The following is a 144,179-nucleotide window of genomic DNA, read 5'->3' as shown; positions in this document are numbered from 1 at the left end:
AACATGCATTGACAGTCTGCGTAGCTCCTTTTCTCCGAAGGCAGGAAAAAAAAAGCCCAGTGCAGCGCCTGTTTAGAAAGGAAACGTATTAATGTTTCAGTATGTATGGGCCATGATCAAATATGCGCTTAAAAGATGCCTGAGCCAGGGGCTGGTGTGGAATGTTAAAACACCATACATCTTCAAGGTTATCTAGGGGGACGGAGACCCTTTTCTCGTATCCGCTTTTGCCTTATTCCTTTGAACGCATGCATTAAGTCAGCAGCGAGGTTTTGGGCTTGAAGGTGACTTTTAAAAGGCAAAGCCAAGTTCCTGTCTGCGCCTGCTGTCTCGCGCACTTTTTTAATGGCGCGGAGACGGCGCGAGCGAGCCGTTTATGGGGTTGAGTTGCTGTTATGGGGTTTAAGGGTGGGTCAGCTTCAGGCAGTGGCACGTACAGTAACTGTGAGGCTTTCGCCCACAATAGCTGTCATCAGAGCGGGGGTCATTTTCTCAGCTTGTGCCGTGATATTAAAATTAGGTCATCATCTTTGCGGCACAGGCCACTTTCCCACCGCCATAGATCACCATGGGCCTACTCCCGGCTCCTCATTACACCATATTTGGTAAGCCATTAACATGCTGCAGAGGATGTTAATAAGCATTCCGCACGAGATGAGAGCGAAAAATGTGCTTGTGTCAGTGTGTATATGGGGTGTATGTGTGTGGAAAGAGGGTGGGCTGAGCATTATTCTCTGTAAAAGAGAAGTCGTGGTGTATTGTACAAGAAAGCAAATGGCCAAAGCCCCTCTGACTTATCAGACCTGACGCTACGCAGTGCATTTGAGGTCAAAGCAGTCACATCCTGTGACTGTCAATGTATACAGTTGACCTTTAACCCTCATCAACATGAAGCGATCCATGACACGTGTTGGAATCAGACGTCCCAATCAAATTCTCAAATTTTTTGGCATCGTTATCGAGAGTGTCTTTGTAGCATTTTAATTTTGTCTTGGAGAAATGGAGTTCTGCATAAACAAACAGTGCCGCAGACTGCCTACAACCTCAGGCTCTTCTCATTTAACTTCTCTTGCACAGTTTAACCACACTGCACTTCAAATTTGGATGAAAAATTCCAGGTCATGCTTACAGGCTGTTTTAGCAGTAAGGTGTTTGTGTAAAGGGGGCCAACCAGAACGGAAAACTGGAAATGATATTAGTTATATGCAAGTTTCGAATCATATTGAAGCCTATGTGAGATACTATTGACTAAAATTGACAATTTACGAGAAGTGCAAAAATAGCCAAACAGCCAATCCATTTTCAAAACCAAGGCATCAAAACCACTAGGTACCCCTCGGCCAGGGGTTTTCAAACTGTGGGTCGCAGAGTGGGACAAGGTGGGTCACACAAAGTGTCTTGACAGCAGCTAAATTTGCTTTTCAATTACACACACACACTCACACAGTTCAGTCTAGGGCTGCACAATATATCCTACCAACATTAATTACGAATTGCATTGTTCTTAGTGCAATTTTTTTAATCGATAGGTCCAGAAACGTAGCAAGGACATCGATAAAATAATCCATGTGACATCAGGGGTTCAACTGTCATTTTACGAAGCTACAGTTGGGGAAGTCGTGGCCTAATGGTTAGAGAGTCGGACTCGTAATCGAAAGGTTGCGAGTTCGAGCCCCCGGCCGGCAGGAATTGTAGGTGGGGGGAGGGAATGTCCACCGCTCTCTCCACTCTCTCCAACTGCTCCCCGGGCGCCGCAGCATGGCTGCCCACTGCTCCGTGTGTGTGTGTGTGTGTGTGTGTGTGTGTGTGTGTGTGCACTTGGATGGGATGGGTTAAACGCAGAGCACCAATTTCGAGTATGGGTCACCATACTTGACAATACGTCACGACGACGACTTGAACCTCTGATGTCACATGGATTATTTTAACAATGTCCTTACTACGTTTCTGGACATTGATCGTGGTAATTACATTGCTGTCTATGGGAGGGTCAGAGAGCTTTCAGAATTCATCAAAAATATCTTAATTTGTGTTCTGAAGATGAACTGAGGTCTTACGGGTTTGGAACAACATGAGGGTGAGTAATTAATGACAGAATTTTAATTTTTGGGTGAACTACCCCTTTAAGCTTAAAGTAATATCAATTGTTTTTTTATCTCAAATATTTTGGTGGGTTGTGAAATAAATTATACTTGTCTAGGTGGGTCGTGGAATGGGAAAGTTTGGGAACCCCTGCCCTAGCTGACACTATGTTGACCAGAGGAACCCCATTTCTTTCAGTGAGAAATCTTTGGCGTCAATACAGATATGAAGGGCATGATAAACTTATTGTCATTAAACTATATATTGGGGGTATAATTTTGTCATTTGTGACATAAGGTATGAATTCAATTGATCAATAACCCAATCCCTACTTCTAAAACTAAATATTTGTCAATATAAAACACAGGATATAACAGACAGACAGTCGAAAATTATTTTTAAAAAATGGCACGTATTCAAAGTCTTCCGAGGCCAAATGAGACCCAAAAGCAATCATCGTCTTAATCCACTTTAACACTCAAACACGTTCAAAAATTCATAACAGATAATACATTACATCAGCTTTTTCTGTCAAATGTCATTGGCACTAGCGTGGCTCGTGACCGACTGCATCTTGTTAAAGTTTGGATTCACGTTTTGAATGAGATAAGACTGCGAAAAATCGAATTTAAAATATTTGTCCAATTTAAAAATAAAAATCCACATTCGAATGCAAAAACGATGCATTCGAATTTTAGATGTGCGTCAGGCAGCCTTGTATATGTGGCACACAAGATGCGATGACGATGTAGGTGTCGTTGCATTTGAATGCCTTTTTTTAGCTTTATCCAGTTGAACCCATTAGATGCGGCGTTGCTAATTCCGAATATTGCTGAAAAAGAAAACAATATTGAGATGTTGTTGTTTACCTCAAAACTGGAACCAAGCCATTCACACACAATGCATATTATCGCATTTTCTATGGGGACATCTATCACCGTTGCACTCGAATCTCGCACAAGAGAGCGGCATGTTTAGAAAGCCATGTAAAATTAATGTAAGTTCAACTTTTTAAAAACAAGTCTCAAGACTTTATGGCGGTTTTGCTGCATTCCACTGCATCTCATGTTTTTAAATGAAAAAAAGTAGGCTAGGCCTACACTTTGGGATTGTTTTTCGGTCCTTAGTATTAAACTATACATACACACATGGTGCTTGTTGTTTCTAATTGTTTAAGCAACGTAATTAATTATATACGGTTTATAAACATTATTTTAAACATTATGCACTTTTTTCAAAGATAGTCTTGTTTTTTTTATTATTATTGCTTTGAAAATACGTGCATTAGTACAGTAATATTTTGCTCGATGCGCCCTCTTGTGGCCTCAGGAGAGAAGCCAAAAGCTTTTTTCCCCCTAATAGAATTTATGCCTTTTAAATTCAAATATAATTCGAATATTGATAATATTTTAGTACAAAATTCGAATTTAGTTTTTCAGCAAATTTGACAGCCCTAAAAGATATGTAAAAATCAGTTTTACAAATACATACTTTTATAATGGATGCATGCAAATAATTAAATTAATCTCAATCTGATGCATAACGCAAGCAGCGTCTGTGGCCTATTGTCAATTGCTACAGATGATCATTTTGACTTTTGTCTCTACAATAAATCGCTTATAATATAAACCTATATGGAATGGCATTTCTGCAGGTTTTAAAAGCAGAAAAATGCAGATTGTATTTTGTTAAAGTACTTGCATGATGTTTGTTTTTATCTGTATCATCCATTGTAAATATGTTACTGCAGCAGATGTATGAATCAGTCCGGAGGCAGAGTTGGATGTAACAAAAGTCATTGTCACAACCCATGTTCGCATTTACTGTAACACACTTACACACGTGTAGCATAACATTTACAACCGACTCCATCCAGCGAGGGTGGATTACAGCAAAATCAACCCAAACCTGGTTTCCCGACTCCCCTCATCTGATGACTCGCTCCCAGAACACAACACAACAACGAAAAAGCACATTATAAACACTGGCCCGTTATTTTATTATATTTTCTTCTCTTTGATTTAATTTCTTTTTCCTTGCTTTTTTTCTTGAGTGCCTTCTTCCTGCTTGTGAAAATGGGGTTTATATTGATGAGCCGGGCCCCGATATTGATTTCCCATCACTCCCGGTGTGGACATTTTCTGGTCTATTATACTACACTTGCAGCATAGTCCCACCGCAGCTGTAAACTGGATATATGGACAACCTGACCTTGGCAATATGGAGATAATGAAATATCCTTAATGACCCTCTTGCAAAGATTTTAGAGGCAGCGCTATAGACTGCCTGCCCATGTACAATAATAGCAGAGGCAACAGAGGCTTTCTTTTCCAAAAGCCCTACAAAATTCAGAAGCTATAAGTACACTCATAATACTCACTCCTCTATTTGTGTCTCCTGAGTGTGAAAGATACATATTAAATTTGGGTGAAAAGGCCTGGATTCATTTTATTATATACAAGATATCAGATTATATATACCAAATCAGCATAATTAAATGATTTCCGAAGGATCATGTGACAATGAAGACTGGAGTAATGGCTGCTAAAAATTTAGCCATGACAGGAATAAATGACATTTTATCATATTTCACAATACAGTACTTTTGAACAAATAAATGCAGCCCTGCTGGCCATGAGATACTTTTTGAAAGATTCTGAAACTTTACGATGTAAAATTGACAGGTATTTAAAAATTTTCCTTTTCTTTAAATGTATTCCAAATAATCTATTAAATTCCAAAAATACACAAAAGAAGCATTTTGACAACACTTTTGGGGCCCACTATTTTGGATATTTAGGAAAGATAGGGTGCAAATACACATTTGTATAAACTAATAACATGATGTGCAAATGAAATGCCCAGGTTGTCAAAATTATAGCTCATCTCTTAAGGAGTATTGGTCGAAAAAACCAGGATGGATAATGATAAGGTATCTCCAATCCTATTACTATCGGGAATCTGTGAATGAGCAGCATGTTGAACGTGTCTGTGTCTTGCTGTGAGTTGAAACCTCGGCATCGGGTGTATAGATCATTACTTGTCTGACTGTCTGACAGGCCCCTTCACTGCTCTGTGCCTATGGAAGATAATCATCGGCAGAGCCGGGTAACAATGAACTCGTTCCCGCACTCCAGTATTTCCAGGAGAGCACTTCAAACGCACCTCTTCTCCCAACACAAAAGAAGCCATCTCCTTTGATGTCACTGTCAAAGACTGAGTTTTGTTTCCGTCGCCTTCAGAAACTCCACCCCTTCTCTCTCTCGTTCTTCATCTCAACAAAAAAAAAAAAAAAGAGAAGTAAGAGGTGTGTGCTTCTGAATCGTGAGAAAAAGATTTTCACATGAAAAGTGCACCTGCGTTGTTGGCGAGGCCTCGTATACTCCGCTGAGAGGCAATCAAACAAATACTTCACTTTTAACGTGATCGTCTGGGGACTGCGCGAGCGTCTCTGTCATGAACGACATACAGTTTCAGCAAGAGAGTTTTATTTTTGAGCCAATTAAACCTTCTGCTAATTACTCTCAGCGTGTTTTGGGCGGGGGAGGGGGTATGTCTTAGATTATTGTGGCGGATTTTGCCTGTCTTTTGAAGGTAATGACAGGAAAAGCCAATTAATAGCGACAACTGACTGAGAAGAGTCAGGATGTGTGTAGGCCTCTCCCCTCAGAAGATCCAATGGTGTTACTATCACAAACAGCAGACAGGTCCTCAAAAAAACAAAAAAAACAAGGAAAGATTTACTGGATTATTGTTTTGGGGTTTTATTTAGACTTAAAACTTTCACAAGTAATGCATTTTTCTGTTGCTATATACCTAGATGTTCAAGCAGTACCAAACATAGCAAGTGAGTTGTTGTTCAAGAAGACCTGAGGTGTATTCTAGAAAGCACGGTTACCGTCAGCTAAACCCTGAACTTTCGGTTGATTAACCCCAAACCTTGCTTACTCGAGGTATGTGGTTCCAAAAAGGCTTCCGGGAGTAAGTTAATTAAACTCGGAGTATGTTCCTGGTTAAGACTCAAGACATTCTCAACAAGCAACGACTCGATGAGTCACTATGGAAACGGGCGCTAAGAAAAAAGCACGCCATGCTGTGTCTTTCTTTCTTCTTTTGTTCAATGGTCATTTACATGCTTAATGCATATCGCCACCTAACTGATGGTTGTGCAATCATTTTTCATTTTTTTCGTTTAATCTTTAATCCTTGAGAATAAGAACTATATTGTTTGTTTGATGCTAATTATATATTAAGTCATATCATTTTTATTATAGAAAAAATACATTATAGAAAATGCAGACCCATGTGTGAGATGATTATTTAAAATGTAATAAATATTTATAATATAATTAAACATTACCTTGTCATATAATAGTGTTTTATAATTTATACAGATAACTTATATATGCCAATACAATAAATATAATAACCATTTTAGAATATTACCTTATTTATTACTTATATTAGCTATCTTTCACGCCCACTGAAGGCTCGTTAGCAGATCACGCTTGCTCTGATAGCGCTGAAGTGAACTAACCCTGGAACATCCAGAGCAGGTTATCTTCAGAGAGTAAGTTGCTATGGTTACTTACATACCCTGAAAGTTTCCTCCGATTTTGGAACCGAAAGGTGAGGTTATCCGCTCACTTATCCTCAAACATACCCGGGTATGTCACATAACCTACTTTTTGGAATACCCCCCTGTACCCGGAAAAAAAATACAAAAATACAAAAATAAATAAATACAAATTGTTGTTCTAAGAAAAAAATCCCATTCCTAGCATGCTCTGAGGCCTGGATGCTTAGTATGATCGATTTCTTCGGCTTTTCTCAGTTTTTATTTTTTTATTTTTTTTACATTGTTGTTCTTCAGTTTCACATTTATTTGTTTTTTTGACTTAAATTTATCATATATATATATATATATATATATATATATATATATATATATATATATATATATATATATATATATATATATATATATACATATATATATTCCAGATATCCACACTTTTCTTTTCTGTTGGCAATCAATGCAAAACAACTCTTTTTTTAATATGATGGTATTAATGAATTAATCTATTTTGAATTAAAAATCACATTGGTTGATTTCTAATTGATTCTAGAAGAAAAAAAGGCCATGCAAATTCTTCCTTCACTTCATTCAGTTTGACAAACTTTTTATTTTCTTTTTTTCTTAAGGAGGATGAGACGTGGGGGAAAAAGACACTAGAGAGTGGTAGAGGTAGTAGATTAATTGATTCTTTCAGCCATGGTTTAGGAAGAAAGAGGAGGTTTCGGGAGATTGCATGGGTGCCCTGTTCTTGCCGGAGTAGATATCACAGAGAGCACAATGGACTCTCTCAGCCTTAGCATCCGGCTCAAACAAGCAAAAGACTGCTCAGCCCAGCAGGCTGCGGGGCCTCAGCTAAACTGGGTATCATCTCAGATAACCCAGAGCAGTAATGTGGAAAAAATAGCTCAAAAAAAAAAAAAAAAAAACTTTCCCTTGCACAGCAGTCGTGTGTGTTTTTTTTTTTGTTTGTTTGTTTTTTGTTTTTTTTTAGTCTAATGTAAATTCTTTGTTCCTTTTCCAGTTGATGCTTACAGTTTCCAATGTTAAATTCTTATGAAAGAGTTTATCTAGATTTTTAAAGCTAATACTACATTTTTGGAGGTTTATACTAGCTGAGTGATAAACACAAAATCATATCAAGACCGCGTTGAAATTTATGTTGATAACGATGATAAGCTCTGGACATCTTTACTTGATATGGATTAATCTAACAGTCTATCCATCAGAAATAAAGACGACAGCAGTCAGTGTATGTTCCATGTGTCTCTGTTTGAATGAATGTAGCGTCTGATACACAAACTCAAACTCACGTGACGCTTGCGGTGTTTCCAGTGTCTGCATCTCAAAACATGAGGACATGAACATTCCTCAGAGATTTTGGTCCATATTGACATGATAGCATCACGCAGTTGCTGCAGATTTGTCGGTTGCACATCCATGATGCGAATCTCCCTTTCCACCACATCCCAAAGGTGCTCTGTTGGATTGTGATCTGGTGAATGTGGAGGCCATTTGAGTAAAGTGAACTCATTGTCATGTTCAAGAAACCAGTCTGAGATGATTTGAGTTTTGTGACATGGTGCATTATCCTGCTGGAAGTAGCCATCAGAAGATGGGTACACTGTAGTCATAAAGGGATGGACATGGTCAGCAACAATACTCAGGTAGGCTGTGGCATTTAAACAATGCTCAATTGGTACTAAGGGGCCCAAAGTGTGCCAAGAAAATATCCCCCACACCATTACACCACCACCACCAGCCTGAACCGTTGAGACAAGGCAGGATAAATCCATGCTTTCATGTTCTTTACACCAAATTCTGACCCAACCATCTGAATGTCGCAGCAGAAATTGAGACTCATCAGACCAGGCAACGTTTTTCCAATCTTCTATTGTCCGATTTTGGTGAGCCTGTGCGAATTGTAGCCTCCGTTTCCTGTTCTTAGCTGACAGGATCGGCACCCGGTGGGGTCTTCTGCTGCTGTAGCCCATCTGCTTCAGGGTTCGACGTGTTGTGCATTCAGAGATGGTATTCTGCATACCTTGGTTGTAACGAGTGGTTATTTAGTTAATGTTGCCTTTCTATCATCTCTAACCAGTCTGGATATTTTCTCTTTTTCGGACCATTCTCTGTAAACCCTAGAGATGGTTGTGCATGAAAATCCCAGTAGATCAGCAGTTTTTGAAATACTCAGACCAGCCCGTCTGGCACCAACAACCATTCCACGTTCAAAGTCACTTAAATCCCCTTTCTTCCTCATTCTGATGCTCGGTTTGAACTTCAGCAAGTCGTCTTCATTACATCTAGATGCCTAAATGCATTGAGTTGCTGCCATGTGATTGGCTGATTAGCAGTTTGTGTTACCAAGCAATTGAACAGGTGTAGCTAATAAAGTGGCCGTTTTATATATATATATATATATATATATATATATATATATATATATATATATATATATATATATATATATATATAACTAAATTCCAACTAAGAGGACACTGAAAACCATCTCATTCATAGATCACGACTTTTTGTGATTTCGTAATTTCAAATTAATTTTAATTCAGACATGACTGAAGTGGTGATGTTCAAGTTGCTTACTTTTCTAATCAAAAGTAATTAGTTATATTAGTCAATATAATTTCAGGTTGATGATGGACATGACGTTGGACAGACGTTGCATTTTGGTTGACAATGAAAATTGGCTTGACGTCAGTATTTGACGTCAGTTTGACGTTGACTTAAAGTTAGATTTTGGTTACACAACCTAAAAACAACAAATATCAATGTCAGCTGACGTCAGTATGGATGTCAAATTAACATTGACATTAAACGTTGAATTGGCATTGAATTTTGGTCACCCGATGTCGCAACCAAAATTAAACCAAATATCAGCGTCTTATGACGTTGTGTGCCTGCTGGCACCCATTCAGGTCTATTTGTAGACCCACTTATGCAAACATAAGTGGACACTGTTGCATCTGTATGACTTCTCGAGCAGATGTGGCCTGTACTTTTTTTTCTTACTTCAGATTCTGCTCCCAAACAGCATTTATTAGTCTGCGCAACACACACTTTCACCTCCATTTCTCTCTTTCTGCTCCCCCCACCACCTCGGCCCTTCTCTCTCGTCGTGTTTTGAGCGTAAAACAGCCCGCCGCTGATATTAGAGAGATCACATATCTGCCCGCTGACATATTTCAAATGTATCACAGATTAATAGCGTATCACTGTGAGAGATCTACAAAAACCATTAGTAAGCCTGACACTTTGACGTCAGATTTTTAAAAATTCCCAAGTAATCTTTTTGATTTATGGAAGTGTGTCCAGGTTCATCGAGAGTGATTTCAGATTTATCACGTCCTGGTTAGAATTATTAATGATTTTCAATTTGTAAATCTGATGCTGGCGGTGTCCGTGGGAGCTCGGTTGAATCGGTAAGAGCTGACACCAGGGTCTGCTGCTTGTTCCTGGAGTGCCGATTACTTTATCAAACTATCGCCCGCTTTGATTTACATTTCACTTCGTTTCTGCCGCCTCTACCTCTCTCCGAGCTTTCCGTTGCTCTCAAGCTCTCGCTCTTTCATTCATCCTCCCACCACCTCGGTGTACTTCCTCTCTCGTGCTGTAATTACAGTGTCATCTTTAATTGTATCTCTGGAAGCCTCCAAGTCTGTAAAGTCAAATTTCATTCTTCAGAACCTTGAGGATAAAGACCGTCTTTTGAATTCTCTGGGCATATAATAATACTGATTTCCTCTCGAACAAACTGTACTCACACGCACACGTGCATACGAAGTCAAATCCGCGACGTGACTCAGTTGAGTGGCTCATCGTTGCGACAACAACGAGTTTCCTGAGGTCTGTAGTTCATGGGTACTGAAACTAAGATGGCAGCCAGTGGCACAGCACCCAGTCAACAGACAGACGATGATGCTCATGACAAGTCAACACATTTGTGTTTCACTGTGTGTCTCTCTCTCCTCAGTCTGTGACTTAGTGGTGTATTTACTGGTGATGAAACATGCAGTGCAAAAGTGTTTACAGCGAGGCTTGTGACAGACGTGAGTGGGGATGGCACTTTAGCGAGGAGACAGGGCTTTTTTTATTTTTTCCATTCTGAAGCCTTGCGTTGTTGTGACACTCCGGCTGGAACGAGCATTTGGAACCACGCAGCGCTAGTTACGCAGAGCTAATCAAAGATAATCTCGCTTCTGGTTATCTTAATATATTACACTTGTATTTTATAATTAACTGCAGATGAGCTGTCATTATTTTAGTCTTTGACCTTAAAGGGATAGTACACTATATGTAAGGAAGCCATTATTGGCTCATATTCTGCTAATATGGTGCTCGTATAGTTACAAGACCCTTGAGAACCAATCACATTTGTTGACAACAAACTTGCATTTGGTATTTTTAAATGTTTAGAGATGCATTCAGTGTCTATTACTTTAGTGTATCTACTATTCATCCTATATCACCCAAATTAATTTATAATGCAACAGCCAATCAGATCATTTATGTACTTATTTAAATCATTAGGAGTGTTTTCTTGTCACAGACTTTGGCTTGTTCACAGGTTTATCCTTTTCTCTATGAAGCTACAATTTTTTTGCTATTTTTCATACACTAGCATAATTAAGATTGACTGTTTTTTAGAAAGTAATTAATAATTTAATTCAGCAAGGATGCATTAAATTGGTCGAATGTGATGGTATACAGTCTTTTACATTAACATTTTTTTGTTTTAAAATGTTTGAATAAATTCTTATTTTGTTAATGTTCTATTCATCAAAAAAATCTTGAAAAAATACATCACGGTTTTCACAAAAATATTAAAGAATCTTCTCATACATATTTTACACTATTTCTTATGTTCACCAAGGCTGCACTTAATATAAAAAAATACAGTAATATTGTAAAATATAATTAAAATTTTAAGTAACTGTTTTCCAGTTGAATATATTATTTTAGCAGCCATTACTCTAGTCTCCAGTGTGACACGATTCTTCAGAAATCATTTTATATGCTGATATGCAACTCAATAAAAATTATGTAATAGTCTTATTATCAATGTTAAAAACAGTTGTGCAGCTTAAAAATTCTTGTTCACATTCGTCAGCAAAAAAAAAAAAAAAAAAAAAAAGTTTGCAACGCCATGAGGGTAAATAATGACTATTAAAGCAGGGAGTAAATAATGACAGAATCTTAATTTTTGGGCAAACTAATCCTGTAAAGGTGTTTTTCTCTATATTTTTAATGCAGGTGTTGTACAAAGTCATACATAAACAAAATCAAGGTTACAGCAACCTGTAAGTCTAGTCAAGCAAAGTGTTTTTACTAAAACCATCATCTGTCAAGTCGTGGCTGCTGTGAGAGGTAAAACTATGTGATGTCCAGCTGTGAAGAATTCCTTCACTTTCTTTTTTTCGTATGTGCCTTGCCTTGCCATCTTCATGTTTTTTTTCCTGTCTTGCATTCACTCTGCAGGAAGTGATGAACAGACTCGAGTCTCAGGCTGTGCTGTTGACGTGAGCTGCTCCTTTTCCTGCTACCCTGTTCCTCCTCCCTCTCTTCACCTTTAAAAGAAAAATGGCCTCTTAGTGCACGCAAGTTCGTTCTGGACACTTATTCTCACTCCTGCCTCATTCAAAACTCTTAGGTCCTATAGGGCATATTCTTGAGAAAGTATCCAAACCCTCTCATAAGAGTACTGTGACGCTCCTTCATATGAGATCTTGACGGACAGTTTTCACATGATAATCCTCAAACACCACACTCATCTTTGTTTGCCTCCATCTTTGCAATTCCATTCTTGTCCTTTCTCACTTTTTCACTTATTTATGTTCTCTTCCAAGCGAGCCTTCAGCCTCTCAAATACGATATGATAACAAAATCTTGTGTAATGACTGGCAGCGCCATTGACGGTTCTCTCAGGAGATGGTGTGCGTATGGAGATTACATGAAATTGAAAGCATATTACCTGCTAAAACCGACTCTCATTGAGTTCATTGGCTAATTGTTATGCAACGCATCACATGTCAATGTTTATCTGTTCATTCTTTAAATGGAACAAAGATGGAAGTGCATTTACTGTAAAAATGAAAGCCCTTCAAACTACTCTCATGCAGAAAGGAGCCACAACCTATATTTATTTGCAATCATCCTGACTTGTGAAGATGAGAAGCACTTTTGAACCCTCAACATAGCAATTGAAAATGGATTGGGCTATTGTTCAGGATTTTACCCTTTAATGAACACAAAGGAATCGCATTTAATGGCTAAAAAGACTTTCGAACCACTAAAAGAGAGGCTAAATTAAGATGTATGCTGTTTGACAAGTCAAGCTTTTCTGTACACAGTTTTTGTGAATTTAAAATATACACATAAAACAAATTATGTTTAATGGCATTAGGACCAGATGCATTGAAACCACAGAGATGCTTGTATATACACAAACAGGTGTTTCTATGCTCGTGAAAGTGCTGGTTAAGATAATGAAATCTAGTTCTTTGCCATATGTTGCACTTACAGTTCCAATATAGTACAATTACTAAAAGCAGTTAAGGTTGCATTTGATTCTATACGCTTGAATCATACCAGCACATGCTAATGTGTGTTTGATGCAAATGTTGCACATTGCACAAGTAATTATGTGCCCAAACCAGACATAAAGAAAAGAGACAATGCAAGAGATCGAGTGAAAGTATTTTTATTTCTGGTTGTTTACTTGCATTAGCATCTGGGCATGTAGAAGCCAAGAAAGCAGAGATGGAAATATTCGATTTGCCATTGGCCTTGACATTCATACTGTACCTGTAAATAACAACAGATATTTTCCATTCACCTGAGCTAAATATAACCTCATCATCTCCTGTAACACTGTAGCTATGGAGAGCAAGGGTGATAGACATTTTCTCGTTAGGGTGAGCAGACTCACTCTTCGTTAGTGTTGGGTTAATGAAAGACTCTCAGCCTTCCTCATATCCTCCATGCAATCAACTATTCATGAGACTAATTTGTAATCCTTAATCTACATGGTAATTCATTTCACATGACTTGTCAAGGTGATAGCGATATTTAGATGTAAATATAAAAATCCATGTTATTTACTCAGAGGTGTTATTGATGAAGTGCAGATCTCATAATTATTGACACAGTTGTGCAAGGGGAAAAAATCACATGTGATTAGATGCTACAGTTTACAGTCAGTTTAATAATTTGCAAAATGCCGTAAGAGCTGCAGATTCTAAGCAATACATATGGAAAATTTATGCTGGCATATAACTAAAATGTGTTCTGATCATTGTTATCATTCTTGGTATATCTTTTCAATAGCAATTCTGAGATTTAAGACAAGATTTAACAAACAGATTCCTGTCCTGATGGCATGTATTCTATTGAAACAGAAAGTTGAATATTTTGTTTTGAATGGCCCTTTTTAACCAACAAAGCCTTTAGTTTGTCACAGCAGTGAAGCATGAGTTGCTAACAGCTTTTGCTAGCAGGGAGAGCATTTTACTGGACAATAACATCTATATGCTGATAAGAGCAGGATGTATCATCAATAGTTTTGAACAGTTTTACCAGATGAGACAATAAATGCATTTTTTTAAATTTGTTTTTGTTCTTTTTTTTTTAGCTTGCTTTCTATTGAATCAGGAGTTGAATATTGTGCTTTAAATAGCCGTTTTTAAACACACTCTCAGGAAAAAAAATAAATTGTCGCTGGGGTGGTATCGTTTCAAATAGTGCACTTTTGTACCTAAAAGGTCCGTATTTGTACCTTAAAGTTACATAATGTGTCCTTAAAGTGTGCATATTTGTACCTAAAAGATACAACAATTTCTGAGAGTGCACAGAAGCATTTAGTTTATGCCACTGCAGTGAAGCATAAGTTGCTAACAGCCTTTGCTGGCAGGGAGAGCATTTAGACATAATATTGCTTGTTTTTGCTCAATTTTGCCAACGGAAATAGTTCCAAACAAAGATCACAGCACTGTTTTGCGTCTCTGAGCAATGGACGGTGTTTACTTATTGAATGAATCAGCTTTTTGAACGAATCGTTTGATCAAAATGATTCAGTGATTCACGCATTAACACAGTCAAATGCTTTGTTCCTGAATGAATCTGTGGTTTGAATGAATCGGTTGAATCTCAATGACTCACTCATTAGCAGTCACTTGCTGCCACCTACTGGCGGTTTTTTTTTTGTTTTTGTTTGTTTTTGTTTTTTGTGGCTTTTTTTTCATGTCTTAAATTATTTCAAATATCAGTATTCAACATTTTATGTTAAAAACAAAACATTAGGCCTATTTATGCATCTGCAACTGCAGTTTAAATGCATCCATGTCCCCTCTGAGATACACTAAACTATGTAAATATATCTAAATTCTATTTCAGATGCAGATTCCAGAAATGTAAAAAATACAAAATGCAAAGAAAGAGTTAAAACTGAACACAATCTTGCTACTCAAACTGTGTATGAACATATATATATATATATATTTATTTGCTTCTTTTACATTTTGCATTTACTTGTACTTTTACTTTCAATACTTAAGTACAATAAATATCACACACTTTAAGACTTTTACTCAAGTAATATTCTAGACGGTGACTTCAACTTCTACCAAAGTCATTTTCTGGTAAGATATCTGTACTTTTACTTAAGTTTGGCTTTCAGGTACTTCAGGTACACCACTGTCCATTTCTCCAACTATGGGCTAGGCCACGGGTCAGACAGAAAACCCGTGCTGCTTTAATCGTGCATTAATAAAATTAGTCCCGTTAAAATTAATTTGCAGAGCTTTGACAGCCCTAATATCTTTACATTTTAAATATGTTAAAAGATAAGCATGCCTATATTAGTATAGTAAGTGTATATCAGGGTTCCTCAAATCTGGTCCTGGAGGGCCACTGCCATGAAACAACCATCATATGCCAGCAGTCTTAGGTTTTTAGGAATTTTAGATAATTTTCCTCATTTTAAGAACGTCCTCATTGCAACATATGAAAAACAACATGGCTACTGTTACAAAATAAGGTTGTTAAAATCAGATTTTTTGACTGTGGTGATAATTTATTCAATAGAGCTGAAAATGAGTTTGAAACTGTCCTGTAGTCTCGGTGTATTCATTTAGTGAAGTAAATGCTTTGTTAATATTTCTAATAAATATTAAACACAACCCACTAAACATTGGACGTCGGATAGACGTGCAGATCATGTCTATATTGGGTCCTTCGGTCCATGACCAATTCTGGACATCTATTCGACGTCCAAACTAGGTCCACTATTTGGACGTCCAACCATGACCCAACTTGGACGTCATTTTGACGTTCAACATTTGACCTAATCTGTCTTATTTTTTTTGGACGTCATTTGGACGTCTATGGCAGTTGTGATATACACATTAGACGACGTGCGGTAGACGTCGAAAAAAGACGTCGCCTGGCGTTACAAAACAACCCCATCAATGGACGGAAATTGGACGTCCAAAATGACATGGAAAAGACGTCACTACGACGTCACATTGCGCAGTGGGAATATTTTAGCATCTGACAGTGTTGTGAGATCCAGCATGTTTTGTGAGAAACAGGAGGAAGCAGGAGATTGAACCCAAACATAGATGCATATCTCAACATGTTGAACTGGTTAATTCAACAATAATACATAAACTTTTTTTTTCACTCTTCTAACCCGTTTTGAGTTATGTCTCAAGAATCAGTGACCCACTCAACTCACCTTTTAATTTGCATGTTCTTTAATGTTCCAATGGCATTGTATGTTTAAGGTTTGAACAATATATGTTAGATTAACTGACTCCTGTGTGCCTATTTGAAGTATTCACACTGGGTAATGTGGATTCAGGTAAAAGCGTTCACTCTCCGTCTCTTATTCTCTCTCTCTCAGTCAGCCTGGGGACATGAGGCCATTAACCTCCTGCAGCAGACGCCTTCTATCCTTAATGAGGGGCTGCTAGTATGACCCACTTTGTTCATATTTCTCCTCTCCTCAGTCCAGCACTCTGAGGTGATCTGTCGCTCCACTGAAGAGGGGGATGGGATGTGTGAGCACGTCTGTGAGAGAGGGAGAGGAAAGGAGCTCCTACCAGTGCTGGAATGAATGAAGATACTTTCTATACACGTGGACTTTGATTAGTAATTGACTAGTACATTAATGTTCTGTTGATTGAGTATTAATTGTGTCATGTTTATTTGGGAATTCATCATGCTGCTGCGTCCTGAATGTAGAGTTTCCTCTATATCTAATTTCACCTTTCATGATGGATGTCCCTGATTTGTCCTTTGGTGTCTGCTACGGGGACCACACGCAGTACAGGAACGTTCTTATTTGAATAGCAGATGCATTTCAAGATACACGTAGAGCATCTTCGTGAGGGGAAATCAGATGCTTTCTGTATGGAGATCTGCTGTTATTTCTGACAATGGCGTCGTACATTTTCAACACCTGTAGATGTGAGTTGAGTGACCGCAATGCAAACATCATTTTCTTGAGTATGTTGTCTTGTTTACAATAAACAATTCTGAGAAGGGTTGGAAAGTGAGAACATATTAAAACAATTACAAAACTTGATAATGTTTACTTCCGATAACACGATCTTCTATACGGATAGTATAAAAGAGGATGAACTCATAAAAGTATATACTCTTACTCTGCCATATAAAGACGTGTCAGAAATATTAATAGTAGTTCTGTATGCTAGTATGATATTTTGAATTCATAAATAGTTCCCTACAGCATTAACTGATCATATATTAGCATCACAAATTTTCCAAATCTGTCGCACAAAATGGTCAGCGTTACCAGCGTAGTCCAATTACACAACGAATGACACGTACGAGTTGGTTCTTTGTAGTAAATCAAAACAATCTGTGCAACCAGTTCATCACAACTGAAGAAACGAGTCTTATAAGCATAATCTTTTTAGTGACAAAAACTTCCCTAACGAATAACCCTAGTGAGTTGGTTATTTATAGTAAATCAGTATAGTAAATTAGTTTACTGTCTTGTTTAATGAATTTTATTTTAGTATTTTATATATATAAGTAAATAAATATATTATCACATATTTTGTTAGTTTAGAATTGATGTTTAATTCATAGGTGTAGGGTAAATTGTTGAATGGCATTAATGCTGCTTCTAAAAAGACTGAAATCTCTGTGTAACATAAAAAATAAAGCCAGAATTGTTTTTTTTTTGTTTGTTTTGTTTTTTTTAAACGCAGATATTAATGAAATTATCTTAAAAAAAAAAAAAGTAAAAATCTGAAAAATGTCTTATTTTAAGTTTGTTTACTATAAAACAGTTTGCAGAATTGACCCTCTCGCATGGTAAAAAAAGGTGAAGCTGACCCCTCTTTTCTCCTCTCCACTCCAGCTCCCTGACAGAGAAACAAATCTAAGATGGCTGATGATAAAGTATTGTGGTTTGGGAAGGTAGGCTGCAAGTGCCAGGACTTCATTTGTGTCAGACGCTCCATGATAATAATGAATTTCTGTGGTGAACCTGAGACTGAGAGAAACAGAGTCTGGCGAGCGGTACATGCAAGTGGTACCAGTCAATCTCTGCAATCCCTTTCAGATTTTATCTGCACAGTCCTGTCATTCCCTATAGCATCATTTCCATACCATATACTTGTGTCATGCTTACAAAGTATCATTCTCATTCAAGCTTTTTTTCCAGCTTGGCCAATGATCATCCACCCTGCCAAATCACTCTCAAACCCTCATTTTAGACAAAGCATGTGTGATCGAAAGACTTTAAAAGGTCTATAAGGGCAGAGACTGGCTCTTTTATCCATCTCATAAAACCCTTTTGATTCATAATGTCGATGGAGCATATCTGGTTACTTAGGTGGAATCGGAGCAGCAGAGGAGGCTTAATTGCTCCCAGCGAGTGCAGCCAGAGGACTTGATTAGACCCCGGACCACTTCTCATGTTCTTCATTTGTGCGGCGACGACCTTCCACGGTGATGGACTCAAGTAAGAGGTCACTCAGTAAGGTTCTCCTCTGGGAATAATTCCCTGCTTAAAAAAAAAAGTACCCACAAGCTTAAATCTGGAGCATTTAAATGTTAAACTCACTTATAGAATACATTTCTGGCTTTATTTTGTTAAACGTACAGTACAGACAATACTACCCAAAAGTTAATTTTACTGCTAAGAGGTTGGACTTTCATATTTAAAGGAATAGATCACCCAAAAATGAAAATTTGCTGAAAATGTACTCACTTTCTGACCATCCAAGATGTAGATGGGTTTGTTTCTTCATCAGAACAGATTCTGAGAAATTTAGCTTGACATTTACTTGCTCACCAATGGATTCCTCTTCAATGAACTATTCCTTTTAATGAATCTCAATTCTACTAACTCTAGCCTAACAGTCGACTAATACTCTAATGAGAGTTAGTTGACATGTAGTTGCAAAGTTACTTATAGTGAGTAGAATGTCTAAAGTAAATTATTAAAATAAAGTGTAACCGAGATTACACTTTTCCTTTTTGTCAAGAGAAATATCTCTGGATGAGAAGCAAGAGGATTTAGCTAAAGTCTCCATTTGTTCTCATTACTCTTTAGGAGAAACACGTGATATATAAATTTTTCTTCTTCATCTTCAGTCTCCAGGCAGCACAACTTAAAAGCTCAGGATTTAGCTTCTTTTTATATTTTGAATGCGTTTAATTCACGTATAGCTACAGTTTTATTTATTTATTTCTACTGAAAATATCTGAAATACTACAGATTATATTTCTCCACACAGGCAAGCTTCAGCAGCCAAAATATTCATAGATATTCTCATGAGAAGTTTGTTCTGAACTTTTACATTCCAAATTGTAGCAAATGATGCTCTTCTCCCTTAAATAACTAAGACTTCCAATAAGAGTTTTAAGACTATTTATAACTATCTGCAAGTAGAAATCAAGCTAACATCCTGCCAAAGCTGTAATTCATGAATTTTTTATTTTCATAATTTCATGCAAAAGTATCTAGGAAAAAAAAACATCTTAAGGATGATTTGAGCATTATTGGAGGCTACACACACAAACATCTTTCAATTACAGCTAAGAATTACGGCTAATATTGCTGAGGGTTGCTAAAATGGTTGTTTTTTAGGATAAACAGTGCTTAATGCATCATATCAGTGATAAAACATGAGAGAATAGGCTTATGTTGAATAGTGGTATGACAAAACAAAATAGTGCTCAAGTTAGCCGCCTGCCATTAGCAAGATGAATTAGCCAAATCCACGCAAGTGACAATGCCTACAGAGGGAACCTGATCCTGGAGCCTCTACAACCTGAAGTTCCAGACACCACCAGGAAGCAGACGGGGTATAAAGCAGCCCTCCTGAGACCCAGGAATCACACACACACGTATTTACACAAGGAGACGCACACACACACACACACACACACACAAATATGCACATCTGCAATACATGAACACAGGAGCATGGATTTTAGCAGACCATAGAAGTTTTAACAAAGCAGGGAGAAAGGCATTCAGTATTATCAGATAAATATACAACTGTGTATCCACTCCATGAATCTGAATACACTCTGAGTGGAAAACATTTTCACTATGTTTTTAGAAGTAAAATATTATATAAATAGTTGAATGATTAATTTGTTGATTGGTTGAGAAAATGGTTATTAAAGATATGTACTGTAACCAAAATATACAGATGGAAATCATGTAATAAAATAAACAGATACATTTGTATTTCGGGTGTTTTCTTTTCACTAAAAAAAAAGCAAAAAAAAGTTGTGGAAGCAAAATAGACCAAAATCACAAAATTTACAAAAAACAAAAAAAAAAACAATGGTTTTACCTGTAGAGTCTTGTCTTAAATGAATGCAACTTCACTGGAAAAAAAAAAAAAGACATTGGTGCGGTAAATTTCAGAATTTACAAAATTTTGAAGCAGAATATTGAAAGACATTCTTTGTTTTATTTACAACTTTACAAAAACAGTTTTACAGTGTAACTTGAAACCAAAACCAGCAACTCTTAAATAAATGCATTAGAATAACAATTTTTTGCATCCTTTTTCTACAAATCAAGAAAACAGTCTGGGCTAAATGTAGTATCAAATATATTTACAGCATTTAGCCTGCTATCAACAATCAATTAAGTCACATTTAACCCGAATAATAAATTCAATTGTCCATTTTAGCATACATTGTGTGCCGTGCTATGTGTGTGTCTGTTGTGGAGCATGTTCCTCTAAACTGAAGCTGAAGTAAGTAGCACTGGTTCTGGGGTTTTCCCGCTGCTCTGCACTGCTGCACATGTAGGGGTGGTGACATTGACTACAAATGAGTTTAAATATTGGATTCAGGGCTGGCAGACCCTGGACCCCACTCCATTACCCTTGGGAGCCTGGCAGTCACATGTAGACAAGTGTATCAGATCACATAGGAGAGGATTTGGAGGGAGAATGCAAGATGGAGTGTAAAAAAAGAGAGAGGTGGGCAGTGAAGTGAGTCAGTGAATATTTTGTAGGAGTTGAGACCTCTCCCACAAGTACTGAACAATATGACCTTTCAAAGGAACTGTGAAATGATAGCTGCACAAATAATATCTCTATTTTTTTTTTTACATGCCTATAAAGGACAGTTCACACAAAAATAAAGATTGCTGATTATGTACTCACCCTCAGACCATCCATAATGTAGACGAGTTTGCATCTTCATCAGAGCAGATTTGGAGAAATTTAGTATTACATCACTTGTTCACCAATGGATCCTCTGCAGCGAATGGGTGCCGTCAGAATAAGAGTCCAAACAACTGATGAAAACATCAAAATAATCGACACGACTAGTCCATCAATTAATGTTTTGTAAAGTGAAAATCTGCGTGGACGGACAGATGGACTGGGGTCATGTGAATTGTGTTTTTTTGTGGTTTTCATTCTGACGGCACCCATTCACTGCAGGAGATCCATTGGTGAGCCGATAATGTAAAGTTACATGTCTCATAATCTGTTCAGATGAAGAAACAGACTCATCTATGTCTTGAATGACCTGAGAGTGAGTAAAGTTTCATCAAATTTTCATTTTTGGCTAAACTGTTCCTTTATGTTTCACAGTTGAGATCTCACACTGAAATGGACGTCTTATTTTTATCAATTTCACCTTGAATGTCATACACCTTTACCCACAATGCATGTGCTAGCTATCAGAAAATTACTTGATAAAATCCCAGCACTTTGTCTCACACTGTGTTTACTCTGACACATTGTGTCTCGGGGCCAGTGTAAAGCTGCTGTTGTCAGTTGCAGCGTGTTTGATATTAACACATTGTCTTTGTCATAATGGCGTCCTCCTGGTTTGTGCCGCGCTGCTCGATCGTCTCCAATGGCCAGCAACTGATGAGGCCTGACATGTGAAGTATGACATCATGCCAGTGGGTGGCCTGTCGGAGGGGCTGCACCAGTGAGGTCACAGGTCCCGTAATGACTTCCTCGGGGTTCGGCAGCAGCTGCAGTAGAAAGCGCTGAGCCTTGGATGCTTCTCTGTGTCTTTCTCGTATTTGTCTCTCTTTTGCTTGTAGATGTTGGGCTTCTCCTTATCTTATTCATTCTCTGTCATTCATTCAGTCGTCTGAAATAATTATACATCTCTGACACTCTCATTTATACACCTTGCCAATATTGCATGTGCATTTGAAAAATAGCCAATTATTTTTCATAATCCCATAAAATAAATGGCAAGTTGTCTTTAACCAGGCGCTGAAACGCTTATATATTTTTTACTGCCAAATATCATGAAAGAAGGTGCTTAAGAGAATATTGATTGCATTTGGTTTTAAATGACTTATGTCATTATTCAATTATGAAACAAACTATAGTATACCGTTCAAAAGTTTGGGGTTGGTAAAATTTTATAATGTTTTAAAAGAAGTCTTGTGCTCACCAAGGCTGCATTTATTTGATCAAAAATATAATATATTAATTTTATATATTTTAAAAAATAGATTGTTAAATATCTCTATTTTTTATTTATTTTAAAATGTAATTTATTTATGTGATTGCAAAGCTGAATTTTCAGCAGCCAGTACTCCAGCCTTCAATGTCACATGATCATTCAGAAAAAAAAAATAATAATTCTTCATATTATCAATATTAAAATTAGTTGTGCTGCTTTATATATATAATTATTATTTATTTATTTTTAAAATTTTTTTGGGGGGGGGGCATGATACTTATTTTAGAAGTTTAAAAGAACAGCTTCTGAATATATCTTGCATTTAAATATTTGTTAGACAATTTTTTCTTACAATAAATTAGATTACATGATTGAATGGAATTGAATTTAACTTGATGAATTTAGTCAACACCACAATATTAATAAAAATGTACATTTGTTTTAATAATAATTTTTCTTCCTGTTATACAGAAAGGGTTCAAATGAAGCCATTTCATGGGTTACACAGTTTTAAAGAATGTTATTTATTTGGTATTGATAAAAAAAAAAATGTATTCATGGAATGTAAATGTATTCATTATGCTCTGTATTCATGGAAAATGCCTAATATGATTTTTGAAGACAATCATTTTGTTCCTTGTTTTGTTTCTATATTCAGAAGAAATCAAAACTATCTAAAAACACACAAACTACATACCACCTAAATGCTCAGCTCTGTGGTTTACATGTCAGCAGGTTCATGTGACATTTGCAGAGGAACAGCAGCTACAGGTCACCATAGCAGGCTCTCATCCGGATTTATTCTGAGCTGAATCATAGCAAGCCCCGGGCTGTCTTGATAAATAGCTACTACAGGCAAACGGAAGAGTGTGCTCTTTGACTTTGTAGGTCATCTACCTTGTTGTGGGGACATGGACTAATGCGTTCTGAAGTGTTAAGTTATTATGCTGAAAACTAGACCAGCGCTCTGTAAGCGAGGAAGTCAGGTAGAAGGAGAAAAGCGGAATGAAGGAAGAGGAAAAAGGTCACAGAAGAAGGAGAGAGAGTGAACAAATGAGCAGCTGAGGAGGACAAGTATCACTGTGATGATACTAGAAGGAGGGGAAATCGCTTCCTGATGACTATGGGAGAGAAAGAGAGAAACTAAACATCCATATAAGAGGTTTGACTCTCAAACTGCCCCATTCACACAGTAGCTTCAAAATTCAAATAGACGTGTTAAAAGTACGGGGCCATTCACACACAACAAATTTTGTCAATCATTTTCATATATCATTATTTTGTGTATTGAGTGTAATAGAATAAATTAGCATGCTTCAATGTTAAAAAAAATAAATAATAATCTTTATTTGGGCGATAAGGCAACGCACCATCAAAGTGCGAAAGGGAGGGATTTTTTTTTTGCTATGACAGTCAGTCACAGCTGTCACTGTTCTAGACTGTTCTGCCTATGGATATATAGTCCAATCATCATCAAGTCATGTTCTGTGGAGTACTGCCCAAAACTGTGATTTCACTCTGACTGAAAATCGTCCCGAGTGTTCTCATAGACTTCCATACAAACATTCTGCAGGCACTGCAATGCAGTCTCCATGTGACATGCTTTCATCATCATATGTAACCTTAACTTGCGCAGCAATTGGTGGGAAAATATCTTTAATAATAAGAAATATTAATTCAATTAAATATTAATAAATAAATAAATATGATCGAGTGAAAATTGTGCACAGCTTCACACTCGAATGTGTGCGGTTTCCATGTCAGCTGCTTCCAGTATTTTAGCAAAACAAAAACAGTCCATTATGGTACATGAGGATACAAACTGGTTAGCATATTCCTTTAATCCCTTACGAAAATTAACCATGGTTTTATTATAGTGACAGTGTAGTAAGTGTATGTATTTTTGGCGTATTGATTACCATTTGTATAGCCAAAAACCATGGTTAAGCTTTGTTTAGTGTTGCAAAACCATGGTTAATTTGTGGTTATCATGGTTTAACTAGTAACCATGCATGGTTAATTTTCATAAGGGATGTACTGTTATAATTTTCAATATATTGGCTTGAAGCTCAAATAGTTTTTACATTTACTACACCTATAGCTATTTCACTAGAAATGGCTTACTTACACATTGGAAAATAAGGATGACACGTCTATGAAGATGCACGCAGAGCAATGCTTGCATCTTCATACACTTATGTTGTCTCATGCACCTTGTGAGCTTTCTGTTCGTGATGTAAATGAGCAGATTGCAAATTTCCTATTCTTTGGCACCGTGCTGAGCTTAAGTCATTATGACAACCAATGTAGATAAACCAGATATTGACAACACAGTCTTAACAAACAATTTGGATTAAATCACTTGCAAAATGTCAGTCCTACAGACTGGATTAAAAAATACACACATACACACACAAATGTGACCCTGGACCACAAAACCTTAAGTCGCTGGGGTATATTTGTAGCAATAGCCAAAAATACATTGTAAGAGTCAAAATTATAGATTTTTCTTTTATGCCAAAAATCATTAGGATATTAAATACAGATCATGTTCCATGAAGATATTTTGTAAATGTATTACCGTAAATATATCAAAACTTCATTTTTGATTAGTAATATGCATTGCTAAGGACTTCATTTGGACAACTTTAAAGGCGATTTCCTCAATATTTAGATTTTTTGGCACCCTCAGATTCCAGATTTTCAAATAGTTGTATCTCTGCCAAATATTGCCCGATCCTAACAAACCATACATCATTGGAAAGCGTATTTATTCAGCTTTCAGGTGATGTATACATCTCAATTTCGAAAAATTGACACTTAAGACTGGTTTTGGTGAAGTGTGACCAAAGACAGAGAAACCAGGCAGTATGAAGAGATTGGGATAAGGAGGAGGAGGACATTCAGTAATATCCACTGAGAAGGGAGGAGATGTAAGTAGCAATTTTTTTTGAAAATGAAAATTGTGAGTACAGTATCTAGCACAGGGGCCTGTACTACACAGTGTTGCCTTGTTAGAGCGCATTGTTTGGCGGAGGAGCGCTGTTTGTTTATCCAAGCTCAGTTGAATAATGCAGTAGTAATTCAACTCTCCAAGTCTCCTGAGCAAAAGCCTCAGCACCTGTCAGAGATCTGCTTCGCCTGTTGAGAGAGAAGCAAAGACGAAAACATGCCATTGTTACAAAGCCAAATAAAGTCCAAGTAATCGCTTACAGATGGCAAAAACAAATCACAGCTGTTAATTCCACGTGAAACACAAAATATGAAATATAAATGAAGCTCGAGGGGAATTCGGAAAGCAAATCTACTAATCCAACCACCAATATCTCTTTATTAAACAATATGAAAACGTGTCAAATTGTGAGAAACTGAATCTGCAAACACTCCTGGTACATTAATGTCAGGGTCCTTTTTAGAAAAGAAAAGGATGAAAGATAGATTTCATTAAAGATATAATTCACCCACCAATGAAAATTATTCATCCTTGTGTTGTTCCACAATATAGTTTGCTGTGGAACACAAAAACAGTATGTTTTAACAGTCTATTGAGATATATTCACAACATTGTTCATATAACCAGGGGCTGTCACGTTTAAAAAAGGGACATTCAAAGTCTTAGCTTTGAAACATTAGCAAAATTGCTTGTGAGATAAAATCTGCACCATAAGTTAGAAGTTATGATAATGGTGAGGTTCTCTGTGTGTGCGTGTGTGTGTGTGTGTGAGAGACTGCACGTGGACACTGTGAGCAGTGATATAAAAAAATTAATTATCTTTGTAAAAGTATATTATTTCATTTTTTCATTTTACATTGATTTTATGTGCATTTCATACACAAATAACAGTATTTGGAATGACACGAGGTTGAGTAAATAATAACATAATTTTCATTTTTGGGTCAACTATTCCTAGGTGCAAATATTGGGCAAAATTGAGATAGAAAGAGGGGAAAGTCAGATTCCGTGATGTGTCTGTGATGTCACTACACTTTAAGAGCACAAAGGCTTTGCTATGCTGTCTGACAACCCTGTGTTGAGAGGTAAAAAGAACACCTGTCTACTGTCACCAGTCTTCACAGCTCTGCCATTGCCTAAAACTCACAGATAAGTCCCCATGAACAGTACACACTACCTTCCCTCCCTCAGACACCATCTGCAGCCTTATAGTATGGTAATATAGCTCAAGGCTGAAGTGAGAGATACTGAATGGATTGTTGTCGAAGGTTTTTTTTTTTAAATGTTGCATTTAGAGAAGAGGGTACTATGGCATGTGATAATTAGTCCAGATATTTACACAAGTGTGAAGAAAACAAAACATGGCAGATTCAGAGCTCAAAAGTTTTAATTGGATTTTCAAAAGAGAACTTCATGTTAATTGCATGGGCATTAGCAAGTGTTTCAAAACTATTTGTCTTTCAGTCTTTGTTTTTAAGCTGTGAATGCCAGGAAAAAAAACACCTGGAAAATAAATCAGTTGAATCTTTATTTATCACCACAGAACCAAAACCAGATGAATTAGTTTTTCACACTATATCGTCATTGAATAGCAACTCATTAGAAACCTTGGGGTTAAAGAAACCTGGGGTTAAAGAAAGTGCATCAAAAAATGACAGTTGTGTTATTTACATAATGTTCCATTCTGATAAGAAACATTTGAAAGAATTGAACTAGTTTCATATGAATCCATCCCAGACAGCAACCAGTGTCAGCCCAGATCCGGTCCATATCTGGCCGCATGGATTGTGGGCCGGATCTGGGCCAACACTATGTTGCTGTCTGGGATATGACTGCTTTATATGAATAATAGATTGAAATTTAGTAAGTAGTATTTTTAAATATATTAAAGCTGCAGTGCGTAAGTTTTGCCTCGTTGTCGCCATCTCTGTTTGAAACCTGCAATTGCAGTTATTTGCGGAATTATTTTCTTTACGTGGGTTGTGCGTGGGCACAGCTCCTTAATGCGATGAATCGAATGTTATGAGGAGTATGCGTAGCTGTCAGTCACCGCACTGGTGTGGATACTGTACTTTGCAATCACAGATTCTACATCTTGAAAGTATGACCCAAATAAGAATTTTTACCGGATATTGTCATCTGAACAAGTTAGTTATAAGTCTGCAACTTTTGTTCTGACCAACTGAGGAAAAAAGCTTTACAATAAACCACGCTACCAATGGTGATAAAATCTAACAATTGGTTAGCTCATATCACATCAAACCATGCAAATTATTATTACTGTTATACTTTGTTCTCAAATTGTTAATGTTAACAACATCGGCATTGCGTGACTACGTGTCTGTAGTGTGTTTTAGTGTTCCATGTAGATTTCAATTTCTCTAAATCTAATCTCTAATTGTCATAAAATTATTTTAATCCAAAAAGCAAATTATTCATCCAAACATGATCTTATTAGACATTCCACCATCCTATCCTTCTTATCCTCCAGCCTGGATGTCCTCCATCAAATTAATCAAACGGTGACATCCTACAACAGTGAGCAAAGTGTGAATTGAACCACAGTGGCAAACTTCAGAGCTCAGTCGAACTCCCAACCCCAAAGTATACTTAATTTGACAAAGTATCTGTAATAAATCACACACTCATTCTAAAATAACCACTCCATTTATATTCAGATATTAAAGGGCTGGACATTCTCCTTTAAAATGTAGAGTTCACTTTGGTTGGAGAATAAGAGAGACCACTGTAATGACTTCCAGATAGCTGTACTCTCCGAGAGGGCCATACATCATACTTTAACAAGTACCAATCAACACATCTCCACTCTGTTCGCCCTCCCCGTCCTCTTCTTCAGTCTGCTGGGTAGGTTGTGGAAAATTGTGTGTGGAATACTTACATATGGGCAAGTGGGAAGTCTGACCTGCATGTGATATTGCTGTTGATATTTTTATAATGTCAATAAAATTGTTCGAGATGAGAATCAGCACTTGTCATATTCGCCCGATCTGTCGAGTCTCGACTAAATAGCAAGATACAAAAATAAACATTTTGATCTGTGACAATGGCAGAGTAATCAATTACATTAATCAATAACAGATATTTGATGCTGATTGGTCAATAGCAGTGTTTAAATTCCTTCATTTATTAAAGATTTATATGCTATTTATTATATGAATGTATATATTCTTTTGTAGATGTAAAGATGAGAGGGCTGCCCATTTAAAAAAAAAAAAAAAGCTGACTGATTAAATATGTGTGGGTTTGTGAAAGAGAGAGGATGAGAAAAGAAAAAACAGCATCAGTGGAGTGAATTAAATATTAAAGCCCTCTAATGAAAAATAGGAGGTTTGCTTTTTATTTTTTACACTTTCAAATGTATTTATTAATTTATAGTTTTAAATCACAGCTATTTCATTTCTAGCTGAGGAGCATCAAGCAAAAAGAATGGTTTAAAATTTTAATGAATAAACAATGTCCTTTCGCTGAAATGTTACATGGGTCTTTGAACAATGCACCAGCAGCAATTAATCAATACGAGAAGAAAATTACATTTCATATTTAACAGAATATGAACTCTAGCTTAATAAATGATATCTTCTTTTAATTTAATTGGCGTCAGCTCAGATCTAGCAGATTGCTAATAAAATTCAGGATTTCCATATTTAATGATGCATGCTTTTCATGCTAAATTCTACAGGGGAAATGTTGTCTTTAATGAACCTTAGAGACAATCCTAATAGACACTGTCTTTAACAAATGTAACTTCGCCTACATTAAAGGTCCTTTGGTTGAATCTGCTTATTTAAACACATTTATAGAGGGCTGGTGAATTATGATGTTCTTCCTACTGTTTTTGTTTGCTGTATTACTGCTGCATTATCCATTATTCGGAATAGCACACAATTAAATAAATAAAAAAAGTCTCTTGCGAGCTACTTTTCCTTCTCCTCGCTTGGGTTAAAAGGCACGGTTCATTTTGGAGGAGTCTGCAGCGAAAATGGGAATAAATGGATGTCAATTTCCATTTTAAATTGGTAGCCAATGACCCATGGAGGAAGCCCTTTCCACCACAGACAGACAGAATAACTCGAATTAGAAGCGCCTGACATTTCAGTTAATTGCTGCGAGTGTGGCAGGCTTCTGCAGTCACCTCCAAACCAGGTTCAATTAAGTCTTCACCTTTGCAGCCGAGTGTTTGGAGGGGAGGAGAGACGGAAGACGGTTAGGAAGAGTGATGCTCTGACCGAGGATCCTGACAACTCTCAATAGTTGTTATGAAGTGTGAATCTTGTTTTATTTTGGCAGAGGGCTGAATCTATGTGGGGACAAAAACTGATGTCTTTGACTTGGCATTCTTTTTAACAACATCTGAACTTTTTTGACAGCATATTTCAGACATGACAACTTTCATCACCGTTCTCAAAATTCCAACACAGATGAAGTTGAACATTATCCACAAGTGGTACTGTGATGTTTCCCAGGTTCAAACTTCAGTAATACAACAGTTACTCTGTATTACATGAGTATTACTGCGCCACTAAGTCTGTTTTGTTGTGTCTGATAAATATTCTGATAAGCATTCATGAAAAACTACATTGCTTGGTGGAATAATGATTGATCAAAAAATATTTCATTTGTTACAAATATAATTTTTTTGTTGCTTTGTGTTTATTTGATGAAACCTTAGCATGTACATGTATTAAACATTTAATAAATGCAGTAAGCCATATGGAGCCATGGTATACAGTGGTTTTAGAACAGCTAAGGGGATTTTAAGCACTTTGATCAGCATTGTAGCAACTGACAGCAATCTGTTCAATTTCTGATGAATCAAATGAAGTCTTACATTTTTTTTCTAGTTTGAGAAGTCATTTCACTCACATATACTTAGAATAGAAATTATGAACAGAATTTTAAGCATGTTTCCTTACCAATAATTTATGGAAGCCAGTTTTTGATATAAAAAAGGAAGAAAAAAAATACATGTGCAAGATATAGTCACATTTTGATAGAAACTTAAATATTATGAAAAACAAAGCCATAATTGAGACATTCACACTGTGAGATATAAATTGCATTGCGAGATTTAAAAGTCACATTATTTGATATAAAGTCACAATTCAAATGATAAATTCAAAATTATGAGAAACAACTTGAAATTGTGAAATATAAATAACATATAGTAAATCAAATTATATAATAATATATATAAATTGGATATACATTTGTGTGTAAAAATAATAAATATGTTTTATATAAATAAAAATGATGTAATGTGTATGTGTAATAAAAAATTGGAGTTACAAGTAGCAATTACAAGAAATAAAGTCGCAATTGCCTTTTTTATTTTATTTATTTATTTTTACTTCTATATTAACCAGCTTTCAGTCAGGATAAAATATTAACCAGCTTTCAGTCAGGATAAAAATATTTTTTTTCTCTTTAAATGAGCATAAAAAGACACACACCCCCTCTCTTAGCAGCCAAACCCCTCTCAGTGCCCACATTACATTAATATACAAAAACACCATTGCAACAAATGAGGCTATTGAAGTCTCACATTGGCAGCTAAATCATTCTAGTAGGATCAGAGGGGGAATTGTTTAAATTGGCTTTCATTATTCAAGGTCTGTATATGATTTGTGCTGCCCCTCTAATTACTAGGGGTACTGACCACCGGGAGCAGTTGACTGAGGCAATGCTAAATAGGTTTACCTGCAACAAGATTTGAAGGTCAAACTGTTTATCGCTGTGCCTCTCTCTCGGCCATCCAAGTAAAAAAACAAACAAAAAAAGACAACAAAAAAAGAAAGATGACGATGTCTTGAATTCGGGCTGATATTTTGCAGATGGTTTGGCAAGCTATTGAAACGCATATATAGTAGATCAGAAAACAGTTTACGGTAATTTAGGTGGTAAAATGATCAAAAAGAGTGTGTAATTTCTCATGGCATAATGATTAGCCCCATGTCTTCCAGGCATTAAACATTTAATACATTCTTCCTTTTGAACCATTAGTTCTTTCTCTGCATGCAAAAAGTCAATCAGGTCATTAGTCAGAACAGAAAGTGCTGTAAAACTCCTGGTGCATATACTAGCTGGTCTAAGAAAGCACTACTTTAGGTTAAGAGTGACACTTTAACTGCAGTGCATGACCTTACTCTGAGCTTGTTACTGGTTTAATCTTTTGTCAGCTAATACTTGGATTTGTCTGAGGAAAGTCAGAATTTGCAATGCTTTGTCGGGAAATTTGCTCTATTATCCAGAGTGCATGTCTTATCATTGATTTAGGGTTAGAAGTTAAGGTATTATGGCCATTTTGGACCATTTACTTCTAAACCAATCCAAACTCTCAGAAATGAATTTACATGGGTGAACACTTTTGCTACTTTAGCGTGCAGTTAGCTTACTTGCTAACCACCTACAGTTCAGTTCAACCACATACTGTATTTGTATCACACACCATACAGATATAAATCCAGTCATTGTCATTCTTTACAGCACAAACTAGATAGTTGTGTGTGTTTTTGAGTAAATGGACTGCTTTGCGACGCAAATATTACAGCTCGCTAGTTTTTAGTTATTTATATATATATATATATATATAATAGTGACAGAAGCTCTACAGTGCAACAGAAAGGCAGCAACAGGACAGGACACAGATAATAACGAATAATATACAAATATCCAGATAGGCAATTACGAAACAGCAAAAACACAATATATAATATAGACAATTATGTGTGTACAGGTCTGATATGTGCAAATTTGAAATGAGAAAAAATAAAAATAAGTAAGTGTGGTGGATAAATAATGTATAATAGTTGTGTGTTCTGCGTTTATTGTCAGGTGTTCATGAGATGGATTGCCTGAGGGAAGAAACTGTTCCTATGTCTGCTCGTTCTGGTGCTCAGAGCTCTGTAGAGTTCAAAGAGGAAGTGTGTGGGATGTGAGGGGTCCAGAGTGATTTTACCAGCCCTTTTGCTCACTCTGGATAAGTACAGTTCTTGGAGAGTGGGGAGGGTTGTACCAATGATTCGCTCAGCAGTCCGGACTACCCTCCGTAGTCTTCTGAGGTCAACGTTCTGTAGTCAAATAGTTGGTTAAATGCCACTTAAATTGTCCATAAGAAGATTTACAAATGCTGACATCTCACTAATCACTATTCTGTGTCTTTTTTCATTGGCAATCAATGTTACTGTTTAAGATTAATATGTTTAACATTGTTATTTTTTTTAAAGGCAAGTACCGCATTCATTCAGCTATTTTAGATAAGAACACCAACACACAAGCAAATCCCGTTTATTAGTTAAATTCAATTTTAAATGAAAACTCAACTGGTTTGAAATATAATCGGTCGGGACCGACACTTGAGAAGATGAGCACTAGAATGCACACTTGGAAAGAAAAATTAATTTATAGGATCATTTCAGCAGGTTCAAAATAATTCATGTTAATATAATTCATGAGAAAATGATTCATTGTTTTAATCAACTGACAGCCTTATGACACTGGAAGCCTTTACATAGTCATGGAAAAGATATCCATCCCCGCTCTTACATTAAAAATTAGGTGGTTTAAACCATCTACAGAAATTTGGAATAGATGTTCATGAACATTTTCTATTGATTGTTGGAGCAGAATTCAACAATGTTTTGACTGCATAAACTATAGAATGCATAGCAACTTTCAGGCCTTGATACTATCATACTAAACTGTCGCTATCATTCAATAATTTATTTTAATTAAATGAGGCACAAATCTGTACATAAATCTTCTGTTTCAGATTCTTACACATTATTATTATTATTGTTAAGACTTATTTAAATGTTTCTGTTCTCATGTCAGATATGTATGTATGCATGATGTACCAGTGCTTCTTAAAAAACACAACAAATTCCTCGTGTGTTTCGGCATACTTGGCGAATAAAGCTGATTCTGATTCTAATTGAGCTGCATATGTTCCATTTTTTAGCATTTTCCCTTACTTTTTGAATAGAGGATGCCTTTATCCGTTCTCTACACTTCCAGACTTTCATTAGACTCATTGTCTAAAGATCACATCCTGCTTATTTGTTCAAAAAAATAAATAAAAAAATTTGGGCCGGAGTGCGAATTCACAAACAGGCCAATTATAGGAAGCTATTCATTTAGTTGCATTTGTCAAAGGGCTCAGGCAACAATTAGTACTATTAATGCAATCTTGTCACATGTCGCCATGCCACATGGAATAGCTTCTCACAAGCTGTTCCATGGATCCCTATCAAACCAAATAATTCATTTGGCCCCAGCAGCCCTCACTATGCTAAAATCCCTCTCTTTCTCTTTGACAGAGAACAAGCCTGCAGGGGGAACCATGATTTCTATGAGGGGACTGTCAATTCTTCTTAGAAGCTCTGTCATGCGCATGTGTGGTTTGCATAGACATGTACTAATGCATTTAAGATATTGGCGTATGATTGTCTAAGTAATGTGACACAAGCACTTACGCTTTAGCAAAATGGGGTGTTGTGTTTAGTTCGGCGTGTGCTTGATTTGATACATGCGCGCTGGAGGAGAATAAATCTCTCACTTTGTTGAAATTGGCAAGAAGAGGTATTCATGCAAATGAACAAGACTCTGGTTTTGATATGTGCATGGATACACATGTATGTGCATAGAACAGAAGTACATAAAAATACAATGCAATTCAAGTCACCAACATGCTTGTGCTAAAACTAAAGTAAATAAATCTATTCTTGTTACAATCACCTCGAGTGCACCTAAAAAAAAGAAGGCAATATCAAAACACTCTGTCATGAAAGGAAAACAGTTTATTCATGTTTGAAATTACACATAACTACCACAAGGAAGACTTTTCAGTCCAGGGTGTAGTCTGGTTAGAAAGAAACACGAAACATCTTTAATACATTAGAACCACTGCCACAAATAAATTTTGTATGACTTTTTTTTATCAGTTTCAGAATCACATACGATACAAAAAAAAAGAGAAAGAAATTGTAACCCTGTCACACAGGGTTTTGAAATGTACAATTCTGAATACTGAAACCTCTATGCATTACAGGTTTTCTTTCTTTTTTTTTTTAATCATGGGTTTTTGTTTATTAATTTTTTTATTTATTTTTTGCATGAATTAGTAACAAGATGAGCAACATTCAAAATGTTCTTCAGTATTTACAACAGTTTTACTGTTTGGTGTTAATTTTATGATCGCATTTCCCCCTCCCTGTTCCAGCACAAAATTCCCCTCCACCAGCCACTGTACTCTCCATACTCTCTGTGTTATTTGTATTATTCATATTATGGTTATTTTTTTCTTTTTTAAAAGTTGCAACAAAGCAACTTCGTTTTCTTAGAAGGTTAAAATATACATTAGATTACATAAAGAGTGCGCGCGAGAGAGAGAGAGAGACAGAGAGAGCTAATTTCTTACAAGATGGAACCGAACCTAACAAAAGTAAAAAAAAAAAAGAATGCCAGAAAGTAAAAGACAAAAACGGAGGTGGTGGTGATTTTGTTGAGAGGTAGTCAGTGAGAGCACTAGAAGCTAAAGAAATGTTTTAAATCTATTGGTTTTCTATGAGTTTCAATGAGGTAATAAAGCTGAGTATTTATTTGTGAGATGTATAAATACTCTCAAGCTATGTCATATACAAGAACGTTTTTGAATTGAAAATTGCCAGAAGAGCGTCCAACAAGATATTTCCTTTTCACATCTTCTACACTTTCTTTCCTTAATCGTAGTGGACTGAATATCGATTGCGTTGTGTTTTTAAAAAAAGACATTAATTGGCAGGTTTTTCAAAAAATCACCCCCCAAAATGGAGTGGATTGCCTTCCATAGGTGGTCTTGTTTAAGTCATTGCTAGGTGTGATATTAATAAAAACTCAAAAAATATCAGCAATGAAGTCCCCAAGCTGCCTTCTGTAGCATTTAGCCCTGTTAAATGCATCATATGTATATACGTTTTTTTAAGTATCAGTTGTATTCCTGCACTAAAGCTTTGCCGACAGTTGGTTAGAACAATGGAGAGGGGTTATGACTGGTAATAAACTCAAAAGAAGAGGAAAAAAACCCTAATAACTCACATTTTGAGCTTGTACACTTCAAATGATAAAAGAAACAAAACATATGATTGGAGGAGAGCTTGTTAGTTAAAAACTGCAGTGGACTGATGTTACGGCTAAGAAATGTCCAGCTTCCAAAACACTGTGGAAAAGTACTGTGGATGATTCCATGAGGATGTTTCTGGAGTATCTGTGAGAGTCTATTCTGTGTCTCTGATTGGTCAGTCTGTGGTTTTGTAATTCTGTGATTGGTTGTCCACAGCTTGGGAAGGGGCCATGTCAATGAGGAGATCAGTTCGAGGTATCAGAGTGCACACTACCAGGGCCTTCTCTAGGGAAGATCACAGAGGATGGAGTCGTAGCATCATGCCATCCTCCATTACCCTGAAAACAAAACAGAAAAACAAAAGAAAATGTAATTCATTTCAGTGAAAAACAAATACACTTTTATACAATAACAAAACCCCCCAAAAATGTAAAAACATCAAAAACTTTAAAACATCATTAAATAACTGAGCACCTATACAAAAAAAATTATATATATATATATATATATATATATATATATATATATATATTCTCATTTAATATAGAATTTTTGCAAATTTTGTCATGTTAAATAGATAATCTTTCCTAGTATTCAAAACTTCACAGGAAGTGTGGGTGTTTATTTGTCTGCTTGTAGTGAAGTGTGTGTGTTAATCCTGGTGTGTATATGTGAGTGAAGCATGCATACATATGCATACTAATGCATAAAAAAATTAATAAGAAAGACTGTCTCCTCTGATCCACTGTCTGACATGCCGACGGCCATCTTGCCACACTAAACCCACTTTGGCTTCTCCCTCTCTCAGTCCCTGCTTCCCTCGCTCTCAAAAAACAAATTCACATAAACGTTGTGGCCAATGGGAACAATTGCTGAAATCAATGTCTAATCAGATTTCAGCGGTGGGCCGACAGCTTGTCGCTCCATATTTTGATGTCAGTCAAGGGGAGGGAGGCCGGGGCGGGAGGGGTAAGCTGGAAGGATGCTGAGTGGAAGTGACGGTGCAGGCCTTTCCTCCACCCTGCTCGCCTGAGTGCTCCCGACTCAACGCCCGGCTCTCAGTGGAGACTGGCTTTAGCTGGATTTCTTCCCTCCAAAACAGTTAAATCCCCCACCTAAGTCAACCCTCCCTCTCCATATCAACACAACAAATTGTTAGAGGATGCCATCGGTCCCAACTAGGAGGTTGTGATAGGATCGCAGAAAAAATACCAAATTATTTTTTGGTTACTATTTAAAAATATCTGGTCCCATCAAACACTGCAGTATTAAATGTTTAATTATTTTGTAGAAGTAGCCAACCTGAGGAAATGCCCTCATTCTTGAAAACCACAAACAAACTATATAAGGTAAAGGAAAATGTCAGACTACATTAAATATAACAAAACAAGGATAAATATGGTGAATCAATGGCTTAATAAGTAAAATATAATACATTATATAAAAAAAGTATGGTGAATCATTGCTTAACATAATAAAATAAAATAATAATAATAAACAAACAAACTAAAACAAAACACAAACAAACAAACAAATACATAAATAAAAATGAACGGTGAACATGGCGAATCATTGTCTTCATAAATAACAAAATTATACAAATAATTATACAAATAGTAAACATGGTGAATCACTGTTTTAATAATAATAACTATGCTTAATTTGACATTTTATTTAACTTTTTTGTACAATGAACATTTAAAGGAATTATCACTTCATGTGAAATCTGGATCCTGAAGCAATATCAGTTGAGAACTACTGCCGTATGCTGATTTGCTAATGAGGTGTTTGGTTATCAAAACAATCTGTCTGCATTTCTATATAAAAAATCATGGGGAGATGTTAGTGCCTGTGCCTGTGCCTGCGTGTGTGTGTGTGTGTGTGTGTACAGGGACTATTCAGTGGCGGAATTAGGATTTTGCTGATTTTGAGTTCCTGGAACAGGTCAATAAATAGATTGTGCTAGTCTCCTCCAGCCACAATGTCTGGACTGATGCTGAAACGCGAGCGTTATGAGGAAGTCTGCTGTACCCTGATGACATGGATCACTCGCATTCAGCCTGAGACACACACACACACTTGTTGTAATGATAGAGTGAGTTCTGACTTGAGCAGTGGACCAGAGTGAGAGAGTGTGAAAGTGTGGAGTTTGAGCCTGCGAGAGGCTGACACTTCATCTGCACAGCTACAGGCCACAGAGGCCTCCAAACACACACAAACAGCCATCTCAGAATTAGCCACAGATACACTGCCATGTTTGGGCCCAACTGCTGTAAAAAAAAATCGAGCTTACATTTTGACTTATGACATTTATCGTTGTGTGCTTTGCTAGAGTTAATTCATGCAAATGGAGCTCTAACAGTCATCAGAAAGTACACATATGACAGCTCAGCTCTATTAATTACCTCACTGCAAATTATTCCTCCATCTGATTGCATCTGTTTCTCAATAGAAAGTTATTTGTTTTGCTTTTGGAAAGCTCATTTGTCTTTTTTGATTTTGTAAAAGGACCATTTGGACCGATAAATAAGCTGTTTTGTATCAGGAATATGTAATAATCCTTAAAACACATTTTATTGGCTCATTTGATAATATTACAAATCCAGAAAATGCTCAATTGTCTTTCATAAACTATAAATTTACATGTTCCTGTTTCATCAACTCACCAGCCAGAGTCTTGTCATTCTGCAGGGTTTTTTTAGATTAATGTTAAGGCTAACACATCTAAGTTTATGTTTTTATAAACAATTCCTTGACAAGCAAGGTAACAGACAACATCTAAACCTGTGTTTAGCTCAAGGAAGATATATGTCTGTATTTCTCTCACCCCCCCCCCCCCCCCCCCCTCTCTCTCTCATCAAATAAATGAGTCTTTACTCTGATGGTTTCATATTACGCAGTGTATGGTTGGAAAAAAAACAGCATATCAAACCTCATCAAGGAAGATAAAATTCATGCCTGCAGACGGCTGCAGGCAATCATACTTTCATATTTCATCATGTTGATAAGGATATTGCAAATTCTTTGAAGCATTGCAAAACAGGCAAACAGAGGCAAGACGTGCAAGTAAAAGCCTTTTCATCTTACCACGTTATAGGTTACTGTAATAGGAACTGTTTACACAGGCAACAAACTGACTTAATATATTTCTGAATCTCATTTTCCTCACACCACTCCCAAATACTTGAGCCGCTTGAGCTTTTACTGAGCAAATCATTTATCCCCGCTTTAAAAAATGGTCATATTGTCCACTTTATGCATATTATGGGATAGATATTCCTGTCATCCTCTGAATCATCACTCTGTTTGTCGTGGAGTTTGGATTTATGGTTGCTTCCTGCTGTCTGACTCAGGTACTTCTGATTTATGTTATAATAACTATATTTATTTGCACATTACAGATTTTCAAAACATCATTTCTAAGTAAATGTTAACCTAAAATGTTGGTGTTTATGTGCCCAAATTCTTAACAACAAATACTTTTATTCAACAAGGATGCATTATATTGATCAAAGGTGTAAGAATGTTCTAATAATGTTGTTCTTTTGAACTGCATATTCATCAAATAATCCTAAAAATCATGGTTTACACAAAGTTATTAATCAGCACAACTGTTGTCAACATTGATAAAATAATAATGGTTTCTTAAAGCATCAAATCAGCCCAGAATGATTTCTGAAAGGTCATGTAACACTGAAGACTTGAGTAATGACTGCTTAAAATCCAGCTTTGACACAACAAGAATGAATTACATTTAAAATATATTAAATTAGAAAGCAGTTATTTTATGTTGTAATAATATTTCACAATTAATCAAACAAATGCAGGAACTCAAACTGTTGAATGGTAATGTATAACACTTTTCATTTGAAAAGGCTTGAGTTATAGATTATCTCTATAATGTTAGGACGAGTGTAGTATGTTTATTATTGCTTAATTCAGTGGCACTTTAGTCATGGCTGACTGAGACTGTACTTACATTCAAGCCATGTGGACTATACATGGGATTCCCCCCCAGGGCATCATTGTATCCTGCCGTCTGACTGATAACATGGCGCAGGGTATCCACCTGCAGAGGACACAACAGGAAGTCAAGCTTGTCAACATTCTGCATTACAGAAACACATGCAAACATCAACACAGTGATGTATGGTGACAACAGACAAAGGCAATCGTGTTTAAACAAAAATTTGATGGCTTTGCGGTTTACTAAATGAATCATACTAAAATGGAATATGCAGCTGAATGAAGTTAGGGATACATATGTGGTTTAATGCAACATTTAGGACAACATATGCGTTTCCTCTCTCTATTGCTTTCTGGCAACGATTACTCTATTTCCAAGCTCGAAACACAAAATCACAGAAAGAAGGAATGGAATAGTTTTGATTTGGAATTTACTACAAAACACTGTAAAATGACAACAGTTGGAGGAGAATAGGGTATGTAACACATTATCAGAGCATGAGCAGAAATGAGAAATGTTCAGTAAACATTAACTCTTTGTCTCTCTCCTTCAAATGGTGTCTTTTAACATGAGGATGAAATGAGCTAATGAGAAACATGGAACATTTGGATAACCGTGATGAAAAGGGGACAGAAAATGATGTAGAGGTTTGGAGGAAAGAACAGTACCATACAACCAATACCAACCCAAGAGCTCAAGTCAGAGCCAAATGCATTCACAACAACTACAAAATGGGGTCTGCTTCAGGATCAGTATACTAGCATAATGCTGTAAATAACGAGTCTCTAGTCAGACGGGCCTCTTATGGGCTGTGATATGGTAATTTAGTAGGGGGTCCAGACTGGAAATGTGAAGGATCCATCCATGTCCAGACTATAGTCATCATTAATCTTCCATGACTATAATGAAGCTAATTGTTGAGGGGGGTGATCAAATCTGTATCACTCTCTATATGTTGAGGGGGAGGGAGTTGAGTTTTAATGTGGATGGTAGGCTAGCTGACAGGTCTGCTCTGGTTCACAGCCCCAGTTCCTGTGCGTAACGCCTACCTGTGACTGCATATTGGCTCCGACTTGTGCCCCTTGGTAAGAATCCCCATTCAGATTCTGCATGCTCATGAAAATGTCCCCCGAGTTTGGGAGGTTAAAAGAACCTGACGAACCTAGAAAGGAAAGATGTAAGGAGCTGAATAACGAGAGGATGAGAAAGAGAAATAGAGGCTATCACAGACTCACACATACACGCAATGTGTGCGAGGACATACGCGCACCACACGCCACACTAGGAAGTGATGCTCGGAAAACAAGCAACAAAAGGAGAGCAAAAGAAACAAGGAAGAAATGAAAGGATAGGGATGGGGATGACGGCTAGGTAGCATTACATCTCTAGAAGGGCACGTGGGGTCACCAAAAATGCCAAAACAAAGGGGGGGAAATCACAAAAAAAAGGACAAAGATGGTGTATGGTGTTGGAAGTCTAAGTTTTCCACAGGGGTTCACACCTATTCCTACTCTAGTGGACTAGTTCATAAAGGGAATATGCCAATGACAAAAAGGACAATAAGAAGCTTATGGAAAAGGCCAGTACCAGTGAACATGTTGGTTAATAGAGTGTTTTTGTTCTCTGCAGAGTCCAGCTGAAATTCTTCATCTTTCATCTGGAATCCTGGGTGCAAGAAAAAGGGGACCCCTTAAAAAATTGCTTACCCACAACTCCTCAGGGTCTAAGCCATGTCTTTATCACAGTCAAATCTTCTGCTTATTATGTCTGAAGAGCATCAATTTAAGGTAGACACTGTATCATCCTGCTAATCAAATATTCATTATTATTTCATACTACACATTTCTTCAAGAGTGTAACATGCTCCGAGCAAGAGATTTCCATCAATTCACAGCGGGGGTAACACTGTCACATATTTATGGATAGAAAGTGAGGACAGTGGGTGAGGATTATCTCTTTTACCCCCACCGGCACCAACACCCCCCTACTCCTCAAAACTATAAACATATTCAGCATGTGGAACCCGCTCACACAGTTTCTGCTTGACTTTGCTCGTCTCGTTCAGCATGTATAGTCTCAGAGGCAGGAGAGTGAGGCTCATCCCCCAGGCTGGGACCTCTCACTGTCACAGCAGCCATCCGGCATGCCAGAGGGAGCAGAGGTTCAGAAGGGACCAAGCTGGAATTGGGGATGACTGGTTGTTTTTTGGGGGGGCTCGTCTGGGATGAGTGCAAGCTTACCGGAGTTGGGTGTGGTGGGTGAGTTGGTCTGACTATTCTGGACGGCGGCAGCTACTGCATGCGCGGCAGTCACGGCTGTCTTGGCGGCATACAGGTTGGCCTCCTCTTGGAACTTCCCAATGTTTTTTTTGTAGCGGATCCTCTTGTTGCCGAACCAGTTGGATACCTGAGGGAGAGACGTAAAGAAAAGGAAAGAGGGGAAAAAAGAGGAGGGGGCGTCAGACGTCAGTGCAGACAAGGCACTGTGCACTGAGCAGAGTGATTGTTTCAAGATGTCATGTTTGGGTCCATCAAGTCCACAGTCCCCAGCCTCCCACAGTAATATCCGCTGGGCATGCAGACTAATTAAGCGATTATCAGACAGGGCTTGTGCATTATTGCGGATGGAGGCATGACATGCTCTCTGTTTGTCTCTAGACAAAACCAGCACACAAGGGGCTGCTCGTCTTGTGGCAAAATTTGGATCAGTGTTGTGCTTATGGGATCAGGTAGCTAGTGCCAAACGTGAAGGTGGTATATTTCCTTGTAAGGCTAACAGAGATCTTTACTAGTTACTACAGAACTGTTTGTTCTGGTCCCTGGCCCCATTTAATAATTGAATACATTCTCAATAAGAGTTTTAACATAACTCTTTCTTTTGTTTTGTTTACTTTCACTACCCATTCGGTTCCCTTCATTTCAAAGGCAAGGCTTTTATTCATCTTAATAACACTAATGTTCTTTTCTTTTGCATAAAACCACTTTTGTGCTCCTGCCTTAAGACAAATAATAGACATAATAATAACCACAACTCAGAGAGTACACCTAAAAGCAGCCGCACTGCCTCAACGCAATACATTAATAATTACAATAATGCTAATTTTACTAAAAACAGCAGCCAGGAAACAATAAGATCTGGGTCACATGGGGGGTGGTAGATGTGCAAATGCTAGCACTGCATAATTGTGGAATAATAAAGAGATTAAGGGTTGTTTCTTAATAGCCCTATAAATTATGGTGGCCTGTCGCCGTGGCGATCTCTCCTGCCGTATTCCAGCTCTAGCTGGACTGGAGGACCAGAGAGCCTCAGCCCCTTAATGATGCTTTATTTAATTTCCACCTCTCTGCTTCCATTTTAATATCTCCAGCAGCCCGAGCCACACTACGCTAGAGCGGCTGAATTTACATGACATCAGATCATTTCTACCCCCACCATGCCTCTGTGCTTCTAAATCTTTAATATCTAGGCAATTAAAATTAATGACCGTTCGGCTGAAGCCACCACCGTTGGCAGGCTTTTGCCTTAACATCAATTGTTTGATGGGTTTACCTAGAGGTTAAACTAACAAGCAAGGTTTAATTGGAAGCAATGAAAGCACTAGCCGTCATCCTTTTTACTTAACCTGCTTATGAAGCAGTTTAAGGCCATGGAAAAGAGGCACACAAGCTAGCCTTCTAAAGATTAAATACCTTAAACTTAGCTGTTCCTAACCCTAATGTTTTATATTTTAACAAAACAAAAACACATTTACAACATATTACTCATTTAAATGATTGTTCTCTTGCTGTATCAATGACAAATAAGGATGAAAGATAAAGATGATGAAAATAGGAAATCTTTAAAAAATGTAGTACAAAAAGTATTGAATGCAATCTTTTTATTCATATTGGTTTCAATATGAAAAAAATAGGGCTCCATTCTGCGATATAGTTTCATGTTTTACGATTTTGTTGTTATATGACAACAAATGACTTCCTGCATGTTGGTTACACCACACCGACTTTAAGTTGTCAAATATTTTTAAATACTAATATTTTAAAACAAATCTACCTCACATATTTGGGTTTCATATTTATGCGAGAACATACTAGAGATGCAGTAGACTTCTATGTCTGGAACCCAATACCTGGTTTGTTTGCTTTAATCCAATGGAGAGGAAAGCCTGTGTGGGTGTAGTAAATAATTCACCACTACTCCCTCCCCAAGCTTGGGTCAATACGCCACTAGTGTCACTGAAATGGGATGGATGATCTTACCCAGGTCTCAATACCTCCCGATTTATACTGCTTCTCTTGCTGAGAGTGGAGCTTAAATGGAGACTCAGACTTCTGGCTTCATCACACACACACACACACACACACACACACACACACTCTCCCTGTCATGGGCGGTTGCAGTGTCCAAGGCTGCTGATATTATCAATAATGAAGCAGTCTGCATTAATAGTTAACACATTAACCTGAGGCAGAGGTCTGCTACATGAATAATGAGCTGAAATATTGATAAGTGTCGCTCGTTTGAACCGCAGGAAGATCTAAGCGGAAGAACCACACTTAATTGGGTGATGGGGCACCACATTTTGTGCCCACTCATTTACAGGGTGCCCAATATCCCCTCTATACTCAATGCTTAAAATCACAGTGGTTATAAAAACTCTCTCTCAAAAAAACATCATGTGACCTTGTGTGCCTCATTTAGAAGACAGAGAATCACACTTGCACTGAGATTGTGCCAAGATAATGAGGTTGATTCTGTGCACTGAGTGAAGTGGTGCCTGATAAAGGCAACTAAATTTAATCAACAATACCATTAACACCACACATCACTTCAAATCAGCACATGTCTCAGATACAGGAAAAATGGCAATGAAGGCAGCCTCTGGGATCTACGTGTGCTATAATCTGTTCCAATAAGAGTGGAAAAATCTTGCTACCATCTTAGGAATGTAAATAACTGGTAGAAAAGAATATAACTATATATTATTTGTTTAAAAAACACAGCAAATGTGTATCTATTTTTAACCCCATTGCTATACTATAGCAACCGATAAATTTAAGACCAAAATATTCCAACATACAAATTTATTTAATAAAATATATTTCTAAATAAAAATAGTTCCTGAACATACACAGAACACACTGATTAAATACAATGTGGGGTAAATATCTATCACAGGCATGTCAAAATGTGCAATGACAAGACATAACACAATCAAAAGGGACACATACTTTTAGCGCTTTGAGTGGAATTCTCTAGGGAAGAGTGGAGGGGGTGTATATATGTATACTACAGGAAAGTCTTACAACAAAAACATACTATCTGATACTTGTTTGATTACTGAGCACTCCAAATATAGTCCCATTCAACACTTGCTTAAGTGTGCAGATTTGTTGGCACTACAGTAAGTGCAGAAAATGTAGACATTTGGGGAACAAAGTGCTGAGTATGTCTTAATATGTTCTAAGGTATAAGTGAACACACATAAAGGGGTGACAGAATAAAGGAAAAGCAACAAAGAAAAACAAATGGCACAAGAAAAGTGGAGCAGAAGTCATGACATACCTGTGCCACTGTGATGGTGGTTCCCACCCCCTGAAGGCAAAAAAGAATGGCTTTTACAGGATCTGACTCTGAACAACCCTCCATAAGCCCCTCCCCACAGATAAAAAACATTTAATACACCACAGAGTATGCAGATATGCTCTAAGACCAATAGGTTAACAGTAAACATTTTCCTTGACCACCTCTGTGACCTTTTGAAAAAATAAAAATAAACAGAAAAGAGTTTTGTCTGTGGGGAGATGGGTGTGGGTGGGTACTCTTGCCTTCAGGTGGATTCTGAATTTAGTTATTAGAGTGGGAAAACACTGTGATTCTTTTAAATTCCTTGTGATAATGAATCATACTTTGTGACTAAAATAAAGTCCCTCTTCTTTCTCTCCGACACACATACATTCGCATGCGCGCATACATTTACTCTAAAACACAATGACTGACACAGATCACCACAAACTGTGGCATCCATCCACAACAGGGTACACTCTGTGTCTTCAGGCCCTGCTTGAGACTCAGCTCAGTGGAAGTATCAGACTGATGTGTTAGAGCAAACAGGTATGCAGGCTAGACAGTGACGAGAGGAAAGAAGAGGACAATGAGAGAGAGCGTGCGCTGGAGAGTCTTTCTGGTCAAGCTTGGCCCTGTCCCAAATGGCACCCTCAGCCCTTGAGATCCTCTTCAGAGTATATACTTTGCCACACGGACTACTGGGTAACATTCGAGGATGCATAGTGGCTTCAAATGGGCTGCTTGGGAAGGTTTGGAAACCTAAAATGACAAGCTGGACATCATATGAGCGAAGGTCACCAGACCGTAAGTTCACATTAAGTACACCATTTGAGACAGGGCCTTTGTGTGACCTAGCATAGCCAATTAGCCACAGTTAGCCTCAATTATGGTATTACCCTGCTGAAAAAAAATTTGATGATCTGTCAGGCTGGTCTGTTGACTGGTTTTACAGCAGGCATTTCCAAAATCAGTCTAGGAGGGCAGGTGTCCTGTAGAGTTTAGCTACAACCCTAATTAAACACACCTGAACAAGCTAATAAAGGTCTTACTAGGCATGCTACAAACATCCATGCAGATGTGTTGAGGCAAGTTGGAGCTAAACTCTGCAGGACACTGGCCCTCCAGGACCAAGTTTGGAGACCCCTGTTTTAAAGGGGAATTGGGTATTTTTAAGCTGATCAGGCTAGGAGACCAACTGGGCACCCCTCTAAACCAGCTAGAGCAGGGGTCTTCAACTCTGCTCCTGGTGACCCCTGTCCTGCAGAGTTTAACTCCAACCTTAACGAAACACACCTGAAACACCTAACCACTTTGAGAAATGTTGGAGCAGGTTGGAACTAAACTCTGAAGGACAGTGTGCCTCCAGGAGCAGGCTTGAAGATCCCAAAGTTTGACCAGCTGAAAACTAGCTTAAATCAGCTAAGACCAGTTTAAATGGGACAAAGCAGGGATGGCACTGGATTTACCTAAGTAAACCCTGAGCACGGGGACATTAAGTCTTCAGACTTTGACCTGTTGTTAGTCATTCTTTCCAGACTATCCAACAAACGGGGCATGTGCTACATGGATGGGTGGTGTGGCCTCACCTGGGAAACTGTTATACTGCACTTCTTAGCCAGTTCCTCTTTGGCCTCTTCGCTGGGATAAGGGTTACTAAGATGCGAGTAAAAATACTCGTTCAAGATCTCGGTCGCCTGCTTGCTGAAGTTCCGCCGTTTCCGTCTGCCGTCAGACAAGCGTGGGGAAAAAACAAGAGGGGGAAGGCAATTAGAGAAACTCAAATAAAACCATGTGTGATGGCCAAACTCATAATGAAGCTGCTGGCAGGAAATGAAGTCAGGAAGGCTATTATCAGAATACATATGTAGACACAAATGGATGATGTTACGTTATCGGTTGAGCTCTAAGCGAAGCGTGAAATATTCAGTGTTTAGAGCGGCGAGCTTTCCCTCTCTCTTTCTCTCTCTATCGTGCTTTCTTTCACTCTGATGGGGGCATTTAGAGGTGTTCAAGCATTCCCAGTCTGAGCTGTATCTTGGGACATTAGGGAAATCAGGCCATGGCCAGCTGAACACTGTTCCTCAAGCACTGGGGCAGGGCCTGATGGAGTTGCATTTACCGCCACTCACTGGAGCCCACCCCGCCACGGTTAAACGCTGGATTCTTTCTCTCGCCTTGTTTAATGCCTTTCACATGAGTGGCCGGCCAAACATTTGTGCTTCCGCTTCACTTGAGCGTTCTCCTCGAGACCTCATCTGCTCTTTTCTCATGTCCACTGCATCATTTCTCTCCCCTCTATGCCTCTCCAGATCTCCTCTACCAACTGTTTATGATTACAGTAATCTGGACCACCTGCTGATGACCTCCTACCCACCAAACGCAAATGACTTCATTTCCACTCTATAAAACTCTTAACTGCTTTCAGGTGCTTAGTATGACTGCGTTCAGTGATTGGCCTTTAGGCTTTAAAACCCTAGTCTTGGCAAGACCACATCTTAACCGCTAATGGTTGAATAATAATGAATGCTTTATTGTGGTTGATTGATAACAGGTGCCATACCGTCAGTGGCTGTGCCTAAACCCTGACCGGGTAGGTTAAATGTCAAATAAACTCAAAATGGAACTAAAAATGGTTCCTACTTCAAGTAACTGTGTATTTGAACAAACTTAAGTCACACTTAAAAAACGTCTGAATTCCACTGTATTAGGGGTGGAACGATACATGTATTTGTATCGAACCGCCACGGTACGGACATCTCGGTTCGGTGCATGGGGCCTTACAACGAATACAGACAATTTACCCCCAATCCAGAAGGGGGCGCCTGCAGTAATGCAACGCTGTTTGATAAACGCCAGCAGAAGAACAACGAATGCAATGAGTTACGCACTTCAAAACATAGCCCACTAGAAAGTGACCATGTGCTGATTCTGAATGCGTCTCTCACATAGACTGACAAAGGAGTATCCTTTAAAGGCTTGTGCATTCAATGGTTTGCAAAATTGAGCTTTGTGCTCGTGTATCCTACCTCTCTCATTCGGCACAAATCCAAATATTCCATAATATTTCCATATTTGCGATGTAACGTATTTGAATGCTAAACTATTATTTATGTAAATTATAGGCTTTGTACTTCAGTCACATTCCAACGGTGACACAGAGGCGGGCGCGCTGATGTTTGGTTCACTGTATTTTATTTTGATAAAGTACCAACTGCGCTGTCAAGTTAGCAATACTAGAACTGATGTGTTTTGTGTGTGTGTGTGTGTGTGTGTGTGTGTGTGTGTGTGTGTGCGCGCGCATTTCCATATACCAGCATAAAAATTCACTGAAACGGCAGGCAACGTTACCTGTCGCACTGTTTTTTTCCCTTGTTTATCTGTAAACTAAATCAAATATATTTCAAGAATTTATTCCTTGAATGTATATATGTACTGCAGGTTTTATAACAATGTAATAATATTTAGTATTTTCACATCTGTGGATTTTTTTTTTATTTGTACTACTGTCTTTTCAAAATAAATGAAAAGAAACTGAGCATTCAGCTTTTTTCTTTTTTTTTTTCCCGTTGTACCGAAATCATATCGAACCATGACCCCCGAACCGAGATATGTACTGAACCATGACATCTGTGTACCGTTCCACCCCTACACTGTATAGATAAAATATCAAACCAATTGGAATCTGTAGACTGGAGGCTGGATATTTTTTTCAGGACTAACTTCACTATTCTAAGCCATTTAATGTAAAACAAACTTTTAGTAGAATAATGAATCTTTTGTCCTCGTTTTGAACAATATGTTCATGGAAAACAGTGCAAAACTATGTGACCAACTTGAACATGAGTGAAATCTGTTGGAGAACTTTAACGCTCATACATGAAATATCAGATTGAGCGGATTCCTATTAATATGACTTGATTTGTAAATGTGACCACACCTTTTGGGGCCATTATATTTGATGGTTACCTTGAAATCTTATTCTCTAATCATTATTTTCTTGCATTGATTAATTAGAAGAAGATAAATTATTTCGAATATAACTGATACAACTCATATGTAAATACACATACTATAATTTATGTGGACAGATCACACACTGATACTAACCTGGCATCGAGGAAGCGGGACCTCAAGATCATGACGGCCTCACAGGTGCTCTGTTTAAGCTGCATTTGGATGGAGCTGAATTTGCGATGGATAATGCTGACCATGCGCTCGATCTCTTTGGGCGAGATGGGCCGTGTGCGAGACTGCTCCCTCAACAGATTCATGACGTGGGTAGTGAACTCGTTACATGCCTGTGGAGAAAGACAATTTTGAGCTGAGGACACAGCTTTTATTCTGAGTGAGGATGTAGGTGTAAAATGCATTATGCGAAACTAAATTACTCTGAAGTCTTTAGAACCTGCTTCTGAGACTCAACAGCTACACTAATAAATAATTTCTGAATATACAATTCCGGCATCACATCCTCACTTAAACTCCAAAAACATCCTGGAGATTGACCCTCTTTTGAAATAGTTATATACTCTCAGCACAGTGACAGAAATGCTCTTTGACATTATTCCGCAGAAGCAGCCCATCAGTTCAACTGCATTCGTTTGAAGCTCTCTGGAGCAGCAATCAGCAATTTTTCAAGCAAGTTCAAAGCTGCCGCTCTTGAAAGCATGGGAAAAACACCATCCATACTATTTGTAGTGCTGGGGAGGACTTGAATGGCTTAATAGGTGAAGTCATCTATGAATGCAAATGCCGATTTGCAATTTGGCACCTGCCCAGCACCAGTAGAATTTAAACAGCTTTTCGTTAAAGCAGTGGTTCATACATGATTAATTAGAATAACTAATTTAGGTAGTGCGCACTTTAGCTCATTACTCGGAGTAAAATTCGTTAAGTATTTACATTTAGATAATTAAAAGGGGGAACACCCTTAAGAAAGATGCATTTACTCTGGGTGAAAGGGTTGAGCCACCTTTTCCACACACTCCCTTTTTAAACACTTGCAAGTTAATCAGACTAATTTAGGCCATTGGCTGGCAAAGCCATCAGCTAAACAACTTCCATATCATATTAAAAGGATTGTTATTTAGAAATAAAAGTGTTCTCCTGACCATTCTTTATTGTTTATGGTGCAAGTACAGAATGAACATTAGGGGGGTCCATGTCAAACAAGAGGAAAGAGGAAACAACAGGAAAAACTGTGTAAAATCTAGTTTAATGCACAAGTTCTTAGAGATGCATTCATGCTGGTTTCAGATCCGGGCAAAAAAAATATCATCATGTCCTTGACCCGGGGCAAATAGACAAGCAGCTATTACTTTTCTATTATTTCAGCTATTATTTTTCAAGGCATCTCCTCAAAACACCAAGCACTTTAACTATAGCGCATATGAAAAGAATTATGAATGAAAGGCCCTCGTTCAACTCATCCATGATTATGAGGAAAATAACTAAAGCGCTGAATCAAAAATTAATGTCAGCTCCATTAAAGAATCAATACACGACCTCAATGAAGCAGGCAGTCCTGCATAGCGACACTCTCAAATGCACTATTGCAATCAGAGGCTGCTCTCCACACTGTAACTAAAAGCGTCTGCTCAATATTTATAAGAGGATGTCTAGACTACCGCTGTTCAGAGGTCAGGTAAGTTGAAGATGTCCTAATGCCTGAATACCACCATAAATCACATCTGCTCTCAGTTGTAATCATGATAGACAGGACTGTAAAACGCAAAATGCTTGCTCAGGTTTAGACCTCTGACACCTTCAGTTCAGATGAAGGCCTCCAGGTCTCCCTTTAAACCTGCCATGAAGCTTCATTGAAAAACATCTATTCTGACAGAACAGCAAGCTGGGATTATTCACACTCATAGGATCAATGCAAATGTGTGAATGCAGATACAAAGTTCTTTTGCAGTATTATTGGCTCTGTACCATACAATCTGGCTGGCCTTAACTAGATACAGTATGCAATTTCAGTGTTTACCAGGCTGGAAAAGGATTTGGTTCTACAGTATGTAAATCAAGTGCTTCATAATTAGCTTTTGCCATTAAAATCAACCTGAATGTTTTGGTCAGAATCAACACAAACACAAACGTAAAGGCAAATATATGGTTCAACAGATGCAAGAAAGCAAAGGTCACAGTTTACCATACAAAGACTGCAGTGACGCAATCGGTTATAAGATGGTCATTAGATTTTGATAATAGAAGTTTAATGCAGCATTTTTCTGTACTATACATTAGAATGTTTCTTTTACTTTTAATTTGACTTTTTCTGAGCGAAAAATGACTATCATACATTTTCCCTATGATTCACAAATGGCACACAATAAAATGTCATTCAGTGTAACAATAGTTTGTATACAAAAAATATGAATATTTGGAACAAGAATCATTAGATGACATATTAAAATACTCTATTTGAGGATCACAGCACATCCCCCCAAAACTGATGAATTGTAATTTTACATCTTTATGAATTTTTGCCAATGTTCTTCAATCCATTTTTTACATAAATATCTATGTTATACTGATTGATGATGGAACATTATTTCATCCATATTTTGACATTTCATTTCCACAACTGAAACATTGAAGTAGACACTTTACTTGCATGTTGTATGCTTTTTATGTATATAAAATCACCTTTGCAAATTTAATTTAATGCTGGCACCAAAATGGGATGTTTCAGAAAAACTTTATCTTCAAAAGTAAAATTTTCAAACTTCAGAAAGAATTGTATTATTTGCATATTATATATGTTTTATATATATATATATATATATATATATGTTTTATATATATATATATATATATATATATATATATATATATATATATATATATATATATATATCACAGGTATATTTGTAGCAATAGCCAAAAATACATTGTATGGGTCAAAATAATCGATTTTTCTTTTATGCCAAAAATCATTAGGATATTAAGGCTGCAGTCCATAAGTTTTGCCTCTTTGTCGCCATCTTTGTTTGAAAACCTGGAATTGCAGCTTTGTGCGGAATTATCTTCCTTGCGTGGGGTTGTGAGTTGGCATGGCTCCAGAGTGGATTAATTTAATGTTTTGAGGTTAATATGTAGCTGTCAGTCACCACACGCATGTGGATGCTTACTTTACTTCGCAATCATAAGATTCTAGCCTATGTCTTGGAATATATGACCCAAATAAGAATTTTCACCGTATATTGCCATCTGAACAAGTAAGTAACAAGTCTGCCACGTTTGTTCTGCCCAACTGAGGAAAAAATCATTACCATAAATAGGGCTGGGCGATATGGCTGAAAACTGTATCACGATATCAGTGTTTCATATCGGTCGATATCGATAATTATTGATATTTTTTTTAAGGTGGTACATCAAGTTCGTGGTATTACCAGTCTTGGCGGGGACGACGGTCTTGCATAATTTGCAGACGACATTTGGTCTGACTACGGTCAGACTTATAATATCCAAAAAACTGCCATACTGGCGAGCTGACTTTCTCTTTTATTTACAATTTCCTCGCTCGCTGCGGCACTCATTTTCTACTTATGAAGAGGAATCCAGCAGACCAGCCAATAGGGTCTGGCTGCAGACGTGCACTCTCAGCCGCGCGTGCGCACTTAGACACGAGACAACGATATGGCGCAACCAAACATGATACTGTTACATGATTGGCTGTTAGCGTGTCACTCCCTACGTTGCTAGGTTATCAGAGAGCGAGTGCCTTTGTTAATGCAACCAAACTTGCTTCGCAGCCTTTGTTTTCTTCCGACGAAGAATAAAAAATATCGAACATTTTATCGAACACATTTTTTATTGATATCGTTCACGTGTCTATCGCGATACATATCGTTATCGTTTTATCGCCCAGCCCTAACCATAAATCGCGCTACCAATGGTGATTAAATCTAAATCAGTTAGCTCATATCACATCAAACCGTGCAAAGTATTATTATTGTTATACTTTATTCTCGAATTATTATTGTTAACAACATCAGCATTGCGTGACAATGAGTATAAGTTACGGACTGCAGCTTGTAAAGATCATGTTCCATGAAGATATTTTGTAAATTTCCTACCGTAAATATATGAAAACTTAATTTTTGATTGGTAATATGCATTACAAAATACAAAAAAAATTTGAATTATTTATTTATTTACTTACTTTTTTACAAAAAATACAACATCCTTATTTTCATTACATTTTACAACTGCCCCCCCCCCCCCCTAATGATTGAATAGCGCTTGTAAATTGAGAAGAAAACATACTAAAGATGAATTTCATTACATTTACAACAATATTTGCTGCAAGCTAGGAAAGCCTTACTGTACTGTAGTGCATACTGTCATTCACCTGCTCATATTTCTCCAGCTCGGTATGGTAGATCTGTCTGATCTGGGAGAGTTTGGCCCTGTAGTCAGAATGCTCGATGGAGTTGTCAGTGGGACTGCCGGCTGCTGCTGCTGCTGCTGCCGCCGCCGCCGATCCTCCGCCCTTTTCCGGTCCTGACACGCCCTCTGCCAGAAGCATGTTGTCAAGACGCATCAGCTGTGGATCGGGTGGGTCCTCCTCCTGAGCCCCGCGGATACTTAGACCTGATAAACAACAAGAAGCGATCGGTCAGTGACATGACGAGGCTTTTTATATTCTTAAACAGTTTTGAATCAATTTATCGTACTAGATGAATGACTCTTTTCAACTGTGGAACAGAAAAGATTATAATTTGATACTCTTTTAAAGTCAATTAAAGTAATTTGGCCCCAAAGAAAACATGGACCCCAGTGACATTTTTCAAAATATATTATGTTTTAATTATTTGTAAGGGTTTATTTAGTGAGCATGCTCTGAAAGGGATAGTCTGGCCAAAAATGAACAGTCTGTCATCATTTACTTGTTCCAGACCTGTTTGAGTTTTAAACTTAAAGGGATAGTTCACCCAAAAATGAAAATTCTGTCAGTAATTATTCACCCTCATGTTGTTCCAAACCCGTAAGACCTTTGTTCATCTTCGGAACACAAATTAAGGTATTTTTGATTAAATCTGAGAGCTCTCTGACCCTCCACAGACAGCAAGGGTACTAACATGATCAACGTCCAGAACTGTAATTTTTCAAAGCTACGAGAATACTTTTTATGTGCAGAGAAAACAAATATAACGACTTTATTCAATTTATGCATTGTTTACATGAAGTGGAAGAAAGCGCATGCGTCATGATACTCTGTCCATAATGGCAACGCGTCACAGGAAACTGTATGAGGAGGAGAAGAATTGCTGAATAAAGTCATTATATTTGTTTTCTTTGTGCACAAAAAGTATTCTCGTAGCTTTGTAAAATTACGGTTGAACCCCTGATGTCACATGGACTATTTTACTGATTTCCTTGCTACGTTTCTGAGCCTTGATTGTGGTAGTTCCCTTACTGTCTAGGGAAGGTCAGAGAGCTCCCGGATTTCATCAAAAATATCTCAATTTGTGTTCCGAAGATCAACGAAGGTCTTACGGGTTTGGAATGACATGAGAATGAGTAATTAATGACAGAATTTTCATTTTTGGGTGAACTATCCCTTTAAGTGTAAACAGTGTAAGTGTTAACTATCCCTTCACTAGTTTAAGTGTAAATTATCCCTTTAAGTATAAACTCAAACAGGTCTGGAACAAGTAAATGATGATAGACTGTTCATTTTTGGCTATCCTTTCCAGAAAATGCTCACTTACTAAACCCTCACAAAAACATTATTAACTCTACATATTTGTAAATGTGATGGATACTGTGTCTTTTTCAACAATTTTCCAGCAACAAGTTCTCAATGTTTTTGAGAAAACAAAAAAAAAACAGAGAATGTAAAGATGTATACTGTTTCGCTTGGGCCCGTCTGCTGCCCTCATGACCCGTGAACGATGAAAGAGTGAATTATTTATTGACAAATGATTGAATTTCATATAGGCGTTAATCACAAGCGTACTATCACACGGGTAGTCAGCTCTGCAATCAAGCCTCTGTCTCTCAGCAAATACCACTATCCGTCACAAAAGGCCAAAATAACTACAGACTGTATTAGAGTGAAAATACGCCGTCCACTCCGGCCCATCTCTATGCTTAAGTTAAAGTGAGACAGATCAGGGCGCTGGGGGTATTGAGTGAGTGCTGAAAAGGCCCGTAGGTACGAATTTGTTTTTCCTCTGTTTTGCAGTGCTGCCTTCTCGAATTATCACAGCACACTGCACACACGGTGTGTGTACTCACAGCCATACATGACAGGGACACTCACCGACTGACACACACTCAACAGCGTGATGGCACCTCTCCACGCTGAGGCGATGCTAAACAGAAAGGTGTGCTTGTACACGTATCTGAACGCGCTCGCCTGCTGTTCCGAAATCACGAGTACGGCGTAATAATGAGCAGAAAGTGTTCTCACAAGTGCCGTTATGTTTTGTTGTTAACAAACTGTTTTATTACACTACCCGGTTCTGCTCTCTGCAGAGGCAAGGCTGCTCGAAATGTATGTAAATTTGCATAGCAATCGATATGAGGGTGAAAGATAGCTCATTGTGTTTGCCTGATATTCATAATGAACCTTGGAGCAGTAAAGAGCCATTAAGATTGATTACAAACTTCCGCACCATGCTTGCCTCTCTCTCTTTCTCTCTCTCCGTGTTTGCATAATGAATTCCAGTCATATAGGAGAATAATGAAGCAGAAAAAGTTATTTTGTGAAAGATTTTAATCAAACGTTTTAATCTTAACATGTATTTGTAACGGTGCCTCTCTAAGAAGATGCACACTGTCCGTGGCCTTCTGTGTTTGTTATTTGGCACACATCCCGATTTCGACTTTCATGGTAGTAGTGTTTGTCATTTACTGTAAGAAACAATGTTCTTGGTATCTAAAGCTGCCTGGATCACAGTTCTCTGACATTTTGTTTTACCTTTTAATACAGAGTTATGGGAACGTAAAGAACAGATCCCAATTAATTTTCATTCAACACATAAGATTTAAAAGCCAGACATAAAAAAACAAAAAAACAGCCGTAAAACCAGAATAAAAACAAGCTGAAATGAACATACTATTATTCAGCTAACACAGGGGGCGAGAAATCATCATAAATGCACAAAGAAATGTCTAGGACTAAGACGAGTGTGTGTATGCTGTGGTTGGTCTGGGTATTTTGGACGGTTTAACTAGTGGGTGATTTGGGGGTTCTGAGAGTTCCTGAGAGCTTCATTACAGGCTTCATTAAGATACTGTGAGATGCCGAATCTTAAATGAGGAGATTACTGACTTTATTATTGCACTGTGGAAGCCTGGCAAGCAGCTAAGCCTCTCTGTGTGTTTGACAGAGACACAAAGACACACTCACACACACATTACACACAAGCACACAGGTATGCTTGATGGGTATGTGCTTGATTATATATCTGGGGGGGGGCATTTTATTTGAAAACTACAGAAATACACACTACCGTTCAAAAATTTGGGGTCAGTAAGGCTTCATTTATTTGATAAAACTCCAGTAAAAACAGGAATATTGTGAAATATTATTACAATTTAAAATAACTAATGTTTTATTATATTTTATTTGCAGTGTAATTTATTCCTGTGATGCAAAGCTGAATTTTCAGCATCATTACAGTCTTCAGTCACATGATCCTTCAGAAATCATTCTAATATGCTGATTTGATGTTCAAGAAACATGTTCTGTTATTATTAATGTTGAAAACAGTTGTGCAGCTTATAATTGTTTTCAGGATTCTTTGAGGAATAGAAAGTTCAAAAGAACAGAATTTATTTAAAATAGAAATCCACTGTAACATTATAAATGTCTTTACCCTCACTTTTTATCAATTTAATGCATCCTTGCTGAATAAAAGTATTAATTTCTTTCAAACAAACAAATGAAAAAATAGGAAAAAAATAAGTACATCCCTGCATTTAGTAACCGGCTTTGCCATACCACAGGGCATTGCTTGATTTTTATGTCAACTACCTATTTTATTTACTCTGTCGTTCAAATCAATCCCACAAACAAAATATACGTTTGAACGCATATATACAAAGTAATTGACTAATTGACTACATTGACTAAGGTTATACATTTGCAACACTACACTTGCTTCCAATTCTTGTGCGCATTACAACATAAACAAATATTTACACATTCATTTTATAGCTTTGCAAACAGACTTCAAGACTCGCTCTCATAAAGCACAACCACAAAAAAAAAAAAAAAAAAAGCTACAATCCATCAACGTCTGCAGCAAGCAAACCCAGAGTACAAACAAACCCCACCGAACACGGACACTCTAGCTAACCCACTTTTGTAAATAAACAAAGACAAGACGCTGTCAACATCAACATGAAGAGACCATTTACTCGGCTAACACAACAAATTTAAAGAGCGGCACCTTCAGCCTAGACTGCCTGGCCCGTGTGCTATTGATCAGGTGTTAGCGCATGTATGTGCTGTTGATATTAGGCCATGGGGTGTAATGGTGTGAGAGGCCGAGGATGAATGAGGTCATTTGTGTGAGACGCTCAGCTGGCCGTGCTGGACAATGCAGTGTCAGCGCACAGCGCCAAGGCCACACCAGGGACAATATGACCCTGCTCCACTGACTCCAAGAGCAGCCACACAACTACACAACATACACACAACCAACCAATCACCAAGACATCAAGTTGATCCAGTCTTATTTCATTACTCATAGTTTTTAGCATTATGTTGCAACAGTTGTAGAATTTTTGTTTTGGCGTGTTTGTTATTATTATTATTATTAGTAGTAGTTTTATTAATGTTTGTAGTTTTATTTTTTTCAGTACATCATGTTGATAGCATAATAGTATTTATTATATTTTACTTTTATTTTTAATTATTATTATTATTATTATTTTAGTCATTTAGCAGACGCTTTTATCCAAAGCGACTTACAAATGAGGACAACAGAAGCAATCAATTGTAGTATTACAACAACTAAAAACAGATCCAAAGCTAAAGACTAAAACTTTATAAATACTACCTACACACATTTAAAAAATATATAAAGAAATTCAATAAAAATGAGAAATGCATACAACAAAATTTGAAAACTTAACATTTAAATGAACAACAAAAAAATAAAGCTACAAACAATTCAAAATATTAAAGAACAAAATGTTCTTTACACACACACACTTATAAATTCAATATATATATATTATATCATTTCCATTTAGTTTGTTGAAGTATTAAAATTACTCAAATGAAATAAAACTAAAACTTAATAAAAGACCTATAACGACATAATAAATTCAGACATAATTGAACTAAAATTTAAATAAATAACAAATACAAATCAAACGACAGTAGTTTCAGTAATCCTAAAAAATAACACTGCCAAACATGCTAAAAAAACACAACTTACTTACACATAGTAAGAAGAAATGGTTATAAAAACTGAAACAGAAGTGAAACAAGTAGTAGGAAAGAGGAGAAATAAAAAGCGATACTTATATCCTTTGCCGGTGTCCCTGTCCGGTGGAGTCGCACGGTAGAGTCGATGGTCTTTACACTCTTTGGTCTTCACACAAGGAGGCTTTCACGCGACCGCTGCTGCGGTAAACTAAGCTTTTTTATACCCGTCTAACAAAATACTAATTGAATTTAGCTGGACACAGTTTCCTTATTATTTCACAACAAATGGCCGACACTGACAAGATACGCGATACACAACAAGACCAAACGCGATATCAGTTTATTAGTGAATTCGTTTTTATTTTCATGCTTTCATATAAAAAAAATATCCTTTTATTTTAATTTTAGTTTGTTTTAGTAATTCGATTATTTTTGTAATTTTATTATTTTTTAAAATGTTTTTATAGGTCATATTAATTTTATATTTAATTTTAATGATTTTAGTAGATAAGTTGATAATATATAGTTTTTATTACTATTTTGAATTTGTCTTAATTTTTATATTTTCATACTTCTATTTTTAAGTAATTTTGTTTAAATTTCAGTTTATAAAAACAGCACATCATGTTGCTAGTATAATTGTTTTTATTATAGTAGGTTATTATTTTTAATGACTTTGTATTTCGATGATTTCATATTTTTTTTTTTTTTACAATTTATTTTAATTTTAGTTAGTTTTAGTAATTTAGTTGTTTTTGTCATTTTATTAGTATTAAATGTTTTTATAGTTTATATAAATGTTTGTATAGATATATTAATTTTATTTTAGTTTTAATTATTTTAATCTGTTGATACTATATAGATTTTATTAACATTTTGAATTAGTTTTAATTTTTACATTTTCATATTTCTATTTTTAATTAATTTTATTTTAATTTCAGTTATTTTTTTTTTAATGTTTCTGTTTTTGTCATTTTTTATGCTTTTTAATGTCTATATTATTTATTTTTTATTTAAATTGTTTTAATGATTTTAGTACATCAAGGAAAACTAAATGAAAATGAGAAATGTTGCAAGTAAGTTTTTTATATTTTATTTCATTTAAGGTTTATTTTATTTAAAGTAATTATTTTTTGTAAAGGTTTAAGTTGTAGTTAACTACAATAATCCTGATTTGATGTGTACATCATTTTCATGTGGATTAGCCAAAATGTTCCCTGTCAGATGTTAGAGCGATATTTAGCAGATGTTGTCTGTGGTTTTAGATGTTTATCAGAGGTTTGTACACAACTATGGCTTTGAAAAAAAATGAGCATGATACTTTCCAGATGATGCGATGATTTGTGTGCTCGCTGGGTATCATATCCAAGTATGAGCATGTTTGGGTTTGCGTTTGATTTGTGTTACATTAGAGGAGGTAAAGGCTTAGTTTTTGAGGTTGGTTTATTTCTTCACGTTTCTGTCAGGTATATTAAATACACCACAACTGACACATTTCCACACCAGCCTCAGTTGTCACTACCATTCCACTCAGTCGCTCCTGAAGGACCAGAACAGGAAACGTAGCTGAGGGAATTTACAGAGCTTTTCACTTAAACAGACATAAATCAGCACTTTCATTCAAACCAAATAATCTGAGGCCATAAAGAGCTGCTTGTCTCGCACTGTATATTACCGCCAAGTTCCTGCGAGCAATAACACGGCCGTTCGCAAGCAAAGCAGAAGAGAGAGGGACGTGAGGATGTGACATGTAATGCAGTTAGAAGGTCCTGTCGCCCACACTGGCCCTGACACTTTTATCATACGTGTCCATTTCTATTTGGGAAATGGCGGGGATAAAAATGATTACGCGGCTGTGCGGAGAGCACGCCGGGCCCCTCCAGGCTGCAGACCGGGTGTATTGGTGCCACGGCAGCCCAGGAGAGCCATCCATAATGGGCACGTTTGTAGACACAGACCCCCTCCTTTCTTCCACCTCCACCTGCTGCAAGAGCTTCAAGCAAACAGTGCTGTGCTTCATGGGGCCACTTTCTTTTAACAACAGAAATAAGAGTCTAGTCTTTTCTTGTTGAATCTTTACCCACGTTCGCTCCCAAAAGTATTTTAGGGTTCTCCAGTCCTCTCTCTTTAAGCTGTTACACGTTTTACTTTTTCTCATCTTGTATATGTTCCGTTTTTGTTCAAAATTTATAAAAAATTAAAATAAATAAAAAATATATAATAATAATTATATATATATATATATATATATATATATATATATATATATATATATATATATATATATATATAATGAATTTGTGATATTAAATAAACACTATGAAAAAACTTTTAAAAAATATTGATTAATATGTGTACTTAAACATGTTCAAATGAAATTTGTTATACCACATGTGGTTTTAAACATTTACACTTAAAACATATCATAAAAAAGTATAATAATAAATATGATAAAGTATAATAATAATAGTATAACAAATAATAATAAATATTTGAAACAAAAGTATAATAATATTTTAAACGAATAAACAAACAAACAAAACTTTTGTTGAAAATGGTATAAATGTTTCCCAACCCATATGAAACCATTATGAATACAAAAAGTATATTCAAAGAACTTAGAGTATGCATTTTAAACTAGAATTTAGAAGAATTTTTGCTTTGCCTTATACACTCACATGTAATTTCACCATATTTTCCTTCCTTTCAGTTTCAGTTTCATATTCTCCCTCTGTTCGATTCTCTTAATCTTTATTCTTATCCGTTTTATTATAGCAACACTATTCATATAACTTCCGGCTCAAGGAGGATCCAGACAAATAAGAAACAAGCAAATCTCCTCAGTTGTAACAACACTTTTATCACTTCAAACTAAACCCCAATATGTCTGAAATGAATTAGTGCTATCACATCCACACAGCGGGTTATTTCATCCTGAGGCCTGCGGTTTCCTTTAAGCTAAGCAGCTAATAACACTTTTAGGATGAGCAATGTAAACATCGTGCCGTGATACTGGTAAAATGGGCTTTGAGGCGATTAGATCTCTCATTGGCAGTAAAGCTGCAAATACACAGCTGAGAATTTCCACTGCTTTAGTCACAGATATCCACACTGGATTTACCTAATACCTCACTGTCTCAGCATAAGCTTGACGGCATGTGTAAACACCATGCACCTTTATCCAAACCCTTTACCTAACGCAACAATCCCAGGTAGTAGTACGAAACATTCGTTTTTGTGCCTTTAACTTTTTTTGTCTGATGCAAGTTCCCTAGGACTTAAACCCCGAGCCAAGGCGACAGAAAAAGCTCTGTTCTGAGCAGCTGGGTCTGATGCAACGTTGCGGGTATCATAGTAAATGGACAATAGGGGGTTGGGAGCTCGTTTGAAGAATGGAGGCCAAGCTTCACCTTCACAAGTTCCCTAAAAATACACAGTACGGCGAAGAACCAGCCCCAATTAAACGCTGTGCTTTAGGCCTGTCACTCGATTTCATCAGCTCAAAACGAACAACACGATGAAGGGGGAACTGTTGCTGGTGTGTTACGAATCTCTGCGAACAAAAGATTACTGAATACACTGAGGCCTGTTTCACACTGCAAGCAGCGCATATTTCTAGAAGCGTACAGTAGGTCCAGCACGAACAATGCAGTGTGAAACAGGCCTTATACAAAAGACAGGCACAGTTTACTGTTATAGACAAGTATTTGACAACTGCATGCCGTCACAACAATTATAGTGAATTTACACCTGCTCTCTCTGTCTCTCTCCCTCAATCTGTCCCTTAGGCACTGGGCATAACCTTACGACTGACCTCTGACCTCTACCTTGTTTACTCCCATCACTTAAGAGTGGCCATGAGAGCCATAAAGACTCATCCCCGCTGAGTTAATGTGCAGTGTTGAAGCGTGCCAAGCTCTTAACACACACGAGCACCACTGAGAGTCATTTTTTTTTCTTCAGTACAGTCAGCAACTTGGTGAGGATGTGTGTTTGTTTATACTTATACAAACCCGAGACCTGTGATTTCAGCTTTGCTTTAAATCAATACAACTTAAATAAAAGTTTTAATATAAAATAAAGAAAACATAAGGACTATTCAAAATTTTTAAATAAAACACAATTCATTTTTGTAATTAATGACTAAACATATTCTTTTTAATGTACATTTTGTCAATCAAATTAAAAGCAGTTAATTAAAAAGATTAAAGTTTCTCAAAAGTGAAATTACTATTTTCTGGGGCATTTTTTTTTTACCCTTACCATCAATAATTGTAAACTGGTTGCTTAATAAGAATCCTACTGATAATAAATATATCCAATGTACACTGCTGTTCAAAAGTTTGGATTAATTAGATGTTTTAATGCTTTTGAAGTCTTTTGTGCCCATTTATTTGATCATTCATAAATACATACATTAAATAAATAAATATATTTATGATCAAATAAATGAGCACAAGAGACTTAGAGACTATATATATATATATTATTCTAAATGTTGAAAACAGTTGTGCTGAAAACATTTTAGAAGAACATCTAAAAGAACAGAACTTAATGTCAATAGAATTCTTTATGTTATAAATGGTTTTACAGTCACTATTTATCTTCTCTTTTGTTCTAAATAAAAGTTTTTTTTTATTTTGAACAGTGGTGTAACACAAGTTTAAAAGATGATATTTCTGGTTTATATAGATAAAAAGTATTTGAGATGTGAAAAAAGGTTGGGAAACACTGATCTAGACAACTAAATTGTTTGTTTTCAGTTCATCCATTTAACGGAAGGCTTGAAATCCGACTGTGACATGCTGACAGCAGAAATACTTCTCCGTGTTCGTTCAAATCAGGAAGAGCATCTGGTTTTGTGAAGCAACATGAGGAGACAGGAAAGAAAGATATTTGTTGTAATTCAGTTATCCCCAGCATGCGAGTACCGTCTTACAGTGATTTCTTCTCGAGCGCGCTCTTTCATGCATCCACGGTCTGTGAGTTCAGTTCAATACACCTCCAACTGACCCCATAACCCCTCATCCCTTCTCTATCTGTTCAATGAGTTGCTCTGCAGCAGACCGCTGGCTATCGACACCTCGGCACATATAATTTAATCGACCGGCGCAGGTCTCCCAAAGCTAACTAATCGAAAGGGAATTTACTTTCTGTCAATATCTAGAAAGGTCATCTCTCTCAGTGCTCGGTCGTTCATGACCATGAAAAGTGTGTATGTGGGGCCGGTTTTGCAGACTAAATGTCCCCACAAGGAAAATAGCCTAATAAATGCACTAAATAATGTGTTAAATAAAATCTAAAAGGGTTGTGAGATGGTTAGGGAAGAGAAAACATCATTAGCTCAGTATAAAAACAATAGAAGTCAATGGAAAGTGTGTGTTAAAGTGAGCCAAACCGAATCAGGATTACAAAATGCATTTGGAATCATATTATGCGCTTTTGGATGTGGATCTACCTCTCAGTGACGTCTGTTGGAGAAACACAGCAGATCTGATCACTTCTAAAAATCTTTTGTTCTGCCAAATAAAACAGCCAAAGCATTCAAGCACATTAATGTGTCTTCAAGTGTCTTTTTCTGTGTATGTGTGTGTCCATACATGAATCTTGGCCTACATCCACATGGCAAAGACAACGCTGAGGGAAAGCGCCTCCGGGCTCTCTCTCGCTCTCACATGTAGGGTAATTAACATGCCATTAACACATTAATACACATTAGCTATTCCCAATGTTAATGACAGACTAATTACCATACCTGAGACTGCACTGGGGAGGCCAGCGCACTGCGCCCTCCCACCAAATCGACTCAGCCAGCTCAAATCAGAGTCCCAGTCACACGCTAGAGGCTCTCTATTTCCCCACAGTCGGGGACTGCTGTACCGCGAGACCACCGCACACTGCTTGCCCAGCCTGTCGACTTTGACAGACTTAACATGCTGGACATTTTCAAAATGTAAAGTTGAGTTTCACACAGCAAGACTATTGGGATAAAGTCTGGAATGCATTATGTTTATAGAGCGCAACAGTTGGATTTTCAGATTTTCTCTACAGAGACACATATCAGTGCAATTTCAAGGTAAAGAAATAAGAAATATAATTTCTATAAATTTCTATTTTCATTTCTATTTCTATTTTAAATGTTCTATTCTATTTTGTATTTTTTTTTCATGGCAGAAAAGATCAGCCACTATTCAGTTTCATTACTAAATTATTTTCTTAAAAAATAGAGATAATTCAATTTTAGAAATACTTTAATTTAATTTAGAATTAATCAAAAATTAATTGATCATAATTTACCATTTTTACTCATATTCTACATTTAAATAATTTATTTTTTTATCATTGTTGCTGATTCAGTTATATATTTTGCTGTGTTTTATAGGATAAGAAGAAAAAATACTTTTTCTTCATTTTGAAACTTTTCAGTTTTTTTGCCTTGAATAAAATATTGAAAAAAATTAAATGGAAAAATACAAATCAAGCCCTCTAAAATGGATCTGGTTACTGTAGCACTTCATTATGACCACTCGAAAACTGACCGCTGGCCGATCACAATTCATTTAAGTGTTATCAACCTATAATAGTGTGTTTGACAAACATCTTTCAGTTTAGTTGCCGAGTTTGGTGGAGTTTTCAAATGCACTACAAGGTTGGTAAATTATCAGTGTTTACAGATTGGACAATGGCAGTGAATGCAGGAGGAATGAGAAATGATGGAGCAGTACAACTTGGACTGGGAGGAAGATGATGTTGATGATACGCGGTATCTCTTCCCTCCGCACAGAATGATAAGCTAATCAGGACCATTGACAGCGATGCGTGACAATACACACACACACCTCAGAGCTGGGACAGGGCATTCAAGTTTAAACATCTGAATTTTAAAAGGCAATGGAGAAGGAGAGAAAGAAAGCGGGAGAAAGAGAGAGTGAGAGACGTGACTAAAAGTGGCAGCAGTCAAGAGTAGAGGATCTCCTGTCAGTTCAGGTAGCCTGGATGTCCCTAGATGATGATGTGTTTCCTCTCCCCAGGAGAGAGGTTTGTGACAGGGTGAGGGAGAGGAGGAGGGGAGAGAAGACATGGGTGGGAAAAGATAACCCAAACAAACATCTTGTAGACATTTCGCCAAGCACACCAAAATTAATCACTGTCCCGTTGAGGAGCTGACATTTGTCTGTAGTGACACGCAGCGTGAGAGTCCAGAGGGAGAGGACGGAGAAAGCGCGGCAGAGACGGAGAGAAAGAGTGAGAGTGTCTAAACAAGAGGGCCTCTGTCACTGCCTCTTTGTGTGTGTGTGTGTGTGCCCTCCTGGACATGGAGTTGGCCTGGGGCCAAGAACCACAGTGGTCAGCGAGCAGGCCTGCTTGTGTGTCTACGTGGAGGCCGGCCAAACCAGAGCGCAAGGCCACAGCGACACAGATCGACACTCTCTCTCTCACACACACAGTGACCTGACGGGACCTATTCAGCATGGGCTCCTGTGCTGGATCTCACGGGGTCACTGGCTCTGGCCAGGCTGAGCTTTATTCAATCATTTGTTTAGCCCGTATGTATAATTAGTCACTGGTCAAGATGCTGAAGCCAGCATTTTTCGGTATACATAGTTTTTACATAGTCGACCATGTGATAAAGAGCTGGTCTTAATTCATAAATAAGAAAAAGAAAACATTAAGATATGGATTTCTAATGATTAGTGATATGCAATTAATTATTTTTACTGGTTCTTTCAGCCATGTAACCTAATGGGAGTCTATATAACCTAATCAAAAACATATTGATACATTGATCTTTGAGTAGTGATATCCAGTTCACAAAATAATTGTTTTGAACCAATTCTGTTCAACACTATATTCTAACCTATGGTAATTCATATGACCTAATGGAAAACGTGTTAAATAGAAGTAGTGATAAGATACGGATTAAGGATTTGTTCTGTTTTTTTTCTTTAATAAATCGGTCTAAACGATTCACAAAGCAATCTGTAAATCATGGAACCTAATGTAAATTTATAAAACCTAATTGAAAACATAGTGATACATTATTAATAATGAATCGTTACTGATGACTGGAAATATATAGTTTACAAATTAACTGTAATTTCAACTTTTTTTACAAAGATTCAGTTAAACAGATTTTCATAACACTAAACTAATGGTAAACTATACAACAAAACGGAAAGCAAATTGTTAAAAAGAAGTACTGAAATTAGTGCTATCTGATTTGCAAACAGTTGTTTTGAACATGTTCTTTGATTTGGTCTAAATGGTTTGCCAAATGTTGTAAAATCTAACCAAATGGAATCTGTAACAATTGAAAATGAAGTGAACAAAGTGCAGATGAATCATCTTTTTAATGATTCGGCTGAAACTCATTGTTACGTGCTTGGTGTGTAAAGCAAAGCGCACGATGAAAGAGTATAATAAAGAGTTCTTTTAATAATCCACAGACTGAGCAGGGCACAAACAAAAACAAATCCAAAACGATAACAGACAAAGTAAACTAGGAGAACACAGGCTTAAAATACTGAACGTAATTAGGAAGGAACAGAAAACAGGTGTGTAACTAATTATCAAAAACCATGGAAACAAACGAGGCAGGAAGACGGAGACATAGAAACTAAACTAAAACAGATCATACATGTAACACTCATTGTATTGTAATGTATTTATAAAAAAGCAATTATATAAATTTGAGTAAAAATTTCTTCTGAGTCATGATTCACAATAAAAATGCATTAGTATTTGAATTGGTCTAAATGAACCATTTCATTAATATGAATCAAACTTCCTAACACTACAACTGATAATCCCCTTTTCCCCAATACATTGGTCTCTTCATTCATTCAAATATAAAATATCTTCATATTTCCAGAATTCCATGAAATATGTATATGTGCTTTGAGCACTGTTATTTTCAATATTGTACATTTCCAATTCGACTCTCTCAATTTCTAGCCCGCTTTGGGTTGTCATATTTCATGTTAATATCTGCTTAGGTTATTTGTTCTTGTCTTATTAAGCTCCTGGCCTTCATTTGTGGCCAAGGTAGTGTGCCTCTTAATGTACACCCCCAGCAAATAATGCAAATGTGTCATTGAAAGGCACTTATGAAATACCCACAGGCAACTAATCTATGCAAGCCGCCTCGTCCTTCTCCAGCACTGCCTAATTAGGTAACGGAGAAGTATGTAAAACCAGGTCACACACACACACATACACATATAAAAACAGGACACACAAATGGCAGGTTCTGGTGTATTAGTGTCATTATACACACACGCATGAGCACAAGTGCATGCAAGGCAAGAATAAAAAGCTTTGGGCAGACGTGAATATTGCTGTAATATGCAGGCACACTAATCCCAGAATCCTCTCTGCCTGGTTCCTTCATTTCTCTCGCTGCGATATTTGAGCGTGTTGGAGTGTTCCTGCATGTCAGATGCCCACATGTGCGTGTCTTTTTTTTAAAAATGCACATGTATGTGCAAGGGTGTGTTAATAAACAACAAAAGCAGCGTTAGAAACATACAGCTGGGCCGTGATCCAGTGCCAAAGAAATTACTTTTTGCAATGGTGTCCTCTGTGCCAGACTTGACAGTCCATCATTTAAATTTGGCTGCAGTGAATCCACAGCAAAGACTCTGCCGCCTGGAGCAGAGAGAGAGAGAGAGACAGAGAAGGAGAGAAAGAGCTCCCTCTGAAGGGTCTCTTCTTTTTTTCCGACAAAGAGCTACACTCCAAATTACAGATTATCATTGCCTTGTTTTCTGCATCCTGAGGCAGGAAACCTGCAGAGCTCCAATCACAGAGGATGCACATTCACCACAGAACTCGCACGCAATTATTTCAGCAATAACACTCTTCAAAATCCATTAAGTAGCGCACAAGCACACAAATCAGGTGTGAAGGAACAAGGAAGACGTTCCCTAAAATTCCCGTAGAATCCCTTGCTGATGCCTACAGTGGTTTGTTAACCTGCACCAGCCCATCACTGGGCACAAAGGTGTAAATAAAGCTCGCACAAACGGTTTAGGAAACAAGTAAAAGAGAGTAAACTTGATTTACCAGAAATTAAAGGGACAGTTCACCTAAAATTAGTTATGTCATTTACTTAAAAACAAGATATTTAGCATAGGGCTGGGCGACTTTTGACTCAAAATGTTTCTCTTTGCACATGTACAGTATTTATGTGAAGCATTCGTATAGTTTGTATTTTTTATCTTTTATTTATTTATTTTTTTAGTTTGTATATGGTAAATATTTATATATAGTATACTTATAGTTAAAATCTGTCAGTAGGTTAGTTGTGTATAGGTTTATAGTGTTTTTATAGGTTTAAAGTGTTTTTTTACTTCATTGTTGTATGTCTGTATTTATGTAGCACCGTGGTCCTGCGAGGCACAACATTTTGTTCCACTGTATGTCCCCACATGTAGCGGAATGACAACTTGAACCTGAACTTGATACAAACAATATAAACTGTCCATTGACAGATATTTTGCTATATTGTGCATATCTCAGGGTGTAAAAAGTGTTAAAAGTGTTATTAGGTGCAATAACCTTTGAAAAAGAGCTAAATGATATACTCACACTCACACACACCCGAAGATCCCAAATTCAGTATTCTTTCACAGCTTTTTGCGCTTGAACAGTCAAATATACACAATGTTATGTTAAAATGCCATCTTGGGGAGTGTTTGTTTAAATGCTGCTGGTTATGTTTTAAGCTAACGTAAACAGTTTGGAGAAAAGTGATGTGTTAAGGTACTGGATCGGTGCATTAGGTCTTAAAGTGACAGCAGCCTAATATACCTGCTGTTGTCTGCGTCATCAATGTTAATCAAACAACAAAAGAAAAGGAGAAAAGCATGAATGTACTGTGAAAGTGCGCTCTGACAATGACAGCGATGGTAAAATCATCTGCTCAAATTGAACCTTTTTAAGTTTCAAAAGGTAACGAAATATGCTTTATTTTATTCTTCTGTAATTGTTCTTAAAATATCAAGAGAGTTTTCTTCTTTAATTTGGCACGTATGGATGAACCCTGTGCATGTAAAAATGTTATTAAAAAAAAATATTTTGTTCACACATCTCTTAATAGGGGTTCAGGGTCTGAATGTGGCATCTGACCTTTAGCTTTTAGATAAAATGTTAATATTTTAATCACAAATATTCACAACATCACACCTTTCCATTCCAAACAGCACTCCAAAACCGAGAACTCAGCTTATCGCTAAACACTGAAGAGAAAGAGAGGTGGAGAGGGAGATACAGAGAGAGAGAAAGGTCTTGCTTAGCTAATTACAGTAATTAACAGTTACAGATTTAATTGGAGGGGAAGACATTAGTGGGGATAACGTTTTGTCGGTTGTGGTCGGGGTGGACCAGTGTCTTGCCAACGTGCCTTTGTCTCGGGGCGAGGAACAGCTCTCGTTGACACGACATGCGTCAGGTTGAGATGCCGGGGCTCGTCAAGCACGCGCAACCGCCGGCGCTAACGAGCTAGAAGGTTAATGAGAGCATGCGAGCCCTCCTCAACAACAGCACCATTAGCCTAGCTTGCCAGCAAACAATTCAATCTCAGTGCCTCCTTTCTTCTCAGGACTTGACGCTTTTAGCCACCTCAGTTCAATGGTTTCAGGCTGAAGATGAAGCTTTGAGAGCATTTTGTGGGCTGAGGCTGATCCTTTTTTTTTCATTTTTATGAAACAGATGAGGGGAAACATGCACTTCATCTCCATTTTCTAGCCGACTGCAGTGGCGACTGACCTTTTCAGATTGGATTGCCTTATGTTTCTGTTCCACATGTATATCATTTCCACAAAAGATCAGCCAGCCAGTGCAGTTTCAGGTCAAACACAAGGCATTACATGCGCAAAAAGCCCACCCCGCTTGCTCGCTCGCTTGCATTTTCCCTGCCCCCCGTCCTCTTTCACTCTCTCAGCTTAAAGAAGCTGGCACTTATACCGTAAAGTGCTCGCTCGATTCACAGGATCGTCTTTCAAAATGTGTTTGTGAAATCCCACACCCCTTTGAAATGCGAGGGGATTTATTGGAACATGGTCCATTGAGAGATTCCGAGACATTCTCCCTCCTTTTTTTCCAGCCCTCTAAAGCCCTTTATCTCCTTGCCTCCACTCAGCCGCTCTCGCTCCCTCTCTCTGCGATTGTTGTTCGCCAGTCTGTGTTGGGCAATTACAGCACAGACTGAAAAATGAGTATCCTCCGCTGATGTGTCCGTCTTTTTAATAAGCTTTGGTAAAGATGACGTGTTTGAATGAGTTCGATATCCTCGCAGTGGGGCAGTAGAAAGGCTGATTTTAAAATATGAGTAAACAGTGTTTAGGATTTGGGAGAGGAGGGCGAGGAGGGGTTGTCGCTGTCTCGCTCGTTGTTCCCTTTCGTTTCTTCTGCGCTCTGTGTGTTTGTGCATATAAACTCGAGGGCTTAGCGTGAGAGAGACTTTAGCAGATGACTTCTGCCTGCTTCTTTTGGAGCTACGCAGCAGTTCACAGATTTGAATATAAATGCATATTGCAGGGGGTTTTATTAATAAGATAGAAATGTCTTGGTAATGGATTTTGGTTTTATGGAAACAAACACTGAGGCCTGAAAGTTGAAATATGAAATAAGCATGAAATAAAGTGTGTATTTGTAAATAATTTTAACTGCTATAATAAAGTAAAAATGAGGTAGTCATGCATAAATTTACCCTGGTATCAATCATTTCCACAATCAAAAATACCGCAAAATTAGTACAGCTACTGTTAGTATGATAAAAGCCATTAATGTAGTAATTAAAGTTTTTTTTTATTATTTCAACTGAGAATTTTCCACAAATGGATAACTGAGATCTTATATTTTGTAATGTGACTTGATTTCCCATTTTAAAGTTTAACTCATAATTCAGTTTTAGATTTTTACATTTAAAGAGTGTATATGCCACAGGTTCACAGTGTGAGAACTGTCGGTGCCTGTGTGAGTGTATTTCTACATTCCCCCTGGTTTACAGACAATATCTCTAATTTTTTACATAAGAACGTAACTCAGAGCAGGAATAACGTAAATGTCCGAACAACCATGAGTCTGAGCAGATCGGTGTAAAAGCGCCATGTCTGAGGCCAGTAAAACCAGTCCATAAATACAAGCAGCGCTGAGTGAGAGGAGAGTGGGCTCCATGCGAGGGGGGAAACGGAGGTGGGCTGCTTCTCTTCAACCTCTGTTCACGCAGATGACAGCCACATTATGGGCCCCTCAATCCACCCCGGCTAGCATTCACCCAAAAGCCATATCTGTCAACATTAAATACACCCGCATTACCCATGTAAACATAAGCATCCGCCTTCGCAAGTGCATTTGCGGCCCAAACACAAGAGCTAGCAAGTATCACGCTACGGGCAGCAGCTAACACAGCTAGCTGTTTAGTCAGGTTGTGAACTCTCTTTAGCCCTCATTACTCATGCAGTCAGGAGAGTCCAATCTTTTTGTTTCTCTATCTTTCTCTCTTAACCCATGTTTCCTGTTTGCTGCCTAAATGGAGAAGTGATGACACTTTCAGCCATCAAAATGGAAAGCCCATTAGATAAGCAAACACTCTGCTAAAAACAACTCTCACCTGCTTAGAAGGTACCTCAGAGAAGAGGGTCTGTTTTCGTCCCTCACTTGCTCTCTTTTATTTCCTTTGAAAAACCAACAGCACTTATGCAAAGCAAATATTTTAGTGACCACACCAGGCAGTGGAGTAATCTGTTTATTTTTTTCATCACCCCCCTTTTTGCCTCACGCACTCCTCCAGCTGCCATCTTCATAGGATGTGTTTACAAATGAATGGATTCCTCCTGAAAATGGGAGATGGCAGGGGCTTTAAATTTGCGTTGGTCGGTATTTCATACTGGGGCCTCTCGCTCACTCTCTGTCTCCATATCTGACTGTCTAAAATACTAGAAGGCCTGCAGGAATATGTAACACTGATCTCCATTTTTCAACAGGCTGTTGCTTTCTGGGACATTATGTATTGGGGCTTCATAGCACTCAACATGTACTGTGCAGTCCTTATGTTCTCAAGGAAGTCTATAAGGGCTAAATGTTTATGCACGCCGTGCTCCCCTCTCTTCAGGAGTCCCTTATTAATACTGGCTGAGTATGGACTGAATATTTCATTGGTGGACGCACAAAAAACCCAAAGCAAGTACAAATCCCATGGACCAAATTAAATGTATTAAACATGTGGACTTCATAAATCTCAGTTGCCTCTGTGCAGGGTAATAGTGGTGTGTGTGTGTGTGCTGCCTTCCTGAACACTACTTTTCAATGAACACATGAATAAAATCTATTAATGTCAAAAGGATAGATAGATAGATAGATAGATAGATAGATAGATAGATAGATAGATAGATAGATAGATAGATAGATAGATAGATAGGTAGGTAGGTAGGTAGGTAGGTAGGTAGGTAGGTAGGTAGGTAGATAGATAGATAGATAGATAGATAGATAGATAGATAGATAGATAGATAGATAGATAGATAGATAGATAGATAGATAGATAGATAGATAGATAGATAGATAGATAGATAGATAGATAGATAGATAGATAGATAGATAGATAGATAGATAGGATGGCTGTCTGGATGTATTGTATGGATAAAATAAAAATCAAATGGATGGATGGATGGACAGAATAAAAGGAGAACTGGACAGATGACTGGATCTAAAGAAATTATGAAAGAATAAGAAGGCCTAGTGTTCTGTGTTATTTACAGCTACTTATAAATTTAATATTAATTTAATTTGACTAATAACACCCATAACTATTCAACTGAGAATACATTTCCAATAATTAACTCAGAAGCATTTAATGTAAGCGGGCAACATGTTGCCCATTTTAATATAGTTAGAAAACAAATAAGCCTTCATAAAGATAAAAAGCCCAGAAGAACAACTCCAGGGGACAAACATTGCTCCTTAATATAAAAGTTAATTTCTGACACGAAAAAATGCCTTCATTATTAAACATTATACAGTAGACAAGGGCAAATTCAGCAGTTCTCATTTTTTTTAATCATTTCTCCTCTATCTGACTCCCTGCACAGCAGCCATTGGGAGGGGCAGAGCTCAGTAACCCTGAGGGGGCACTTTCACCTTCAGCGGTGGATGAAAGGTAGAGAGAGCCTGAAGGGTCTGCCCGCTGCTCTCGGCGCCATGCCCTGCAAAGCTGGGCACCAGCCGGGCACAAGCAGGCACACACACCTCCCATGCCAGGGTGAGAGGGTGAGAAGAAATCAGGGGGTAAATCTAGAAAAAAAGCTAAATCCAGAAAGACAAATACGAGTCTGAATTATATAGTCACATTTAAAGGGATTGTTCATCCAAAAATGAAAATGTTATCATTTACTCATCATCATGATGTTTCTTTCCTCTTAGGAACATAAAAATAAAAATATTTTGAAGAACGTTGGTAACCAAACATTTTGGTGACCAGTGAACATCCATTGTATGATGGAAGACATTTTTCAAAATATCTTATTTTATACTCCCAAGGAGAAAGAATGTCATACAGGTTTAGAACGACATGAATGTGAGTAAATGATGCCATAATTTTCATATAATATTTAAACTGATTAAATTATGAAGGTCCGATAAACACTGCGGATGCTAAATTCTACTCAGCCCCTCAGGATTATCAATAGAGTATAATCTGTCCTGTTCCCATTTTCTGCAGATGAGATAGAAGGGCATTACGTCTTTCTCGTGATAGCTAATCTGTGATCAGAAAAGATCAGGCATGCTAAGAAAAAACAGTTAGTCACCGTACATGAGCTCAGGAGTTTGTCTCATACACAGAAAGGTTTTCACTTCAACCAGCAAATCCTTTGCCTCCCGCTCCACATTATCCAAGCAAAACCAAGGTCAATATCTTAGGCATAGGTTTTAAAAGCACTCGCGAAATGTCATCGGTCATATATAGCACTGCTGAGTGTGAAACTGCGCGTGTGTGTGAGTGAGCAGACCTGTGAACTCCATTAGTACAGGTTATGGTTTGAAGCCCCCACCAGCCTCTGGATCGCAGGGAACACCAGCCCGGGCAAATCACCAGGGACTCCAGCTTTGTAATGCCAAAGCCCTCAGATAAACACGCAAGTACATGAGAAAAGTCATCCTTCTTAGCCTTGGCTTATTACTTGAGGTCCTAAAACAAATAAGAGCCCGGCACCTTTTAAATCACTTCAATTCACATTTCAAAGTATAATTTAATCTTTTTTTTCCTCTTCTCCCTCTTTCCCGACATGTGACAATTACTTCATCACGGCGTAGTGACGGATTAAAAAGTTGTCAAATTAAATATTTAAGAAGTCCGTGGGCGGGCGTGAATTTGTTTAAGGTATAACAGAGGGTGAACTTAAGGCTATATGCGCATGTCATTCCTCTGGGAACGAATCCATAGATTTTCCTCAGTGCCACCTACTTCTTTCCACGGAACCGTGCCGTTCGGGGCGATGTAGCTCCATGCTGTGTTTGGCTGCTAATATCGCTTTTATACTTTGCCGTCAAAAGGAATATGGTTATGTATGATCACGTAGAATAAAGAAATGAATATATTCGGAGAGAGAGTGAATAATTCGTTAATGGTTTCAATTGTGCTCCCTGAGAGTAAAGCAACCAGCTCCTTTTCATGCCATTTGAATCAAAGCCCACTCAAACAGTAGTTAACAGCATTTATTTCTCAATAACTGCAGAGATCTGGGGAAGGAAAGAGAAACACCCCTGTGGAATACCATGTAATACAAGATATGTTCTTTTGTGTTGTGGAAAAATGGAAGTGACAGGTGACAGTTACGGAACAGCAGTTTTCCTGAGATCAAAATTGTGCACGCTACAAAGCGAACATGCCGGATCCGGCAGGGTTAAGTCTTTATAAAGATGCAGAAGTTCTCGCAGGGAATAATGCTAGTGAATTCATGCATTCATGGAAACAACTCCTGATCAACAGAATAAAATTGCATACTTTTTGCATTTGACTCAATTAGGACTATTCGAAAAGCTCCTCTGCAATATTGCCTGGACACGCGGAATATATATCCCTCAATATTGAAGAGATCCTGACAGCCACGGATTCAAACCTTGGAACACTTACAGAGCAGAAGGCTGATGGCAGTGAGAAGTCATGAGGCATCACCTCTGAATTATGGTGGATGATGCGGCATGAGTGACAGGAAAGGAGACAGCACAGTGAGCCGTAAGTATGTGTGTGCACACAGGAAGGAAACTGCTGTGCTAGGCTGTACTAAATCTAGGACAGGGTTTAAAATTAGCATCTCTCATGGAGAGAGAATCCTGCCATGGCGATTCGCTTTCATTACATGTCCAGTTCAGTTTGGTCCATCTTAAAAAGCAGAGTCATATCTTAAACACAGCTGGCCCTGTCTACACAACACAGACGGCCCAAATGAACACGAACGCACAAACATTTCTCCAAATAGTCACTTGGCTTAATGTAAATAAGTATTGGCTATTTGGATGAGTTTGTGACTGGATTCTTCACTTTAACAGTACTATGTTCCAAGACAATATTTCAGAGGTATTTTTCCATTGGATGCTTGAACAGTTAATCTACAAGCTGTTTGGTAACTGAAATAACAGTGTACATGTGCAAAACAATTCAACGTAAATTGCTATTCACAAACAAACATATTTCTGGAATCTGAAAATGATATTCAAGAAAATAATTTAGATTTTTCTTGTTGTTGTTTTTTTGTTTTTTTTTGGCCAAACAACCTATCGGATAGTGAAAAGGGCATGTTACATGCCATTATACATGCCAAGGCTGAATGTAAATGTTAATCTTGTTAACATAGACCTAAATTGACAGTTTCAGTAACAAAGATCTAAGTAAAAACTAACAACTAAAATACATTTTCAAAATTTAAACAAAAATGTAAATAAATAAATATATCTACAAATAAATGTTTTCGATGCATATGTTATCAGTATTTACTCCTGAAATAAACAATACAAATTGCCTTCAATTAAAAATAAAATGCCAGTGGATAACAATAAACTGTGTTGAGAAATGTAATGACGTTAAACACTTGAAATTAGCACATTAACTTTGGCAGCCCTAAAATACTAAAATTAAAACTAAAATAAAAACTAAATAAACAAACTATACAATTTTGAAAATAAATAAATAAACTAAATTGAAAATGCTAAATGATAATACTAACAACAACAACAAACTACTTTAAATTACATTAAAATAAAACTAAAAGGAAAGCCATTACTCAGGAAAAGCAAGTTACATTTTGAACATGACAAGACAAATGTTTCCGCCTTTGGAATAACAAGCAGCAATGAATAGTTCACAATGAGACCAGGAATGTGCATTAAGAAAATACACAGGGTGTCGTTGACTTCACGTTGGCTTTAAGGGTCACAGCAGGTTTATGTCAATTACAATGACTTAATTTGTAATGTATAATCCTGCACCTCTACAGAAATCCTCCAGGTTAAAATGGACACTGGAGCCATTTCTTAACCAGTTCATTCCATTCCACTGTTTGTCCTGTCACACACACATCTCCTTTATCCATCTCCTTCTTTTCTCATCTCTCCCTCCCTATCTTTCCGTCTTAGTCTTACACGTTGCCGCTCTCGTTCTGTGGCTCTGGGCTGCATAATTAATGCATGCACTGACAGCAGTGTCACGCACTGACTGAGGAGTCCTTCGCTCCCCCACCACACGACTGTCATTTCACCCAGGAAGAGGAACTCGGGAGATGAGCGCACAGCCCGGCATGGAGGACCAACCCGCCTCTAAACCCACCACCCTCCTCCCATCCTCTGTTGTTTCATCATCGTGATTGAGCGGGAAACAGGAGCGGAGCAAAACAACGGCTTATGTTCGCGAGGCCCCGAATATATTATGCATTCTGGTTCTTGGAATCTATCTTTGACTGATCCTCAAATATTTCTCAAGGCTCAGACGTGTTTTAGCCCCATTCTTCCTGCCTCAGACTCGCTCGCTATTAGGCATGAGTGGGCCGCGGTTGTGCGCGTGTGTCATGGAGCTGAAATTATGAATTGCTCCTATCAAGAGGGAGCTGTTGCAAGTTGATGAAGGGAGCGCTGGTGATTGCCGGGCGACAGGAATGCTGTTTGGAGACGCAAACGGAATTCTATCTCAAGGAGCGATCCCTCCGGAATAGTCTTCAACGTAAAGAGGATGCGCCCCATTCTTGGCGCAGCAAATTCGTACATTTCAATAGAGAGCAGTTTCACACCGTAGACTGTGATTAAATGCCGATGCTTGCCATTTTGTGGGAATGCACATAATTCCCTTGCTGATTTCCCTGACCGTTTTACCTGTCAAAAACAATTGGCGGAGGACAATACGAGGTAGTGTGAAATAATACATACTGCCTACTGACTGAAACCCGGCTCTCAATGTACAGTATATCTCTTCCAAGTGCTGCCTCCATCTCAATCTCAATAGCTTTCTCCTTTCTTTTATCTCTACTTCCCTCCGAGGCTTTGTGCGTTGGGGTTCGAGCAGAGACACAGATTAAGTGACTTGATCCTGCAAACATTTGAGGAATTCAGGCCCACAAAGGGGTCAGCGCAGGGGCGAAAGGATAGCCTTACACACACGTATGCACACAACCACACACACTCAGACTGCTCCATTAGCCCGTCAGTAGTGCTGTCACTGGTGCAGCCCTGCAGAGTTTTCTCAGGGAGAAATAGCCTCAACATGTTGCACTTATGCTCTCTTATAGCGTAGCTCTGACTCACTGCAATGGACAATTAAAAACCAAGACAAATATAAAGAGGAGAGAGAGAGAAAGAAAGTGAAAATATAGGGAAAAAAACAGGAGAATGTGTCCAGTGTGAATGTACATGAATACAAATACTCTGAATGAAACTTTGCCATTAAAACAATTGGACTCTAATTAAAAGAAAAACACACTCCAGTCCACTTTGAAATGTCCACTAATGGTATTACACACTTTCCGCATGAATCCCCTCCTCTGTGTGCTTTGGATGTTTAATTGTGAAAGGGCTGGATGTGGGAAAGAGGATGGGAGCTAGACTCAGGACATCGGCCACTTTTCACAAATTACGTCCTTATTCAATTATGTTTACGTCTTGAGGTCCCCGTCCAGCTATAATGCTGTCTTCCAATAAAGTTTGCTTGTATGGAAATCCTACATTAAGAAAACACAAATGCAGAGTACAGTCTCCTGTGCTTTCCCTCAATTGGATTTTCTACGTCTTATTGGGACCTGACACTGTCAAATGAAAATGAAATTAATCTTTTTTTTTTTGGGGGGGGGGGGGGGGGGGGGGGCATTGTTTGAAATGTAAGCAACTAAGAAAGATCACTCCTTATATGTACATAGTTTTCTTTCTTGCCCCCCTCCTTTTTATTTTATTTTTGTTTTTGTCATATCCCACCCCCCTTTCTCCTCAATATGTACACAACATATGTAAGGGGTGCATGTATATATGGGCACATTGAGATATGTACATACATGTGAATGTGAGTGTAGATATATGTGTGCTTATTTGTGAGTGTATGGAGATGTATAATGTGTGATGTGCATCTGATGGAAGTGTAATATTTTTTTGGAAGAAAAGTAAATAAAAAAAGAAATGTAAGCAACTGTTGTGATTAATATCATTCCTCTTATGCAGAACCTTTTGAACTCTTAATCTTTTAGTATTTCCTCTTTATTGATTATAGCTTGATTATTTATACAGCATCTTTTGAATTTTTGATAATATGCAGATTTCTGTAATTATATAAAAACTAAATGGACAGGAACTAACTAATGCCAGAAAACAAACTACTTACTGATGTTTGTGCTGTTGTTTTCCAGCCAAAAATGATTTTACTTCCAAGAGGATGATGTCATTAGGAAACTGGCTTTTGTTAAAGGCATTTTATAAAAGACAGGATGGAAATCTATAAATTTATTAAAAATCAAAATAATATTGCCAAGGAAGCACATTTTCATTATCATTATTTTCAGAGAGAAATGCACAAGAGGAATGCACCACTTATTAATGTGACTAGTAATGATTAAGAGAGCAAGTAATATGTCAGAGTGGTTTTCTGATTTCTCCTCATTTGCTGATGTGTAGCTAATAACTGCCTTGTTAGCACTGAACCTATGCTGTTCTGTCTTGCTTCCTGTATCAACTGAATCAGTGAGCTGGACTACATGAGTATCTGCTTCCATTGCACTTTTCCCAGACACTTTAACAGGACGTCTACGCTGATCTTGAAGCTTAGCCTACCCAGAGATTTGAAGGCGTGGCAGTCGGCAGTTAGCCTTTAGCATCGTGGTGACACGCGTTCCGTTAGCAGCTAACACTGCCTCATTTATTTCACTTATCTGGAAGATTCTGTACAGCGACGAGAGAACCTGCTGACCTTGTCACTTCACACCACCAGTCTCCCTCACTCCTTTTGCTCTCTCTGTCTGGAGCTAAAGTACTCGGTGGTGCTTGGGTTTTGTACGATAATCCAAGGAAGCAATGGAGGAAAATTTACGCATGTAGAGAAGACATGTAGATGGTGCTAGAACAGTCGGAGAGCAAATAGTGTGCAAATGCTTCAACTTCTATTATAATGTATGGCTAAAAAGGTTAACACATATGAGTTTTAACTATGTGACTATTATGTGGAACTGAACCATTTTTTTACTGTGAATTGACAGTAAAAAGGCAAGAAAAAGGCAGGCGCACCATCATTAGAGAGTGTGCATATCCACATCGGCAGCACTCTGGCATGCTTTCTGCTGTGCGTCCTGATAAAGAGGGGGAAGAAGTAAAGGAGGTGTGAGGAGCATCTTTGAGTTCCTCAATAAATTCTCATTATTTGTAGTGGAGTATTTGAGAGCTAAGATTGGGGTGGTGTGTGTTCTCTTAATCTTGTCGTCGATGGCAAGCTATGTGAGGCAGAGTGGGTTAATGTAATATCACAGTTGGGTGCCTCACCATGCCACTTAAACCCCCTATTAGTAAAACACTCCTTTTCTCCCTCTGTGTTATAAAAATGAACCCACGCTGCCACTTCAATGATGCACAGGAGAGAAGACTGTCAAAAACTGGTAGTGAATACCGAAAAAAACGAGTCTAGGCTCTCAGTTATAATTATTACCATCATACCAAAAACCTAAAATGGAACAAGAGGAGTTAGTATTAAATTCCATGTACAGTACGTGAAGTTATGAAAATATTATTAAGGTGTTTCAGACAGGTAAGGGTAAAGCGCAAATTACCAAATAAATAAAGAAACAAAAAGCATGCCCAGTATCAAGCCCTGTGGATCACCTAAAAATTTAATATGTAAATTGACTGCAGGGCACGTCAAAAAAGCCAAAGAAAAACAGATGAAGGTCATATTGTGTTGGAAATGGGCAGAGATGAAACCCAAGGCTGATCCGGAGGCCCTGGCAAACGAATTAGTGATGTGCATAACAGCGTAATTGGAAGTAACAGTAGAAGAAAGGAGCGGAAATTCACACAGGCAGGCATGAAAAGATGCAAATGAGCTCTGGACTAAACGGGAAAAATAGACCAGCGTCTCCTCTGACTCCCGTCTCAATTAAGAGCTAACAAAATCCAAACATCTCCCCATGTCCACTTGCTCCAATGAAAGCACAAATCTGCCTTTGGCCTATTTTAAGATCTCTGAATGGTTAGTGTATTTTGCTTGTACTTTGCCGCAGACGGCTCATCAGGGGTCTCGCCGGCATATCGGATGACTTAGTGTGCCCCGCCTGGAATTCTACCCACCAGGACTTCCTGGCAGCCTGGCACGAGTGCTGTATGGCCCAGGTGCTCGGAAATGCCATAAATTTGGGCTTTATTAAAAGAGAATTAAGAAGATGACTCAAATGGCTCTTAATCTCTGTGGACCTCAGATCTCAGAAAGGCAATGGGTCAATGACTATATTTGCAAGCTGCAAGAAATGAGGGACTGCCGAAAAGAAGGCATGAAAAGAATGAAAGAAAAGACGGATAAAGAGTATTGCTCTATACCGCTAGCAGCTCTGTTCTTCTGCAAGGCGGCTCTATGCCCGCTGAGCATCTGTGTCACTGCACGCCACACCGAGGCTGCCAATCTCGCATGGGCACACACCGGCACTCACCGTGCCACCCGAGCCACCCTCTGCTGCTCCTGCAGCACCGCCATGCCACATTCGCCTGTGTGTCCTCCCTTCTCCTCCTCCCTGACGCGCAGGGCCTCTCCAGCTGCAGCTTAATTTCCTGTGACTTGCCTAATTACTGTAATTAAGGATTAATTGCCATTAATTATTCACACATAAGCTCATCGCAAATCATGGGGTAAATGTCTTCTGAAAGCTGCCATACTAGCCATGGATAAACACACTGGGATGCCTCAGGCAGCTGAATCTATCACTCCACCCTGCAGCAAAGAGCCCTCCTGGCCCGCCAGTCTTACCAAAACAGCCATAACTCTCCACGAGAGAAACGTCAAGTCCGACCCACAAGAGGAGAGGTTCTGTCACACCTAACATGTTCTACTATCAGTGCTCACACTACTGTAAAGATGGATAGAGGCAGGCCCAAAGAGCCAGGCCAAGAGTGCTGGAATGGGCCGCCGTAAATTATGCTATTTTAACATTTGAGGAGAAAAAAGGGAGTAGAAAACCTTTCAGAGAGAGAATTTGAGCAGCTGAACTTTGAAGAGCTTATCGGCTAGTTTAAACAAACAGCTAAAGTAAGGCGGTGTCGACAGGGCATATGTAAAAACCGGACTGGATTTATGACATTCCATGACACACAAGGTTACCGTGAAAGGGGATTTTCCTCAGACTGAAGCACACAGGCATCTTTAATCCTCCATACACTCTTTTAATGGAAACTTCAAATAATTAAAAAGTCCAGATAAAACAAGTTCAAGGTGTTACCTGGTTGTATATCATTTCTGGATTGAAAATGGCCATTAGGTGCTCCAAGATTACATATGGTTGACCAGATAAAATACTGACAGAAAAAAAAGATGACGGGTCCAAGGTAGAACATCTTGGTGAAACTGGTTAGAACTGGTATCCCTTGGTATTCAAATACACAGGTTAAACTCAAATACCACAACAAGTAAACAAGAAATGCCTTTTGCAACACATTTTACTGCCATAACTTGATGTATTAAGAAAACAAATAGGTTTAATGGAATATATAATATATATCTAAATAAGTTGCCTGAGTTTCTAATCTGTCTTTGCATCAGCAGCACCTATGATGCCTTCAAATGCTGCCTCACTAGGTTTTGCAGCAGAGGACTGGTATATTTGAAAAAGGCTCTGAGCTTCACACTTCGATCTTTACGGTCTCTTCTAGTCATGAGCTTGTGAACTATCTCAGAAATTGCCCCAGCGTTTCTGAGGCAATAGTTTTAAAAGCTCACGCTTCATAAAATCATAATAATGGCCATCATGTAAATCTGCTGAATATGAAATGTCTGCCGGGAGGCGGCATGCAAACAGTATTTAAAAAGCCGACACTTTTACAAGGCCTTAAATCAGCCTGGCTTCAGTCTGGTCCTCAACACTAGAAGCTCGGGAGGAGAGAGGGAGAGCGAGGCGAAGAGTGTCTGATGCCTCGCAGCTGGTCTGTGAAACTTCACAGTTGTCTGACAAACTCAGTCATAATACACCAGGCTGACAATTACTCGCCAATTCTTGAAAAGGGGTCTCTAAAGTGTCTGATGCTTCGGCACTAATAGGGGACCGGAGAAGTGCCGTCCTAGGTCTTTAAACATAAACACTTGCGGAATAAAAGAGAGGCAGAGAAAGAGAGAGAATAAGAGCGAGTTGGGGGAAAAGAAAGAGTGGGAAAGAGCGAATGAGAGAGGCACTAATTGTTCTACTAGAGCCTTCTGCTCCAGATTAATGCAGGAAAACATTTTCATTTGGGTACATAAGTTTGTTTGTCTGATTTAAACATTTATGCTAATGGACCTTCTGCCAGCTCTTTAATGCTTTACACACTGCTGTAAACAGCCCCTGAGCTTATCCATCACACTTGTGCTCCCTCTCGCTCTCTCTCTCTTTCTTTCTCTCACTCTTCATGTCTGTATATCTATGGAATCCAAGACAATACGAGAAAGAAGACAAGTGCAACTACATAATGTCTCTCTCTGTCTCTTATAAACACACATATATATTTACTAAGCTATTTAAACAAGGAGACTTTATCGACTTCTGTATATATACTTTTGAAGTAAGCAAGGATTAATTAAATTGATTAAAAGTGACAGTAAAGACATTTATAACATTACAAAAGATTTCTATTTTAAATAAATGCTGTTGTTTTGAATGTTCTATTCATTAAAGAATCCTGAAAAATATATCATGGTTTCCACAAAACATTACGCATCTCAACTGTTTTCAACATGGATAATAATAAGAAATTAATCTTAAACACCAACCAGCATATTACACTGATTTCTGCAGGATCATATGAAGCTAAAGGCTGGAGTAATGGCTGATAAAACATTCATCTTTGTCAACACAGGACAAATTTTATTCTGAAATACATTAAAATAGAAAACAGTTAGGCTACTTTAAATTGCCATAATATTTCACAATATTTAGTCTGAATTTTTGATAAATGCAGCCTTGGTGAATATATAAGGCAACAAACAAAATCTCACCCACCCCAAAAGTTTGAGCAGTAGTGTATACAGAATACATTAAATACTTTTTATATGTAAAATCAAAACTTTAGCGCACAAACTTTTGACATTGAGACTTCTGAAACAGCAGTACAACTTTGGTCTATGTTTGGGCAGTGCAGCCCCTCTGTGCTCATCTTCCATCTGTTGTCCTCATCTTAGCGTTTACAGACAGCATTAAGTGACACAGACCCCATGGCGCATTCAAATCTTGCAGTCTTCTAGGTTTAGTCCCTACACACAGTCTTCATCTGACACCTTTCAGTGTGAGCATTCATCAGTATCACTGTCACTTAATTGATACTTACTAATTTCTCCTCTTTCTCTCTCTGGCTCTCTGTGTCAGCTGCCAGGGGCCTCAGCGGTGCCCTCATTTGTGGACTTCCAACCGACTCCACAGGGGTAATTACACTTTATGTGTTAATTGGTCGAAATACAAAGATGGGAGCTACACCTGCACATTTCAAATCACAACTGGAGACTGTGAGCTGATCGAACAGAGTGAATAGATGTGTCTTTCTGTGTACGAACGCATCAGTGTTTCACAAATTGGCCTTTCATGTAGGAACGCTGTGGGATGTTTAGTCTGACTTTTACATGTAGTATACATTATTAGTTAAAAAAATATTTATATTAGATTTTTTCATTACAAATATCAAAAATTAAAATTACATTTAAAATAAAAAGTATTTTAATCAAATTATAAATTATTTTACACACAGGCTGTTTTTGCTACTGTATCTTTAAAATATATTGTATGCAAATAACCTTGTTAAGACTGACAGCCATCCAAATACAGTTGCTGTTCACATTGAGGTGTTTATACGTAAATGCAGACAGTCATACAATGTGTTACAGTGATATGCTCATAGTTGCGATGTCAGAACCACAAAAAACAAGATGTTTTTGCAGATTTAAGTTTCCATAAACAGTCTACATAGAATACATTACATATATTTTATTTTCTATTTCTATGATATACAGTATCTGTTTTTAAGTTGTATAGCATTCAAACCCAGAATCCTACTTTTTTTTTTTCTTTCTGTTCTACCACTGTGGAGCCCTTTGGAAAGTGTCTGTTGTCAGCAGATGTCATTACACTGGAGACAAAGGAAATGAGAAGGGCTTTGGATATCATCAGCATAAAAATGAGCCCCTCTCCCTCTCTTTCCCGCTCGGCTTGTACCACAGTCCTAGCCCGGACCCCAGCCCGCGGCTCCAGCCACTGTGCTACCTTTTCAACTTGCAAATGACAGTGTCACCAAACGCTATCCTTCCATCAATCAAGTTAGGGGGGTCATGAATATACAAAAGGCGAACGTGGAGGCTCGGCCACCTCCCGCAGCTTCGCTTGGCTCAATTATAAAGCTCTCTCTCTCTTTTTCTCTCTCTCGCTGCCTTGCTTTCCTCATGCGTTGTTTGTTTTTATTTTAAAGGGTATGGTCACGTTCAGCCGTAGGCTAAAACAAGGTAGGTCAGGCATGGTGGCCCTTGTCAAAAGAGACTGCAAATGCAGGTACAGGCTGGATACCCAATGTCATCTCTCTTTTTCGTCACTATTTCTGAAGCTTGGCCACAGGAGTGGTACGATAAGGAAAAGTGCACACACATTAGCAGTCAGGCCGCTAAGAATAGAATACGGAGTTCAATTGTACACACGCGCAAACAATTTAGCATACACTCCCTTGGTACACCCTCCTCAACACAGGAACAACCCTGCAGCCACCCCTCTTCTCGCTCACTCTCCCTCGTTCTCTCTCCCCCTGGTCCAGCTGTCAGCTCCTAGCGTGTGCATTAGCATTCTAAGTGATCCACGGCTGCCTTCTGATGAATGTGTGTGTGTGGGTAACTAATGACCTCCTTGCTGCAAGTGGAACTGATAGTCAATGGTTGCCACTGATCAATAGCACGGAGCTGGGCCTGGCCACCGAGAAATCATTTCCAAGGCCAAAGACTTCTCTTACACGCAGAGACAGCACGGCTATCATCAAAGGCACGGAGAGAGAGAGGAAGAGGGAGGTGGAGTGAGAAGGAATGGTCAGTTTCTAAGGAGAGAGAGACAGAGAGAGCAGGAGAAATATTTTGACGTAGGATCCTAATGTACTAATTTGTCACTTCATTGGCTGCAGTGGTTCGCAACTGATTGTTATGCTGTGACCTAGTGCTCAAAATTGTTTATTGTAGAAAAGTAAACAAAAAATGCCATTGGTCGAACACTACTATTACGTTCCTTGGGGATGAGGGCATATCATGCAACCTGCAGTTTTAGCCCCAAAATATTAGGTTTAGGGCCAGAATTACTAAACAGGGCAAATTATCGTTAGAGCGCATGTCCATAAAAATGAGGATGGGAAGGGAAAATTCTGCGGGTGATTTGCTTACAATGTGCACATAAAAGAACACAGATGCCGCAAGATCATTTCCATAATGACCAGCGCAATCTACCAAGAGCAGTAAAAATTACCACCTGCTTTAAGACATTTTTTGGGGGCCGTTAAATAATGACATACCATGGTTTAGCTGTTAGTAAATCTGGCCCATAATTGGACATAGAGCTTTTAACATCAACATTTTTTTTTTGTAAACCTATTTATTTTACTATTGGTAAGATAAATATGGATACTGTTGTTTGAATTTAGCATAGTATCATAAAATAACTCCCCATTTTAGAACCATTGCTTACTGTAAATGTACACATAATTTCATATTATTTATATATACAAATAAGAGAAGTGGTAATATTTTACTAAAGTTTCCGGTTAAATCATCGTCATGATGTTTTATTAACAAAGTTCGGGAGGCGCACGTTAGATACTTAGCCTAATTAAACACAAGTGGCACGCAATCAAGTCAATCAACACACAGATATAAATACAGCTGACATACCTCCACTCATTTGACGATCTATCAGCATCCCTCCACCACTCCTTCTCCACCAATATCACTGTTCTCACCACACCATGGTGGATACTCAGGAATCAAAAATTCCTGGAGTGAGAGATGTGAGAGGTCAAGTTTTGAGGTCTGCCCTTGAGCTGTTTAGGAAGTGTTAATGTGACGGCAGAAACCACTGCAGCAACACACTCACACACACGTGGGCCGACAGAGAGAAAGGAGAACCAGCGTGGGGTTAACGTCTGGCTCCGGCTGAGGGAAAATAAATTGCTTTAAATATGGAAGTGGACGTCGGAATGGTCCCTGCTAGAGTGGAGTGGGTTTGGGTAAACCAACAGTCTGTCGGCCGTAATTTGTAGACAGCTATGATAAATACTATTTGTCCATGACAGTCACATGAAATAATAAACCTTGGCTCTGCTATAAACATTACCAAATCCTGACACTATTGATTTATAACGGCTAACACTGACATCAAACCAAACAAGTGACAGAAACAATGCCCAGGCTTTAGGCGCAGTTTGTCAACTATTAATACTGTCAGAGGGGGCTTTCGCTTTAGCTGGGAAAGCCTGTCGCACAGTTGTCAGTCGACCATGCTGAGGAGGACGCAGAAGAGAGAGAGAGAGAGAGAGAGAGAGAGCGAGAGAGTGGAATGTGCTGGAATTGCCAACAGGGGTCCAAGCGGCACGGCTGCATTTGCCCTAATTACCCCCCCGCATAACCGACCCCTCCCTCCCCCTAAACGGCTCCTGCTCTGCCAGCCCCAACTTAAAATTGCATGTTAATTATGTAAATTATTAATTGGGCTGAGACTGCTGTTTATGGGATTTTGGACTTAATAACTGGATCAGCCCGCACCCCGAGTCTGACCTACGACAAGCCACGGCCAGCCAGTGAAAGTGACATTTTCCGAAACATTAGCTCCTCTACACACACACTAACATACACACACACACACACACCTCTTCAGAAGGCTCGTGGCGTGTAGGGAGAAGAGAGGATATTGTGCAGGTGGTGCTGCGTAAAACCCTATTTGGCCAAATGTGTGCTTCATAAATGTATTTTAGTCCAAACTGAACATGTCTGGATTTTCCTACACAACATCAGTAAAAATGATAAAGCAAAAACCCTATTTGGACTGTAATAGTTTTACATGGGGAGAGGATTTCATTGCAGTTAGAATTGGAAATGTTTGTGTTTCTCTCTCCAATCACCTGCCATAAAAATGATAGAAAATTAAGAGCTAAATTGCATGTTTTAAATGTAAACATGTATAATATATACAGTTATTGTATATATTATATACAGTTATATATATTATGATTTAGAACTTACACAAACTATATGATCATCAAACTCATTACAGTGTTGAACACTATAATGTGAATGACTACGTGAGAAGGACATTTTCAGGTTTGAAAATGCCATCTGAAACCATACAATTTCTAGTCTTTTCAATAAGAATCTGCGTAATTTTAAATGTTGCATTAGTGCGAAACATTTCTCCAACATTTGCATCGGGTTCAAGACTTTTCTTATTTTATACAGACTTTTTCTCTTTCTTTTATAATAAATAGATTTTTCTTTATTTTTCTAAATTTGCCACACTGACCAACAGAAACCTGCTTGTTTTGAAAATGTATTTGGTGTGAGCAATGCTTCATACATCTCTATTGACAATGGACCATTTTTGCTGGTGTAATTTCCACCTTAAGAAATAAATAGTGTCTGAACAGTGCTAAATCGTTGTCTTTATACAATTTTTAACAGTTTTTCAAATACTGTAACTAAAGCTAAATTTTAAGTTGTGTTTCCTACTGATTTTACTTGAATTAAAAAAAAAAAAAACTTGGCATAAAAAGACAATTAAATAAGTAGAGTCCGATCACGGACAACAAATCCCATTCGAATATCACATAAGGCTGTTTTCTCTTGTTTTTTGTTTGAATTCAGTTGAGAAAAGGTTAGTTAGATGGTATGATAGAGATATGAGTGGAAAAGTGAGAGTGAAAGAGAGAGGGAGATACTAGTGTCTCATTTCATGGCTCTCCAGGACTGTCCGAGGATCTGAATATACACACCTGTGACAGGCGGAGCTCGAACCCTGTCGACACCTGCCATGAGAAACCAGCTGAACCCAGCGCACACTCCATGAACCCTAGACGTTCACACACACTCAAACTCACCTCAAGCACACGCAAACTGAACATCCCGACCCATTTGGCAGTGCCTTCATACGTAGTGTCCGATACTTCAGTGACTGAACAACCCTGTAACTGATACCATCAGATAACTCTAGGCTGGAGCTCCATTTCAGCAAACCAACCCACAACAAACAAATCATTACAGATCACCATGAACACATGGGCCTTGTAAGAGAAGCCACATTTTAGAGGAGAACTTTTAAAAGTACTTTTTTTCTTCTTTTAAAAGCAGTCTGGGTTGTTCCTTTCCAAAATCTTACAGTGAAAACACTTTAGGGAAAAAAGAAACCTTCGCCATCATAAACGATTACTGTTAACACTCCAATAAAAAAGTGAACATGAAAAAAAAAAAGGTTGGAGTAAGGGAAATTCCAGAAGTGTTCATCACTGACACATACGCACAGTGCATGAGCCATATATCACGGTCCGTCCGCACTAGCCGAGCTTAACTCGGCCGCTGCCAACATCTTGTCTGCGGCTCACTGGGCCCCTGAGACTTGAAGCAGGGCTTCCTGCACGGGGACTGGGGCTTGATTCAGTGCACAGACAGACATGCATGAGCGAGAAAGCACTACACAACACCCTCGGGCTCCACAAAAGAATCTCTGCAGCCAAAAAGTCCCACATTAGGGGACTGTATAAATATTTTCTTTCCCTTTTCTTGCTTTCGCTGTCTGTACGAAAATGCCTTGAGGTGTTTTTCCCTGAAGAGAACCTGGATATTGTTGTAGGTTATATGACCACAATGGATTAGATAAACAAATAAACTTAATTATACATACAGGCAATTTATATGGAAAGTCGGTGTAAATATGACTTTTTTAAAACTCATTAAATAATTGAGTGTTCCTTGGGTACTAATGTCCCAGGGGCTGAGTTTTATTAAAACTAACAGATATTTTTTTTTTTCTTTTTATGTAAATGTCCTCCCTGGAAATTTTTGGTCATGTCTTCATCATTTATTTTTCGACTTTTCAGATTACTTTTATGTAGCAATTTTGTTTAGCAGACTTTCAATATTAAATATTAAAAGTTCATGGTTTTATGAAAGACTTGTTAGATATTTAAAACTACTCTGATCTAAAAAAAGAATTAAATACATCATTTCAATATTTCATTTTCAAATATTACAACTATAATTTCCACCAGAGCCAAACAATTTGGCCATAATAAAGCTTAGTTAGTTGTGTGAAGAATTAAGGTAAATTTCACTTGTAAGTGAGATATGTAAATTAATATAATTTAATATTACAGAATATTTTTCTCAAGACACAATGTCAAATTATCCAAAAATGTAATCAAGTATTATATAATTAGGCATTTACTATGCATAACATGCTGCAGACAAAGGAGTCATCCATACACATAATTTGGTGAAAATAACACAGTGGCAGAAATATTCATGAAGTTTCATAAACGATCACAAATAATTACATAATTATACTTTGATGCATGTATATACACTATTAATGGACATATTAAAAGTGTAAAAAAGTGTGTTTTCAGAGTCCACAGGGCAAAAAGTACTTTTAATTGCAGAAACACCCAGCTGTGTATACTTCACAAATAAGTGTGTTATTGAACGTGCAATCTGTTTTGTTGTCATAACTCAACAGTTAGCAGCTACTAAAGGCTTTTCTTTCAACATGACAATGCTAACATGAAATCCGAGCTCTTTTCTGAATGCTGTGGTCATTTGCACAAATGGTTTCTTCTTTCAGGAACAGTAGCAGAAAGAGAAAACGAGCAGCATGCTAAAAGGAGCTGGGAAGTGCACATCGGTATGTAAAGGATCTCGCAGTTGAAATGGTAAGACAGCGTGAGGTTGAGTTGTGCAATGGCCCTTGACCATCATAAAAGGCAGCTGAAATTACATCCCTTGATTTATATACTAAGACAAACTTCGAATAATTATAAATACACACGTGCAAAACCAGTACGAGCTGCTTTTTCTGTCAAACATAATATAGCGAAAAAATCTCTGAAATACAGCTCAGGTTGACCTCTAAAAGAACCAAACAAACACACACACACACACAGTCATAATGCTTGTGTTTATTTTAATTTCAGCTCAATTGTTCGCAGGGCACATTTAAATTATAGTTTGATTAGAGCTGAGGAGAAGGTACTGTAAATTCTGCTCTCCTTGAATGTTTGCTGCAATTCCTCTAAAATGGGAAATATTGATCAGCGTGATTTCCCTGGGCACCCAAAGAGTGGATAGAGAACGAGAGAGATAACTTAAGACACCCAACAAACAAAACAAAGCAACAAAGCCTCAAGACATGGAAGGGCCATAAAAATGTGATGTTAAAAGCTTAAAAGTCATTGTTGAAATCAATAAATAAGATCATTGAAAAGATCACTGCATGGACACAACACACACAATCATAATGTCTGGGATCACTCGATTTTAACTACTATTAAAGTACGTCTCAACATGAAAACATCTAGTATCAAGCTCGCCAACCAAATGCAAAATCGCACAAAAAGCTAATAAGAGACTCCCTGTCCTGCGTTCAAACCCCTCTCAGCGAGCGGATAAGAAAACAGGTCTGGCAAGTCTACAAAAGAGCATATCATGTGCAGACACATCAGCCTCAATGTGCATTTGATCAAAGAGGCTGATTCTCGTGGTGCCAATCAATACACTCAATCAGCTGTGCCGTGTCTGCTAGTCTTGGCTGGAGTTGAATTGAGACAAATTTTGTGTTGTTTTTTTTCCTCTCTCTCAGACAGATGAGCTTGCATGAAAGGCATCAGCCTGACAAGTGCAGGTAAAGGATGGCCAGACAATTGCCTGGGAATCAGTCAGTTGTTGATTTTACATTATTAATTAGAGACGCGCGAGGCCATCGGGGCTCCCGGTGTCATGGGAACGGGTCATTATCATAGCACGACACCGAGCCTACCACGCACATTGATTGACGTGCCGAAGGCTGAATTGATTGTTAGGAGGCACAATCGATGTGTAGCAACCAATAGGCTCCTTCCTTAAAGTTTAAAGCTTTAACCCTTTGCTAAAGGTGCAGTCACATTAGTGGAATTTCGATGAAATTTCGGGGGCAAATAAAGGTCCATTGTCTCTTGTCAATAGTGTAACGATGCATGAAGCACGGTTCACAGAGAAGTCGCTTTCAAACCAGCAGCTTTTTGTTGGATTGGGTCCATGAATATTCATCAAAATTTGACCAATGTGACTGCAATTTAACTAAAATTGAACCTCTCGATAGCTGTAATAATACATTGAAATACAACAAAAGCAATAATATGTTTGCATAGAGTCTATATGAAAAGTGAAAGTGACGTGACATACGGCCATACTCAGAATTCGTGCTCTGCATTTAACCCATCCAAAGTGCACACACACAGCAGTGAACACACACACACCGTGAACACACACCCGGAGCAGTGGGCAGCCATTTATGCTATAAATGGCCATTAATGCCTATATGGAGGCATTGTAATAGTGAACTAGTTCAATGAAAAGGTCAATGAAAACCTTTTGGAAAAGTCATTTATAGTTTTTTAAAGCAACAGAAATAAATATAAACAGTATACGAAAAGTTTATTTACAAAAACATTTTATTTTTTTATTGTCAGAAATCATGTTTTTTATGATGTTGTCATATTTTTATTGTTTTATTATGTTAGCTATATTTTTTGGTTATTTTTTAACCTAATCAAAATAGCCCAACTGCAGTTTGATTGAGATTAATTGGAATGCACAAATTAACTCTTTATATATATAGTCCTGGTCCATGGTCATTTGGTCTCGCGTCATGTCTTGTGCTGGTTTTTGAGTGTCCTGCCATGAGCGTTGTGTTTTTACACTAGTGTATTGAGTTGAAAACAATCCACCATTGAAAAACATGACCCCTGCAATTCGTTCTGTTCACAAGAATTTTTATCTAATGTAAAAAATCAGGTCAGTTGAACCCGAAAACAGACTACTTATTCAGTGCTTCCTTAAGATTGTTTTGTTGACTGGTGATTTAGGCAACTCAGCACATCCACAACCAATCACCACAACCAGTTAGACATAATTATATTTCCAGTACAACCCACACTGACCATCCGAGGTAAAATAAATGTCACAAACATGTGACATTTCTACTTTGAAAGACTTGTTACAAAACAGAACGGTCAGGGCACTGAGCAGCTGGCATCAGCCAAACACTTCTACTGAGACCAGTGCCAGTTTCCAATCGCCCAAAGCGCCAAGCCTGTAAACAGGCTTTATCAGCAGTAATGGTGGCATAATCCCAGCTAAAGAGGAAGCGGCATATGGCCCGGGCTTTACAAATGCAATCCCAACAAAGTAACAGGACTCACAGAGGAGGGGTTAACAGTAATGACCACTTAAACAAAACTGTCAATACTTTTGTTTAGCTCATGTCGTTCCAAAACTGTATCACATTTTTTTTAAGAATGTTCACACAACATTTTTCTATTTCAAATTAATATTAGCCAAAGGCTTTTAAGCTACAAAAAGGTAAAATAAATAATTGTCCCAAAAGTAGTCCATACGATTAATACTCTATATTTCAGGTTCTCTAATGTCAAATAATAGCTTATTTTGAGGAACAAACTGTTGACAGCCATGGTCACCATTCCATTGCATAGAAAGTGCAGCTTGGACATTCTGCTAAACTTCTCCTAAAGCAAGTCATATAGGTTTGGAAAGACATGAGTCATTTTTTTTTTTTTTTTTGTATAAACTCTTTCTTTAACCTTCCGTTCAGAATATGTAATAGTTTTATAAAGCTAAATCATATGAACATTTGACAGTATAAACATAACATGCTGACTAAAACTAGAGCGTTTGTGTTTCTCAGTATCAACAGCTTAACCAAATCCAGCACAACAGAAGATTCAATCACTTTCTACTGCCTCTGCACATTTGATTAAGATGTATCTTCAATAAGTCAGACTGACAGTAGTCTGCTCTGATGTGCGAAGCATTGCGCTGCTGAATCTATATCTGTATTGTCAGCTTTCTCTGGATCTCTCCTTCATTAAACCCATCCAGCTTTCCTTTTTGATCACCAGTCCAGGAAGATGGATCTTCAGCCATGGGACGGCGGGCACTTGCCAAGTCCTTCTCTAAACACCCCACCCCCCGCGCACGTACCTTTCCCCATTGATTTTTTTTCACGCCGACCGCCACCATTCATTGTTTGTGACATTCTACAGTCGACTCTTTAACACCCGTCAACCAAATCAATTTGATATTTTTTGTCAACGTCTGGCTAGAGGATGGTTTATATTTGAAAGGACTGACGTCTGATTTAGGGTGTTGCTTTTCAGCAACAGTTTTAGCCGTGAGTTTTACAAGACTTGTAAAGTCAGTCAAACGGGTTGGTTTGAGAATGCATAATGGAGCGGAAAATGTTTAAAACCTTTTTGACTTCAAGTCACCAGCATCTGTCCTCGGTTACAGTAAAGATATTACAGTAGAACAATAACAATAACAATGGCCGTCCAAACTGACCTTGACGTTTCCTGAGAAATTTATTCGGCTAATATCTGATAAGGACATTAAGAGAGATGGGTAATGAGATGAATATTTTTCATTCTGCACACTCCGCCTCTGAGAGGGGGATATACAGGTCGCTCCGGGTACGTGCTGGTCACTCTTAGTTGTCAGGACTGATTTATTGCCTCCTAGCTGTTCAATTTCGCATTTCGTCCTCGTCATATTCCTGCCTCGTGATCATTCGCCGCTGACCCTTGTAGGGCAGCCTGGGAATATTGATAAAACAATTATCTGCTCGCCGTTCATTTGATTTTCCATTTCAATTACGGATTGGAGAAGGCAAAAAGAAAAAGATTGCGCCATTGATTTTTTTCTCCCTTCTTCCCTTTGCCCTCTCTCTCTCTCTTTCTTTCTGATGGTGTTTTTCCAGTGACATGACATGAATGCTGGTGCTGTGCTCTTAATATATGTAGTTTTCACATTTGTAGTAACATACTACCTTGCTATCTATCTATCTATCTATCTATCTATCTATCTATCTATCTATATATATATATATATATATATAGCCAAAACACTGAGTGAATGAGAGACACACAACAACACAGACAGAGAGGAAGACAGGGAGGAGAGTAATTCCCTTCATATCATCCACAGCAGAGCTGCTCTAAGCACTCGTTCACCTCTCTCAATCACACGTCTCACATGAATGCAGACACGGTGTTACACAAAAGAGAGGGCAGCTTTAATCTCCTCATCTCTCAACCAATGTCTGCTGTGGGGAGATAAAGAGGAGGAGTGGCTATCCCTAAAGACAGGGGAAGATGTCTGCTATAAGCCTGCACATGGCCTGACACCAGGAGTGAGATCTCTAGACTCACTCCAGACTGGGAGGCCTGCTTTATGCTTGAGGAACACTGGCTAGATCCACCACAGTGTCCCTAAATTGGGAAACATAGACAGGATTTCATCACTATGTGCATTTTACTTTGACAATACAGGTTATTTTAGTGCTGTGGTGACCAAAAAAGGGTCTTGTAGTCTGATGCTATAGAATAATCTATGTTATTTAAGCAAAATATAAATTAAAATCATGTAATACATTTTTTTTCCATCCCTCCTTAACTATGTTTTTTGTCGAAGAACATGAAGTTCTTGAAGCTTCACAGATCACAAAATGCATTGTGGTTCATTAATATAATATATCACTATTCCCAGTTTATGTTCATAAGTAAAGTTTGAAAACAAGCAGCTTTGTCATAATTACAGTGGAAAGAATGTACCCTATATAGGGTGCCTTTAAATCGAAAAGATTGAGAACCAGTTCTGCATCTAACATTAGTGGGGGAAAAGAATACTATGTCAATTTCAAGTAAATATTTCCCATATAATATTAGAATAATTTATTTGGCTTCAATACAGTGACGATATAAAAGCTATACTTATTCAAATTAGAAAACACGTTTTTCTCAAACCACATAAAAGGGTCTTCCAAGAAAATATATATAAGTTCTTCTGAATGTAACATCAACCATAGGGCCAACTCAAGACAGCGAAAAATGGTTCTTCATAAGACAAGGGCTTCTGCTGAACCTAAACTGCTGCAAATAAACACTAAAAGCACATTCAACACTTAATTTAAGTCTGTGAGGTAAATCTCTTTCAAAGAAGTGATTGGTACATCAAACTAAAATCCCACCATTGATTGGAATCACAGAATTGTTTGGATTCGAGCACTTTCAATCAAATCAAATACTGGCTTTTGACACAGCACAGTGGCGTCAGATGAAAATGGAGAAGTGGAGTTGAGGGCAGCACTTTACTGCTTTGACTTTCATATAAATGGAGAGAGAGAGAGAGGCTGAGAGAGAGAAGGCCATGAGAAGTGAGTTCATTACAGTATAAGACTCAATAGATTCTCTGTAAATGATTTGGAACATTGATAATGGGTTAAAGCCCAATGGGAATCATGCTCAAATAGCCCTGTGGGAGCCTGGGAAAATCTGCTTCAGCTGAAGTAGCCGGCTCCTCGCCAAAACCCTCAGCCCAGAAGGAGTGGAGGGGCACAATTTGTGTGTGTGTGTGTGTGTGTGTGTGTGTGTGTGTGTGTGTGTGTGAGAGAGAGAGGGAGAAAGACAAAAAGAGAGAGAGAGATCTGCACGTGCACCGAGAGAGCGATTCACAAGGTGAACTCAAGAAAAAAAAGATAAAAGAAAACGTCCTCACTCTAGGAATCTTCAGTCATGACTGCTGTCTGGCTGCAGCGTTAAACATGATCAGAGGGATTCACATACTGGAGGCCAGGACTGATGATAATGCAATGGCTGGTCAGTGATCCAGCACGGGCACTCCAACTGCATGCTCTTTCTCTTCCCACACACACACACACTCCTCTTGCCCTGCGCTCCAGTGCACACTAACACCTCTGGGGGAATTCACATGAATGACCTTAAGGAAGTTTGGCTTTGATCAAAGTTTAAGCTGAGCAGCGTAGCCGTAGAAGATCAGCATGTCCTTTGGATGTACTGCAAAAATCATTTTCCAAATCAGTATTTTTGTCTTGCTTTGCAATTAAATACTTAAACAGCCTTAAAACAAGACAAATATACTTGAGAAACAAAACTGACTAATTTATGACTCTTCATTGAATCTTGCATTAAGTTATTTTAAAATCCCTTTGACATTTTTTTAGAGCCTGAAGCTTTAGATGTATGCTTACAACAACAAAAAAACAATAAAAAAAGAAATACAAAATATTCTAAAAAATTTATATATCAATAGCATTATATAGATATGATATAAACTAAATGCATTTAATTATGTAAACTACAATAATTAAATTAAGTATTAAATTAAGTTTGAAACATTAGCTTAAAACAAGATTTAAGAAAAATAATAAGAAAAAAATATTTAATAATATAATGTTTATTAAGAAAATTGATATTATGAATATTACAAATATTATAAATGTATACATTAAATATAAATATATTAAATTACATAGAAAATAAATAATATTATTTGTGTAATATTATATTTGAATGCATTAGTGAGTGAAGTGACATAGTGCCAAGTATGGTGACCCATACTCGGAATTTGTGCTCTGCATTTAACCCATCCATCCTTCGTGCACACACACAGCAGTGAACACACACACACCGTGAACACACACCCGGAGCAGTGGGCAGCCATTTATGCTGCAGCGCCCGGGGAGCAGTTGGGGGTTCGGTGCCTTGCTCAAGGGCACCTCAGTCGTGGTATTGAGGGTGGAGAGAGCACTGGACATTCACTCCTCCCACCTACAATTCCTGCCGGCCGGAGACTCGAACCCGCAACCTTTGGATTACGAGTCCGACTCTCTAACCATTAGGCCACGACTTCCCCTCAGAGATTTAGATTTATGCTTAAAACAAGAAAGATATGCATTAAAATGTATTAAGAAAAATAATGCAATTATTATTGTGTTAATACATGTTTTAATAAAACAATCAATTATACTAATTATATTTTAAAGATATTATGTATTACATACTACAATATTATACGTTTATAAGTAAAATCGAATAGACATTTTCTGACAACTCTAATCTTACACAATTTTGCTTCAAATGAACACACTTTCTTTTAAGGATGTTTAGATATTTTTCACAAACGAGACAAGAATACAGATTTTTATTTTTTTTTCCTTGCTTAAGATCCTTGGCAAAGAGAAACTCCCAGAACCGCACTTAAAGTTCCCTCCAAAACAGGATTACCCACAGCAATTACGCTAATGAACTAGCTAATGTAACAAAGCATAAAGATCCGTCCTTTCCAAGCCTCTTCTCTGTGTCATTACGGCTGTTTTTGAACCACTTAATTCAGGACAAGACTGGGCCATCGCGCTGTTTATCCGGGCCGTAATGTTAAACATATGTCGAGTATTGAATATCATAGGGGCCTTGGTGCTCAGTTTCAAAGCAGTCCTTCAAAGTGACATTTCATGTTGTCATACTCTCATGTTGGTGTTTTCCTTGATGATACAGGAAATGATTTCATAAATTTGAAGAGCACAATGGAGCGCTTTGTCCGAGACAGCCCTCTGTAAAATAACACTTCCTCCGCAGCCACTGAGACACAGAGAGGACTCTTGTTTTAAAAATGTGCATGAGGAGGAGAGACTGAAAAAGAGAGTGAGGGCCTGATGTCCATTTGTATGCCTGCGAGTTTTATTGTTCTCACGGCCCCCTCGAAACATCCCACCTCCGCTCCCCACACACTTCCCAGCTCCTGATTCAACTCTTGTGTTCAGCTCATGGATGCCTTTTCCATTTAAACACATTATTGGGCCCCAAATTTCACTCCAATATCACCTCATCTCTCCATAGTACATTAACCCTTGCCAATTGCCTTCCAAATGACCCCATTACAGTCTACTTTCACACTCTGCAGTAATTCTGCCCCATTCACAAGACTCACACACACACACCGGCCCTCATTCCATGTCCTGCACCCCTGTTGAGCCATATGGCCACTGACCACAGACTCATGTGGGGAAGTATAATGAACTAACAAAAGTGAAACTGTTTTCACATTTACAGTTGGAAATGTCAATATGCACCGTCATCAGAAGCAGGAATGTGTCATGTTGGAACTCACTGTATTGAACTGTATAACGTACGCTAGCCTCTTTAACATCTTCTTAATAAACCTCTCAGCTGCAAAAAGAATGACTGCAAATTATTGACAGACCATCTGATTCATACTGCACACAAACATGACAAGAACTTACTCAAACCAGTAAGATCTGTTCTGTTCTGATTGGTTGCTTTACTCTATCTCTAGAAATCAGGCTTCACATGTTTTTATTAGCCCGAGGAGAAAAAAAAGTGCTAACATCCGCTTTTCCAGTAAAAGACACCTTTTTTTTTTTAAAAAAAAGAGGCATATTTATTTGAAAAGCAAAGCCGTGTAAAATATGACTTAAAATCTTGAATTATTTTTTCTAATCCCTTTGGATGCCCTTTTTTTCTGGTTTGAACCATTAAAATAATCAAAAATGAATATATTTAAATAAAAGTATGATTTTAAATATATTAACAAAATAATTTATTGCTAGTATAAAAAAATACAAATTACATACTCTTATATTAATTATATTATATTATATTATATTATAGTATGCTTTTTCCATTGAATAAGTATTTTTGTCTAATTTTCACATTGTCTAATTTGGTGTGGTTCTAGCATTTATACAGAGGTGGCAGCCAATGAGAGTGAGAGTGAAGTTGAATGGATTACTTGTGGACTACCGTGATGTTTTTATCAGCTGTTTGGACACTGACGGCACCCATTTACTGCAGATGATCCATTGGTGAGCAAGGGATGTACTGTAATAATACATTTCTCCAAATCTGTTCTGATGAAGAAACAAACTCATCTACATCTTGGATGACCTGAGTACAATGTAAGCACATTTTCATTTTTGGATAAACTATTCTTTTAAAACACTTTAATTTTAGCAACAAACAACTAATTATACACTGAACAGTGCTTGCCTGCCTCATTAAATATTCTTGTGCTCTGTACATCTGACTCTGCAAATATGCAAATAAGAACATTAACCCGTGGTCTAAATTTATACAGTATGAAATTTCAAAATAGGAATTCCCAAATGAATTCCTAACATTGCCTGAGAAACTTAATCTGTCAGTGCTAGACTACCTTAAACCTAACCAAGTGTTTTAGCTAGATCAAAGCACCCTAAACGAGGTAGCCAATCAGAGCCGCTTCTGTGTTCTCACGGGTACACCTCTCGCTCTTGATGCATTCAGATCGCCCCGTGGACAAAAAATAGAAATCCTCAGCCTTCCATTTGAATGATATTTTGAGTGTGAGAGCAGTGGAGGGTGGTGAGGGGACCTGGCATCTCCATACGCACCCTCACCTACAACCGCTCCCACCGGGGAGTGTGTGTCAGGAGCGGTCAACTCTCCCCGTACACACACATGTGTGCGGATGGGTGGGGAAAGCAGACCTGACAGTGATGTATTGCAACTGGTTGCAGGTGTCGAAGAGAGGAGCGAGACTCGACCAGTCATGGGTGGGTGGGCGAGAGAGAGGGATGTGAACCGCAAGAGAGGGAGAGAGAGAGATGCTCTGTAGGGAATGGAACTGATACCCCCCGTTTACATGCTGACCCCCCCTTCACTTCTTCTGTCCTTCTCTTGCTTTCCATGCTGTCTGTTTAGACTCCTATCACTGCCTCTCTCTATTTCTCTTTCTCAAACACTCCATTTATTCAGAGGGGAATCTATTGAGCACCGCTGTTAAAACATTTTTAGTATTGTCATCTAATTCGACCGAGAGAGAGAGAGAAAAAAAGACCTAACATTAGCTGTCCACCTTCATAAGCCTCACCATCCTTGCATATGAATGATATAAAAAAACATGCAAGAAAAACACTCACACAAAATCACGAGCAATCAGTGTCTTTCTTTACACTGTACACTGTGCACTGTGTAAATGTACACTGTGTGTTTGTTAATGCAGCATTCGAGCGAGAAACAAATATATATTTTATTTATTTAAATGTATTTATATGTATTAAAATGCTTAAATGAATAATTTATTTCAATTTCTAAAATTAAAATGTATTTAATTATAAAGTTAATCATTAAAAGTTATTAAAAACTACCTGATTTATCGATTTTTCAATAATTTTTTAAAATAATAAGTAAATGTTTTAAATAATAAATAATAAATGTAATTAATAAAGAAATGCAAAATAAAGTAAAATAAATTTGCCCAGGAGGATAGTAAATAGGATAGTTTCCCCACAAGGATAGTAAAACCCAAATTCACATGCACTGTGAGGAAACAGCTTAATAAACATAAATATATATATTTATTTTTAGAATATATATATATTTTATTTTTTATTTTTAGAATATATATATTTTTAGATTTTTAGAATATATATATATATATACACACATACATATGCTTTTTAATCCCTGTAGATACATTTCATTCATATGACAATTTTAATAAAGCTGACATTCGCTGTCCGCCTTCATATGCCTCACCAACTGTGTATAATGTGTGCGATATGTAAACACGTTAGCAACAATTGTTCACACACGCTCACACAAAATCAAGAGCAATCTGCGTCTCTCTCTTCCCCGTGTTTGTTAATGCGCCGTTCACGTGAGATCTCTTATGCGAGGCATTTTGTTTTTATTGTGGGATATGGAGGTGTTTTTGTTGCGAAGCTCTAACTGATCCTGCGGGATTTGATTCCAGCAGGCTGTTCCCCTCTGCCTTTCAACACCAAACTTAGCACTCCAATCAAACCCGACCACGAGGGACCCCCCACCCCACCTCGATTACTCCCAACCCAGCCGCGCTTCCATTGATCGCGGGGGAGATCTTTCCTGAAACGCGTGCTACACATCGGCAAGAACAAAGGCCTCTCCGCCGCCTCCTACACTCCAGAAAACCGCATCTTCTCTCTCGTCTCTCTTTCCGAACAAAGGACTGGAAGATCTATGCAGCTAAAGGTTAATCAGGGTCTTCCGATGTTCACGGTTCACTCTCTCTGGAGTGTCGACTCTGTGATAAACTCTGTCAATTCTGCGTCTCGGTCCACAGTGTTTAATTCTGATTTTTAAAATGCATATAGACTGCATCTGTACTGTCATTCTTTGCTGCTGTGATGACAATGTAACAGAATATGGATATTAAAGATATTAAATTTACATTAAGTTAGACAGTTTTTGTGTTTGATGTGTCTATGTCTTGTGTCTATGAATACAGACAGATTCAATACTCTATGTGGGTGGGTCAGGTTTTGCCTGCAATTTGAGGACCAAATGTCCCCACAAGGATAGTAAAACCCAAATTCCCATGCACTGTGAGGAAACAGCTTAATAAACATACTAAATAATGTCTTAATGAAAATAGAAAAATGCAAAAAGGCCATTAGCTCAGTATAAAAGCAATAAAAGCCTCCATCACAATGTGAAGTGAGAGAAAAAGAGAGAGAGGGTATTTCAGACTTTATTGTTAGTTTTTTTGAAAAATATAAAATGTGAAAATGTCTCAAAATTAAGGTCAATCACAGAACCTGGTTGATTATGAGAATATACAGAAGTCACATGACCTCCAATCATTCCAGCGATTGGTGGACCACCAAGACACAAGTGCTAATTATATCAGAGAAAATGTGTAATTCTTCCTGGCGAGGCTTAAAAATAACCACGCTATAAATACAAGGCATTCATTTAATCAGAGGCTAATTCACTTCTGACAGAGAGTAAATTCCACTATTTTCTGTGAGACTTTCTGAAATTGCCATCATTTTTAATTAATTCTTAATTAAAATATATTACACCACAGCTCCTACCCATCTCTCTTGATATTGTAACATAATCAATTCAGAACCATTTACATATCATTAATTAAAAGCTTTCCCCTCTCATCCTTAAAATCATAATGAGGCTCTATTTCTCATTAAGATGGCATGCGAGCAAAATAACAATGCTACAGAGAATGTTAGACAATGTCGACATCCTTCTACTGGTCCTCTGTTGTCAATAAATGACAACGCGAGATTTCAAGCTTAATAATTTGTGTGGCTGAATCAAGGAGCCAGCATTTTCAGCATTGCTATTTGGAAATTAGTGTTTAGAGTCTTCATAACATCAAAAACGGGGAGCAGATGTAATATGTGTGAGAGTGTATGATAAATAAATAGCTGTAGTGACAGAGAAATGTGCAGCCAAAAACAAATATTAGTTACAAAAAAGTAGAAATAAAATTGTAAAAATAAATAAAAATCACAGACCAAAAATGACAGTAAATTTGGAAGCTGATATAAGCCTATAAGATAAATAAACTATAAAATGTTTAGAAATAAATGCAGAAATTTGTATCCAATGTCTGAAAATGTAATTAAAATAGAACTATTTAATTATTAATTTAATTAAATGTAAATTAAAAATTATATAAAACATAAATCAAAAGTAAAAATTTAATTTCAAATATAGAAATGAAACTGTACAAGTAAAATGTAACCCCCATCCCCCCCCCCCCCCCCCCCCCCCCCCAAAAAAAAGCTGCTCTCATGACAGCAGTTGTCCAATGGTGCCAAGAGTGACATCAGCAGCTTGTTGACAAGCAGCGGTGCAAAATACGTGATGTCACATCCTCTCCCAGTCATGTCTCGCTGCACGCATGGCTCTTTTCTTACATTCCTAATATCAAGCATTGATGAGTGCTGTGGTCTTAACGGATCAGCCATATCCTGATTTCTATCATCCCTCTCTCTTTCCGTCTCCCTCCCTCTCTCTGTCACAGGTGTCCCGGCATTGGCTGTCAGGGTGGCACGTTTTGAGTCCTCTGCCCGTCAGATAAAAATCGCAGAAGGCAGCGTTTGGACTTAGTGACAGCAATTTATTTTAATGTTTTGTCAGCGCGGTGCTGCATTATATGAAGGCCGCACGCCAATATGACACTTTTACCCCCTGCTCATATGTATGCAGACACACACATATGCACACAATATAATAACATGTATCTATTGACACTCTCATCCACACAGATGCAGTTCAACACATTTTAATGAAGACTTAAAACACCTAAAGGGATAAAACGTGAGATGCAGAAACATCTCATTTGTTTCCTATGAAATGTGATGACACATTGCAGAAGTTTAAACAATTAATGCTTAACTCTATGAATGCATGCTGGGAAAATGGTGTTATATGTAGGCTACAATTTACATATGGTGTTGGTGTAAAAAAAAAAAAAAAAAATACACAATGGAAAACAGAAAGAAAGAGAAAATTCTATTTGCACGTCACTGAAAAGGCGCTAACATGTTATTAGTGCAGATTCCTATTACATGTAGGAAGCTTGCCGCATTTTCACATCTTACTTTAGACAGCGGTAAACAAAAAAAAAAACTGCTTTGGGAGTCTAGTGTAAACGCTTGCGTTGGCAGGCAGCTGGTTGAGTCTTGTTAGGGCAGTGTTAATGCTGAAACACACAGTCAGACGTAGTTAGCAGCTGTTTCAGGCATTTAGAAGATCGCCTCTCCTATTACTCTGTAACACTTCCACACGCAGCCCTCGCTCGGCACCAGACACACCAATTACAACGTAAACTCCTGCTCTGCACGCTTAACCGCCACAAGCGCGTGCAAACACCCACAAACACCAAACCACAAACCAGCAGGCCTTTATTTTCCAGAGCGCTGAACTTTTCTCTTTCTAAACATACATAGTACTAAGGCGTGTATATGTACACACTTAGAGCAAGTCCACTTGACAGTCCACAAGTACTGGCAGGAGGAATGATTAATTCATCTGAAAACACAAGCACATTAACAAGTCTCTAAGCACGACTCCAACTAGGTCTGTGTAATCCTAGATGTGAATGGCTTCTTTGCCAAAAGCCGCTTGGACTTGAATGTATTACCTATACGAACACACACACACACACACACACAGACGAAAAAATAATACATATTAATGGATGAATAAACAAAATGTGATTTGATGTTCTATATTTCAGATCTGAAACTACAGCAGCAGACCGTCATCCCTGTTTTAAATCAGATAGCATCTCTGGAATTGTTTGTCCGGCACTAAACAAGAGAAGAAAAGTGACAGTTTGCTTAATACTGTTATTTACATTGGGCACTGACACAGAACGCTCCATCTCTATTTTGGGACATCTACTGAGAGAAATTTATAGATAGTTATACACTACCGCTCAAAATTCAGCAAGGATGCATTAAATTAATCAAAAGTGACAGAAAAGGTGTTACATGTTCACCAGAAAAGGTGTTACATTAAAAGTGTAATGTTACAAAAAACCCTGTTCAAAAAATTAATCCTGGAAAAAAAAGTATCAGTTTCCACAAAAATATTAAGCAGCACTGACTGCTGATATATGAATTATGTGACACTGAATACTGGATTAATGGTTGCTGAAAATTCAGCTTTGCCATCACTGGAAGAACGTCCCAGGTTACGTATGTAACCATGGTTCCCCGAGGGAACGAGACGATGCGTCGCTGAACACTGGTGATTGAAGTAAGAGACCACTGATGTGTTGTCTGTGCGAACTAGCACATGATGGCCTCTCAGGTCTGGGAGAAATTGTTTCAATGCTTGAAATACTGCCAGCATCTCCAGGCAGTTGATGTGCCACGAGAGATGGGGACCTTCCCACTCCCCAACCCGTGAGGGAGGCGTCCGTCATTAGCATTACGTGACGACACGGAGCCCTCAACACGGGGCCTTGTGACAAGAACCGCGGTTTCTTCCACATGTCTAAGGCTCATAAGCCTAGCCGTGTGACATTGATAATGAGGAACGGGTTGCCCCTCGGGGAAAACCCTTTGGTCCTGAGCCACCACTGCAAGGGTCTCATGTACAGCAGGCCAAAAGTATCACGTTGGACACAGCTGCCATCAGACCCAACAGCTTCTGAAACTGCTTCACAGTGAGTGACTGGCCTTCTATCACTCTCTTGACTGCCATGAGGATCGACTCAATCCGAGCAGGAGACAGATGTGCCTGCATCATGGTCGAATCTCACACTACGCCTAGATAAGTGGTCCTCTGTAATGGAGAAAGCACACTTTTCTTTGTGCTTAGTCTTAACCGCAACCGTTTCATGTGAGCGAGAACGACATCTTGATGCCGAACCGCTATCTGCTCTGATTGAGCTAATATCAACCAATCATCAATGTAGTTGAGTATGCCGATGCCCTGGAATCACAGAGGAGCCAGCGCAGCATCCACACACTTGGTAAACGTGCAGGGTGAGAGTACAAGACTGAAAGGAAGAACCCAAATTGGTAAGCTTTGTCTCCGAAAGCAAACCTCAGGAACTTCACGTGTTGAGGGAGGATGGATATATGGAAGTAAGCCTCTTGAAGATCTATCATGACAAACCAGTCCTCGGACCTGATTTGAGACATGACTTGTTTGAGTGTAAGCATTTTGAACTTGAGTCGTATGACTGAGCGGTTCAACAGACGCAGATCTAGAATCGGATGCACAACCCGCCATCCTTCTTTGGAACGATGAAGTACCGGTTGTAAAACCCAGACTCTCTGTGGTGAGGAGGGACCACCTCGAATGCCTCCTTCCTCAAAAGAGTGTCCACTACTTTTTTTTCCATGACCAGAGCCTGCTCGGGGCCCACCAGAGTGGGAATACCCCTGTTGAATAGAGGTCTTTGCCTCTTTCTATAGTGCGCAGGACCCATTGTGACACATTTGGCTTCCACGCTGCCAGATAGTCTACTAAGGGAATCAGTCTCTCGAGACTCACCTCTGGTGTGCTTAGAGCAGCTAGATCGGTGCCCTGAAGCGGAGGACCGGCAGGGCACGACCAATCTAGCTGCTCTGGAGACCTCCTAGGAGGTAGCGAGCCTCCCAGAACCGGATGCTGAGAGATGTGCTCGCTGGAGACCGCTGTGCCCTGAAACACCAGGGGTGGCAGGGTTAACGAGACGATCTCCTGAGGGCACTGAGGAGAGACGGACACCGTATGCTGAGGTGTACGTCGCTCTACCCAGAGGGACCCACCCTCAGAAGTCCTGGGCTACAGGCGTCAGGTCCTTTAAGTCAAAGACTGTCCTTTAAGTCAAAGACTACACCCCACTGTGTCCAGCATTGGAAAATGTCAGGGCCTTAGGCGTGATGCTGCCATGGAACAGATAGCCCTATAACCTACTCATACAGCCCCCTCATTAAGGTCAAAGAGCTGGAATGAAAAATGGTTAAACCCAACACTCTCAACACCTCGGTGTGGAGACATGGAGGTTGTGATAGAATGCTATTTCCGGAACGCTTTTTATAGTTACAACCACCAACTCCTCATATTTATTGTAATAAGTTCTGACCACATCAACCTCGGAGGAGGAAGATAGATAAACACGGTGCTCTCACTCGAGAATTTTATATCCCAAGAGAGCGCTGTATTAGAGAGTGAGGGAGGAGAAAGGGAAGCCCATCTCCGATCCCTATGCTGAATAATATATAGAAATATGTATATAAAAATATATCCATAATGTAACTTCTCAAAGCCAGAGGAATATACATCATTTAATTCATAAGAATTAAATGCAGCCAAACAACCAGACAAGTGAACACGGTCTGATTATAATATATGATGCAATATAAAAGAATGGCAATAACAGCTTGCAAACTATTGCATGTGTTTAGGGAAAGAGAGAGAAAAAACCTCCCGCAGCATTAATTGCTGCAGACCCATAATGCACGAGTTGCCACTCCATTCTACATTGGATAAAGCGTTCTTCCCTCGAGAAGAAACGCCAGCAGGAGAAGAGCTAAACATCTAAGGTAATGCTATTTTCACTAGTACACTTAGGGTTAATATGAATGAACACAGGTAGCCCCCTCAAGAGCTGACTGTGCGTGCTCCGCTCCAAAACAAACCAAACATAAATTGCGTGCATCCCAACCCCTTATTATAGCGAGGGCAGGGAGAAACGAGCGATCTAAAATGTAGTATGCTTTTCATATGCAAAAGATTGAGATGGCGAGTACTCAATCTCATCCACAATAATGCTAACAAGCTGTAGCACACAGCTCTCACTCAAAAGGGGAAGAGACCGCACCGTGGGCTTCCGAACCCAGAGAGAGCGTTTCTTTTGTTAGATTTAAATGCGATCCCCGCGAACACAATCGCCGCCGTGCCTCAGCAACAGTGGAACAGTAACCTCAAAGACCGCAAACACGGACACACTCCTCGAAGTGTGCCCGGCGGGAGTGGAGCATTCACGTTTGCGGGAGCAAGATACACAATCAACTCCCTCGAGAGCTGACTGTGCGTGCTCCGCTCCCAAACAAACAACACAACGACCGTGCGTATTCACACCCGTAAAGTTTAGCGCGGGCAGAGAAGGACACACGTTCTAAAGTGCTGTCTGTAGCTCGCCATATAGAGGTAATTGTGACTGATAGACAAACAACAGTAAATAAGGCTGACACATTTCACACAGAGCGCTTGCTGAAAACACAGAAGCTTACGTTGATTGTTTCGGATGCACTTTTAAGCTCTCTGGTCTCTACGACACCCCACCTGTGACGTTTTGCCATTCCGTTGGGTGAATACACACATGTGGGAACACAGGGGCGTTCCCAAAGCGTTCAGCGACGCAGCTTGAGTTCCTGAAGGGGAAACTACATTTTCAAATAAAATAAAATAAAATAGAAAATTCTTTTAAACTTAAATAATATTTCACTATATTCATCTGTTTACTGTATTTTTGATCAAATGAATGCAGCCTTGGTAAACATAAGAGACTTGTTTCAAAAACATTTTTAAAAAATATTACCGCTCTTAAACTTCTAAACACTAGTGTATTAACTTATATACCTGATAGATAGATAGATAGATAGATAGATAGATAGATAGATAGATAGATAGATAGATAGATAGATAGATAGATAGATAGATAGATAGATAGATAGATAGATAGATAGATAGATAGATAGATAGATTGATATTTGTATCCATTGTATTTAAATTGATAGTTTAATATTAATAATAATATTAAATTATAATATTATAAATATTAAATAAAGATCCCACTATTGGCAATAAACAGCAGTAGAAAAAAAACAGCTGACAGCAACAAAAGTAACATGAAACTGCAAAAGTGATATTTACGGTGTCTTCCTGAAAAACACAATTTCTTTCTTTCTTTTTTTCCCAGCATTGCCAGATCAATCAAAGATCAGGTAATGAAATATGCTCTGTCCTATTTTGTTATCTATTTATTTTTAGCATGCTCCCGAAACCTCTGACAAATTGTGTGCGATTGCAAATCTCCATAAATCACGATTAAAGACAAGTATATCATCACCAGAGCATATATCTTCTCCGGCCTGACCTGTCCGCTAATGAGAAAAGGCCCTGGACTATCTCGGCTGATTAATTAATTCAAAATGTCGGCTGTTATTCAAATAAGAGGCTGGCGCTATTTGAATAATACTTGACAGCGAATGCCTGAAGAAATCATTTCCAGTTTGTGCGACCCTCTGCCGGATTGCTGATGATGGCTTATGGAAATGCTATACGTTGACTTTCCTACTCTCTCCCTCGCTCTAGCTCTCTTCTCTCATCCTCTGAGCCATCATGTTGTGTTTTCATTACTTCATTCCAAGTTCAGGTTAAGCTCAAGGGTCCAGTGCTTCCATTCTACTGCAGACCCTGTGTGCTAGCAGTGTGCCCTACAGTCTGGCCTGATCAGTGGTGCCTGGATAGACAAGAGGAGAGAGGTAGAGCACACTATTGTGTACAGTGTAGTTATAATATTTTATAAAATATAAAATATAAAATCTATCTATCTATCTATCTATCTATCTATCTATCTATCTATCTATCTATCTATCTATCTATCTCTGTAAATGTATATAGTTTATTGGGATAATTTAAGGCAAATAGAATTCTGGAAAAAGCATTTTTTTGCATTTTAAAAGAAAAAATATTCTGTTTTAAAATAAAACACACTTTAAAACGCTTATTATGGAGTGCGTATGTGTGTGTGTTCTATTTTTTCCTGCACTCTATCTCTGCTCTCATCAGGCAGAGAGAATAATCAGGACTCATGAGACAGGAGAGGTTCAGTCATTAAATAAATTAACTCTGCTACACTACCATCCCTGCGCACCCGCGCGACTATGACCATGCTCTGCATGCACACATACATATGCATATACACACATATAATGCTCATCAAATCCCAGAAAAAAAGGCAGTTGCACATTCAGTGCAAGTAGTGAATTAGCAGACATACATAAGCTAAAATTATATGATAAGAATGTTACTATACACCTTGTGTCTCATTGAAAGGGTCTCTCATTTGAGGAGAAAGTTGAGAAACGCCCTCTGCCCTTGGTGTATAATCTTCATTTGCATGGGTTAGGATGCACTACTCTACAGTACATGATTATATTAAAGGCTAGGACAAATTAAAAAGGTTGTGAAGTGCTATGTGTTAAAAGAAACGAATTTCTCCTCTCATTTCGCCCACACACTATATAGTTTTCAATTGTATAAAGTACAATATTTGTTAGAAAAACATCAACTTTACTAGTAACAAAAAGGAAATAATCAAACTATTTTACTAGATCATTATGATCAATATTTGACATGTAGTTACTATGTGAAATCTAAAAAATCCTCTTTAGCACTCGTCTGTCTATTAATGACAGCCTTTTTTTTTATTATTGAACTCATTGCTCCACTTCTAAAAACTCCCAACTCCTTGTAAGGCAGAAAAAGAGTGAAAAATCTCAAACTGTGCCACGTAAAACAAATCGCTATCAATCATTCTGACAGAGCTGCTGCTTATTTGAGAGGCAAAAGTGAGCAAAAAATCTAGCTGTCAGCAGAGTGGCCAGTGTCTAAACCTACACTTTATGTTTCAGCAGCTACGAGACTTCCCCAAAGGCCTGGTCCTCATGTTTTTTCTGCTCTTATATGAAACGTAAGGAGTTACGTGAAGAGATGAACAGAGTGCCATGGCACACATGATTAAAAATGCATGCCGTCTCTAGTAGGACACAACAGATAATGATATCGTGACCACCGCATGTCATCGAATTCGGTTCACCTATTTCAACTTTGATGCGAAATGAAACCGTGCACTGCAGGTTTCATGATCAAAAAGAGAATTTGATATTTGAGCTCTAAATCAAAGGCCGGATACAAAGGTCTTACGAGTGGAAAGACCAAACAAAATGCTTAATGCATGAAAATAAATGTGAAGTATACATATTTACAGCACCAGGAAGGATGGATCAGCTTGTGTCTGAACCCTGCTGTCCTGAGCGGAGCGGTGTGTGTATTGACAGGGATGAAAGTCTCAGGTCGTGGACATGCGGTTTCCTCTGCGTCTCACTCTAAATAAGATTACTGCACCAGACAGGAGAAGAGCAGAGTGCCAAGATCCCTGATTAAATGAATTAACAAGTAACTGAGGCGATGTCCCTTGGACCCTGCCACTGCCAGAGAGAGAAAGAACAGAGTGAAGGAAGAAAAACTGTGTGACAGTAACTAACCTCACTATCTTAACTGATATGAAGGCATGAATACTTGGTGTGCATAAAATCAGATCTTGTCAAAATCTGTGAATTGTGGTTTCCATATGAATGATTTTACTGGGCTTTAAAGCATAGTTTTTACAAGTAAATTGAAAAGTTTCCCACTATAAATATTTCTTATTGAACATAAAAATGCATTATACGTTATTTTAATAAAATTTTTTATATATATACATGCACGCACACACACACAGTAACTCATATTTTAAATTTTTTCCCTTCTCATATTTTTCGAGGTCAATGGCATGTCATATAACCCATTCTTGTTGGTATCTACTTAAAGTGATATATAAATTCACTGCAAAAAACCATAAAGTTTCACTTTACACACGACCTTTGATGTCAACAACAACAGATAGTCTACCGGAATCATTTTCTCCTCCTTTTTAAAAGCTATCAGAATTTCATACACAATTCTATGGTTTGTCGCATTTTATATTTATTATTTTTTCCTATTATTTACAACTCTATCAGAACAGACCCTTTAGTTTGTGACCTACTAGAGAACTACTGTCTATTTCATATGGAAGCCCGTTTCCGCCACTGAATAAATTTTTTTAAAAAAGGTTATTGTGACTTTTTAATCTCACAATTCTGACTTTTTTCACAGAATTGTGAGATATAAACTCGCAATTGTGAGATATAAAGTCACAATTCTGAGAAAAAAAGTCAGAATTGCGAGAAAAAAAGTCAGAATAAATGACATTTTAAAATATATTCAAATAGAAATAGTTACGTAGTTATCAAATAGATCATTTAATTTGCAAAAATATTTCTCAATATTACTATTTTCACAGTATTTTTTGCTGACTTGATGTGCATAAGAGACTTCTTTTAAAAGCATTTAAAAAATCTGACTGGCCCCAAATTTCTGGGGCAGTATATAGCCATTGAAAATCCCATATCAATCAACCACTACCATCCAGGCTCATTGGGACAATATCACAGCAAGGACCTCCATGAGGACCTCCAACCGATAATAACACACAACACAGAGGATGGAGAAGTGAGAACAGGAAAGAAAATGGAGCGAAAGGCAGCAAGAAATAGAAATAATGTACTCGAGGATGACCTCCACGTTGTGAGAGAATAAAAACCTGCCCCCTTTTCTTCTGCTGCTTTTCAGTCCCCATCAAAGTGTAGCAGAAGGAAAGGACAGTGTTCCCCTACTCACTGCCATTAATCACCACTTTCCTAGGAGCTGAGTGCGTATTCATTTCTGTCATCCCAAACATCAGCAAGCATTGTTATGGTGCTGCTCATTCAAGCAGCACACACTGACCGAGGAGAGGAGAGGAGAGGAGAGGAGAGGAGAGGAGAGGAGAGGAGAGGAGAGGAGAGGAGAGGAGAGGAGAGGAGAGGAGAGGAGTCGCTTTTCAGAGCACACAGAGAAAAAGGGAAAGAGAGAGAGATAACCACAGAGAAAGAAAGAAAGAAAGAAAGAAAGAAAGAAAGAAAGAAAGAAAGAAAGAAAGAAACTATCCCAGGGGCTCTGACACCAATTAAGCCATTTCACCATGAGCCCTGAACAGGATCTGCCCCCTCTTACTGAAACATGAGACAGCACCTAGCTCCGGCTGGCCCTGCGCCATCTTTCCGTTGCTTCAACTTACAAAAATGAACTTCAAGGGCTTATGGTGAAGAGACAAGCTCTGTTCCAAAACCTAGAATGCTTGTTGCCTTGCTGCCTACACAGGCAGCTGCCTTCTGACTATCATGGAACATCATAAGTGACTGATTTGGAACGCTCTACGTAGACAGAAAATCTGTGCGCAACATAAATAGCGTTCGCTCAACTGGCAATTTATCTCAAGTTTGAAGTTGGCATGTTGCTTAACTAATGGTGTTACTCTAATAAAAAATACATAATACAGATAAATGTTGAATAAAACAATTATTTTTAAAATCACATTGATCTATTTCTATCCATACACTATTGTTAAAAAAATTCAGTATGTGTGTTTAACACTTTTATTCAGTAAGGACACATTAAACTGGTTAAAAGTGACAGTAAAGACATTTATAATGTAATAATAGGTTTCTATTTCAAATAAATGCTGTTCTTATGAACTTTCTGTTCACTATAGAATCCTGGGGGGGGGGGGTGTCCATAAAACAACATAACTGACTTTAACACTGATAATAAGACAAATCAGCCTAATAGTTTCTGAAGGATCATGTGACACTGAAGACTGCAGTAATTGCTGCTGAAAATTCAGCTTTGCCATCAAAGGAATAAATTACATTTTGAAATATGATTTATAATTATTTTAAATATTATAAAAACATTTACATAAATATAAATATTTCACAATATTGTTTTACTGTAATTTTGATCAAGCAAATGCAGCCATGAAAGAAATGAGCATTTCTTTAAAAACATTTTTACTTCAAACTTTTAAATGGTAGTGTTCACAGCATTATTGCATTAATTATTGACTACATTTAATGCAGCACTTACGATGCCTTAAAATGCTGCCTATGTAGGCAGCCCATGTACTCTTGAGAAAGAGAAGATTATATGGTTACACTTTATTTTAAGGTGTCCTTGTTACAGTGTAATTATACATTTAAGTACTGAGTAATATTAATTAACTACATGTACTTACTGTATGGTTGGGGTTAGGATTTGCTTAGGGTTACTTGCATGTAATTATGCATAATTAATTGTTATTATAATAGTAAGTACATGTAACACATGTAACAAGGACACCTTAAAGTGTTATCGATGTTACATTTATTTGAGGCTTTTGGATTGTTTAACTGATGGGATGTATAAAGATGGAAGTGTTGGGTAAAGTAGCATTCCATCCAGCACCGTAAGCAACACGTAGCGTAAATCTCACTCGTTCAGTCAGGAGTTAAACAGTTTACTCTCTGTGAGATGCGCTGCATAGCCTGCATACCTTTTTTCTTGTCTCCTCACCAAAGACTGTAAATGTCCCCATAGTCACAAAAATACAAACATTAGCATTTAACTTTTCAGTTATAATAGAGGGTTAGCTTTAAAACTTCCTGTCAACTATGTGAGGGCCATTTATTCATGGGAGTGTATGTTTAACTAGGAAAAAAAGGGGGCATTAAACGTGTGAGCATTAACCGAAAACACCACGGTCAAAGTGAGCGATGGCATTAGGCCGGTTTCTTGATGTTAAATAAATAAGTGCAAATCAATCGATACATAACCCCTCCAGCGATTAAATCCAAGGAATGCCTAGTAGTCGATTTTTTAGAAACCACTCTTGAGGACGCTGCCCGCTAGCTTTTGGCCGTTTACGTCTGCTTATAGGTTTTTTTTTAGCCGCTGTTCCGTGCAGACGAAGCTAGGCTTGTCAAGGCCGCGGCAGAATAACGCCAGCTTTGTTATGAATTAAATATTAGAAATCTTAACACAGCAGCCAATAAGAATTATTTGCCTTGTTAAAGCAGCAGAAGACGCTGATTAAAATTTCATTGCGTTGCAGTCTTTTTCCCATTTCTGCTTTCAATATATCATTCTAACGTATGAACCGCTGAAGGAACAATGGCACAGGGACTTCATTTGAGGAATGCAAATAGGAAGAGGGGATGATAGAGCAGTACTGTGGGGAGAATAAGACCCTGAAATGCTGCTTTAGGCTAAAAAATAAAACACAGGCTTATACTTGAGTCTAATTTACCATTAAAGGAAACGTTTGGATTTCTGCACACACATCAGGTGAACTGGCCTGAGCTCAAAAAAAGTAATAATATTATGTGCATATTTGCCAGATATTCTGAACACATTCCACATGTAAACTGCTTTTAGAATAATCCTTATAAAGTCAAATTTTGGAGGAGTGAACTTAGTAAACTTAGTAAAAAAGAAATGCATGTAATAATAAATATCAAACTGAATTAAAATAAATTACAAACGTAAATAAATAAATTTGAACATAACTCAACTGATTAAATTGAACCATATTATTACCACAAAAATGAATCCAAATATTTTAAAAATATAGGAAAATAGACATGGCTATGCAGTAGTTCTGCCCTATAAAAACTAGTGTGCATCAACAAACACTGCATATTACATACATGAGGACAGTGCATGAGGAAATATATGGACTTGCATCTTCTGCCCCTTGAGGAAATCTCAACACTGAAACAGAGGAGGCTAATGAAATGGAGATCTATAAATAGCGATGTCATTACAATGAGAGGACCACTCTCCTCCCCTCCCCTCCCACCTGACCCTTTTTGTGCTAATAAGCATTCTGACAGTGATGCAGGTTCTGCTGGATAGCCGTGCGGATCGGGGTCCTGCAACCAGAGCGGTGACCCAAGAAAGCCTCCGCAAACACTTGGACATTACCTCAGTGGGACACTATAAAGATTTTGAGATGGAATTGAGTAATGCACTCGAATTGTGTAATCACCTGCAAAATTAATAATAATGCCAGAGTACGAGGAGTAGTGGAGGAGGAATAATTGCAAGTACTGCACAACTGTAATTTATGTTCTCCAAGTGGTTCCTAAAACCTAAAAGTGACCTTCTAGGGCTCCCGGTAATATTTACTTTATTTTAAAGACTGTCAACCTTTTTTGACATGGGGACCACACAACTAGACTCTCTGCCAATCAATAAAAATGCTTGGAAAAAACTACCTTTGCTTCTTTTTCCATGCCCTTGATTCATTGTGACAATGTGTTGTCCAAAATAGAACATAAATGTAAATCAGATGATAAAAGTTTGCATACATTTTAAGAAATACATTTTGAGATATATGTAAAAATATTCTATGTGAGTCTAAGGACCACCTACAGTACCTTCATGAGCCCCCAGGGGGTTTCTGGTTGAAAGCCCTGGCTTTATTTTAGTGCCGTGTTGAACATAAATCAATGTAACACAACACTGAGAATAATTCAAGAAAAAAAAGGTTCTATTTCCATTACCGGATGCAGTACCACTTCTTGCAATATTGTAAATATCTATATAAAACTGCACATAACAGCCCATGAACCTTGTGTCAATAACAAATGGGACCCATGTTAGACAGCGCTGTATGAATTGAGTTACACAAATATCATATCCAGAATGTTTGGCCAATGTTCGCATTGCTCATCGCATCACAGTTCGCTCCGTATGCCACACAAACACTGCTGTGGGTGGATGGGTGTTTCACAGCTTTTACGCCCTGGTGACAAAATTATTGATGACAACGCATCACAAATTGCACTTATTTCATATACAGATGACAGGGCGAGGGGGGGATGTAAAATATTAAAACAGCAACGCCGGGTGGGAACATTTACTTTTTTTAAATGAAAATTTAATGTTTCAATACAGAGCACAATTTAGTTAAACGGCAAAGGATAGCTGACAATTCAAAGGTGATGTGAGATTCATCAAAGGTTTGTGCCAGTCACTGCTGCTGAGGAATATGTGTGTATATATATATATAAAGAGCATGTAAGTGGCACTGGATAAAGTGTAGGTAAAGCATTAAGGAGAATATACAGTACATACATACACACATACATACATACATATACAGTATGTACATGTGTGTGTGTGTGTATATATATATATATATATATATATACATATATATATATATATATATATATATATATATATATATTATAAACACAAAATAAAACTATGAGGTAAAAGTGGTTATGCAAATCTTGCAAGCAAATAAAAGGCAATGTCTCTAACAGCCGTACATATTCCAGGGAGGTGTATATTCTTTCTCCTAATGCACAGACCACATATAGAGAAACACTGCAGTGGCTTATTAAAGTCACACTTTCTATGAAGACACTATACCTTTTATTGAACCCAAAGGAGACTGAGATTCACAATCACTAAAAAAAAATCTAAATGATAGCTGTAAATCTAGACACACTGAACCTAGGTGCTCATGTGGGGAAAACAGGTTTGAATCTGACCTGCAACGTGTTCTATTTTCATTTCCTCGACTGTCTCTGTCTGAAAAAAAAAAGTCTGAGCCATTCCGACAGCATTTTCACCACCTCTGCCAAAATTTAACACCATAAAGGGCTTATTTGCATAGCTAATGTGTTACAGGAAGCATAAAATTAGATCTTTTATTGGTCTTTTTTTTTCTCAGTCAAGATTTGAAGCTGTGGTGGATAAGTACAGTGAGAAATCATACTGATGTGAATGTAAGTGCATTTGTGCATAGGCACATTATTTGTGCTGCAAAGCCTTTGCCATATGCAACAAGAAGTAGATTAGCCTCATATATGTAAAAATACGTGTGACAAGGGACAGAGTGGGAACATTTCCTCGAAATGCTCCAAGTACGTGAAAGCTTGCGATTACAGATTTTCTCCTCTCCTTTTTTTGCATTCTTTTTTTCCTCTCGGAAGCCTGACATCCATCCGTACCCTCGCTCTTTCTTTTGTTAATTCCTTCATCTGCTCTTTCTTTTCCATACCCACCTTCCACCAGTAGAAAGCAAAGGGTTTTACAGCACTGTAAGGAAGATAGCAGTCACTCTTCCTCGATTTCAAACACCAAGTCGTGTAATGGAAAGAAACAGAGAAAGAGAGAGAAGGACAGAGAGATAAAGAGAGAGAGGCCACGGCATTCAGGAGTCCAGGGGCCCTGCTGAGCAGAAGCCATTCTGCCTTACACTATCTTGTCACTGCAGACGCATCGCTGGGGCAGACGGGAACAAAAAGCAGCCCAAAGTCAATTGTCTCCACTGCTGAATGGCTTTCTATTGCAGGCTGCATACATTTACTCAGGCATTTTGAAAAAAAGAAAAAAAAAAGAAGCTTGCGCTATTGTAACTAAAGGCGAGAGAGGAGGGTTATGCTCACAAATATTTACTTTGGTTCGTAACGACTGGGTTCGTGATGATGTCATAAAGAGACTGAGATGCACGGCTTCCCACCTACACAAATATGGATCATGAGCCGGAGTCAATTTTTCATAGTTTCATGGTTAAGTGCTCCTTTGTTATTTCGTAATTAGCAAACAATTAATGAGTATGTTCTCTCATTAATTAATAATTTGTAATTACGGAGTATTAAAATGAGCCATCACATTCATAATAATCCAATCAATTGATACTGAAATATCACTTTCAGATTATTTTACCCTCCTATTATTTAAAATGAGAAAATAAATAGCAAAAAATATATAACAATAACAATTCAAGTAATAACAACAATAACCCAGCAGATGTCAAATTAACTTCAGGGTAGATTTAGTTGGCTCATTACCGCTTTGTCGGGGCGCCTCAAAATGAATGGTCCCCGAGGGTTTAAGAAACGCTTACTCTCGAAATCCTTGCATTCCATTTTTTCAAGGTAATGCTTTTAGTCGGCCTCGCATGTGGTTAATTACGACGGTGCCTACAAATTAATTCAGCCGGTTCAGAGTGCACAAAGAAGGGTCTCGCCGCAGATGCACAAATAACAACACACTGAAAAATAGCGTACGTGTGTGTGCGTGCGCGCATGTGTGTGTGTGTGAGGGGAACAGCACAGCGGGGGCCACACTGCTGGCTTCCTGCAGTCTCTCCTCCAGACCTCCCGTTTCTGAACTTGATGAGTCAAAGGTCAGAAAAACAACAAGTCAATAGGCAGGCAGCCGCCGCCGAGGCAGCAAACAAGGAAAGAGGAGAGAAACCGAGAGAGAAAGAGGAGCCTATGATTTTGGCCCTGTAATAGTTTTCTGTAATCTCTCTGTATTGATTAAACCTCACTTCAGAAAGGAGTGTTGCTTCGGAGCACACCTAACCTCCCCTTCCTTCTTTCTCTCTTTCCTGGTCAGAAATGCCATATGGAGGTAATCTTTCACCTTTGTTATTCCTCGCTGCTCCCGCTGCATCTGCCACTGCTGCCGGCAGCCCTGCTCTCTACCGGCGGAGAGAAAGCAAACAACCCGCGCACACACACATGCACGCCGTCTGATTAGCACACAGTCAACCCAGCAGAGGTCTTCCTCAATTCGCCGCTGCACTTCTGTATTCCCTTTTGAAACAAACTAGACAAGTTTATTCTCCACACGTTAAGACTTCTTTCACCCTTCCTGCTGGGATTTCTCCATCGCTGTACCGTAGCCAGGATCAGACACATTATAGGCTCCACAGAAATTATACTAAAATAATCTGATTTGTTAAACCACCAAATCAAATGTTAGCAGGAGCAGAACCAAATTACATTGTATAATACATGTATGTTAAATGATTATGCAGAAAAACGTGAAAAAATAGCCGCCTCGCAAAGACCACAAACTTCCTCAGTAAAACAGATACCTGAAAAAAACAAAAAAGAAGGAGAGAGGGAGAGACTGAGAAAGCAAAAAAAACAGCATCTGCTAACAAAAAAATGATTTTCAAGCATTCTGCCACATTCCCTTCATTTGATTCATTTAAATGCAAAAGCGAGAAAAAGTCGAAGGGAAGAAAAAAAACAAACCCCATCCTGCTAAAAACACTCAATTTACTGACAGGCAAATGACTTCACGCTGCCACTTAATCTCATTTCTTGCATAATGCCCTCTAATTAGCATATCAAAGTGAATTAATACTTCTAGGGCATTAGCAATTGGGAAATCTACTCAGGGCCTCCAGTAGCAGTTAGTGGAGTGCCAAGAAAGCTCCCCAATACTACAGACAGCTTTGCATTGCAAAACGCTTCTATCCATTTAACCACCATGTATGAATCTCTCTCCTCTCCTCCTTCACCCACCCTCTCTCCGTTACTTCATCTAGCCCAGCCACTCTTTGAAAAGGAGAAAGAAATATTTTTTTTTTCACGCCGATTCTCCGCAGTACCCCGGGGATCCCAAAAACAACTCAAACCTATCAGCCCGACAAGACTTTGAATTTGCGGTAATCTGAGGTTAATCTGACAATTAACTCAAGTTTTTGTACTCTGTACTCGTCAATACGGCGGTTGTCATTCACAACCTTCGCAATGAGAGATAAGAAGTTAAGATCAGGCAGTTTTGAGGTGCGCACATCCCTGACATTCTCATAGTCGAGGCAAAGGTACACACTCTTAACACACTCATGCATCCCGAACAGTCACACACATCATCTCTGTTCGCTCGCTCTACAAACAGATGTACATACACAGCTTTTCCTTCTCACTGTTTACATAGTTACAGTACAAACACTTCAGGTTTGATTTACCCTTTTTCGCCTTTAAGCCCTCTTTGCATCAGATCCAAAAGCAACAATGAATGTTTCATCTTTTCAAAGCTCTGTTCTCTGCTGCGATTCACAAATACAAGGCCAAGAAATCTCTCCGATTGGAACTTATTCATACATCAGCACTGGCAGTTGTTAGCATTTTCTCTTATTGTATAAAGAGAGATACATTTAGCTGTAACTGCATGGCACAAACTGTACAATATCAATATCACACACACTAAGCTAAACGATGAGGACTACTAATTGCAAAAAAAATAACTACTACTAAATTTGAGTTGTAATGCCACTTTGAAGTTTTGTTATTTTCTTTAATCTGTAATAAAAAATTATCAGGTTAAAGACAAACATTAAACAAAAATTTCCACAGCAGTCGTAAAATGTCAGAATGTGTACAACAAGTTGCAGAGACTGCGCTAAATGTGCACGCATTGCCCGATAACTTTCAGGAACTTGATCACATTGGTTGTTCATTTTCGCATTTGTTCTTTCACTGCAACAGCACCAAAACCTGACAACAACCCCTCAATTCCTCATTTCTTCTACACATCTGTTGAGTACGATAAGCAAAATGTACATACTGCTCTGACACTAGGTGTTCACTAGGTATGTGTGTGGTGCGTTAAAGGAGAAAAAAATCCTCTAGATGTGTTTGGCTGAAAAAAACCCAACAAGGAGTAGCAGTAGTAGCATGCTTATCAGTGGAAGTCTCTCTTATCACTCTGATGAGACAATGTCCTTCAATGGGCCTGTGGAGAAAAAAAAAGAAGAACGCGACAGCTTCCCTCATCACTCAAAACCTGCACACTATAGCAGGTAAATTTAAGTAACAGTACTGCTACACTAGTCTATTTTTTAAATAATTTAACAACTTAAAAAATATCTGCTTTTGTGATATTATTTCACATAGCAGGAAACACTAAAAAGCGAACATACATGTACGGAACAGGAAAATATCATGCTTGTGTTCACTTGTGAGTTATTAAACAAATTAGCAGAATGAAGCTTGTTAGGAAATTAGTCCGGATGCGTTGAGACGGGGAAAAAAAAGAAACCATTCAAACAGGCAGCGTCAAAGGGATTAACCGAGATTACAGCAACTGAGCTAGTAAACAAGCTCATTTAAATAATTAGCATACTTAGGGACTCTACTCTTTATGCATATTTAATTAGAGCTATAATGTAATAAGGGACATAGCTGTATTAAACGTAACATGATAGTGTGCACATGGAAGCACAGTCAACAGCTGGAGGTAGGTTTAAAATAATCAAAATACTTGTACAATGTAACATTAAATAGAAAATATCCTCATAATTAATGCTATAAATGCACTTACATTTAACTGTTTTTGTAAGCAAATAATGGATTATTTTTAAAACAAAAGAATAGACTTTGGAAAGAAAAGTATTGCATGAGTACACCTGTACATACACTAAGACACAATTCACTCATAAGCAAACAAAATTATTATATATATATATATGTACATGAGTACTGTGACTTAAGTAAATATTAAAAATTATATATTTAAATATTATTTAAAAAAACACCTCACACCAGATCACAAAATGTAAATGTAAAAAAAATTATAATAATAGTCTTGCAGCTATCTTTTCTTGAGACACAATAGTAGCCACTTTAAGCTGTCACGCTACAGCTACAACATTTAGTAATTAATTTCTTTATCTTTTTTCTTATTCTCTCCATTACTGGACAGGCATAAAGAACAACTCAAGCAGACCGGGCGGTGGGTCAGGGCCTTGACCTCCCGCAGTTGAGACCTCCAACAGCCAAGAAGTTCATTAAGTTTTATGATCTTCCTCCAGTCGCTTCTGCTTATAAGCCACACAAAGGCCACAAATCTGGCAAAGCATTATTCTGCCTATACAACCACATATAGACATGATAAACATGTGAACTGATATCTGAATGCCATTACATTACCGTATTCATCTTTGTTCAAAAATTTGATTTAAGCTCTAGTATGTGAATTGACCATCTCTTTCTTTTTCAAAATCTGTGAACCTATTTATAAAGTTCACACATATATGATAAAGTTTATTGAAAAAAAAAAAAAAAAAAAAAAAAGCACTCAAAAACATGCTTATTTCAACATGCTATAAAATAAGTTTTCATTTTCTCATGCTAAAAATTCAAAAGTAAAGACAAAAGCGCAGTTATTAGTCTAATTCAGTGCGTTTGCCATTGTATTTTGGGCTCACCTTAAAGGTTTCGCTCTGCTATTCTCCTTCCGCATTATCCAGAAATACATACTGCACATTCCTGGTAAATGCCCCTTATCTTAGGGTCTCTCTGGATTCTGCATATGTGGTCATTCTCTCTTTATACCTGCGCCCTGCATGATTGCAGAACGCGCGCGCCTTTGCGCACATCACGCGCGTTTGTTAACCGTCGCAGCATAAAGGAAAACTGCACATTAAATTACATCCACTAAGCTACTGGACGTACTCTTTCAACGGGAACTGATTTCTCCCTCAAAGAAAAAAAAACAAAAAACTGTCTTTTGTGAGACAGTGACATATGCTAATGTTCCGTGTCATTGGGGCAGGCGGTACAGCCTTGGTAACGCACGTGCTGAATTGATGTTGTATCTGTCATTGGACTTCATTTACAGTGCGCGCGCGATAGACTATTTCAGAGGTGCTTGAGTGTCAGAAAAAGTGGAAATAAAATATTTCTGTTTGTTATAGACATTCATATACACTCAAAAATGTGTTTCTCCATTTCTATAACACACTTCTAATTACAATAAAGTGATGTCACACATGAGCCACTGGAAAGTAAACATTTTGCACAATAACGTGCGTTCGTGCTTCTGCCAAAAACAAACAAACAAAAAATTATAAAAGATCCCTAAATGGTGTTAGTGATAAATTAAAGTAAGCTTGCCATTCAGGATCAATGTTTTGCATTGTTAAATATTAAAATTTATAAACAAATATTAGCACTTGGGTCTCCGTCAGTGGTCAGTTAACACTGTAAAATAAAATAATAATAATAATAATAACTAACAAATTAAATCAAGCTTAATTACAGCTTTAATTTTTAAGTGGTGCAAAAGGGACAACTTACAGTTCATTACACTTTTTAACCACTTTGCATTTAATTATACTTATAACGAAATCCAGATCAAGCTTTAAACACACATAGTAATGAGTATAAATTGCATAAATTATTATGATAAGATTATTAGGATTTAAATTGCCCATGTGCAGCCTACTATATATGATCTAAATATATATATATATATATATATATATATATATATATATATTACAAGTTAGGCTCGCATCAAAGTAATAATAAATGACACATCGATCATTCCTGATCATAACAAGTTTGTTTTTACACAACAACAAAAAAACAACAACGACACTGTATCGCCAAGCGTCTTTGCACGAGTCGGTGAACGATGTAACCTTCACAGCGCTGGCGTCTTTCATAATAAAATAGGGGCAATAATTAACTGCAGGACCGCCGATACTGCCAATAATTATCCAGTAAATTGGTCGCATAATTAGGCAGAGGAGCGCAGGAATTGGACCGCGCTCCGATCCACGGACACGCGTAAACGCACATTGAGCTCACAGTAATACAATTAAACAAAACAAGCCTGATATACAATACCACCCCCGCATAAAACATATCCACAATGACAAATGCAGAGTATCCCGAAGATGCATAATTGCCTAACCATTCACCAAGTGTGGGTCTTGAAAGATTAAACGGATGGTGTGAGAATAGCGCGCTGTAAACAAGAGAACTGCCGGGGTGCCTCTCTTATAGGCTACATGCCCCCAGAAGAAGGCACACAGTTCAGCCACACGATGCAACGCAGAGGGGGGGAGGGAAAGCCCATCGTGGAAAGCCCATCGTTGCATATTTCACACTCTTGTTCTTAGAAATCCAATTATTACTACTCATTCTCAGAAGTGAGAAACAGTAATGTGGATGCTGGATTTGGTTTGATACAGATGGACTCCGCTGACGACCAAAAAAAAAGAAACACCAGTAAAGATGGCGGTGTCTGACGGATTAGTGACACTGTATTGTTGATTTTTTCTTCTTGAGATGTCTGTGTAATTTTGCCCTTTTGTACGAGTATGCATTATCTTACCTGTTTTCTCTTTGATCTCGCAGAGGACACTGAAGAGGGCTGGCTTCATTCTGTGACAGTTGAGCCCATGTTTCCTATGCCATTTGGGAGCAAGAGACGAGATTGATATATAGTCACTTAAAACTCATAATTCTGTCGCAGTAAAACCATATAAGACATCAAGTTTAAATGTAACCTTAAACTGCATTAGTTTAAAGGTGATAAACGCATATAGGCAAAACTGGATTTACACACATCACAGAAGTTCAAAACAAAGCTACGTAAAATTAGTAGCCAATATTTCTATTCATTGTCAACAACAACAAAAAAGTTTTGTAGTTGCTAAGGGCTGTAAAAGTATCAAGGCCTTCTTAAGTTTAGAAGTAGGAAAGTGTGATGTAGAAACTTTTAATGAGATGCCCACATGTGTTGAGTAGGCTACTTTACCTGTGTATCATTCTCAGAGGCTATTTTTTTAATACCAGCTACAAGTTTAGTGAAAAGTAACTGTGCTATTCTGTCTAAACTTTATAACTTGAGACATTGTCATTTTAAACTGTGATACGGCCACCTGGAATTCAGATGCAAACGTGACTCTCAAGGTATTACTATATTAACATTTGTGGAAAAATTTGAGTTGGCACGAGAGTTTCAATGAGTGGTAAAATACTGTACTGTAAAATAAAGTTAGCTGTAGAAACGTGTGAACGGAAGCACTATAAGCTATTTTACAAATAAAACGAGAAAGCATGAATATAAATAATTTCTGAACAAAACAATATAAAGGTTTATATTAAAATAAAAATGCACCAACTTTGCTTGCGCCTCGTCCAGGCTTTGGTCGGTGATGGTCATGATCTGATGCAGAATGTCACCAATGTCTTGTTTTCTTCCATCAACATCGGTTCCGTCGTGTCCATGTGGAGGCGGAAGAGCCATGCCTCCCTGTAGCGAGTGACCGGCCAGGCTGACACCGCCGAGAGCCTGCATGATCCGGGCTTGCTCGTCCATAGTCCGCCGCAACACAATCAATGCGCTCGTGCTCAGTCACTGAGATGGGTGAAATAAAGTCGGATAATGCACATGCAAAAACAACTTGATTATTTCATGTGCGGTGGTTAACGGGTCGCTATCGTGCACAAAATATTGACCGTGAAGCAACGCAGCAAATACGATAAATCAATGGATGAAATATAGTGGAATTGATGTCCCAGGAATCACTTTATGGAAAAGATTTAAATCGTCTTTGATCCTCCTGTATGAATGTCCATCGGAGAAAAATTAGCGATGCTATTTCGTGCCTATTATCTAAGTAAACTTCAGCGTTCAGGTGACAGTGGTTGCCCGTTCAATCCTGTCCGAATCTTCATGCCAATTTGTCTTTTTCTTTGAAGAGCTGGGTCCTTTGCAGATGTCTGGAATTCTTATTTGCGCTCTTCTTAGGATAATTTCGCCTTGTGCACTTCTGGAAAACTTGGACAAATCCGTAGTATTACAAAGAGTTGCAAGCAAAACATCCCATGCCTCTGATGGAAAGTAACAATTAATCAAAATTAATGATTATGTAATTAAAAATAAGCACACTGAGTGTGAACAACAGGCAAAAATATTGCCTTTGAAAAGATTTTCCAAAAAATAAAATATAAGAAAATAAAAGAAGCCAAGTTAAATAAATTAAACCATCAGCACCGGCGACCAGAGCTATAAAGATTGTAGAAAAAAATATAAAAACGTATAAAAAAAGTTTTCTCACTTACAGTAGGGAAAATAGAAAAACTGGCGAAAAAATTAATCACGCGCCATAAAGCGATGCGCAAAAATATCTGCTGGCGGAAATTTATGAGTCGAGCGCGCGGGCTGTGTGTGCTTTATGTTGTTTGATGGCAGCGGTAGTGAGCGATTGACAATGTGCCAATGCCATTCACTCAGTGCGGACGTGTCAGAGAAGAAAAAAAGATACAAAATCGACATCAAAATGCACGCTCCGCCCTGCAGAGGAGGGGTCTTAGAATCTTGTCACTTCTCGCCGAAGCCCCCGAAAACAAAATGCCAGTTAGCTATTAATGATACTGCTGGTGATGATAATGATGAGACCAGAGCATCAAATCAACAGCGTTTAAGTCTCCACTTTACGCGTGCCTCATTTAAAAGCGCGCCCGTGCGTTGAGATGCCGTTACATTATAACCATTTCTAATAAAACAAACAAAAGGTCGGAGTTTTATATTGTCTGATTCAAACTAATAATGAATTGCACGGGCCCCCTCGCTTCCTTACACCATAGTATGGTCGCCTCCAACAAGCCGTGCTCGCAGGGGCAGGGAAGCTGAGGACATGTTTATAATATTGGAAATAGACGCCGCGAACCAATCAGCGAAGAGTCCGCGGTTGAGTGAAGGCCCCAATAACCAACGGCTAGCTCCCGCTGAGCAAGAAGGCCCGCCTTCAGAGCTCAATACCTTTGCTACGGTTGTACAGAGAGATATCAACTTCTGATTGGCCGTTGCCAAGGGTGACATCTACTGCAAAAGCAGGCGGCGCTGCGCAGCGCTCCTCGGCAGTTGCTATGGTAGCAGACTGCTCTGTGGGCTTGAAGCAGAGAGACACACTGAAACATATCTGCGCCTTCCTCCGGTTGCCTCGCTTCTTACATACGCTTTACTAAACGCGTCTTTTGTTCAAAGTCATATACATTTTTGTTGGATTTTTGTTCTTGTGCTGAGGTAAATAATAGCTCATCACAGACCAAAAACCATTGCAAAGGATATATATATATATATATATATATATATATATATATATATATATATGTATATAGGCTATATATATATATATTGATAACACTATATAGATTTTTATCATGTGATTGTCTATATTTTACTAAAAGCACTATATTTTTTATTTTCATTGCCTAGCTCATTTTATTAAAGTTTACAGTTCACATCTTTATGAGAAACTTAAGCTTTTTTTTTCTTACTGCTTATTCATTGCATTGATGTGTTCAATTATTTTATTTTGAATTTCATCTATTTTATGCATGTAGCAATAATCTAGATTTATAGTGGTCACAAGCATTCGGACACTATTTATTGCACTAGTTGTATCTGTAGGTACAAATGAGCTGATTTCATTTTATTTGTGAGTGAAAAGAAAAAAGTTGCACTTTGCCATGAGACACTGTATGTACCTACAGGATAATATTCATTATGAAATCCTCTGGTGCCATAGCTGAGGTAATGCATTTCGGCAGGGTTGCACTTGTGACATGACAGCCACTGATGTGATGGGACTAATTACCAAGAATCAGAGACACATACCGAGGAAACAGAGCTGTTAATTTTTGCACAGTAAGAAAGTCAATCATACACCCTTCCAAAGGCACCAACATGTGATGCTACGCTGAGAATTTGTGAAATCTGGCACCAGAAAGTCCCGTTCCATAGTGCATGAACTGACTGAAGGCCCTGTGGACTGCCTCCATCACTGACACACTCAACACGGGAAATTAACACAGGCTAATTAAAGAGCGAATAATCAGATATGCAGAAAATCAAAACTTCCTCTGGGATGAACCAGTTGAGGATAAACAATGCGAAAAGCACCGAAGGATCTGTCAGCATGCCTGAAGCTTCAAGAGCTTCATGATATTCAATTTATAGCATTTATTTTGATGCTAGAGAGTGTTTTTTAAAAAATGAAGTACATATATGTAGACATGCTTTGATGATATAGATTCTAGATTGTAGAATAACGAGATCACAAAGTGCTGTAACACGAATTGAGATCATTTTCACATATTAAATATGAGCAAATTTTTACTAAGAAGTTAAAACAAAAAATTATTTAATGTCTGGTCTATAATTTGTTTTGTGTTTATGTTAATAAATGTTAAGTGACCAAACTGGTCTGAATCAGCAGTTTCTATTGTTCAGTTTGATATATAGATCTTTCATCTATATTAAAAATATATTCCAGGTGGCAAGTGTGTAAGTGTTTTTAACCTCGTTTCCAAAGTAAAAAAAAAAAAGTGCATACTGTGTATTTGCTGCATAAACTGCATAATTTAATAACTACAGTGTATTTGCTGTATATTTGCTGCACAAACTTGAGGAATGTAACAGACATTTCGTTATTTTAATGGGGACATTCCATAGACAGCTCTCTCTCTCTTTATATATATTCATATATATATATATATATATATATATATATAAATTGGTCCCAAAAATATGGTTATGTACGTACACACACACACACTGTTTTTAGCTTATGTTTAATATATTTGTTCTGAATTTGTTTAGAATTTCATTGGATTTTGCATTACTTTTCTAACAGATACATACAGAAATATATAGATAAATATATAGAAATATTTGAGTTACATTATGTATATAATTTAATGTGATATTTAGGCTATATCAGACTGACAATATCAGCTACATGGTCCTAAATACACTACAACATGATAGTTTGATATAAGCACCGTATACATAATACTCAACCGTTGGCTTTTGATTTACACATCAATCCTCCTGAACAATACAGATCAAACAGTAGAATTTATAGTGGCATATTTACTTCAACTCTTGTGTATGAATTGGTGTTCAGAGCAATTGATTAAATTCTTCGGGTGCAATAAGTGGGTGATATATTAGTCATGGATCATGTTAACACAGTTACTGGATCCTGAGCAAGAATAATGAGCTCACCTTTAATTAACCATTTCACACATATCACAGAGTAAGACAACATGCCACAAGCCCTGTAATTCAATTGTTTTGGCTGCGACTGAGTACATGTGTGTGTGTGTGTGTGTGTGATTTTCACCTTCATTTATATAGTCATTGTCATTTTTATTACCAGTGTGTAAATGAACTAGATTGAATATAGCATGTGTGGCTGACAGATTATGAATTTTTAAAATCACAAACATCCAAAAATCATGAAACGATGCTGTAACACAACATCTGTGTTTATAAGCACGTCACATGAATTTAAGCAACATAACATTTAGAAGTTGTCGAAGTTAGTGAGCAGACAAGAGGTGCTCGCTCCTTCGTTCTTTTTAGCAAGCTGTGTGGTTCGACTCTCTCATATTCACTTGACCTTGAAGTATCAGCCCAGCACACTCCTGAGTTTAGTGAATGGAAGTCCCAGACCCACTGCATTTATCACTGAAATACGGTGCTGTCAGGTGGCTCTGTATACCTGTCATAGAGGGCTCAAAGGAACAGCTCCAGATCCTCTCCTCCACAACACCGCATGATTCTTCATTGCCTTACGTTGCATGCCTTTCCACCATTGTTTTCAGCCATATGTCAACATAATTCATTTTCCCCAAGTATGACAGCGAATCTTTTGGTGGGAGGGGAAAAAAAAGACACTTCAGCTTATTGTGGTCATGATGCCATGCTTACATAATGACATGAACACAATTTCTATTATTGGATGTTTACTGCCCACTTCCTTCAGCCAACTTAAAGTGCAATACGCCTATATACTGAGCATCTTGAAAATATCAGCCGAAGTTTCTCCCAAATATGGCCATTGTACCCTCGCTGTTGTCAGTAGTAACTGTTGATATTATTGCTCTTGGACAGAAGCCCACCGTTATTATTTTCACTAATGAGCACACCAGGCTTTTTTCCCCCCTACACATACTAGTTTTTCACCCCAAGTGGTTACTCTTACTTTTGGAGAGAAAAACATTATCCAAAAAAAAAAAAAAAATAGGTTTAGCATTTATCATGCCAAAAAAGTCAACTGCAAAAAACTTTTGCAAAAAAACAACAGCAACTATTGCATAAATGAACGCATACCAGATTCTGCATCTTATCAGATATCATATAATTCAACATTAAAAGTATAACAGACCCTTTTCACATTTGCAGGGTTCTCAGAAGAGGAAGTCATCATAGTTGGGTAAACTATTGGGTAACTACAACAAATATAATTTTTGCGCTCCCATTTGCTCCAATATCAAAAGAAAAAAATCCATATAACATTTCTAAAAAAAAAAAAAAAAAATAGAGACAGATTAAGTTGGTTGAAAGAGAGAAAGATATAAATTCCTAACATTCCCTCAGTCATTGTATAAGAACCACTTATGCAGCAGCATTAACTCATTTTCTGCAATGTAAAATGTAACACTATGTATAGTTTTATAAATGTACAGTAAACATTTTGTTGCTGCAAGAATTAATATTAATAACTGTTAAATGTGTCATCAAATTTTGTGAAAAGGGTCCATAAAAATGAATGACATAAGAAAATGATGTTAAATAATGATGTATATATAATTTATTATTTAAAAATGAATAAAAAACATCAAAATACTAGTGTACATAGCTCCTTTTTATCTCTTCAATATTTAATAACACTTAATTATTTATCATTTATTTATGCATATAGGGGTGCTAATTAGTCACAAAATCGTTCTTATCTGACAGGTTTAATTGACATTCTCAAAACAAATAGCCCCTGTCTCATAACATACACATCATTTCCAGGAGAATTAAGTTTTTGAAAACTGAACAGGCTGTCACCTTACTTTTTTTTTTTTTTTTGTAGTGACAGCCAAAAAGAGGCCCACAGGTGTCTCAGAAAGCAGTGACTGTGTTGTCATAATTCATTTAGGCATCCTTCTGCAAAGCCATAATTACCTAATTAGCTTGTTAATTAGGAGATTAGCATTTACTGATAGAGTGGCTTGTTTAGTGAGGGGTGGAGTGGAGTTCCAGTGGAGTAAGTTACGAATGTGTTACCTTAAAGGGCCTCCCAAGTCATTTCGCTCTGTATTCAGGTCAGATCTCAGCCTTGATGAAAAGGTGTTAATAGTATTGAAAAGTTATGCAAATTCATGGTATGAGCAGCAAACTTATTGATACATTTTGAAGCTGCAATGGGACTTATTTTCTTTAATTTTATCATCAAATAGCTTGAGAAACACAAACATACCTTTGCAATGTGTTTAGGATTCCAGCGTTGCTCTCTGTCTCATTGCCTGGGTTACAGCACAAGTAGTCTAGCAACTCAATAGCCTCTCGTCTATATGTCGCCAAGTCATGTCCTGTTGCTGAGGAAGATTGGAGGAAATGACTTGAACGGACAGTGCCAGAGACATTACTAACCATGTTAGCACCAGTCTCTTATCTAGTTTATGTGTTTGTTTATTCATTTCCCGATAGTCACTGCATGCAGGTCATACATCAAAGTTACCGTCAGACATGCTTTATGTTTAAGAAGGCCAGTCTTGGGCAGTAAATAACTAGAAGTAGTCATTTCAGTAGTGTTACCTAGGCTACTTTTTAAGGTTACTAGTTTAGGTCAATTTTTTTCAACACTCAGATTTACTTTTCTGCTTTTTTTCTGCTTACTTTTTTGCTTTCTTTCATATGTAGAATTGGGAAAACTGGTTCATTTTAATAAACCAGGCTCATGAAAATCAAGAAGTTCAAATAAACAATTTGCTATCTTCATTTTTTATATCAAAATATTAAGTTAAACATTCACTAAAATTGCTATGCTTCTGACTTTGTAGTAGAACTTGAAGCATGTCTAGTATAATAATCACACACACACATATACAAAACACAGTAGTATTTATTAAAAATATAAAATTAGCATTTATTTGCTGTTAGTACATAGTAATGTAGTTCAAGTGATTGTAGTTTAACCCTTAAATGTTTCTTCTTCCTTCTAATATTTGAATATCTGATCCTTTAACAAGATGATATTGTTTTCCTTAATCCTTATACATATTATTAGCTTGTAATTTGTGCTATACAGTTTCAAAGTAGTTCCTCTAATGCTGGTTAGTGAGTCTGTTTTGAATTATAGCTAATATTAGGATTTAGAAAAAAAATAAAATTAGATGGCGTGACTGCTTTGTTTTTCTAATTAATTTTTATGATTAAAAAGGAAAAATTGTTATCCAACTAAATGCAGTTTTCATAATTATGTCTTATTATATTTTTAAGGGGAGAAAGAAAATTAAAACATTAATTCTATTTTTACAGTTCTGGTCTATATATGTCCCCATAGCTTAACTTCTTCACCCAGCAGGCATCCTCTTCATTCAATCAAAGCTGCTTTGTCTCTCTCCCAGGCCAGGTTGATAAATAAGAGGGAAATATTGTGTCTGCCAGGGCATGTTGTTAACTCTCCCCCCACAGTCATTAACTCATTTCAAGTACAATCATAGAGTGGGAGGTAAATTAACAAACCATTAAAAAATGTTATAAATGCACAATTAGCATGTCAACATTTACAGGACATTCATGGAGCTGCAATAATGTTTGATTGGGCGGATCTATTTTGTCCCTTATCTCTCCCTATTTGTCTGTCTGCCTGTGTGCTGTCTCTCTCTGACCGTCAATCTCTACAGACATTTTGGTCTGGTGCCTGTTTGGCGATGAAATTGAGGCAATGAGGCCTGATTTAATAGGTCATTGGTGGTGGACACTCACCTCTTACATCATAGAGCTGAAGAAAGAAAAGAGGCAGACAATGAGAGCTAAATAAATAAATATGGGAGACATGGAGGTCTTTTCCCCTTCCATCTTCGCATTTTCATTTGCTACATTATTAGTTGTGTTGGTTGGATGAATTACGTGCCGGTTTGTAATAGTAAGGATGATGATACAGCAGAGGGCAGCCTGCATGAGGCACCGCAGAACCTGGAGAATCTCTTTCTCAGCTTCCTGGGTCGATTGTAATAGGGTCATTAGCTAGTCTGGATCATATTTTAACATTTAGCCCCAGGTTATTGCATGTAACTTGCTTGATGGTCTCTGATATGAGATTACTGCTAAATCGATGAGCTAATGAAACCGTAATGGTGTATTTCAATCAAATATCAAATGAATGTTTTTTATAAAGTATCGCTTTGTTTTGACAGGTTAGTAACAATGTCCTGTTAAAAAGAAATAGGCCCCTCAGGTTGTAAAAAAGATCTTTAACATTTCTTAAATCATCGAACAGAGCCTGATAAAAACGTTATCGTGCTTTTTCTCATTGAGTGGAGAGCGGTTTTAATGCCTTTAATGTATTGGTTAATCGTTTGACAGCAGATTAAAATTTGTTTAAAATATAATTTGGAGATTATGATATTGCTTTTACACCACCGTGCAATAAACAAGAAGTTAACTTTGAGTAATTTACAGTTTAGACAAGATATTGCCAGTTACTTTTCTGATTTCGATCCACCGTGGATTACAGTGTCAAACAGAATCAAAGGCTGCATCGATCAACAACCGTGAATCGTTGTTTTGAAAACGATTCGTTTGAAGGAATGATTCCATGATTCACACACAAATACACTTGCTTGTGTATTGATCCTGAATCAATGGATTAGTATTAAATCCTTGTTTGTATTTTAAACGACTATGTAAAGTAAATGATTCGATAGTGCCTATTATTCGATAGTAACTATTCAAAGCAATTTCGATTCTGAATAAATCAGTTTGAACGAATTGTTACAGTGAATACAGTTTTATGCACACACATTTTTTTTTTTAAATGAGAAATAAAGTAAACTTGTGAACTTTCCAATGCAGTGGTATCATTGTACAAAATCATTTTACTACAACAATGAAGAAGTGTGTCCTTTGCAATGTTTCAGGTCTCCCATCACACATTTTCCTCAATTAAATGAAAAAAAGAGTCATAAGCAACATTTCCTTCACACATGTAATGAAAGCAATGGCATCCCGATTTAAGGTTTGGCCCGTGCTTCAGATTCTCTCAGAGTACAGGGACATGTGAGTAGATCCAGCCGGGCCTCCTCCTCCAGCTCTGCTAAGGGCAGGCAGATGTAAGAGATCAGGGGCAGACGTGGAGCCTCGCAGGGGGAAGGTGAGAGGTACACAGCCTCTCCGCTCCCAGTGATCAATCATTCTCCACTTGTCCTCCTCCCTGGCCCGCAGCTGTTCCTCCAACATCTCCTGTGGAAACACACTCTTCACTTTGCTTAAAATTATTACACAGACCATAAACCCAGAGAGTGAAAGCTCTGTTAACACTAGTGCACAGGGTAGTCACTGTAACCTTTAAAATGAGCCAGTGGTGCTTTGGACGAGAGCCATATATACCAGCCGGCGCTGGCTTGCCTATTTCTTTTCATACCTGTGGAACTGATGTTTTTGCTGTGGAATTTATTTGCCACTCGCAGCCCAATCTCAGGAGCAGCATTGATCCCCTTGATGACGGCTTGGACCACGGCCTTCATTCCAAGGGCACGCTATCCGGAAAGCTTGTCAAATTACGAAGGTGTACAGGTCTGTTTTGACAACATCATAAAACAAACAGCCAGAAACTGTTGACCATCACGATGATGACTAGAATGATTATGTGAAGAGGTGGGATTTCAGATTGCTTTTCTTTCCTTTCGTACTGTGAAGCGAAAAACTGTTTTGATACAATAAATAAGGTACTGAACTGTTTTTTTTTTATTATTCGTTTTAGTTCTTAGTACCGTCCTTGATTTGAAAATGTTAGTACAGACAGCCTGAATAACCCCCATTACTACTCGCTATTGATTTTCGGTACAATATGCCAAGTCTTATCATATGAAGAGCATTCATTTGACCTAGAAAAAGTCAAGTCATCAGTACCATTTACGTGCACAAATTTATAGTGGTGTTTCTGAAAGAAAATATTCCGGGTTCAGTACAAGTTAAGCTTAACAGACAACATTTGTGGCATAATATTGATTACCAAAAAAAAAAAAAAAAGCACAAATCAAGGTTACAGTGAGGCGCTTAAATGTTAAAATCCTCACTGTTTCAATGGTATAACCACAATACATTATCAGTACACATGTTAAAATGAATTCCTTTTCAGTGTTATATTAAATTGTATACCTTTACTTCTTTGCCATGACAAAACACACCAAAAACCTTAAAATTGCAATAAAAATTATTATTTAACAGTTTTTTTACAGCTCAAATAAAACTAAAATGTAAAATTAAATTAAAGCAGCCCCATTCACAATAATCACGATTTTTGCTTAAAAAAAAAAAAAAATATATATATATATATATAAATACACACACAGTGTGTGTGTGTGCATGTTTATGTGGTTTATGAGGACACAAATTTGTATGGGTATGACAGAGGTATTACAATATGAAGGTGGTTTATAAGGACACTGCCTATGTCCCCGTAATTCAAAAGGCTTAAAAAACATACTAAATGGTGTTTTTTTTTTTTTTATCTAAAAATGCACAAAGTCTCCTGTGAGGGCTAAGTTCAAGTGTAGAGTTGGTGTAGGGCAATAGCACACACAGTTTGTTCAGTATAAAAACCATTACGCCTATAGAGAGTCCCAATAAACCACAAAAAACAACATATGTGTGTGTGTGTGTGTGTGTGTGTGTAGTTAAAAAAAATATATATATTTAATTAAAAAATATTTATATGATACAGGAAACAATACATTTGCAAATTCTTTGTTTGGAGCATCCGCTTACTCTCAGCACAACAGCACATTCACAGATATTAACTCTATACCAGGACCAGGTATGTGACTGGCATACCAACCTGGCCACTCCTACCCATTTCTGCTTTAACAAAGATCTAGGAACAGTAATCCATCTATTTCTGCTCATCTGCTATGAATTAAACATAGATGCAGGTCAGCACACAGTGTGTCTAAATCACTGCAACCCGGCTGCCCTTAGCTCAACTTCTCTATTGACATAATGTCAGATATGACACTATTACTCAGCGAGTGGCGATGGTCATTTGATAAATAGTACCATAAATTGTTGACAAAACAATTTGTGATGTATTATGTTTGTGATGGGTTGTACTGCTTATCAAATCAAGTAATCTGGTGGCGGACGCCATTAATCAGCCTAATGTGCATAATCCTGCTGCTGATGGGAGACGACTTGCAGATTGTGGATGGTTTTGCTTAACACACTTAGAAAATAAAGGGTCTTTGTTGGAATGTACGGTTCAAAAAGTTTCCAAAAAGGGGATTTTCGCAGCAAAGCAATAGAAGAACCGTTTTTGGTTCCCCAAAAAACTTTTCAGTGAACAATTTTTCTTTTTTTCTTTGTGTGAACAATATTTTAATAATCTAAAGAATCTTTTTCCTCTACACCCCTTTTGGTACATACATTTTTAAGAGTGTACACTCCTAAATATAAAGATTCCAAAAGGATGTTTTGACAGCAATATCATGAAAAATTTAAATTTAAATTGGGTTTCTCCAAAAAAAAAAAACTTTCAGTGAACAGTTCTTAAAATAATCATTTTGTGATGAACATTTAAATTATCTAAAGAACCTTCTTCCACTACAAAGAACCTTCTGTCCAATGGAAATGTTCTTCATGGAACCATAAATATGAGTGAAGAATGAAATGGTTCTTTTTTGGAACATTTCACTGACAGGTTCTTTGAGGAACCAAAATGTGTTCTTCTGTATCATTTCTAAGAAAACTTATTTTGGATTGTTCAGCATCTATATTGAGTGATGCTATAATGTTCTTATATTTTACTCTCACATTCTTATATTCACATTTTAAAGTATCTCTTTGACAACCCTTCCCCTAACAAATTTGAATGTTTTCATAACTGTAGCATTTTTAAAGTATATATTTGCATAAAACACATATTCATGTCTCTTAAATGCTGCTTTGATTCCCGTGTGAAGCATTAAAACACTTTAATTGTAGCAGTCGCATTCTAAAAGTTTTCAAATCTCATTTCAAATGATTCTGTGTGGAAAAAGTTTCGAATGAGAAAAAAAAGCACAATTTATCTCAGACCAGCAGTGATGTCATGTTGGTTCTTAACCGATTCCCATTACATTCTCTCTCCTCAGCAGACTACACACTCTGTAGTGCCGCTGTGTGGTGTGTTTCCACGCTAAGTGAGCAGCAGATATCTCAGCTATCTCTGCTAGTGAACTTGCTCATCTTTCCTGTCAGATACAGATGACAGAGTGTTATTTTCAAAAGCCCAGCACGGACAGGAGGACTTGTTTAATGTGTGACAACATCCTGTGATCACTCAGCTCTCTGTATTATGAGCAGAGCTTTGTATGTCCGTTTGCAAAGGCTCAAAGACTCGAAGCGTCTGAAGGAAGGAGCGACAGATACAGACACAATGTGTGGAAGTCCACGAGAGCAACATAAAAGCTGCTTATCAACTCTTGATAAGAGTTGAAAGGGTTTGCCTTTGTTTCTGCTGTCCGCATCACTTGTAATTGAGAGGCTGTCTAATGTTGAAATGATTAAAACTGAACCATTCACACACCATTAAGACACCATGACTGTCAACCCTGCAGGTTTACAACACATGTCAGTATTATGTCTTTACATTCCTGTTTTTCCCTTAATGTCTCTTTTGAAGACATTACTGCTCAGTCAAAAAAAATGTACAAAATGTTTTAAACTTCACTGAATATGTTTTTATTATTGGCTGCATATGTTACATTTCTTTAATTCTTACATTTTTCTGTAATTTCCCAAATATTTACTGTTTAATATTTCAGTAGCACTTTATGATAACGTTCATTAATAATATTAACAAACATTGTCTTACAATGCTTCACAGATAATTAATGTTCATTCAAGTAGTTAGAAACATAAGTCATATTTTCATAAATATTCGTATTTAAATATACATTAATAAATAAATTAATAAAAATTGTCTCTCACATAAAACTGCAGATTATACAGTTGAAAAGATTATTTACAAAAATAAGGTAATTAAGGCAAATATCATCCTATTAGTTATGACAACAGTGCCTGATCAAATTGATTACATTATTAAAAATGCTAAAATATTAGATTTAAAAATTACCCATACAAATAAAGGTAATTATAACATAACTTTTTTTTTCACCCATGTATGACATCACCCGTTTCACTCTTTGCCATTGTTTTAATGTAGTCTGTGGTGAAAAAGTGATCAGAAGGCTTTTTGCCCTTTGCTAATTAGAATCTACCATGAAAAGCCAGGAGATTTATGAAAGGGTTCACACATACACCCGTAAGTCTTTCCTGCGCACCGGTTTAAAGTCAAGCAACCTTGAGATGGAGGGAAACAGATTGCTCACAAAAAAAAGAAAACATTTTCATGCGGCACATTTCGAACAAAGATTAATTAAAAAGATAATTGCGATACATATTTTTTACAGAGAGAAATTGAGGCATTTTTAAGAGTGATGCATAATTCCCTCCATCTTTTATCATTAAGGAAATTTCCACTCCAGCCAAAGAAAAAAAAAAAAATCTTTTTTTTTTAGCTTGACTAATAACATCAGGCCTTTTTTTCTGCTGTTTTGTGAATGAGGTAAAAACCGTGGATTGCAAAGGTCTGCTGCTTGCTGGTGAATGCATCTGTAAAACATAGTAATTAAGTCAAGCTGTCAATCATTAGAGGGTCCGGTGGGGAGTGGGTGGCAGATGAGGGGCGTTAAAATCTCACTTTTAAAAGAAAAAGAAAAAATCACTGAATGAATCTAAAGGTCTGATCAATACATAAAGGCATTATTTTAATTTTATAGAAATTTTGGTAACATTTTAGAATAGGGAACACTTGTTCACTATCAACTACGACTTAGTTGCTGCTTATTAATAGTTAGTAAGGTAGTTGTTAAGTTTAGGTATTGGGTAGGATTAGGGATGTAGAATAAGGCATTAATATGTGCTTAATTACTACTAATAAATGGCTAATATTGTAGTAATATGCACGCTAATAAGCAACTAGTTAAGAGACTCTAAAATAAAGTGTTCCTGAAATGTTATATATTTTTGTCCCTTATCTATTTTTATTTATAATTTTATATTATGGATTGATGTTTGGCTAATGTGTGTTACTTTCTCTTAGCAATGAATAATTCTGCATTCAAATAAGTTACATTACACTAAAATAATTTTGAGAGGAGAATTCTTAAAATCACCCTGTGATTTGGTAATGTAAATAATGCTAACTTGAGCTTCTCATGAACTGAATCAAATGTGCTGATAACAGAGCAATAAGTTAATGGCTGCTGAGTCTAATTTCTCGGCTAGTTCTGCCAATACATGTACTATAAATCTGAGGCTGTTTTTGTGCTATTTTTTCCAAAAAGTGGAGGAACTGAGACTACGGCAGCGTGTTTAAACTTGAATGTTAACTTTGTGAGCGGAGCGGTACATAATGCAGTGCTGTTGCTTGTTCATCTCTCATGAATGTGCCGTTTCAGCACTGCTGAAGTCATTAACAGTCCCTCTGGTTTAATGAGTAAACCCAGTCTAATCTAACATTCACCACCCCATTTTCTCATTTAATACTCAAATCCTTTTTAAAAATTGATAGCTGTAACTTTGCTTTTTTTCAGACACAATAAGATGAATAGCAATAAATGTGTTTTCTTGGAAACAGAAGGTGAAGTTTGCATGCTAAACAACAACAACAGTCATAATAAAACTAATAAGATAAATTATGAAATTGTGAACTTTATAGCTGTTGTTGTTATTATTAATTGTATTAGCAGATCTGTGAACAGCAATCCATCTACGCTGAAAATTTTGAGGTTTTTCTTGTAAAATGCATTCCAATAATCCAATTTTATTTACAACTTAAAAAAAACAACAATCCACTGTATTTCTGTTTATCTGCTATGAATTAAACATGACCAACTAAATTAATAATTATTATTTTAACAATTATTAATAATATCTCAAATATATGCGAGGCTTATGCAAACATGGTCAACAAATGGTTTCTATTATTTTATTACTTTTCAATTCTATTCATTCTTTTAACAAGCATTATTAGTATTATTCTATAATGTAGACTACTAAAAATGATAATAATAATAATTACACATTACAATTAATAATTAGTTAATCACTGTCAAAGGCTTGAAACACATTTTCTACATTTGGGAAACATACACATGAACTCATGTTTACGTTTAGGGTAATTTACCCTCATACCAAAGTGATTTGTAATGGATGCGTGTCTGTGAGCTCTGTGTTTATCTGTCTTCCAGTGTAGCAGAAAAAAGCTAACCACATCCACATCGTCTAGCGTCGGTGGCAGACAAGAGCCTATACATGGGAGATGACCCGTTAATGCGGTTTGTCCCGTATGCTTTAGCCGCAATTCATTTTAATTGTGCGTATGAAGTTTAAAAGTATTAGTGTCAGGTAAAGATTCATTGCTGCGGTTTGATTTAAGGCCGGCCTAATCGGAAGCAACCATGTGTTCTGGCAGATGTTTACATAAGCCTCACTTGCTCCCTGACAGGAGTTAAAAAGTACAGTTGTGGTAATCAAATTGTGGTGTGCCAAGTCAGATGCACGAGGCAGATTGAATTAAGCAGGCTAGCAGATTTATGTATGAGGAGACGCCAGCCAGGGATACAACATTCATCTGAGTTGGAGCAGGGGGGTCTCGGCCTCCTCCTCCTCCCATCCCCAGTTCTGCTGTTCTCCTTTGTGTCTTGTCGCCATACCGGACTGACACACGATATCGATGTTGATGCAAAGTAAACTTGCGAAACGAAAATAGGTTAGAAAGCGTCTCCAAATGAACAAGAGCAGTTTTTCGCTCACGACTCAGATTGTTACACACTTCTTCGCTCACAACAGACAGAGACAGAGTAAAGAGTCTGGAATGGCAAGAACAATTGAAGTCAGATTATGTCTGGTTCAATGGTGACAATGAGGCAGCGGAGGAGGGCGTGATTGGAGAGAGAGAGAAAACGAGAAGGAAAAATCATTAGTTCTCCTTCTTTCATGTTAATTGCAGGCACGCAATATGACTGATACAAAAGGAACATCTAACAGGACCGCTCGATTGTTTAAAAATACCGCCGCTCGAAGATAGTTTCCAACAGGCCGCGCTGAAGAATACGAACATCTGGCCTCTGCTCACAGATACACGTCTCTTTGTTGGGAAAATGAATATGATCCAGCTCAAAACCATCTGACATAAATAGGCTTATTGACCGTGAATGATTTTTCTCTTCCCTCGTTTTTCGTCAATTCTGTCAGCATTCTTCAATGGAACAAGTCAGCATTAAATTAAACCTCAACCAGTTTCCAATAGTAATTAACTTGAGTATATCGCTGGGCTATTATTCACATCTAAGTAACCTTTTAATAGCGGTACTCTTTAAACCCCACTGCAGGTAATGACTTTAAAGAGGCCTTATTAAAAGAGAAATGGTAATGAGCTTTAATAAAGCAGAGCAACTCTGAAATGAATAAGCATTTTGTATAGAGGAGGACACAGGGACCGGTGTCTGAGCTTCATTAATGAGAATGATGATCCCAGCAGTCCCTCTTCAGTGTGTACATGAAGTTAACATTAACCATGATGGAGGACAGATCTATCCAAGTGGAGAGAGAAATGGATTCCTCTAATCAGAAAAGAGGAACCTGAGTAAATTCAATAAAAGGAGAGTCCTGATAACACAATTCATGCGACCTGCGAAGCAGCAGAGACTTATGGGACATTTCTCGCAGAGTAATTACGGCGCAAACCGGAAAATGGTGACATTATATAATAATGGATGTGAATCGAACTGAATGTCACAGCTGAGTTTTTGTCGAATGTTATTGTTCGGGGCTCTATTTTTGCTCTTTAATTTGGCAAAAGTTAATTAGGCTTCAGATGTATGATGTATATTTATAATTGGGAGCCTGGAAGCAAAGCACAATTATGGGAATAAATTGCTGTTTTAATTTATTTATATTCTCTGCTTCTCGCAGTTTTGGCAAAGCATGAAAAGTTTAGAGTGCTGAAGAAAAAAAAAAAAGAATGAGCAAATAAAACCGCTAATTCTCTGATTTAACATTCGCCAATTCACAAGACAAGCAATTAAAGAAAAACACAGAGAAAACTGAGAGAGAAAACAAGGGAGGCAGAAGAACATAATGAAATCAATCTTCTCCAAACAGCTGGAGTTGAATTCCAGCTGACACGAGCACCTGGAATTGCTGCCGGGTACCCAGCGTAGGCCCGGAGAAAACTGCTACACACACACATGCTCAGACACACACCCACAACCACGTTCGCTCTTGGTGGCACTTTGACTGGCACCCCCCGCCGCCTCTGTCTCCCGCCGCGAAACGTTGCAGAACGCTGCGGTGACGTTCCTCCAACTAATTAAAGGGATGATTTGTGCAACGCTGACTTTTTATTTAATTAATCACCTGCACAAAGCCATAAAAAGCCATCATTTAAAAAGATTCCTGTTAGTTTGCCATGTGCCTAATAGATTATGGTACATTAAAGAAGTGACATGATGATGTATTTTAAAATATGGCCACCTCACCAGGCTGGCAAACTTCCCAACTTTTTTTTTTAATCCTTTTTGTTTTTTTTTTGGGAGAGGGTTCCCGTTCCCATGAAGTGTCAACACTAGCAAAAGCTTGCAAACGATTCCTTTTACCTATTAGGACAACTCACTTTGTATAGGTGCAGCATTTTTTGCTGCTGCTCTGTTCTGTAAGACTCACATGTAAATATGAATTAATGATTATACAAGAAGTGAACAAAAGCTCTCTGTCTTTCCTTCTCCTGCGACATGTATTAATTAGTTCAGAAGAAAACAAGTTCATTTGTGAGATGAATAATTTGAGTGTTGAGAGTGTGTCTGTGCGCACATGAATGTGACACTGTTCGTTTGTCTCTGGAGTGTTGTATGTGAAATTTTAAATGAATTTATTTTCAGTCAATTTGAATAGCGGATGGCTTTCAATTGTTATTGTAGTTCTATTTTTATTTCTACTAAGCTTCACTAAGACAAATTCCTTATGTGTGGAAGCACTTGGCAATAAATCTCTCTCTGATTCTACAGTCTCATTCTAAAAGTTGTTTTGTCTATCAGTGCTCTCTTCGAAATAAGAGACAAATTA

At 37.8% G+C, this 144,179-nt stretch overlaps 1 protein-coding gene across 5 annotated transcripts; it reads right to left on the bottom strand.

Annotated features, from left to right (window-relative positions):
* Nucleotides 1-34,368: 34,368 nt before the first annotated feature.
* LOC306849261 (pre-B-cell leukemia transcription factor 3) lies at nucleotides 34,369-127,505 on the bottom strand. 5 transcript variants are annotated; one of them, XM_079384173.1, is made up of 11 exons: nucleotides 126,127-127,206; nucleotides 125,334-125,407; nucleotides 53,577-53,818; nucleotides 49,328-49,518; nucleotides 46,807-46,942; nucleotides 45,218-45,247; nucleotides 41,896-42,061; nucleotides 41,243-41,320; nucleotides 40,705-40,817; nucleotides 39,668-39,757; nucleotides 34,701-36,026 (listed from the first exon to the last, which is right to left on the bottom strand). In XM_079384173.1, the coding sequence occupies exons 1-11, from the start codon at nucleotides 126,321-126,323 to the stop codon at nucleotides 35,934-35,936; spliced, it is 1,410 nt and encodes a 469-aa protein (XP_079240299.1). In that variant the 5' UTR covers nucleotides 126,324-127,206; the 3' UTR covers nucleotides 34,701-35,933. The 5 variants fall into 5 exon arrangements, with proteins under 5 accessions (XP_079240297.1, XP_079240298.1, XP_079240299.1 ...); XM_079384169.1 differs by lacking the exon at nucleotides 41,243-41,320; XM_079384171.1 differs by lacking the exons at nucleotides 40,705-40,817; nucleotides 41,243-41,320 and having other exon boundaries at nucleotides 34,369-36,026; nucleotides 126,127-127,505.
* Nucleotides 127,506-144,179: the final 16,674 nt, after the last annotated feature.

This window comes from Barbus barbus, assembly GCF_936440315.1.
Source record: "Barbus barbus genome assembly, chromosome: 29".
In the NCBI taxonomy this organism is placed as follows: domain Eukaryota; kingdom Metazoa; phylum Chordata; class Actinopteri; order Cypriniformes; family Cyprinidae; genus Barbus; species Barbus barbus.
The sequence above is the reverse complement of the archived record's forward strand: the minus strand, read 5'-3'. Positions and strand labels throughout refer to the sequence as shown.

Bases quoted from the DNA above. Each gene is read 5' to 3' on its own strand.
- LOC306849261 (XM_079384173.1), bottom strand. From the start codon at position 126,323: ATGGACGAGCAAGCCCGGATCATGCAGGCTCTCGGCGGTGTCAGCCTG. The intron at 125,408-126,126 runs GTTGGTGCATTT...CAAATGGCATAG, and splicing joins CTGGACGAGGCGCAAGCAAA to GAAACATGGGCTCAACTGTC. The intron at 41,321-41,895 runs GTAAGCTTGCAC...TCTTGCACCCAG, and splicing joins ACCCACCACACCCAACTCCG to GATTCCAGATGAAAGATGAA.